General features: G+C 41.9%; 1 protein-coding gene and 3 long non-coding RNA genes across 4 annotated transcripts; all 4 read left to right on the forward strand.

Annotated features, from left to right (window-relative positions):
• Positions 1-38,930: 38,930 nt before the first annotated feature.
• Positions 38,931-103,793, forward strand: LOC146581840 (uncharacterized). The gene is made up of 3 exons (XR_014893938.1): positions 38,931-39,074; positions 103,336-103,469; positions 103,554-103,793. It is a non-coding gene; the product is annotated as an uncharacterized LOC146581840 (long non-coding RNA).
• Positions 77,765-81,669, forward strand: LOC146581841 (uncharacterized). The gene is made up of 4 exons (XR_014893940.1): positions 77,765-77,898; positions 79,944-79,998; positions 80,255-80,350; positions 80,899-81,669. It is a non-coding gene; the product is annotated as an uncharacterized LOC146581841 (long non-coding RNA).
• Positions 103,794-114,146: 10,353 nt separating the features above from the next.
• On the forward strand, positions 114,147-115,816 carry LOC146581842 (uncharacterized). Its single transcript, XM_085287454.1, has 2 exons — positions 114,147-115,185; positions 115,779-115,816. The coding sequence occupies exons 1-2, from the start codon at positions 114,147-114,149 to the stop codon at positions 115,814-115,816; spliced, it is 1,077 nt and encodes a 358-aa protein (XP_085143580.1).
• A 2,411-nt stretch (positions 115,817-118,227) lies between these two features.
• On the forward strand, positions 118,228-118,908 carry LOC146581843 (uncharacterized). Its single transcript, XR_014893936.1, has 2 exons — positions 118,228-118,709; positions 118,802-118,908. It is a non-coding gene; the product is annotated as an uncharacterized LOC146581843 (long non-coding RNA).
• Positions 118,909-144,179: the final 25,271 nt, after the last annotated feature.

Here is a 144,179-nt window from a genome sequence, read left to right on the forward strand (position 1 = left end):
GTAGGAGCCAAAAAGGGTGTAGTTTGTCTGAGTTTGTGGGTGTGATCACCCGTGTGTACACCTGTGAGCATGGACGCGCTTGTTTTTTGTTTTTTTAAAAGGTTCCTTCATGTAATGATCTGCTAGAGGGTGTGGGGGGGCACAGCCCCGTCATCCAGGGCATGAAGCAGGTATGGAGGAGATCAAAACTCCAGACATCCAGAGGCCCCCAGAACACAAGAGACCAAGGAAGACCAACAGAGGGGCAGCCGCGCCACTGTCCCAGAAAGAGCTGAGGAGAGTCCCAGATGAGGGCTCACTCAGCAGCCGCGGAGCAGAAGCTAGGGGGAGTTGCAGTGACGCGCCCGTGAGCTCCGCCGGCAGCCAGCCGTGCCTGAGTGACCGAGCCCCAGGGCGAGAGGCCGGGGGCACCCCACCTCTGAAGTGGCCTGAGCAAGCCCCAGGCTCCAGGTCCCGATAAGCGGCCGCCAAGGAGTGAGCCGGTGTGTACCTGGACGCCCATCCCCGGACACAAAGAACCACCAACGCACCGATGTCTGAGGGAGTCCGCCACTGGCAGGGGAAGTGGTGGGGGGAGATAGGCCTCCAAACCTTGGAGGGCCTGAGATGTCCCCAGAGAGGTGGCGCCTGACACCCAACCTGACATATAGACACAGACATACGGGCACACACAGATACAAACATCCATTCCCACCCTCATGCTCTCATATGCACTTACTCCACACTCAACCAACGTGGAGACAGACATAAAGAGATGCTGTACACACGATCACACTCCCCAAGCGTACTCTACGAACCGGGTCTAGGTACCCTTGCCCCTGGAGGGGGGAACTGCACCCAGACCCAGGTGGTGTTACCCTTTTCCCTGCGGTGGGGAGAGGCAGACCGCCCCGACTCCGCAGCAGCAGGGAGGCCCCACACTCCAGACCGCAGTCGGACGGCCAACTCCTCCTCCTAGCCCCCCCGCTCCAGCAGGCCGCAGAGAATGGGGGTGAGAGAAGACTCCAAACGCCAGTGTTAAATAAACAGCCTGATACAGGAACAGCATTGGTCTCCATGTTTGTGCTGCTTGAGAGTTTTGAAGCATTTTAATGACATCATGTGACCAATAACATTGCTGCGGTGAGGTCACTGTACTAACAGATTGTGCAGGAAGGCGGAGCTCCAGATTTAGTGCAGGGGAAATTTCTAGGATTTTGATTGGCTGTTACTGATTAGGTGGTGTAGCTGATACCTTAGCACACCCTCACGGTCACTTCAGTCTCCAGAAAACACGACTGGACTCTGAAGCTTGGATATGTTGAGTTCAAAACTAGCCGGTGCCTTGACCTCCACCTTTTTTAAATCTTTGTCAACACAGTGGTGAAGAGAGGGAGGAGTATCCTTTATTGTCCATCCTTCTGCATGCACGATGACAGTCATATGGAGTCACACAGAAGTAAGGAATAAGAGACTACAGGAAATGGAGAAACTGTGCAAATACCAGCAGGATGTTGGTATTTATTGACTTCATAACCAGTGATGGTTATGAAGTCTAACGGGGAGGAAGGACCTGTGACAGAACTGGACCTCTCCAGCTGTGTGTGTGTGTGTGTGTGTGTGTGGGGGGGGGGGGGGGGCTTCCTGATGAGCTTATCCAACTGATAGTCGATAACACTAACACACAGCATGGCTGACGCCACCCTCAGAAGCGCGTCCTCCGTCTCCTCAGCAGGTGGAGTCTGCTCTCAGTCTTCCTGTAAAGAGCATCAGTGAACACCCAGGTACTTCATTACTGTACCTGTGTAGAACTTTCAGGTATCTGTACTTTACTATTTATTTTTCCCTGAAACGTTTTACCCCAAACATTTGTACACAAACATCTGTTCTTGCTCCTCCTTACATTGTCAAAATAGGCTTGTTGCTTTAGGTTTAACGTCTAAACGTCTTGATCCTAAACCCTGTTGGTTTATTGATCACTGAGGGATGTCCCACAGAGGTGAAACCTTTAATTTATGTATCTTTAAAGCGCATTTCTCAGAGGTTAATGGTGTTCACGGTGCAGATGTTAATAAAGTTGCAGTACTTCAGCGCTACAGAAGAGGAGCGGGCATAAAGGGAGGAGCTCAGCAAACATCAGCAAACACACAAACTGCTGGTGTGTGTGTTTGTCTCAGTATGTGTGTGATCTGAAGGTCCAGCTGCTGGATCACAGCATGAGATGGAGAGAGGGGGAAGAAAGAGCACAGGGAGGAAGAAGACCGTTGGATTTAAACAAAAGGACTGTTCTGTAACTCTGTGTTGTTGAACAGGTCAGCTGATCACAGCCTCACAATGTGCTGCTACAGCCACGGAGAGCTCCTCCACCTTCTTACACCATGTTGTAACAGCTGATTTCTGTTTATGGTGGCGGTGTAACCCCACTCAGTCTCTATGTCCGGTGCTGTATGAGTAAAACTCTCTGGACTCAAGATGGGTAGAGCTCAGGCGTGGTTTATTCCCCTTTTGTGGGTCTCTGCAATAACATGGGACATGAATAACCATGGGTTTCTAACGGGATAAGCTTAGGGAAAACCAGCTTACCAGTAGCAGACTTCGATTGCAGATTTTCAAAATAAAAGTTTCAAAATCAAATCTTTCAAAATAAACCCATGGTTGCGATCCCAAGTTTAACAGGAATTTAACCACAACAAAACCATGTTCATTCTTTTACATTGTTACAAAGGCAAATTACAAACTTCCTGCCCTGACGCAGAGTGTGAGCTGATAGGGATCACACCAAAGAGTTCAAATGAACTGAATAAAAACGGCAGAGTGTTGTGTTGGGTTCTTGAATGAAGACTCCTGCTCATGCAATAACATGAAGCAGTATATTTTTAATAACCATCTTCGAGGCTGTTTCCATGCCAAACCATTTCCCATTTTGTGGGTAAGTGGCGCATGCATATACAATCTATATAGTACCGCCCTATACAATTAGGGCGGTACACTCTCTCACTCGTAGCTGCATAATATTTTTTTTCAATACAGACATACCCAAACATAAACTTTGCTATTTTCATAAACACCCTTTCATCACTCTCTTAACCCAAGTTAAAAATAGTACGGGCTCAAATTGTGGTCATAAATATTTTGTACTTGCAAATCAGGATTTGTAAAAAGAATTTGTGTGTGCGTAAAAAAGATTTGTGTGTAGCCAAAAAATACGTGTGAAACTCTGCACTCAAGTTACAAGTATAAATTTTGACCTTATTTTTCTTCCTTTCATCTGATTGGCCAATGTCATGTCAATCATAAATTTAACTATCCAATCAGATGAACAGATGGGTTTGGCTATTGGAGGAGGCAGGAGGATTAGAGCTCCTCTGCATGTTGTGTTTGCTTTAGTGATGGTAAATTTGATTCTTTTTATTGAATCGAGTTTTAATGAGTCACTCACCAAAGTGAATCGAGTTTTTTGAGTCATTTGATTCACTGAGTCAGTTGACCAGAGAGTGCAAAAAATTTACATTTTCACTCAAACTTAATTAGTTTCTCTTTTCATGTAAATCCCACTGCTAAGATGAATGATTCTAAAAAAACCCCAACTATTTTATAGAGCAAAAAACAGAGCAAAAACATTTCTAAAATTAAGCAATTTCCTATCAAAATTGCTTAATAAACATTTATTTTGTTTATTTGTATTTTATTAGTATTTTTCTTAAATGTGTCAAATATATATTTTCTCATCTAAATGTCCACTGAGCTGTGAGCCAGGGGGCGGTAATGCGCCTTAACATTGGTTGCTAACCAAGAAGAAGAAGAAGCTGTGAGCCAGGAGGGAGGGGGTGAGTGAGTGAGTGGCTGTATCCCAATTCAGGGTCTGCAGCCTTAAAGTACGCAGCCTCAACGGTCCACAAGGGCCGAGTACTCAAAGACCACTAAGGCCGGAAGTGCGAGGCTTGTGAAATGGGCTCCGTTGCGCTGCCCAGGTTGCCTAGCAACCATGATACTAACAGCTGGAAACGTTTCATACAGCTTTATTTGACAGAAATGAAAGAGAAAATCTTTTGTTAATTTGTTTGTTTGTTTCTACATGAGCTTTGATCATTCTCTGTAAGATTAAGGTCAGCTATTGAACAGCGTATATTTTAAAGTAAAGGCTTTAAGTTAGTACAAACGTCACTAATGTCACATAACTTTGCCGACATGTGGCCAACAGTAATGTTTTAATGTTCTTCGTTATTAAACATTTGCAAATAAATAAGTGACATAATATTCAGTACATACTTAAAGTTTACTCTTCGGGCGCCCCTCATCCGCCGTTTTTCTCGGCAAAATTATCCTCACCCATTGCCGCGCTATGCATTCTGGGATATGTTGGGCCACGAAGTCTACACCACCACATCCTTAAAATTCAGGGAAATGAAGGACGCATTTGAGGGCCGCATTTCAAGCAGCCTTTGAATTGGGACAGCCTTCGTCGCGTTGCTGTGACGTAATCGGCCTTAAAATGCGGCCTTTAAGGCTGCAGACCCTGAATTGGGAGACAGCCAATGATTCGTTCGCTCTATGATTCAGCACAGGAGGGAGGGGGTGAGCGAGTCCTGAGTTATTCGCTTACGATTCAGCACAGGAGGCAGGGGGGGTTAGTGAGTCCTGAGTGATTTGTTCGCTCTGTGATTCAGCACAGGAGGGAGGGGGTTAGTGAGTCCTGAGTGATTTGTTCGCTCTATGATTCAGCACAGGAGGGAGGGGGTTAGTGAGTCCTGAGTGATTCGTTCGCTCTATGATTCAGCACAGGAGGCAGGGGGTGAGCGAGTACTAATGGAATTAGTTTGCTAACAGCAACAGGGATGAGTCAGTGAGTCAGTTGGGCTTGTGAATCATGATTCACGAGTCAGTAAAGTGATTCTCGAGTATTGAACGATTCGTTCACGAATCGAACATCACTAGTTCACTTAGTTTTTGGGTCCAGGCAGGAGAGGACCCAGATGCAGACTCATACGCGGAGAAAAAAAGAGGGAACTCAAAACACTGCTTTATTGCAGGCGTGCAAGATATGCAAAGAATAAACTACACTGGGAAATGCTAAACTAAGACATGCGGAGACCCACAGGGAGACACAGCCATGATGGACGATGCGACACCGAACTAACGAGGAACGTAGGAGCACACAGGGATATAATGATAATAGTGAGACAGGGCAAGAGCAACACAACATGAGGGACAGAGACGGAGACTATCCTTCTGCTCTTGCTCTTGACGAAGGCGGTCGCACTTTTCTCCTTTCCTCCTCCTCTCTCTTAGCTTCCCTGCTTAGCCTCTTATGTCCTTGTCTAGTCTCTCTCACAGTCTGAAGAAAAAGAGGAATTATGGATTGGATCAACTGGTCCCTAAATGCAATTGACACCCCTTTCTCAACGAGTGCTGAAGATATCTACCTATTCCTGGGGTCGGCAACCGGCTCCGGGTGGTTTGGGAAATTAAATTAGAAGTATTTAGCTGAAGTATATTTTATTTGTGTTTAGTTCTTCTTTTAACTTGTAGTTCTAAATTGGAAGATTATTGTGATATTGAAATATAAAAATAAAATTATATCTTATTATTTTTTCCTCAAAATAAGCGTCACACTCGCGGAAGCTGGTATACCCGCCGAAACGCCTGCATTTATTGTGACTTTCAACCCCAGGTAGGCCAATTATGGATCTTTGGATCCATATTATGTTGGCAGCTGTTCTCCACCGTGAACTACTGTATGTTAAAAACAAACACAGCTCACGCCTCACAGATGACAGCTTACAGTCCTGCCCCGATTTGCAGGTGCTGTGTGCAGAGGTTCAGGACCAGAAGTCCCATTGTAAACATATCACGGCAGACCCGACGATGTTTGCATGAACACGCTTTTCAGCATGTCTTTATCGATCGCTTTTCACACATGGTTGTTGTACGCATACAGCCGGCTGTAGCTTTTCAGCTCACAACCCGACACAGACCAACACAACAGCAGAGAGAGCACAGACTTTAAGGCGGTGAGGCGTGATTGCGGGTGCCGCTCAGGTGCGTCCGACTCCATACAGCGGCACTGCAGACCACGCCCCGCCACACACATTAACCAAGTAAAATACATATTTAGATTTTAGAATTCAGAATTTTTGCAAATATCTATTTTTTTTAGCAGCATAGTGCTTTTTTTCCAATTATGTTTTAAAAGTCAGGTCAAGGCTCTGTTGTGATATTTTGATACCATGGTAGCATTTACAGGATATTGTTTTATAGTGATATTATACAGGAAAACTGTTACTCAATAAGGCCCATTTACTAGTTGTTTTTCTCTTTCTCTGTGACCCAAGAATTAATGTGTAAGAATCACAGGATGGTACCTCAAGGTTGAAAACACCACAGAGATCACTTCCTTACTCCCATCCTCCCTTCTTTATCTCTTAGAAAAAGGCTTGTTAAAGGCCAGGTGGTTTGTTTCAGAATTCACTAATGAAAGAACTCTGTATTCTATGTCTAGGAGTGTATTTCGCTGGGATAATCATAAATTGTAGCTGAACTGATAAACTATACAAAGGATACTTCTTTGCTCAGAGGGCAGGAAGACGCTTCCTTATTTGGTCTGTACCGGTTTGAACTTAGAATCTGCTGACACACGAACCTTTTTCCTCTATATAAACTGTTGTATTATGAATAAACCTTTGAGTTGATTTTGGGAAAGCAACCTGAAGCAGTCTGTGTTTCCTTGTTCTCCCAAGCTACTCCCGACGTCGTAACTAACGGCATACCTGAGTGTTACTTTGAATAATTTTGAATCTTATAGGGTACCAAGATGGCGGCGCGCACAGACGCAGCGGCCCGGAGCTCCTACACTTTTGCACTTTTGGTGGTACTGTGTATTATTTCACACAGTCTGGGGTTACTTCAATACAACAGAGATGATCTACTACAACTAAGCCGTGGAGATCTTCAACTAACATCCGAGTATCGTTAAGCAACCCCCGGGGCTACCCGCAACAGCAAGCCGCAGGAGGAGACGTTGCGAGCGGAGGCAGAAGAGAGGCAAGCGGGGAGGCCTGTGGGCACGGCTAAAGACTAGTCCGTTTAAACCACCACTCCCGATCATATTCCTCTCCAACGCCCGTTCAATCCGTTACAAACTGGATGAAATACGACTGCAGATTGCCACTCGACGGACTTTTAATAACTGTTCGTGCATGATTTTCACTGAAACCTGGCTGGACAGCGCCATTCCCGATGCGGCTATCGATCTAGCAGGCCGCACCGCCTATCGAGCCGACAGGTCTGCGGACTCGGGTAAGAAGACTGGCGGGGGGCTGTGCATCTATATTAACAACCTTTGGTGCACGAACGTCACGGTAACGGAAAAACTGTGCAGTACAGAGGTAGAACTGTTGGTGTTAAAGTGCCGTCCATTCTATCTCCCTCGGGAATTTTCTGCCGTTTACATCTGCGCTGTTTACATTCCACCAGATGCTAATGCTAAGCTAGCGTTAGCACAATTGAGCAGCAGCATCAATAACAGCCTGGTAGCACACCCGGACAGTGTCTTTATTGCGGCTGGGGATTTTAACCACGCGGACCTGAAATCTGTACTTCACAATTTCCACCGTAATGTGAAGTGTGCTACCAGAGGAGATAGAACGTTGGACCAGGTGTACACCAACATGGCGAATGCGTACAGAGCCCAGGCTTATCCCCACCTGGGTCTGTCAGACCATCTCTCCCTTCTGCTACACCCAATATACACACAAAAGATCAAGAGCACTGGGATTACAACCAAAACCGTGAGAACATGGCCGCAGGATGCTATTCCGATGCTTCAGGACTGTTTCCACTGCACAGACTGGGATGTATTCAAGGTGCAGGACACTGACAATCGTGTCGCATTGGACAGTTACACCTCCACTGTCTTGGACTACATCTGTTTCTGTGTGGACAATGTAACAACTTGGAAACGATTCCGTGTGTTCCCTAATAATCCACCCTGGATGACACACGGAGTTCAACAACTTATTCGAACAAGGAACAACGCTTTCAAATCCGGGGACCAGGAGGCATACAGTGCTGCCAGGGCCAACCTGAGAAGAGGCATCAAGACTGCCAAGCAGCAGCACAGGAGGCGTATCGAGGCCAGGTTTGAGAACAACACAAACCCAAGGCAGGTCTGGGAGGACATCAGGGCTATCACGGACTACAAAAGAAGAACACCATCACCCTCAGCCGACAGTTCTACTCTGGCTGAGGATCTAAATCTCTTTTATGCCCGTTTTGACAGGGAGAACACCGACCCTGTCCTGTCCCCTCTCCCCTCAACCGACCCTGCTCCGGTCCTGAGCACTCATGAGCTGAGGCGTGTGTTCCGGAGCATTAACACCAGGAAGGCGGCCGGGCCGGATGGAGTGCTGGGCCGGGTGCTAAAAGACTGTGCTGCGGACCTGGCGGACGTCTTCACCTCTATATATAACACCTCGTTGTCCTGTTCACTGGTACCATCCTGTTTCAAAGCAGCAACCATCGTTCCCATCCCAAAACAGTCAAATGTCACATGTCTGAACGATTTCAGACCTGTGGCACTCACCCCCATTCCCGCCAAATGCCTGGAGAGACTGGTCATTAATCACATCAGAGCTGCTTTTCCACCATCCCTGGACTCGCACCAGTTTGCATACAGGGAGAACCGGTCAACCGAGGATGCGATCGCCACAGTGCTGCACACATTACTGAAGCACTTGGAACACAGGAATACCTATGCACGGCTCCTCTTTGTAGACTACAGCTCGGCTTTTAATACCATCCGGCCATACAAACTACGTCCCAAACTCCACCAACTGGGACTTAACTCCTCTCTGTGCAACTGGATTGTGGACTTCCTCACTAACCGTAGACAGAGTGTCAGAGTGGGTAAGAACACCTCTTCCACCCTTGTGGTCAACACCGGTGCCCCTCAGGGGTGTGTTCTGAGCCCTCTGCTATACACTCTCTTCACCCATGACTGTATTTCCTCCTGCGCGTCCAATCTCATTGTTAAGTTTGCAGATGACACTACAGTGCTCGGACTTATATCCAACAATGATGAGACAAACTATAGGACAGAGGTGCAACAACTAGAGTCATGGTGCCACGACAATAACTTGGTCTTAAACACCAAAAAGACCAAGGAGATCATTGTAGATTTCCGGAAGAGGGGTCATAACAACCATCTGCCTCTCTTCATTGGCAGTGAGGCGGTGGAGAGGGTGAGCAGTTTTAAATTCTTGGGGGTAACTGTGACCGAGGACCTGTCCTGGGGCAACCATATCACCTCAGTTGTACGGAAGGCCCAACAGCGCCTCTACTACCTGAGGAGACTGCGGAGCGCACACATTCCCAGATCTCTGATGTTGAACTTCTACAACTGTGCCATCAGCAGCGTTCTGACGTATGGATTTCTAGTGTGGTTCCCCAGCTGCACCAAGGCCGATCAGCAAGCACTCCAGCGGGTGGTGAAGGAAGCTGGCAGAATTATTGGAACAAGTCTGCCAGAGATCAGTAATATCTTCCCCACTCGCTGTCTGAGGAGGGTGCACAGTATCCTGCGGGACCAACATCACCCTGCACGCCACCTTTTCCATCTGCTGCCCTCAGGGAGAAGGTACAGGTCTATACAGGCCAGAACATCCAGACTGGCCAACAGCCTGTATCCACAGGCTGTGAGGCTCCTGAACTCTCTGCCCCCCTCTCACGGACAATAACCATATCCAACTTCTTAATAGCAATGAACTGGTCTGCATTGGTGCATCATATCTTTATTCTCTTCCCCCTCCTGCCCCCCCCCCCTCTTTCTTAAATAGATAACTATCATATCTGATATCATATCTCACAGTACAATAATATTGAATGGGTTGCATTGTTGTATTTTGTCATGTTTCTCAGGTCTTTGTCTGAATTTCTACGAACATTATTGCTAAGGATTGTCTTATTGCATTGGAGTCACACTGGGTTAAATATGTACACTTGGGTTTTAAGGGGTATTTATTATTTTCTTCTTTTTTTTGGGTTGTATGGAAGCCCCAAACGCAATTTCATTGTTCTTGACAATGACAATAAATAAATAAATACTAAATAATACTATAGGGTAAAGACAAAACTCTGCTTATAGGTGCCCACGCCTCGGAGGAAACCCGATCCACGGATGACCCGGGACGGAGATTTCTTTCAGGCTCCAAAAGCCCAAAGGCGATATAAGGCTGGCGGCTCACAACAGTTTTTTTATGCTACATGGATCATTTTAGTTCAGCTGGGTGTCTTTCCTTTTGTTATATTTCTTTAAGAGTTCAAAATGTGTTCATTACATAAATAAGATGTAATTTTCTCTGTAGCACTTCATGGATTTCATAAGCAACACACCTTAGTTGCTCTGTGGATTCTTAAAAAGCAGTTAAAAACTTTTCTGTTCAAACAAGCCTTTTGTTGATCTACGTATTTTATATTCTTTACATTATGTCAGTGCGCCCCAGGGCAGCTGTGGCTACAATGTAGCTTGCCATCACCAGTGTGTGAATGTGTGTGTGAATGGGTGAATGACTGAATGTAGTGTAAAGTGCTTTGGGGTCCTATGGACTAGAAAAGCGCTATACAAATGCAGGCCATTTAAAGTTTCTCTCAAATCTGAAATAAAGCTGATCCCTCTCTGTCCTCACACACTTGGTATCTGAACTTCTACCCTTACATTTGTTCAGTTTTCTTTTCCCTTCTTTTCCTCCCCATCCCTGGCTGCCTCCTTCGCTCCAACACACCCACCCACACAAGTAGGGCCTGGGGTGCGGGTGTGTCACAGGGGTGCAGGGGAGGCATCCCCCCCCCCCCCCACCCCGTCCCCTTCTGGCCACCTGTGCCTCAATTTTATTCCACAACTTAGACATCCACATTACTCACACTCTCATAACACATACATATAGGGCCTTGAGGGTGGGCACGTTAACGGCGTCCAGTGGACGATCTGTGTATTCAACCCCACCTCTGGCTCCGGTGCCCACCTCTTAATTTTAAATCCATGTAGACATTGAGGGTTCTCGAGAGGGGCCGTGCTAACACCTGCTGCTCTCTGGCAGCAGCACCATGCTCTCCCGTGTTTTAAATGCACCTTAGAACAACATGCAGCAACACTACACATGAGCGAGAGGAAGGAGGTTTGGGGTCTTCACACACCCCTGTTCTCTGCTGGCCATCGGGACGGGGGGGCTGGGAGGAGGTGTTGGCATCTGGGATGCGGGGCCTCCCTGCTGCTGCGGAGCCTGGGGCGGTCTGCTTGCCTCCACCCCGGGGGAAAGGGTAACATTTTCTGGGTCTAGGTGCCGTTTCCCCCTCCACTGGACCTGGGGTATAGAGTTTGTTTGGGGAGTGTGATTGTGTGTACAGTGTCCATGTATGTCTATCCCTACTTTGGTTGAGTGCTGAGTATTTGTATATGTGTGCATGAGGGTGGGAATGCATGTTTGTGTCTGTGTTTATATGTCAGGTCGGGTCTTACACTCCACCTCTCTGGGAACTCCCAGGCCCTCCAAAAGCCTATCTCCCCTCACCACACTCCCTGTCGGTAACTGATGCCCTCAGGGGTCGGTGCGTTGGTGGTTCTTGGTGTCCAGGGCTGGGTACTCAGGTATGTACCAGCTCACTCCCGGTGACTACTTGGTGGGGCCTGGTGCCTGTTGTTTGGTCAGGCCTCTTCCGGGGCAAAGAGGCCTCTGGGCCTGCAGTTTGGTTCACTCTGGCACAGCTGGAACGCCACTGCAGCCCCCTCTGGCTTCTGCTCCGTGGCTACTGGGTGACCCCTCATCTGGGGCTCTCCTCAGCTCTTCCCAGGAGGGTGGCACGATGCCCCTCCGGTGGTCCTCCTTGGGCTCTCGCACTCTGGGGCCTCTGGAAGTCTGGAGCCTGGATCTCCTCCATGCTTGCTCTCTACGTCCTCTAGCAGACTATTACATGGGGAAACCTTTTGAATACAAGCACGCTGATCCACACAGGTGTGCACACGGGTGTTCACTGTTCATAGACATAAACTACACCTTTATTGGCTGCTATTTCCAAGCACATTGTGCACTGTCGGTCCTGCTTGCTACACAACAACATTCAATATTTAGTATTTACTGCTGTTTACACTTAGCTAGATTAACGTGATGGTGTTGTGTTTAGTATGTTGCTCTGTTTTTTTTGCTTGTTTTCTCTTCTTTTTCTCTCAACAGGTGATCTCCCTTTCCCATGCCTCAGTCATGTCTGTCCCATCTGTAACAACTGGAGAAAACAACAACAACAAAAAAAAGAACGACTTAAAGTTTAAAGATAAAGTTTCTCTCAAAACTGAAAATAAAGCTGATCCTTCTCTGTCCTCACACACTCGGCATCTGAACGTCTACCCTTACATTTGTTCAGTTTTGTTCATGTAGTGAAAGATATTTTGGGGAGGATTTTACGTGATGTCCTCGAACACAGCGCGAACATCCACACCTTTCCAGCTGATAATTAGAGGAATTATAAGAAACATTGGGGGAAATGAGAAGTACAGGAAGAAACAGGAGAGAGGAGATGGTTATATCTCTACTTAGATTCAGACACACTGGTTTGAATAGCACATTATTTTTAATAAAAAAAAACACTGTACAAAGGAGTGTGACTGCAGTAAGGAACAGGAAACAACACATTTTATTGCATTGTCAGAAGTATGATATTGAAAGAAGACAACTGATCAAAAAAGCTGGACGATATGAGAGTGAAGCTGGACTTGATTGATTTATTTCGTACAAACTATATAAGTGAAAAGTATCAGGCTGTATTTTGGTTTTTAAGGCAGACCCATTTGTGCGGGAGGATTTGAATTTTGTTTTTGTCATTTTGGTCCACACTCCACACCAGTTGGTGGCTGTAATGCACCATTTTGCTGTGAAGAAGAAGGAGGAGAAGAAGACGACGACGACATCATTTGGCATTCCTTTCTCATCCAAGGTGGCCCAGAGCGTGAAGTGGCTAAGCACTGCAGAGCGATTTGATGTCTTCAGGAAAGCTGCTCATTTTACTATTGCCCTTCAGAGAGTGGATCATGCCACGCTGCTTCTGTGTTGTAGTAGCCTTGTTGTCATTTTGCAAACGTTTATGGACTGACTCCTCGTTTTATGGTCTTTTACTCTGAATTGTTTGACATATTCTGATCATGCTTTTATAAATAACTTAACCGTAGGGTGTATTTGTTCCATTTGTCTTTTAGGGATTTGTTTAATGTTTGGTTGTTTTGTTGCTTTAATGGAGGTGCGGCCGCTTTTTGAGGGGCTAGGCTTAGCGGATGGCTGAACCTTTGGCCACATGTCGGCAAAGTTGTGACATTAGTGATGCTTGTGCTTTCAGAGAGAGAGAGAGAGAGAGAGAGAGAGAGAGAGAGAGAGAGAGACTAATTATAATAACAATCGAATATTACTTCAAATGTATTTTGTGGAAAATATTTATTTTTTTTGGCTAAAAAACAGTGGGCTCATGTAAAGAAACTGGGATTTGATAAGATAAGATACCTTTATTAGTCCTGCAAGGGGAACTTTCATGTTAAGGCTGCCGACCTAACTCCCCCCAGACTGAGCTCCAACAGGGAGATCAGTTTGAGAACAGAAAAAAACACCTCTGCACATAGCACATGAAAAAACTCTTAATACACCAAAGAAACACATGACAAGCAACAGGGGTGGGTAAAGGGTGAGAGACAGCCAGTGTAGACAGTACATCCAGCCCTGCAGCATAAGCGCTGGTCTCCTTGAGCCACCGTCTGCATCGGAGGGGGATAAGCGCCAAAGGCATTTGGAAAGGGAGGGGGGATGAGTGTGTGTGTGTGTGTCCAGAGTTCAGCTGAGACAGTGTCCTTCGCCCTGCCAGGCTAAGTAAACAGTCTTCCAGCCAACACAGGTGGCCTTGCATAGAATGGGAAGAACAGTCTAAACACAGTCGTTATCAGGGTGTTGTTGTTCAGCTCCAGCCTTGAGACCGCAGCTGGCGCCAAAGGGGTATCGCCATGAAGTGATGGTGGTTTTTACTTTAGTGCAAACAACTCATGAGAATTTCACAGCTGTTCTAGCAGTCTGACACTGGTCTCTCAATCTCCCATTGGAGAGCTGTGAGCTTCTCCATGATGTTATCAAACTTACGCTCTGTGATGTTGTTCAGGGTTAAAAACCCCGAAATATAATTAAAACTTTATATGAATATTTCAGGGGGAAGTAGTTTTAAAAGACTGACTCATTTAAAGTGGAAAAAAATATTAATATATAATATTTTTATAGCACTTTTTGGGGCGTGGCCGTTTTGTGGCCTTAGGAACACTTAAGGATTGCTTTTTAAGGATTTTAAGGGTTAAATATGACTTTTTCTGGGTCACAAAATAAACTTTTAAGATATTTTCAGGTGAGAATGTAGCTGTGTAAAGTTCAAATATCTGCTCGATTTATCAAGATATCACATATTTGCAAAAATGCTCAGATGTTTTCGGAGACGTCCATTTTTTTAATGCTCTGTGGCAGATTTTGAACATCTGTGGCATCTATTAATGTCAAATCTAGCCTTTCTTTAACAACATAAGCAAACTGCTTTTATATTTAACCACTCCTGTTTAATTACATTTTACATAATAATAATAATAATAATAATAATAATAATAATAACAATAGTATTTGTTTTGTTAAAAATGTGTTTAAAAACAAGTTTTGTTGTGAAAGCTACAGGGAGTGCAGAATTATTAGGCAAGTTGTATTTTTGAGGAATAATTTTATTATTGAACAACAACCATGTTCTCAATGAACCCCAAAAAACTCATTAATATCAAAGCTGAATGTTTTTGGAAGTAGTTTTTAGTTTGTCTTTAGTTTTAGCTATTTTAGGGGGATATCTGTGTGTGCAGGTGACTATTACTGTGCATAATTATTAGGCAACTTAACAAAAAACAAATATATACCCATTTCAATTATTTATTTTTACCAGTGAAACCAATATAACACCTCCACATTCACAAATATACATTTCTGACATTCAAAAACAAAACAAAAACAAATCAGCGACCAATATAGCCACCTTTCTTTGCAAGGACACTCAAAAGCCTGCCATCCATGGATTCTGTCAGTGTTTTGATCTGTTCACCATCAACATTGCGTGCAGCAGCAACCACAGCCTCCCAGACACTGTTCAGAGAGGTGTACTGTTTTCCCTCCTTGTAAATCTCACATTTGATGATGGACCACAGGCTTTCGAGCCTATACAGCTTGGAGTAAGACAACATGCATGAAGAGGATGATGTGGACAAAATACTCATTTGCCTAATAATTCTGCACTCCCTGTATAATCCAGATTAGTGGCCTGTTAAATGGTTAAAGTCTAGGTTGGCTTTATACTTGAGAAGTAAGTAATACAGCTTTTCCTTCTAAAGAATTAAGTTAAATTCCACAGTTGAATCATAAGAAACATTATGTTACATATAAACCCTGCCATATGTTAGATCTGGTCATTTTGCTTATTAGAAACTTTATATATTGGAAGTTAACTTTTAACAAGCTTGTAATGATTATATTTAAATTAGGTGGTCTTTTTTAAAATGCATATCTCTTTAGGCCTAAACTGACAGTGCCAATACCACACATTCAGACACAGTAGTAGATGGTGTTACTATGTTAGTCTAATTTGGTTGTATGGGGTCTACAGTGACCTTCTGTGTTGTAAGTTACAATGATTGCACAGCTATTAAGGATCAAATCGGTTTCTGAAAAATGTTTAGTTTTTTCTCCCTCTGCTTGCTTCTTACTGTCTTTGAGGCTCGGGACCAGCACTCCTGTTGTTGGACAGAAAGACATCAACTCAGTAGTAAGTATTTTGGTTTTCCAATATATTAGCAACTGTCAGTGACATTTATATTAATCAGGCTGAACTTTAATCATTCTTTAGATCAGCCTGTTTTACTTGTTGTTTTATTTGTGCTTTGGTTTGGGGAAGTTGTTTCTTTACTGATCTTTTCCTGTCGTCTGTTATTAGACTTGAGATATGACTGCACTATGCTGTTGCTGGTGACTCCAGTTAATTCTACAAGAGATGCTGGGTAAGTAAACAAACAACAACAGTTTGGTCTGCATTTATTCAAAGATCACATCCCTCAAACTTAGTTTAGAGGGTCTACACTGTAAAAAGTGAAGTCGCAAGTTTTCTAACAGCAAAATTTGTTTTGTCCCCAAATCATTTTGCACATCATTGATGAAAGTTATTGGCCATGTTTGCATAGCCCTTTTTAAAATGATGCTTTCATGACATTATTGTGTGTTGGGTGGTGGTCAGGGCTATCCAGACTGACAATTGGGACATTGAATGTCACCTCTCCGGTGGGAAGCGAGCCTGAGATTGCAGAAAAAATGTTTTAAGCAATTAAGTTCATGTTCCAAAAAATATGATTGTTTTCTTGCAGGACAACAGGAGAGATGAGTCCTCTGTCACAGATGATGTGGTCAGTGAAGATGGTCGCCTGCAGGTTCAAGCTCATTGCATCTCCAACCCACATCCACTGCCACTGTACTTAAGGGAAGTTAAAGACTTTCTTCTGCACCTACATTTGGATCACCTCGATCCATGAAAATAAGATTTAGAGGACAGATAAAGAAAAAACTGAATTATAAGATAAGAGAGGATGAGAGGAGAAAGAAAGAAATTAAAAATCCAGCCCAGGGAATATCGTGGGGAGTGAGAGTTTTTTAAAGAGAATGAAAGAAGAGAAGGAATGATAGAAGGAAGGGAACATAGATTAAGAAAGTTAAAAGAGTCGGAAGGTGAAAAAGAAAGCTCAGAGAGAGCACCTGTAAATCAATCTTTTTGAAGGTGTGATTCACTAACCTGGTTTCCAACTGCAGTGATTTCTTCTGATGCCTTTGACAGTATAACAAAATGTAAGTCAGGATTAAGAACTGGGGACATAGAAGAACATGTGAATCTTTGGGATTCTCTTCACTCATGTAGGAAAAGAACTAGAAATTAATTAGTTCAGCCGCCATTTGTCAGCTGTAACAGCTCTGACGTAGCAGAGAGAGTCACTCAGGGTGATGAAGACTTTTTAAAAAACCCTGTTTGATCCAGTTGTACTGACTGTTTTTTTTTTAACGTGTGGCTCATGTTTTCCATGTTAGCCTAAGCCTTCCTAGATGAGCCTAAAGATGAAAAACTGTCAAAAATATGTTTTAATTTTCCTTTACCCTGCTAAACTCTCACTATATAATATATTTTTACATACATGTTTATGGTAGTGTACAACAAATGCTAGCACTCCTCACCTTGATTAAAGCTTTTGAGAATGACCTCTGTCCAGTGAGCAATATAAATGCACTCAAGGATGCAGGGGATTAATGGAAGAAAAAGAAAAATGGAAAGCCAGAGGCAGGGTGATAGGTTTGTAGCTTGAACCTATCCGCTGGAACGTTGAGGACAATATAATTACACAGCGAAGCAAGACACGAGTAGGCAAAGTTCTTCATGTTACTCGTGCACGGGAGAGACCGGACAAACGCCGTTCCTTCGCTTGACCCCAGTTGCTCTCGTCCGTTCTCCCGTACCACTGTTCTTTTATTGAGGTTACATGAATATGCATAGGTTCATTAACATATGACGTCTACATACACACAAAGAGTACCTTGCCTGTGTATGTGTGTGTGTGTGTGCGTGCACGTGTGTGTGTGTGTGTGTGTGTGTGTGTGTGTGTGTGTGTGTGTGAGATCCAGATGTGACCCTGTGAAGACTCCCCAAAGCTGGTGCCAGGAGTCTAGCGGTCCATCTGAACAAAAGGCTCTTATACTTAAACAGATATACGTGTGCTTGCTATACCATAAATCAATAAGAAAAGATACGACCTCTCCTAGGAGGTGTGATCTATGCCAGAACACTCTGTAGAGGAGTGAACGCACTCCCCCTTCATGCTACACAGAGCTGTTACAGACCTCCTAGGATGAGACATTCTTTCAATCTACAAATAATTATACACCTCTAAGCATATATGGTTAAATATTTCTAAGCATAAATGACAATCAACAATACAAATCTAACATTTCCCCCTTTTTGACCTTTATGCTAGAAAAGTTCCCAGTTATGAATACTTCATGTCTGACAGTTTCAATGCAAACATTTTTATACTCAGCATATGTCAAATCACCATAAATTACTGAAAAAATACACAGTTTAACAAATGTATTAGCAGTTATCCCATTACTCATTGATCTCATCCAATGGCAAACTGCATCCTACAAGCAAACAAAGAAATTATTAATTTAATAGTGAAAATAAGAAAGTAACATTTTCAAAAACAGCTCAGCTTGGTGGTGCTTCCTCCGGGTGTGCAAATCACATGTCTCTCTGCAGAGTGGTTTGAGTTCTGCAGGGCGTCATGAATGTCTCTTCCAGTTGTTTCCATCATTGTCCATAGGACCAGAGTCCAAATGTATGTAGAATAGACATTCAAACACCAGTTGGTTTTGTTGTTTGTCAACATGGGTCTCAGCTATTTCCAAAGCTGCAGACCTCATAGGAAACTGCTGTTATCACCACCATAGCTTCTGGTTCCTGTGCTTTTCACAGAATCATGATGTCATCCTTAGACTCCCTCTGCGCTGTCGATGGAGCTTGGCACGCTCCCCTCATCCCTCGAGTTTTCATGTCCCAACGCTGCTGAAGATTTAAGGCAGAGCACGTCGTACACCTTAGTTGTCTTCCTCAGCATCAATATTGAATCTTTCATTTTATTTAAATCTTGCTGTGGGACGTCTCCTCTTGATCTCCTGGAAGCTCAGTAGCACAGCTCTCCGTGTGATGTCTGCTGTGCTGAAGATGATCTCTGATCCTCCTGAAGCCTCTCTCCTGGCCTCAGCTCCCATCTTGTGGACGATCCTCTCAGGCACTCCTTCTCGTCATGCATAGTCCTGATTTTGGGCCTGCTGGATCTGTCTCTCTTAGGTGAGAGTTGTCATGTGTCCATCTCCTCTGCCTTCCTCCTGGTTCAGCTGTTTCCGGCACCAGCTTGGGTCCTATAAGGATGAGCGTCGTAGTCAAGGTAACCAAGAGGGTCCTGGTCGCACACAGATCCGTCACGCCTCACACTTGGTTGCCCTAGAGTTGATCAGAGGCTGGAGACAAGTGTCATGTGCAGGTTTTCTCAAATGAGTAAACTACAATTATTTTCATAAGTCGCCTCAGACATGGATCATCCCATGTACTCAGTCAACATTAATGTAATCAGTGACTGCTCTTAAGCAAAGTCATATTACTATGAGCTCAATAGCCCATCGTCAACTATTCCATAAACAATCCCTTATATATTTTTCTCATGTCACTTGTCCGCTTCAGCTGAATCTTCTACACACAGTCATAGAAAAACAAACATTAGCAACACACATTGATTATCCTGGTGGGCAGGCGTCGCCCATCCACATTCCAGAGGTGCCATAAAAACACCATAAAGTTAGCCAACCCTAGCCGTGGAAAGAATGTCATTCACATATAAACCCAGAAATCCTGTAGTAGGAAAACATTAACTAATCCTCTTATAAATCACATGATCAAACACATGATTAACCATCTGCTGTAAAAAGAAATGTAAATGTTAGCGCTGCGCAGGTGTGTACACTTTCTCACAGTAATGTCTGTGAGCAACACAAGGTAGTGAATGACACACACATAGTAAATTCACAGACAGAGAATTTAAACTAAAAAGGTTAAATTTTCAGAGTTCACAAACATAAAAATGGCATTTAAAAGGTTAAATGATCACGCAACCTCGGATGTTGCTGTCATCTTTCTGCTCCTGTAAAAGGAAACACACATAGATTCATCTGCACCTTTGTCAGGTGGGGGTTAACTTCGCACAGTCGTGTTACGTCAGTAAAGTCTTGTCAGCTTTTGTCAGCATTTACCAGTCAGTCAGTTTTTTTTTCTTTCACTCATTCATTCATTCAGTCATTCTTTCTTTCTTTGCTGATAGTGGAACCTGTCGTCGCATTTAGTTTCCACTTCCAGCAAAATGACGTTATTTCAAAAAGAAAAAGAACTTTAGATCGGATTACATCGCTGCTGAATCCCTTTTAGGCCGGGACTTTCATTTAATATTGTCCCAAATAAGTAGCTTTCTCCTGAGCCCATTTCAATGTGGAGAAAACTCACTTGTAACAGCTTTCTCGACAGGTCGTAAAGCACTTTCAATTTCTGACGTGCAGATCTGCTTAAAGAAAAGAAATAGACAAACAAAATCAGTGCCTGTTCAAAAATGAAAAATGAAAAATAACAGAGATTATCAAACCAAACTCTCAGTGCACTGTGAAAGTATCAAAATAAAAAGGCCTTGTTAAGTCATGACACAAGCTCCTCATCAACTTCACAACAGGAGAAGAATCATCAGCTAGATTCACTCCAAACCAACCATCAGCTGCACAACTCACAACATAAGCCTAATGTCTTCTTTAACTTGTGAATTTAATCACCAGGTCTGTGCTCTTCACTCATTTAGGCCACAGATCTATTTTATTCAATTTTCCTTTTTTCCCTTCATCATAAAACATGTGACATGCTGTCATGCACTTCACAAAAGAAGTTTGTTCTGACGTATTCAGAGTTGTGTATCTAAATACAGGATTCACTCGCACATCAAAGCAGGAAACTCAGTGTTTTAGAGTCTCCACTCAACACACAACAACTCCAACACATCCCATTCACTCGTGCTAGAATTCAGTCACCTTTCATTAATCTAAGAACGATCAACTAATTTGAATCAGCTATTAACCCACTAAGTTGACAGGACGACAGAAATGCATGTTCAAAATGTTATCACTAAAAGAGAATTTCCCTCATACAGTAAATTTAGTAGTAAACTTGTGCTGCATCAATCAAGCAGGAAGCTTCTCCCAATTTACTATATTAACAACTAAATTTATTATCTGATCACTGGTTGGTCAAACCAGAATCTTTTTTCCCACAAAAGTTTAAATTGTTGTCCTGCAACCTAGAGAGTCAATTTTTGCGTTGGATAAATTCAGTATTTGATAACAAGTGTCTGCTAAATTGACACTATTTTAACACTGATGAAAGATAACAAGCTAATTTTCATTGCATGTGTGTTTGTGTTATTATGCAGGTTTAATGCATGTCTGTGGAGCTGCATATCCAGCAGAGCATGTTCTCTGCCTTTCCTACACATTTCTCTGCTATTATTTGATCACTTCTTAACTAATGTGCTATGAGTCCACTGGTCTTTGCATCACACGAGGTGACTTGGATAAGATGATAAACAGACTCACACGCTTAAGATGTTGTCTAATCTTCATAAGCTCTCTTGTGTTTGGAAGTGTTAGTAGGGTTAATGCATGTTGTGCTTGTGTGTGTGATTTTGTATATGTTTCTTTTTCGCAGTGTTTCAGACTCCTTCACAATTTTCCAACTTAAGCAGTCAGTTTTCTTTTCCCCAGGTTTGCTAACCCAAATTTTGATTTCCCACATTAAATAATTCCTATGTGTTCTCACCTAGTCTTCTCACTCTGTTGTCCTCTCACTCTTTTTTCCTCTCCCACTTCAACAGTCCCGGCAGTTCTCCTTCAGCTTTGTCCTGTGTTCCACTGTCTCTTCTTGCCATTTTACTCCACAGGTGGCAAATGTCAAACTCCAACTGTTCAGTTCTCCTCAAACGTTTTCTTCACATGCACAGTGAAGTTTCAGCTTGTTGTAGACACAGTGCCATTCATCCGATCAGTCAGGATGATGGGTTTGCTCTTCTTTTCTGATGCTGTTTGTCCACATTGCTGCTGCTTTGCTGGGACTCTTTGCTTAGGACTTTCTGCTGTCTTTATCTGCCATGTTATTGCTCTTTGGAGCTGCATTCTTCAGGGAGGAGTGAGCACTTGCTTGTGAGGTTGAGAGACACATACACATTAGTGATGGGTCGTTCGCGAACGAAATGGCTCTTAGAGCCGGCTCTTTGACGTGAACGACGCGAGCCGGCTCCTTATCGCGAGCCGTCACGTGGGGTTTTTTTTTTTTTCTTTCTCTCAGCCTCTCTCTCGCACTTTTTTTCCACTTCACTCTGCACGCGAGCCTTGTGCTTTACGCTGGGCAGAGGGGGGAGGGGCGGTAGTTACACTCAGTAGCACAGGAACAGAGCCAGAGAGAGAGAAAGAGAGGCAGGGACAACAACATTAGAAAGGTATAGTAATCATCCACAACTATTTTCGGTTGCAGATGATAAAGGATTGAGAAAGTTTATTTATGCAGGTCCATATGACAGAGAATATGCATGTTCTTTTAGTTTTCATATTATAATTTATATTTAATTGTGTTGTGGTTTGCAGTGTTTTGTGTTCTTTTCACTTTAAATTTGTGAAAGGAAAAAGCTGAAAATTTAAATAGTTAAAACTTGAAATGTGAATAGTTGATTTTTGTATTATATGATTTATTTATTACATTTTATGTGGAGTGAATAAATAAAAGTATATTTACGGTGGCCCCTAGAGACAAAGCACATACCAACTTCAAATCACATACGAACTCTGAAGCATGTACAAACTCCAAAACACGTAAAAACACGTACAAACTCCAAAACACGTAAAAACACGTACAAACTCCGAAGCACGTAAAAACTCAGAAGCATATAAAAACTCAGAAGCACATAAAAACTCAAAACACGTACAAAAGACAACAGAAGTGCTCCAGGATGCTGGGCGCAGTGTTGAGCCTTTGTTATCTTGTGGCTACACAAGCCAGCAAGTACCAACGACCGGATTTGGTGTGTGGTAATAACAGGTAAATGAACTTTTTTTTAAATTATTTGAATATATATATGAGTGCCTGTGTATAAATACACAAACAATACACACATGCTTTCAATTGTGTCATTTAAGTGATCTAGTAGCTCTGCTTTGGAAGTTCAGTTCATGCTAGAAATGTGTTTTGGAGTTTGTACGTGTTTTGTCTCTAGGGGCCACCGCATATATTTATATATAAACATATATAAATAAAACCACTTGTTTTTACGTTAGTAATTCCTTTTGTGCATAATTTTATATTATTGTTAATAATAAATTAATTAAAGCAACAAAACAACCTGAAGAGCCGGTTCGGAGCCGAAAGAGCCGACTCTTTTTAGTGATCTCTAAAAAGAGACGGAAATCCCATCACTAATACACATTGCGCTGTAAATAAGTCAGCCAGAAACTTGGCCTGCATGTTTCCAATGATGTTAAACTATAACTTTCTTCCGACTGCTGCATGTGGAAAATTGATTCAGGTCTGCTTTTCACCTGAAAGTGACAAACTAAGACATTTTCATTATTATCATCGCTGCTTAATCAACACACATCTCTCTCTCTCTCTCTCTCTCTCTCTCTGTGTTTTTGTGAACAATCCTTTCTTAAAAGCAGAAAATGAAATTGTGGTTGTTTTTGGCTGATCAACACAAAACCTTTTCCCTATGATTATTTTTCATCTACAATAGAAATTCTTTTTCATTTTCATCTGCATAAATAAATCACATGGCTGATGATACCATGGTGATCCATAAATATGATCACCAGTTTATTTAATTATTTTTAACCCAAAAAAACAAAAAACATGATGCTGATGCTACACACACACGAGTCAAGGTGCAGGAAAACTGCTCACGGAAACGCTGCACACTCCAGTTGTCACAGTTATCAGAGCTCTGTTTCCCTCTCTTTGAGTAGTTCTCAGACAGCTCTTGATCTGATAATGTGTAGCTTGCTCATCAGCTCAGAAGAAAAAAACCGCAACGCAACATCACACAGTAGTTGCATGCTCTGCCCACAGTGGCAAAGTCTTACACTTTCATATTCAATTCAGCTTCTCCATCATGTACTTTTAGATGTTTCATACAGGGTTCAGCATATTAGTTGTTTTCACAGGTGTGCTCTATATCTCAACAATAGCTCATAATAAGACGACAGTCTTTCACACAGGTCAAGTGCCTCTATGCACTTCATTAGTTTAAATATTTATCTATATCACTTCACCTCATATGTCATTTTACAAAATTTGAGCAACCACAAGCTTAATGTAGATTACTTTTAACAACTATCCACCTCAATTAAATCTATGGTCTGGCACACAGGCTGCTGTCGATCAGGGCAAGCTAAAGAATAAACATTTTGTGTCAGCAAGGGGGTGGGGGAAAGCCATTCACCAGAGCATATCTTAAGAGCTGCTGATGTGGGCTGGCCCTCTCCACACACTCTTCAAGACTGGTGTGTTTTCTGAAAACTTCTCTCTCATCTTTATTTAAATACTTTGTGCTGCCAGGAGCAAAGTCCAGCACAAACGTCTGTCACGTGTTCTGCTCCGCACACACTCACACAACAACAACAACAAAAACGACGATGACAACAATGACAACAACACAAAATAGGCCTATTGTCCAGCACAATCTGGACCCCGCGGAACTTCTCAACACCCCACTGAGCGGTGGAGAACTCAGTACAGTACCCCACACAGCGGTCTGTATTTCGCCCCACTAAGACGGCGAACAAAAAAAAGTTCGAACTGCGCAACTCTGCGACTTAATGCTTCTGTACAAAAAACCCCACTGAGCGGCTTTGTACATCGCCCCACTTAGACGGCGAATTTTAGCCCCACTGAGCGGCCACGGACAATGCCCCACTGAGCGGCGAAGACGTAATTTTAGCCCCACTGAGCGGCCACGGACAACGCCCCACTGAGCGGCGAAGACGTACAGTTATAGAGTTGGACTCTAAACTTACTTGGCGTTGCTTAGCGTGTAATACAGCCTCGAATCCCGCCGATCATCATTCATCGAGGAGAGAAGATAGACAGTTAATCCACAGGAACTTCCTGGCTGACGTCAGTCTTTCAGCGTGCCCCTTCTCCCCTCGGTGAATGCCGACTCCAGGGATCCGACATCGAAGGACCAATTAATGATAGGTTTGTAGCTTGAACCTATCCGCTGGAACGTTGAGGACAATATAATTACACAGCAAAGCAAGACACGAGTAGGCAAAGTTCTTCATGTTACTCGTGCACGGGAGAGACCGGACAAACGCCGTTCCTTCGCCTGACCCCAGTTGCTCTCGTCCGTTCTCCCGTACCACTGTTCTTTTATTGAGGTTACATGAATATGCATAGGTTCATTAACATATGACGTCTACATACACACAAAGAGTACCTTGCCTGTGTGTGTGTGTGTGTGTGTGTGAGATCCAGATGTGACCCTGTGAAGACTCCCCAAAGCTGGTGCCAGGAGTCTAGCGGTCCATCTGAACAAAAGGCTCTTATACTTAAACAGATATACGTGTGCTTGCTATACCATAAATCAATAAGAAAAGATACGACCTCTCCTAGGAGGTGTGATCTACGCCGGAACACTCTGTAGAGGGAGTGAACGCACTCCCCCTTCATGCTACACAGAGCTGTTACAGACCTCCTAGGATGAGACATTCTTTCAATCTACAAATAATTATACACCTCTAAGCATATATGGTTAAATATTTCTAAGCATAAATGACAATCAACAATACAAATCTAACACAGGGATAAATAGAGTCAGGCTGGGCTGGGGAGATGCACAGATACATTGAGGAGAGGCCAGCAGGAGGGACAAGTATAGATACCTAAATAGAAGGCTTGGAGATTGAACTACAGACAAGCTGAAAGAGATGAATGGGCAGATGGAGGGATAAATACACACAAAGAATTGAAGGCTGGATAGTGTCTGGCACAGCAGCATTCCAATTTGATATCTGTTGCTGTGATCTAATGTAATGTTTCCATGTTTCTATTATTCTGTCTGTTCTGTCGTGGAGTAGAGTACTTGCTATTTTCTTTACACACACACACACACAACAACAAAGACACTTAAACTACTTATTGTTGAGGTGCCTGGGTCGACCCAGTGTTTTGTGTTTTATTATATTTCTTTATTATTATTATTCATGTTTTTTTGAGGTTATATTTCGTTTTTCTGGTTTCAGTCAGTGTACCTTCCTCTGTTTAGTGGCAAGTCTGTACCTTTTGTGTGTTTCCTTTTTATTTTGATAGTCTGTGTTTGTTTGTCTGTGTCGTGATCTCCATCTTCCCATGCTGTGTGTTCTGCCTGTCAGCCTGTTTTTGCTTGGTTTATGTGTCACAGTTCTGGGTCATTTGACGCAGCATTTTCGGTTGTATTGTGGTATTTATCTGTATAATGGTCTATGTTCTGATTCTTTAGTTATCCTATTTTGAATATTATATTCTATGTTTCAGTTTATTCTGATTTAGGGTTTTGTTCTCAGGTTTTGCATTCTTGTGTTTAATGTAGGTTTAGTTCAGTGTCAAGTCTGCGTCCTTGTGAATTGTTTCCTGTTTTATTGTGAAGGTCTGTGTCTCATGTGAGTGTATTCAGTTTTGCTTCCCCTGTCTCGTCTTGTCAATTACTTCCAGCTGTGTTCCCCACCTGTGTATAATCTCCCTGTGTTCTTCGGTGTGTATTTAAGTCGTGTCTACTTGTGTAGTAGTTGCTGGTCTGTCTGGGAATCTTCTGTAACGCTCCCCTGAAGTCTCCATGTGTTTTTTCTGCCGTCCACCTTCTTATGCCTCTGCTCATCCTCCATATTCGTGTCCATGTTTGCTGTTTAGTTTTTCCCCAGTATAGATTAGTTTTAGATTAGTTTATTTGCCATTTTTCACCTTGTGCTTTATTCTACAATAAACCACCTTCACATCTCAGCGAGTGCTTGTGCTTGGATCCTCATTTATTTTCTCCACACGGCTCATCCCCTTAGCTGTGACAGTACAGACCAGCCAGATTATGGATCCAGCAGCAATCGCCCCACCCGAGAAGCTTCAGGATGTCCTAATCGACGCTGCTTCGAGGTTGGTTAGCCTGTGGCTGGAACATGAGTGAGAAGGATTTCTCTGCGCTGTGGAAGCCAGGCTGCAGCAACTTATTTCCGGTCACCCCTGGCTATTGGACTCACTGCACCTGCTCGTAAAGGATTTCATCCTCCATGAACTTCACCTTTAACCCCCGCCGCTACCGCTCGCCTGCTCGCTTCGGCGGAGGATGTGCTGACCGACCCGCCGGGCGTGGAGTTACCCGGCCCTTCGGAGTGATGTCCTAGGAGGAAGCGGCGTTTGCGCCGCCGGCGCATCACCCCACAGCTGGATGTTGAGACTTCAGAACTGCTGGATGTGGTGAGTGAAAAGAACTCTGACACTAAGACATTTCTTGTAGCAAGTGAGAGAAATTGTGTTTTTCCCGGCTCACCTACAACTGCTGTAAATAAGACTGGTTTTCCCGAGACTGCAGCTGCCCTCAGTTCAGTCTGCAGCCCTCCTCCAACGCCTGCAACTAGTCCAAAATGCCGCACCACGTCTTTCAAGCGGCACCGGATGACATGATCATTTTATACCTGTCTTAGCCAACCTTCACTGGCTCACCATGAAATACTGCTTCATTTTTTAAATCCTTTTGTACACTTTCAAAATTTTAAAAAACTTGGCACCCAGCTACTTAATCGACCTCCTTGACTTATATACCCCCAATAGAGCACTTAGATCCTCTAATCAATGGCTCTTGTGTTAAAAATCACAAAGTGCTTCACAATAAAACCAGAAATACAAATAAAACTGTGAAAAAATTATTAAAAGTTTGTTTGTATAAAAAGGTCTTCAGCTGCTTTTAAAGGAGTCCATGGAGTCTAGACAGTGTAAAGACTGCAGGGAGATCCACAGCCTTGGTGCCTGAAAAGTCCCCATGTGTTTTAAACCTAGTACGTGGGAGCAACCGTAACCTCTGACCTGAAGACCTAAGTGCTCAGGATTAAAATGAACCCTAAAATTTACGGGCAACCAATGAAGAGAAGCTAAAACTGGAGTAATGTGTAACCTCTTGTGCCAGTTAAGTCTTGATGCAGCATTCTGTACAGACTGAAGGCAATCCACAGCTGATTTGTTGAGACACGTAAAAAGACCGTTACAATAATCCAAACGAGAAGAGAGGAAAATCATGAAGAATCATCTCAAGTTCTGCCTCTGACACCAGTAGTCTCAGTTTAAAACGTTTCTTAGATGATAAAAACAGTTCCGGGCTAGTTGTTTAGTGTTTCTCAAGAGACATTGAACCGTCAAATATAACACCCAAGTTTCTGAGACTCTACTGAAATGAAGGGTCTAAAAACTGATATGCTGCTTTATTTCTGAGAGCATGTGATCGGGTGCAATAATCAAGGTTTCTGTTTGATCTGCATTTAACTGGAGGAAACTGTCATTTAACCATTGTTTGATTTCTGACAGACAGTCATTGAAACAAGACAATTTATAAAACTCTGAAGTTTTGAAAGAACAGTAACTGAATATCATCAGCATAAAGATAAGAAATATTATTGTAACGTTTGATAATTTGGCCTAGAGGGAGGATATACAGCAAAAAGAGAATAGGACCTAAAACAGATCCTTGAGGTGCCCCAGAGGGCAGAACTGTTTCAGACAACACATGATTCATACAGACGGTAAAGGATCTCTCAGAGATACGACATAAACCATTTAAAACAACATCAGTTATCCTAAACAAGTCCTTCAGCCTATTTATCATGATGCTGTAATCAACAGTATCAAAAGCAGAGCTGAGATCCAACAGAACCAGAACTGTGTACTCTCCAGAGTCTGCTGCCATCAGTGTCACCACACACTTTAAGGCTACGTTCACACTGCAGGTCTTAATGCTCAATTCCTTTTTTTTTTTTTGTCTGCTTGTTCACACGACAAATAAAACGCACTCAAGTGTGAACGCTCAAAGCGGCTGCATGCACAAAAGACGTCACACACAGTGCGCTCTGTTTAGACCCAGAGCAAACGGTATTGTTTGACTGATGGCCTTAATATAAAGACTTGTTTCAGACTTTACGTTTCCCAATTTCTGCTTTAAGTTATTTTGGTATTTACATAATAATGTAAATAACCTAATAATTATCCTTATTGCTGTTTTAGAGAGGAGCGGTGCTTCAAAGGATAGTTGCAGATTTCTGTCAGAATCTGCAGATTATACAGTACAAATAAAATGTTCACGTTTCTCCAACGTTGTCTTCCCAACAGTTTCACTGGATGTCCAGGAAGCGTTCACGATGTCTTCTCCGGCGCTGATACTTGGTGTCTGTCTCATGTCTGTGACGTAAAAGACGGATTTAATGCAACATGACCGTCAAACAGCAGTCGCTTTCTAACACATCAGATATGTATCTGATTCAGTACCACATACGAAAGTGACCCAGGTCCGATTTGAAAATATCGGATTTGTGCCGTTCACACTGTCATACCATGATCAGATATGGGTCACATTGGGTCAGAAAAGTCTGATTTGATGCACTTTCGCCTGCAGTGTGAACGTAGCCTAAGTCCAGACTGGAAAATGTCCAGAACATTGTTCTTCTCAAAGTTGTTCTGCAACAGTTTTTTCCAAGATCTTTGACACCAATGGTAATTTTGATATTGGCCTGTAACTGTGTATCACAAGTTAATCTGGCTCTGTAATAAACAGAAACAAATGATCCCTGTTGTCTTTGCTTAATGATTGGCTTGACAATCCACATTGCTGGCATTGCATCTTTCAATATGTTTGTGGGTCGATTTGAATGATCCAGGTTTAAGTGCTCAGCCTCTACTGCAGATGTGTCACAAGTTAATCTTGTGGCACTTGGCCACAGGTGGCAGCAGTGGACTGAACTCCATTTGAGACTGCTCCAGCTGCTATGTGATAGTCGTAGATCTGCTACAAATTGCAGATCATATGCAAGTTTTGGAAATAAATCAAGAATATTCCTTGCTTAGCATTAAAAGTAAACATGTCTAGCTCTCCCCCACACTCAAAAACAGATGACAAACCAACTGACACACCTGAGTTACTCACTTTCTTAAATCCACTCAATCACACCGGCTCTGATTACTAATCACTGTGTAACTGCTGTAAATCCAAAGTAACTGCCATCTCCTTACAAATGTTTATTAGATTAACCACACTTATACAGACTGCATATAACAATCAACTCTCTCCAGCTATGTTGATGTATTTCCTATATTGGCTGAAAATGTTCATTTCCAGAGAAAAGACACAGGCAGACTGTGTTTACAGGATGTGATGTTACAACACTAGCGAAATAGACCCTATGCACGAGAAAATGCTAACTTCCTGGTTTGAGACCGGATGTGGGGTTGCACATTTCCGGTAGCTTTGTGGTCAATCGCTACTGCGAAGAAATACTCCAAAATCATGTCCAAAACTCGAAAACGGAAAGATCGCGTTAAGTTACAAAAAGAACAGAAGGTGGGAACACTCACCACTGTTTTGTCATAAAAAATCTCATGATCAATTTTGACATTTAAAAGAGTTTAGATCGATCAGTTGTTTACATCACTCAACACAAGCAGAACTGCATTACTGCATGCAGAAGACACATCGTCCACATTCAGAAGCACATCTCTGTATAGTGACTGGTCTTATGATTTAAGACATTCAAACTACAGGTGAAGAATAGTCAAACCAGATGTTTCCCCCATTATGTCGAGATCAGCTAGTTAAGTACACACCTACACAGCATGTTAACAAACCGTGAAAAAAGCCACACAAAAATGAATGATTGCTGGTAAGGGTTTCTATACATTAGTATGTACGAAGGGTATGTTGTGACTTACCTTCAAAATTACAGTGGTCCCTCACTATAACGCGGTTCACCTTTCACCTCGCTGTTTCGCAGATTTTTTTTTTTTTTTTAGTGCAAGTTGGCAGGCTTTTTTTTTTCTTACACATCACATTGTGTCCTGATCGCTGCAGACGATCTCCTCTGACGTCTCTCCTGTACAGTACAGAATCGCTGCATCGATCGCTAGCAGTGTGACTCTGCAGTGCAGTACTGTATGGCCACGAAACGTTTTGCACCGTCAAAAAATAAAATTGGCTACTTGATCTCACCTATCGCTGGTTATTTTTAGAACATAACACCCGCGATAAACGAGGGACGGCTGAGAAATATAACATTTGAATCCCTTTTCTCTTTTGCTCTGAGGCGTGGGGGAAAAATATCGACAAGTTGATGAACATCATTTACAGATATATTGGGTAAATGCCCAAGACATCTATAGAAATGTAAATCGCCGCTTGATTCATTCATTTGCTTAACTTGTTTTGGACCGTAAACAAGGCGTGAATAGGACACCGGAAACAAAGCTCCCCACAGGAGTTTCCGCGCCGGAAGTAGCATATGCTAACGTGCACATATTTGTTCAAGACGTATTTCGTTGTTATGGGAAGAAATATTATAATCATCATGAACAGCAGGAGTGGTGATTTCTATAACTTTGTGTATATAATTTTGCATAGGCCAAAAATAAATGCATAATACCATTTAATTTATTTTAAAGGTTTATTTGCAAGACACAAAAACAGTCAAAATAGAAAGTTCCAAATGTATCGTGCATGAAACGAATTCTAACATGGCGATAGAGCCAGGTGCAGATGTGTCACAAATTAATCTGGCTGTAGGCTGTGGCACTTGGCCACAGGTTGAGCTAATTGACGCAACTCCATTTGAGTGCACAGCAAGTAAACTGCACGCTGTAGTTGTGAAGCGAAAACACTGAAATCGGAGTAATAACACGTACGAGGGAAACGATAACGACGACAAGATTCTCCCAATCGTTTACTCTTGCTGTCCTGTGAGCAGCATCGGCGTGGTGTTAATAGTTTGCTGTTTCCGCGATCGCCTCCTGCGTGAGAATATCACCAGGTAAACTCGCGGCATTTTTAAACATTTAGTTGTTCAACAGCAACAAGACTGACGGAGTGTGTTTGAGGGACCCTCACAAATATCACAGATGAAATATTTAGTGTTTATTTGCTGTTTTGTCGATAGCGGTTCCTGAAAAGCAAGTCTACCACACGTCTGTTCGACCAACGCCAGTTAATCTGGAACACCGGCCCTCGTTCCCCTTTTTCCTCTCTTGAGGGTGGAAGTCCTGCCGGTTGTGCACAGTAGCACGCACTCAGGTGAGGAACACACCAGAGGAGGAAAAGGTTTTCTGTAGCTGTCCCAGCTGTCACACTAGCTCTCCATTGAGTCCTTGATGTTTAACAGTGTATCCCGATCATAAATTAAAGCAGCAGAAGCAAAGTCAGAATACAAAAGAGCAAAAATTATATTGCAAATAGGGCTGGGTATCGTCACTGATTTCTAGAATCGATTCAATTCCGATTCACAAGGTCCCGAATCGATTCGATTCAATTCGATTTGATTCGATTCAATTTGATTTGAATCTGGGAAATTTTGACAGTCAGAAATATTATAATTCAGATCAGTACATTTACATATTTTTGTATCTATAAAAAGGAAGCTGACACTTTCCAGACTTTATCAAAGGTGTGAGCATCACAGCAGATGCCTTTGTGTCAAAGTAGCTGAAGACAAATCACAGAAAAACATGGTGGTTTTCCTGGCCTGGGATTTTATAAAAATATTCTGCAGTACATCAAAAACAAAAGAAAACCATTAATCAACATATAAACGTTACCTCTGACTTTACAGCGGTTTTATTAGAGACACAGCTAAGTGTTTTGCATTTTGCATAATTTTAGAAAGTTTACATTTGTTCAGTAGCCTGTTGAACGGCAGAAATTAGGTTTTATTTTCGGAAGTATGTAAAACGAAAAAAACAGCGACCGAGAGCGCTGTAAACAACGGTAGACTGGTGCGTAACAAGCAAGACGGGAAACTGTTCTTGAAGTACAGAGAGAGAGAGAGAGAGCTGTGCATGAAGTGTGGTTTTTTATTTTATTTTTTATTTTTATTGTGGTGGAAGCAAAACGGTAAAAGTCAGAGTGAATTCATGACGATGTTTATGTGAAGCGCAGTTTGGCTCTTCTTTTGCTGCTGGTTTGGTCAATATTGTTTGGAGAGAGATCAAACTAACAGCTTTAGAATCAGCGCAAAAAGGGCGTAAACACAAAGCGCGGACCCGCCGACAGATCAGAATCAGCGAGCTGTCGGCTTTCAGCCGACCGTGTCCGTGCAGTCAGGTGAGAAAGGCGACATCTCACTGATTCTGATCCGTGGGTCGCGCTGTGTGTTTACGTCTTTGTGCAGAATCCGTGTTCCTGCTCTCATTTACTGTTTTAAATGTTTGGTGGTTGTTGAAATTTTGAAGGTGGTGGTGGGGGAGAGGGAGGTCTGGGCTTCTCTGCTTAGGCTGCTGTCCCCATGACCCAGCCCCAGAAGAAGATGGACGGATGGATGACACTGTTTCTTCTTATTTATAACATTTGTAGTGGATTTCTGTTTGTTTTTGTACTGTAATACATTTGGGTGCTGTTAGAACCATGTTCTAAGACAAAATATGGCAGCTGCATATTTACCAAGTAAAATTCTGTTGACAGCTTCAGTATTTACAGATGAAAAATAGCTGCTGGACTCCTACAGCAGCCTTCTATGTCCCCACTGAACCCTTCCTGACTACAACAACAGTTATTACCGTAATTGTCGGGCTATAAGCCGCTACTTTTTGCACAAGCTTTGAACCCTGCGGCTTTTAGTCAGGTGCGGCTTTTCTATGGATTTTCCATGATTTTTGTGATATCGTAAGACGATTTGTTTTGTTTGTTCCGCTGTTGTACGGCACTACGTTGCCTGGCGGAAGGATCGGGGTTCAAGAGTGGTATGTTAGTCACATGTCCGTCCGCCAGGCAACGTAGTGCCGTACGAAGTAGCGCGAAAAACAAACTTCAAAGTAGCGCTACGCATTCAGCGGGAGGCGTGGATGACGAGCGGTAGGGATGGGTATTGATAAGATTTTCACGATTCCGATTCCATTTTCGATTCTGTTTAACGATTCGATTCTTTATCGATTCTCTTATCGATTCTTTTTAAAAAAGGAGAACACTAAGTTCGATTAGCTTAGAACTTTGTTTTATATCTTCTCTTTGAACAAGATAGAAATTTAGGAGTAACATGGCCTTACAAACCCAACAGTGAGATCTTAAGAGATCTAGCCTACGGCGCTTCAATGGGTGTCACAGGGTCCCCAGGAAAAAAAATTGTAAATGTAAAATAATAAAATAAATATTCTTCTGTAGCAATAACAAAGCATAACATAAATTATTCAGTAGCAATTACACAAGAATATCCAGTAATGTCCCTGCCTACAATTAAACACATTCACTTACCTAAAATTGGGGGCATCTGCTGTGGCAAATGGGTTCAAGCCAGTGTTTCCAACTTAGCGACTTTGTCGCTATATTTAGCGAGTTTTCAGATCCCTTAGCGACTTTTTTTTTAGAAAAAAGGTCGCTAAAAAAAGGACGTGAAAGCGCGTATCGATTTTACTCTCAACAAGCAGTGGGTGCTGTAACGCAGTCAGTTCTTCTTTTACTCGTATGCTGTTTTGTGGTTTAAAAGGTTTAAAACTACTTATAAACACACACACAAAGTAACTCCACCAGAGTGCCTATTTCAGGTCACTTTTGCCGGTCCAAGCCCGGGTAAAGGAGCAGGGTTGGAATTGTGACATTAAAAAAAACAATAATTGCTAAAATAAATTTAATTTGTAGTTCTAAATAAACTAAATGCATTTAGGAAGTTTTTTACTCACTTTATGTCTCTTCCACGATGTTATTTCTCTCTCCAACGACATAGGTTACAATTAGATTAGCATGACCAATTATGCAAATCAGGCGATGACATCATTTAGCGACTTCTAGCGACTTTTAGGACAGCCAATAGCGATTTTCCTTACTGAGGAGTTGGCAACACTAGTTCAAGCCTTTTACCACAAACTTAGTCACTGCTCGGTGACATTCGTCTATCCTGGCCTGAAAGGAGACGCTACCGGTAGACTGCAGCGAGAACTGCCAGCATCTGAGCCAGACTCTGTCCGTCTCTCTCATCATGGTCACCTAAATGCACAGTAATAGCAGGTTTTGTAATAAGGCAGATCGCGCTAACATAATATGCACTGTTAGTTGATTATTTACCTGCCGCATTAACGGGAGAGGACGTGCAAACGTTACCGCTGCTGCTGGGTTGAGATTCACGAGTCCGGAGCGGAATTAAAAACATGACATTCATTTAAGGTTATCACGTGTTTTGTGAGCAAATGCTTTTGCATATTCGTAGTGTTTCCTCCCTTAAATGAAGTATCTACTTTGCAAGTATTGCAAGTTGCCCTGTTGTCATCCGTTCTCGTAAACTTTTGAGCGTTTGAGCCGCTTACGCGCCGTGTTTCCTGCCAGGTAAATGACGCTCCGCAACGTGGTGACGTCATTCGGGGCGACTGGAATCGATAAGGGAATCGTTTGCAAAAATGGCAAACAATTCCAAGGAATTGAAACAGTGGGAACCGGTTCTCAACAAGAACCGGTTTTCGATACCCATCCCTAACGAGCGGCGATAAACTTGCGAAAAGCAAGTTATGCCCAACTCCACCGGTGGATTCTGACAGCGTGGAAAAGTGCGAAAACATTCACGATCACCAACGGATTTTGAAGGGCTGGACTGCTGCATGATGGAGAGGAGGACACCGCCACGGCCCTTCTGAGGGTGTTCGACTCTGACACTGACAACGAGGATTTCTTTGGTTTTGAAAGTGACAACGAAGGAGAGAAGCGGAGAGTGGATGCAGTGGCGTGTCTAGAAAATTTTTGTTGGGGGGGCCAGGTAGGGGCACAGATTTGGAGAAGGGTGGCAGATGTAATTGTCAGATAATGTTAAAAACAATTCTACCAACCGTTAACCATAATTCAATAAACCTAATAACCGAATGCGCTTTTAACTCTTATTAGAATGAGATTTTAACCATTACGGTGCAAAGTTTTTAGATACTGCGTTGATAAAGTACAAGAGATACAATCAGTCAGTGTTCATTCAGCAGTCAAGGACATCAATATTTGCATAGTATTTTTACTGACATGTAGTGCACATATGTTTTGGGCAAAAACATTTTTTAATATTAAAATACGAACATTTTAACATACAATTGGCAAATTAGCCAATGCCAATGCAAAACCAATGCCTATTAAAAAAAGAAGATAATCTTCTCACAAACTGGTGTTTGATTTTGAAACAGGAAAAAAGTGGAGAAACTACTGAAAAGACTAACATTTGAATAAAACCTGAAAGCAAGTAAATACTTTCTATGCTGCCTTATGGTAAACTTTGGCAATATTGATCAAGAACAACACTGGCTGATGATGAAATACAGTCAGCTGGCATGGTGACACTGCCAGTATTAACCTGCAGGTCTGGACTGGGACAAAAAATCGGGCATTTTCACTACAGACCAGCCCACCAGGTATTAAAGCCATAAAGCCTTTGAATGAAAACAAACCCTGTTGTGACAGTGATGTACACTGTCTTTTTGGTATATGTATGATTTCTATACATTTTACGTCAGATAAAAACTTTGTTCGAAAGATTCAAATAATTATTTAATAAAAGCTAAATATTTGAAATGAGAATAAGAAAGAAAAGTATTTCTTTGTGCCCCCCTCTCCCTGTTAATGCCCTACCTGGCCCCCTGGCAACACTTTGCTAGACCCGCCCCTGCACAGTTACCAGCTGTCAGCTACTTAGAAAAAGGATCCTGGTGTTATTTGTCTGCCAGAAACAGTTCATAACTTCCCTTCAACTCATTCATGTCACCTAAAAGGTAAACCTGTTTCTCCATGACCTGTTCAGCTCTGATGATTCAGTAAGGACATCTCCTGGTTTCATCTTCATGTTTCCCTCTCACCACATATCCAAACCGACATCATGACCAGCAGCTTTACAGCTGTGGCTCCAGCAAACATCAGCTGATACTAGAAATTAATATTAACTAAATTCTAACAACAGCTGACCAAGCTTAAATGTGCTGCTGTTGTTTAGCGCGACGTCGGCTGGTTTCCTGTTTCTGGCGCAAAGTGAGCAATAAATAAACAAGAGAGAAAAGCTGATCGGCTGATCATTGATCAGTTTCATGATTAAAGTAGCAACAGAAGAGGGGGGGGGGGATAAGAGAAGAAGCAGCTGTGCAGCGTAAAGACAGAATAACTCCAGCTTTTTGTCTTTTCCCATCCTAGCTAAAGTACGGGACAAACTGCGTCTCTTCTCAGCTCAATACGAAACCCATAATATTTTCTCTGAATGAGGGACCATTCCATTTTTTAAGGAGCCGTTGGCAACTCTACTAACTACCCTTATGAATAAAATGAAGTTCACTATCAGTAACATCGTGTCTGTGAAGGTTCTCAGTCATCCAGGTCATCGTAGTCAAAGGAGCTTGCAAAGAAAAGCGTCTGGACTTCTTTAAGTTGCTTGAAGACGTTTCACCTCTCATCCGGGAAGCTTCTTCAGTTCTAAGGTCAAATGGTGGAGAGTCCCAGATATAAACCCAGTGGGAGTAACCCCCCACAGAGGGACAAAAGGAAAGACAGACGCAACAACATTGTCATCCCCTATGTAGCCGGTGTATCAGAAAAACTCAGGAGAGTTTTCTCCAAGCATGACATCCCGGTGCATTTCAGACGCAGCAACACGCTCAGACAAAAACTGGTTCACCCGAAAGACAACACGCCAAAACACAGACTTAACAATGTGGTGTATGCTGTACAGTGCAGTGAGGAATGCCCAGACATTGGAGAGACCAAACAGCCACTTCACAAGAGCATGGGACAACACTGAAGAGCCACCTCCACATTACAAGACTCAGCAGTCCATCTGCATCTTAAGGATAAAGGACACTCTTTCGAGGATGCCAATGTTCACATTTTGGACAGAGAGGACAGATGGTTTGAAAGAGGAGTGAAAGAAGCCATCTATGTCCACTGTGAGCGACCATCTTTGAACAGAGGCGGGTGTTTACGACACCAACTCTCTGCCATCTATAATCCAGTTTTGAGATCCCTTCCCAGACGCCTTAACGCCCACTCACATCCTGGGCCATCTGATCTCAGGAATTCGCATGATAAGGTGGGGCCAGGTTTCACAATGAACTCACCCGAAACTCAGGCTGACACCCCAGTTTCACAACTTGGCTCAGGCGATTAGAGGATCATCAGGGGGTCCTTTTGTCCCTCTGTGGGGGGTTACTCCCACTGGGTTTATATCTGGGACTCTCCACCATTTGACCTTAGAACTGAAGAAGCTTCTCGGATGAGAGGTGAAATGTCTTCAAGCAACTTAAAGAAGTCCAGACGCTTTTCTTTCCAAGCTCCTTTGACTATCAGTAACATCATAGCAACCGAACAGCTGTATAGAAACTCCGTCATGCTAGCTCACGCAGTACGAGTTATTGTAACTGACTGTAAAAAGTCAACGTAACGAAAATAAACTCCACCTAAACTTGGTTTATATCTGACCCAGATTGACTGCAGGTCATAACTTCTTACCTGAAGTTCAGTTCACCTGATACTCGAACCGCTGGCTGCCTCGGGTCTCTGCTCCTCCTGCCTCCCCTTCCCTCATCCACCTGTTACCTCTGTGGAAGCTCCCCATAGCCACCACCAAACAACTGAGTTATTTTTACACATCGGCCAGCATCTGGCCAATCCACCACCTCTCATTGTTCATGCCGTTACAAAAAAAATAAATTAATAATTCATCAGCCCACTGTGCAAATGTCCGATGGCTAGTCCAGCTATGTTAACTTGTTAATCTTTCACTGAAAAAATGTTTTCTGTGGTGCCGTCTTTCGTGCTTGGCTCTTCTACCTTTGCTAATATGATGCTCATAGTGCAGAAGCCGCTGCTGCATTCACTTACCCTCGGACATCTGAGCTTCACTGTGAAACCATAATCGTACATTTGATATTTCATTAAATTTTATTGTTTTAGCTTCGGGGTGGCACCTGGGGTGGCCAGTCTGGTTGGGGGGGTGGCCTGTGCCCCCCCAGGCCACCCCGCTGGACACGCCACTGAGTGGATGACGAAGCCATCCTGAGCCTGTTCGTTTCCGACATTGGAGAAGAGGACTTTGGTGGTTTTAGAGCGCAGGAAGAAGAGAAAGATGGTGAATGACTGACTTTTCTTCTTGTTAAAGCCGTGTCACTGCACCTGAGCCTAAAAGGTAGTCCGAATCTATTTTTCTGGTGTGCTGTAGGTTACTGTTATCAGTGTTGGGCAGTGTTGGGAAGGTTACTTTTAAAATGTATTCCATTACAGAATACAGAATACATGCCCCAAAATGTATTCTGTAACGCATTCCGTTACGTTACTCAATGAGAGTAACGTATTCTGAATACTTTGGATTACTTAATATATTATCGTGCTTTTTACAACAACGTGAATGTACTATTGCTGTGTGATTTATTACTATTACTGAAGGTCCGCAACTCCGAACTGTAGTAAAGGGACCTCTGACTAATACGGCGGGGTCCCTGTCGGCTCATAGCCGAAAAATAGCTTTACTTTGTTGTGTGGGTCAATTTTTCTTGCGAGAGACAGAGAGAGGCGTTGAAAGACTGCTCCAACGGAACTTATTGTTTTCGGAGGAAAACACGAACACGGTGTACAGTCGAGTCTTAATAGCTTACTTACAACTGGGCTCGTCAGGCACTCTTCTTGGCTGCAGTTTGAAATATAATAAAATTCTATGAAGCATTTTGACATTTTGGTCGCTCTTAACTTGGTAACGGAGGTTTTGTACAAATGAGTTGCAGCTCTGTTTTATGTTTCCTCTTTCTTATATTCTAACACTCTTATTTTTGAAAAAACAAAAGAAAACAACCTAGATGAGTGTTCAAAGGTGGTTGGGATAAAAAAAAAAAGAGAAGCAGATTAATTCCTAATTAGCCTTTGTTCATTAGACTTTAGTGATAATGGGGCAAATGGTAAGATGATAATTAGATTAAAATGCTAATTAAAAGTAAACTAATATTCTCTCCCAGCAAGCAGCTTTGTGAGCCCTGGAGGGAAATGTACAGCACAGGGTAATTTGTGACTCCTAACCTTGAATATATTGTATATGAAAAGTAAAAAGGTGATATAGTGCTGGTTTGAAAACAAGCTTTTGAACTATTCTAAATACTAGACACTGGAATTACAAAGAAAATATAATTGTGAATAATCAGTTCCAATATTGGTCAGAGTGCTATGGACCGATGCAGACCTGTGAAAATACATGCTGTGATTCAATAGAACCACATTTATCATCATTACACTGAAATGTGTGTTTTCTGTCAATGCAGAGGAATCCTGGCTCGATACTAAGTGCAGCATTACCTCAGCATTCTGGACTTTAATCCCCAGCAAACTGTCGATACCAAAACTCAATGGTTTGTTTGGGGGTGGCATGATCCAATATAGGTCAGTTCTGCTCCTGGACTGAGGTGGAGGTGGAGAGCCATGATTTGGGCTGGATTGCAGTTGCTTACCTTATAGTGATGAGTAGAGGGAAAGACGTAAAAAAGACAAGAACAAGGAAGACAGTGAGCTATAAAAACAGAAAGGTTTGTATAATGGACATACAACTGTTCTGAAATCAAGATTGACTTTGCTGTTGCTAACTTTGTATGTCATTGTTGAAATTAATAAAACAAAGTTGGAATAAAACAAAGGTTTCATCGATCATACAGGGAGACTGAGGTTAGCAAGAAAGCAAGGCGATTGGTTATGAGTCAGGATAACGTCAGCAGCTCGGGAAACTTAGAAGAAATCAAGTGAGCTGTTGCAGAAAATTAGTTATGGGTGAAGATCAGAGGTAAAGACTCAGTTCTATTAACTTGACAAAGTAGAACAGCAAGCACTTTGCATTTTGGTAATTTGGGCAATTTGCCAGCTTATTTTACAGCGAGTGAATCGAAAGTCACAAGGTGATGACCGGGTCACAAATGAGTCTAATAAACACCATCCAGTATTAATTTCAGTGTTAGGTGGCAATGCAGCATTCAGTGTGTTATATTGTGTGCTTCAGTAGCTGGTGGCTTAGAACTGAGTTCAATTTGAGTAATAATATCACAATTAGAATGGAAAAATAAACCTGATACCAGACGGAACATGAAATTGAAAATGAAAAGAGGTGAAGTGTGTGAAGAAAGGGCAGCACAGGGGGTACATGGAGGCACAAAAAAAGGAGTCTAACAGAAGACAGAAAGGCTCTTAAGGAAAGAGGAGAGGAAGTAACAATATTAGAGAGGTCACAGGTCAAGTGTGTGATGCAGAAATGAAAAAGAGGAAGGGGTACAGACGCTTCAGAGGTCACAATCGACCACATTTGAGAAATCCTGTGATCAGTATCTTGCACTTAATCTGATCAATATGTAAAATCCATAAACAGACTCCTGATTGTCAGTAAGACCAATTAAACAGGTGTCCGTCTTAGCACCTGTGCACGTTTTCTTATTTTATGTAGCGCTCAGTTTTAAACGCACAGCACAAAGGGGTCTATGAGCCAATCCTCTAAAAGGAGGAAACCTAATTCCAATCTGTCACGTCAAAGTGTCAAAAACTGCAGTTCCTCAAGCAGGCGCTCAAAGATGGGTCCAAAGCTGTGAAACTTTGTGCTCACTGTCAGAATGTGACTGACGCGAGTGATAACTTCAGTTTGATTTATGCAGCTCCAAATCACAACAGTATCCTCGAGGTGCTTCGTACTTTGAGGTAGGAACCTCTGCAATAACACGGAGAAAATCTCACAAGTCCACAAACCGCTTTGACGAAGCACTCGGCAATAGTGAGAAGGAAGACCTCCCGTTTACCAGGAAGTAACCTCTTACAGAACCAGGATCAGTGTGGTGAATGTCGAGATAGGACAGAGAGAGAGACATCATGCCAGTTAGTGTAGGTGTATAAACACACAGTGAGTGAAAAGGTTGTTTAACAAGAAATGGCCAGTGGATCATGGGAAGCCTCCAACAGCCTACTGCAGTAAGTAACGGAGGATTCATCAAACTGGGACCAAATTTCACAGGTCAGCGTGTGACATGACGTTAAAAATCATTTCATATCTCAATAACAATATACATCACAATATAGTGCAGTTTCTGTAAATTCGGGGAATAGTTTATATAATCGCCTCATATGTTTTACACTTAAATAATCAAGTGTATTTAAGTGTATTGTGTATTACACAGTGCATCATTCACACAGGAAATAATCGAGTATAACACGAAACAATAGGAATTTAAATGTTATTCAATATGCTATTCAACATGCAGCCCTAAAAGTGGTGCCTGAACGCTGAAGGCTCTGCCTCTGTTTCTGCTTTGACATATTCTAGGATGTGTGCGTCTGTGCGTCTGTGTGCTGCACCCGTTTTATGGATGCATGTTGATAAAGTGCTAATTTAGCAATCTTGTCCAAAAATAGTCGCATCAATTCCCGTTCATTTCCTATGGCCGATTGCAACAAACTGCAGACCTCTTAAAAATAATGAGAACACGTGCTTTACATAGCTCTGTGTGTGTGTGTGTGTGTGTGTGTGTGTGTGTGTGTGTGTGTGTACTCACCTATTAGTATATAGATTAAAAAAAAAAAAAAAAAGTTGTATTTCACATGAGAGAACTTGTGTTCAAAGATTGAAGAAAACTTTTTAAATTGTCTTTGAATTTAAGCATTTGACATTCTTTGTGTTTATTCTGCATTTACTTCATTATATTGCAGAAATGTCTCTTACTAGAGTTGGATGTTTCAAGACCGGTATCAAGACCACTTTTACGTGGTCTTGGTCTTGTCTTGGTCTCGACGGACTTTTGTCTCGGTCTCGCTGTTTCGGTCTTGCGTTCTCAAATTGACATAGTGTTCGGGAGATTTGGAGTCAACAATCAGCGGAGCGGGGGTGGCTTACTGGGCTTAAGCCCGGGTCATTTTTTCAGAAGCACGGGGTCTTTTGGAGTGTAATTTGTTAGTTAGATGCCTGACTGACAACTGTATAAAACAAAAACAACACACAAAGCACAGAGCACACCGTCGTAAATTCCCCCTAATTTTGGTATGATCCGAGCTCAGGCACTAGGCGACTGAGCGCAGCACCCATGTGAGCGAGGGGGGAGAAGCTGCTGCCTGCGAGTTTGCTGCAGACAGAGGAGAGCTTAAGTTTGACCAGGTACCAAAGCAAATCATTCGTACTGAACTAATAATGTAAATATGACGGTGTATCACAAAAGATTGATATCAAACTGAGGTATATAAGGTAAAACACAGAGCCTGTTTCTTTGACATGGGAAAATCAAGAGATGTCAACCAAAACACCAGGAAAAGACGCGACAGTCAAGTGGAGCGTCCGTCTGTCCTCTCAGTAAGTGAGTGAGACAGACAGCGGTGAGGAGGGCTGTGCGAAAGCAAAAACACATAAATATGCCTGACACCCGTAAACGAGGCAGCATCTGGCTTCAGTTTAAAGACTTTTTTTGTCTTGGTCTTGGTCTCGTCTCAACTTGGTCTTGTCTTGGTCTCGATACCCTCTGTTCTTGGTCTTGTCTTGGTCTCGGATTAGGCGGTCTTGACTACAAGTCTCTCTTACAAGCTTAAATATAAAGTTGAAAAAATGTAATTGCAACCAGGCAACTGATCAAGTAATTGTGATGAATCACGATTAATTACAGAAGATTCTGCAATTAATCAGTTAACTGTTTTAAATCTATTGACAGCACTGCTAAAAAGACTTTGGGATTCAGAAATAAAAGAACTCATTAAAAAAAAGAATTTGCTTAACTGGCAACAGGTCAGTAACATGACTGAGCAAAAGATTTGCACTATTGATAGGTAGAAGTTTAAGACGTAAAGATGGTTCACCAGTCTGCAAAAAACAGCATCTACAACAATTTCAGCTTCACAATTTCAATTTCAGCAAACTTTACATAAACATAAAACTTTACATAAAAAGCAAAACCGGTTCTTTCATCCACTACTATTCCAACTTTACTGACGACAAGAAATATATTGAGTAACTGAATCACATCTTCCTTTTCAAACTTAGGTTATTTCTTCTTGGCCTTCAAAGCACTAATACAAGTCCAGCTATTGAAATCTATTGATCGTGTATCATCTATCGAGTCAGTTTCTCTTGTAGTGTAAATCAGTTTGGGAACAACACCAGGAAATATCTGAATCACGAAGTGGTTATAACAGGAAGCCTGGCCAAGTTAATAAGGAAGAGTTAATAGGGGAAGTGGGAAACACGGGGAACATGACAAACACTGGAAATCTTGACAACATTATCGGCGTGACAACAAATTAAGTGACAGTGGGGTGAGTGATCAGCAGACTGAGTTCAGGTGGAAGCAGCAGTGGAAGACAACTCAGGGCAGACGATAAACAGGACTGAAAATTACCAACAGGAGAGTATAAAAGTCTCAGGAATAGAAGAGTGAAAGTCTAATTTAAAAGAGAGAGATTTAAAAGAGATCACAGATTATGTTTCAACAGTGCCCTCTAGTGGAAGCAGCTGCTTTGAATGACGCAAAGGGAAAGGTGGGTGATGCAGGTCAGAGGCAGACTGCTGTATTTCTAAAACATGTTGGTGAGATTCGATCAGTCACATGACTCAGTGAGCTACTCCCCTTTCTGTGCTGCATGATCCATCTGACTGTTTCCTTGGCACGCACAAGATAAACATTACTGACAGAAGATATAAATAAATGTATATTCCAGTATTTTAGTAAGTACTGTCTTTGTTCCAGGCACTCTGTGTGAGGTATGCTGTGCCAGAGCTTACAGCCTTAGTGCCACCATGACTGTGATATATGGCCACCTCTCCTTCAGTAATTAGGACTAACCGTTATGATTCACTGAAGCTGGCAATTCAAATTAAAAGCAGTGCATTAGCAGTCCACGCTAACATAATTGGCTACACTTTGAAGGCAGTATAATCACAGAGCAGGAACCCCTGGGCCTCCTTGCCAACACACAGGGTTAGCAACCCTGAAGTGATTAAAAACCTGTCATGTATGAACGAGGAAGGAGAAATCCAGTGGATGTTAGACTGAGTGGCAAACAGCCTTCTTATTTGGCAGGTGATTCATACGAGTAGATTACGTACTGTAAAATCTCCACCAGTTTCTCCAAAGTCGTGCTGCTGAATATTCTTACTTACGAACGATGAAGAAGATGTAACACCTTTGGCATTAGCAATAGTGAATTACCACCTGACTCATTTCTATGAAGCTATGGAACTTAACATCCAGTACATTACTGGTAACCAGTTTACACCGAGCTATTCTACAAAATGTTGTCAGTCTTTACAGAATTTTGGCCCATTTGAAGTGTTTGGGTACAAAAATGGAGTGTGTTTAACTAAAACGTATAATGCCACAATGGATGAGACTTACTATGATTTGTAACATTTGACCTGTGGGTAAAACAAAACCCAACACAGTACAGGGTTGAGCCTCATTTGTTCCACTCGTGTTAGCTCTGATTCCAGTAATACCCGGCTTCTCCAAGAGCACCAGAGCCTTCTCGGCTTCTCTGACAAATTCAGAGGTAACGCCACACATCACCTGAGCATTAAAGAAAGAAAATCACTTTCAGGTTCTGTTGGAAAAGACTTTCTCAGCCATCTCTGCTGATGGCACAATGATCTAACTAAGCAAAGCTACAGTCCATTTTCTTTCAAACTGTGAGGTTACAGTTGTGATTCTATTAAATCACTTTTCTCATAAAGTTATCGTGTCATTAAATCAATATCAACATGACTCTCTCTGGCTTTATTCCCAGTGTGTCTTTCGTCCCCCCTCACCCCAAAGTGCTCACAGCAAATGGCTGCATGTCGCCCCCCCAGTCTGGCTCTGCCTGAGGTTTTGTCCTGTTTGTCCTGGTGTTTTCCTTCCCACTGTCGCCAAGTGCTTATACATATATGTGATGTGTTATGTGCAATGCTGTGTTAACATCTTGAATAGAACACCTGGCAAACGTGAACACTTGGAGGATGTTCATGCAGTTAGTTTACAAAAAAGGTTTGGGTTATATCTGTGATTTATTTATTTGCTCCTGTCTTTCCATAATTTTTGTTAGGAGCTGTATTACAGTGATGTCTCACATACTTTGACACCTTTCTACAGAATGAGTGACAGCTTAACAAGTGGTAAAGATGTGGTGTTGATACTGACAGCCCACTGAGAGCAAGTGCATATGGTTTGCATGTCTGTTAGGAGAGACATGCAGTCAGACGGACACGTGTGCTAATGAGTACAGTGTTTTCAGTGTTCGCTGACATCTGTATCAGTGGCAACCATCTGCAGCTCTCATCTGCAGGAGACTGAAGGACAACAGTTTAAAGACTAACGACTCCAGACCTGTCGGAGAATTCTGTGCCATATCTCTCATGCAGCATCTCTGTGTAGAGAAAAGATCGCCAAACCTCAAAGAGGACATAAGCATTATACATATAAAGGCTAATTTACACCACCGAGCCCTGCTCTCAAAAACTGACATAGATGTAACTCTGTGAGGCTAGATTTAAGACATAAGTACTTAAAAACATGTTTAGCCCTATTTTTTTTTTTTTTTTTTTTTTTTTTTTTTTTTTTTTTTTTTTTTTTTTGTCAATACGTGACGTCATGTGGGCAGTCGGTCGGTTGCAGCTAATAGCTTTTTTTATTTATTTATTTTTTTTTTATTTTGTCCCGTTTGGATATTTAGCCATCAGAATTGTTGTCTTAAGGCCAAGAAAGATGCCAAGTGGATTTATTTTACCAAGTGGATCATCATGGCCTTGCCATATTGGTCCATTTGATTGACCTTTATTATAATTATGTATTTATTTTATTTTCGGTTGCTACAAACAGGACAGACATGACTGGGGGATAGGACAGGGAGAAAGAATGAAAGAAAGAGAGGGAAAGAAAGAAAACCAGAGGGGAGAAGAGACGGTGACAAAGGGGGCAAGAAAGAAAGAAAAACAAACAAAACACCTGGATCACCTGGGCCCTATTTCAAGAAGCCGGTTTAGAAAACTCAGAGTGAAAAACGACACTCAGGGTTGAGTAACCCCGAACTGTCCAACTCGGAATATTCGGTTTCAGAAAGGCTGATAACAATTAGTTCAATCAACGCGGAGTTGCTTTAACCCCAAGTTAAGCGCGCGCACGAGGATACATAAAGCCCTGATTAGTGGAGCACAGATTAAGCGAGTCACCATGGAGACGGAGGGAAAGAAGGCGCGGTCAATGTATTTTACAGCGCTTGAGGCCGAAATTCTGATGGCAGCATATGCCGATAACATGCCAATTTTGCGGAAAAAAAGTTACACAGCCTCAGCTGCAAAAGAAAGGGAGCATGCATGGCAAAACATAGCCGACAGAGTCAATGCGTGAGTTTTAATTTAAACATTGATCTAGGGATTTCCACCCATTTAACACGTTATTTTATCATGTTATTTTATTTGTTATTTTATACATTTTATTTTGTGACGTGATGTGAGCGCAGGTGCAACCCAACAGGCCCCAAACGTGCCTGGCAGCAAGTAAAAATGAAATATAAAAATATAGTCCAAACAGGTAAGGTGTAATTGTAGTATGAGCCATAGTGCTTGGTCTGTTTGTCCTATGTAAATCAATTGCAGTTAGAGGCTACATTAATTTTCTTTCTGTAAGCACTTATTGAAATTATCTGAGCACATTACAAGTACATATTTGCTTACTCTGTATGCTCAAATGTGACCCCGTTATAGCCAACAGAAAAAAAGCGGAGGCCTGAAAAACACCACCACTCACAGAGGCTGAGCAGTTGGCCCTCAGCCAAAACAGTGGGCGCCCTGTGGCTGAAGGCATCTCTGCGGGGACATCCTCTGAGTCAATAACCCCGCAAGACACAAGTGCCTACATAGGGGGTAAATTCAAAATAATACATGATGTGCATACATCCTTTCTTCACAGTCACCTTTGCAGTGCGACTCATTCATTTGATAAACTCTTTACCATAATGGATTATTTTGTAGTGAAGTTATTTTCCTACTGATTTTGCCTTCCCTCAGTCTTGGTTGTCTTTGAGAGCATAATGACAATGAAGTGTAAGGTGATTGGTATGTTTGTTAATTGCCATTTGGTCCCTTGTAAGTTATAAGTGACCTGTATAAACCTCATATTCTATCAGTTGATGGTGGTGGTGTACTGCATCTGGTGCAGCCTCCTGTTGAGCCAGACCAACATGCAGTTGTGAGTAATACTCCACAGATTATATGAGTTTACAGTAGAACAGCAATGTTGTTTATTTCTTTACTACAGGAAAATAATGAAGAAACATTGACAGCTGTTACAGAGGAGGAAGCAACAGAGACACTTTATGAGGTTTACATCTTTTAATACTTTGTGTACAGGAAATACAGGCGACCAATAAAGCCAGTTGAACAAAAAATCTGTTTATTCTTCTTTCAACATGTTGAGGTGATGGGTCAAAGGAAATGATTGTGACATATGGTGTCTCTGACTGCGCTTCCATCTTGTATGTCCGTGGGAGGGTCAGGATGTTCATGGTTTGGATCACTGCTGATGTTTGGTTCAGAAGGACAGTGTTCTCCTCTAATTGTGGCAATGTTGTGAAGAATCACACATGCCACAATAATGTCACATGCCCTTTCTGGGGTGACCCTGAGTCTTTGCAGGCACTGGAACCGGGCCTTAAGCATTCCGATAGTCATTTCAATTCTGGCTCTTGTCCTGCAATTAGCCAGATTATATCGCTGCTGTGGGCCCGGTTCAGGGTCAGGGTAAGGGGTGAGCAAATAGTGTAAACATGGATACCCCCTATCACCAAGCAAGTAGCCAGTGAACTCTCCTAAGACAGAAGGATACACTTCAGTTCAAATGTCCCTGAAGCAATTGGTCTTTATATATTTTAAAGTATTCTCAACTCACCATGTCCAAATTTTGTGCTCAGTGTACATTCACGGAATATTTGTGAGTCATGGACAGAGCCTGGCCACTTGGCTTCCACATTTGTGATAATGTTGGCAGCATCACATATGATCTTCACAGTGCAGAGAACACGAATTAGCATCCATTACTATAATGAAATAATTTGTTAGTTTGAAATGCTACAGGGAACTATGTACCTGTACATTGATGCTGTGGAAAGACTTCCTGTTCACATAGTCTCCTTCATTTACTGAAGGAGCAATGATTGGAATGTGAGTGCCATCTATACACGCCTGGGAACCCTGAAAATAAATGTAAAATTTAAGTAGTAGTCCAAAACCACCACATCATACATTACGTTTTGGTCACCCTGATACCTGCAATTTTGTGGAATCCCTCTTTGATAAATCTTGTGGGTCTGTGACCGGGGAACACCACAAACGAGTACAGGAGACGTTTCAGCGCAACTGTAACATTCCTGACTGCCTGACAGACGGTAGCCTTGGAAGCGTGCTCAGCGTCATCAATATTATACAGAAAGCTCCCGTTTGCAAAAAACCGAAGTGCAATACAAATAATATGTAATGAACTGAGAGCATGTCCGCGATGTGTCACATGCGTAATATATGGCCTGAGGATGTTATTAAAATAAATTATAGATTGTGCTGAAAAACGGTAACGTTCGCACAGAAAATCATCAGGAAATGATAAGATGTCCAAACGCGCTCTGATCACTCTCTCCCGGTGGAGAGCTCTGCGGAGAATTTGGGCTTCACGATCTACTGGCTCTTCAAGGAAGGAGCACGCCATGTCCGACACTTCCTACTGTCAGGTTTCCGACAAAGGGGCGGAGACAGTCAGGGTTAGTTGTAGTAAACCTGCTAGGGGGCAGGTTAGCTTCACGGCGTGTGTCGTCATAGTGACTCACTCAGGCTTCAGCTGAACTCGCTTTGTGAAACCGAAAACCCAGAGTTTTCGTTAACTCAGGGTATACTTACTCAGTTTTTCCACTAAACCGGCTTCCTGAAACAGGGCCCTGTATGGAGAAAAAAAAAAAACAGAAGAGAAAGCAAACAACAAAGAGCAACATAATAAAAAAAACAATAAACTAGCTAGCAGTAGATAACAGTAGATACTAAATATTAACACTAGCATCCCCCAGGCTTCTACCTTTCTACCTATAAAACCCGAGAGCAGCCAAATGGCTGGTAGGCTTTTAGCTAGGCTTTAGCTTCAGCCAAGTGGAAGCTAAATTGGCTAGTCATTCATATGTAAATTGGGTCGTTATCTGGGAATTCTGGAGGGAGGGGAGTGGGGGTGTGTGATTGAGGGCGTGGGGGAGCTGCTAAAAGCTGTGCACTTCCTTTTGTGTTTCATCTTGATGCATTCTCAATCATCCAGGGAAATAAATCTCCAAAAGTCACCAACTTGGAGTGTTTCAGTTTGCCATCTTAGGGAGAAATCAACACACATGGGTGTATGTCCTTTGTTGCTGAGATTTATTGATAAAAACAGTACAAAAAACCAACCATTTGTACACATATTTACAAATGGCCTGCTGAGTGGTGCATGGAGCATGTTCATTGGTTCATGGACCTCCCTGCACTAATGGCATTTATTGCAATTGTCATCTTGCGGGGGATTAACAGGGTTCCATCTCTAAATGACTGCTGGTGGGCAAACCTGGGAAACCCACAGATAATTGGAACTATGGCACGAATCATGTTATAAAACACGGCGACTGGCCAGCGCCGTGTTCCTCTGCGGACAGTGTACTCCCGAACCATCTGGTCCATCACATCCACGCCACACTTTGTTTTGTTGTAAAGGGAGACAGTGTTTGGCTTCCTTTTGGTGGTGTTATCAGTCTGAACCACGCTGTGCATGCTGCTAAGAATATAGACTGTCTTCTTCCGTTTGGCCGCATATGCCGTCAGCGGAAAGAAAATGCAGAGAAGACTCACCACTCAGCAGGCCTTGGAAATGATCCTGACGGAAGTCGACCCTTGTGACTCGGATGGAGAAGACCTAGAAGTTCAGCCGGATTCGGACTCAGAGCTGTCTGATCAGTCTTGCGGTTAGTTTCATTTCATGTTATTTCCTTTTTCATTTCAAACAAGTAAGTGGATGTAGTTAGTAAGTAAGATATTTCAGACATTATTCTGATACAGAGGAGGAGATACTGGAATTATAATTAGTATCTATGCATGCATTTGTGATTTTGTTTGACCTTCCCATTTTGCTCACAATTTGAATTTGTTCACACTGCAGATGAGGAGACTGCTTCTCCACCGAAAAAGAGAGCTTGTTTGGGGACTGAGACAGCGAAAGATGGCACAGTGTGGCGTGAAGAACATGTGGGGACCTGTCTCCCTTTCACCCCAATAGAAGCGTACGCTGCAGATGGAGAGCCAACGGCTAAGGCCAGGAGAAGTATCTCGAGTCGCCTTCAGAGCTTCCTGTGTTTCATCACTCTTGACATGCTTCGTAGCATTCAAGAATGGACTATTCAACATGCACAGCAAACGGAGCATGTTCATTGGTTCATGGACCTCCCTGAACTAATAGCATTTATTGCAATTGTGATCTTGTGGGGGGTTTACAGTGTTCCATCTGTAAATGACTGCTGGTCAGCAAACCTGGGAAACCCACAGATAATTGGAACTATGGCACGAAACCGCTTCCAAAATATCATGCAACACCTACGCTTTGATGACAAGTCCATCCGCTGTGATCGAGCAAAGACTGACAAGTTTGCTGCAATTTCCAGTGTGTGGGGATCATTTGTCACCAACTGCATCACGTGCTACAACCCTGGTCTACATATCACCGTTGATGAACAGCTTTTCCCATCAAAGACTCGGTGCTGTTTCCTGCAGTATATTGCAAGTAAACCTGACAAGTTTGGGATCAAGTTTTGGGTGGCTTGCGACCTAAAATCCAAGTACATTTGCAATGTCTTCCCATATCTTGGCAAGGACCCCAATCGTCCCACTGGGGAGAGACTTTCTGAAAATGTAGTAATGAGGCTGATGGAACCATTCCTAGACAAGGGCAGAAATGTTACCAAGGACAATTTTTTCACATCGCTTTCACTTGCACAAAAACTTCTTAGACGGAAAACCACCATCCTCGGCACAGTCAACAGGATTCGCAGGGAAATTCCTCAATCCACTAGACAGACAGATCGCAATGAATTCACCACTCAGGTATGTTACAGGTCTTTTGTGGTTCTATGTTTATGTGTTTCATTGTGTGTAAAAGGGCTATGGAAATAACAATTTATCTTATTTCTTAGGTGTTTTCAACCTCTGCTGTCACACTGACGGCGTATGCGGCCAAACGGAAGAAGACAGTCTATATTCTTAGCAGCATGCACAGCGTGGTTCAGACTGATAACACCACCAAAAGGAAGCCAAACACTGTCTCCCTTTACAACAAAACAAAGTGTGGCGTGGATGTGATGGACCAGATGGTTCGGGAGTACACTGTCCGCAGAGGAACACGGCGCTGGCCAGTCGCCGTGTTTTATAACATGATTCGTGCCATAGTTCCAATTATCTGTGGGTTTCCCAGGTTTGCCCACCAGCAGTCATTTAGAGATGGAACCCTGTTAATCCCCCGCAAGATGACAATTGCAATAAATGCCATTAGTGCAGGGAGGTCCATGAACCAATGAACATGCTCCATGCACCACTCAGCAGGCCATTTGTAAATATGTGTACAAATGGTTGGTTTTTTGTACTGTTTTTATCAATAAATCTCAGCAACAAAGGACATACACCCATGTGTGTTGATTTCTCCCTAAGATGGCAAACTGAAACACTCCAAGTTGGTGACTTTTGGAGATTTATTTCCCTGGATGATTGAGAATGCATCAAGATGAAACACAAAAGGAAGTGCACAGCTTTTAGCAGCTCCCCCACGCCCTCAATCACACACCCCCACTCCCCTCCCTCCAGAATTCCCAGATAACGACCCAATTTACATATGAATGACTAGCCAATTTAGCTTCCACTTGGCTGAAGCTAAAGCCTAGCTAAAAGCCATTTGGCTGCTCTCCGGGTTTTAAAGGTAGAAAAAGCCAAATGGCGATCCGTGGGGGTTTAAACGATATTGTGCAGCACGCAAGATCGACAGTGCACAATATGCTTTGAGGCAGCAACCAAGAAAGGTGTAGTCCGCGTCTGTGAACACCCGTGTGTACACCTGTGTGGATCAGCATGCTTGTATTCAAAAGTTTTCTCCATGTAACGATCTGCTAGGGAGTGTGGGGAGCCACAGCCCCGTCCCCCAGGGCATGAAGCAGGTATGGAGGAGATCCAGGCCCCAGATATCCAGAGGCCCCAGAGTACGAGGACCCGAGGAGGACCACCAAAAGGGGGGGAACCGTGCCACCCTCCTGGGAAGAGCTGAGTAGAACCACAAACGAGAGGTCACCCAGCAGCTACGGAGCAGAGGCCAGAGGGGGTGCAGTGGCTCGCCCGCGGGCTCTGCCGGCAGCCAGCTGTGCCAGAGAGGACCGAGCTTCAGGCCCAGAGGCTAGAGGCCTGAGGGCACCCCAACCCCTGGAAGGGGCCCAGCCGGGCCACAGGCGCCAGGTCCCGCCAATCGGCCACCAGGAGTGAGCTGGTACATACATGAGCACCCAGCCCCAGTCGACAAGGACCATCAACACACCAACGTCTGAGGGCATCAGCCACCGGCAGGGAGTGTGGTAGATAGATATAGTTTTATTTCAAACATGCCAATATAATTGAAATAACAAAAGAAAAAAAGAGAACAAAAAAAACAAAACTTAAAAATCAAGTTTTCATGTATATATCTTTGTCTACAGAATGCGTGTGCTCAAAAAGGAGGTGAGGGGAGATAGGCCTCCGTACTTTGGAGGGCCTGAGATGTACCCAGAGAGGTTGAGTCTAAGACCCAACCTGACATATAGACACAGACGAACAGGCGCACGTGGACACAAACGTGGATCCCCACCCCATATACACAACCAAATACTCGGCACTCACCCAACGTGTAGACAGACACAAATAGACACTGCACAGACAGTCACACTCCCCAAACATACTCCATATCCCAGGTCTAGGTACCCCCGCCCCCAGAGGGGCAAGCCGCGCCTAGACCCAGGAGATGTAACCCTTCTTCTTGGGGTGGTTGCAGCTAATAGCTAACGAATGTCAGTCTAACTAGTGAAAGAAACAGATAACTCAGAGGAAAGTAAAAATGTGTTTAATGGGATCACTTTTGTGCTGCCCTTAACTGCAAAAATGAGTTTTATGTTAAGAAACTAAAGATATACTGTCCACTTTCACTGTCTGTCTCTTTAGCAGTAGTGGCTCTATGTTGTTTGCCTATCTGCACTTAAATGGGAAAATGTTTGGGTTTGTAAAGCACTTCATGAATGAGGACTGTGTGACCCTGTTTGAGTCAGGTGACAGGTTGATCTGGAGTCAGAAACTCTGATCCAGCTGCACGGAGTGGCACTGACGTGATCAGCACTATTTTATTCATTAAAATCCAAACAGTTTACTACTTACACAACTACACCACAAACATAGCTGAGGCTCTTCCTGAACCACGACTGGGAATCGCATCAGCAGAGTGTCTGCAGCAAATAGATCAAAATGTGCTTTGGACAAAAGAAAAGAAAAGTGGAGGCTCTGAGGAAGACATGGCACAGTTTTTGGAGACCTTCTTTTTCCCCCTCACATCATCTCACTGACTGGAATACTTCATATTAAACGTGAGGAAAAGCAAAGCCCAAATGTAATTGAGGTAACTGTAACATGGAGATTTTTTTTTCCTGCGGACACGTTGATGGATGTTAAGATTTCAAATAGTCTTTGGTAAAAAAACTGTTTTTGGTGTGATACACGTGTACTAACCTGTTATGTAGTAAACTGTTTGGTTGTGTTGGTAAAAAGAACACTTTATTCCATAGAAGAGTGCTGATTGCATCATGTGAACAGCTGCTTTGTTAGCTGATTGAACTGCTCGGCACATCGGCTTGGTGACGACAAGCTGGAGTCTAGCTTGTTGGTCCGGTGCATCAAACAGGCTGAAAAAAGGCACAAATATTGGAGAATACCAAGATAAAAACCTTTGCTAACCCCTAAGAACACAAAGGTTTGTTATTGTTATATAAAAAACATATTTAGTTTCCAGACTAAACCTGTTTTTAACAACAGGTTAACAGTAAGAAGTTAACTTGTCAACAAGCTTGGAAAAAGCAAGGTGGGATTAAATACTTTATTTTGATCCTCCTTTAGAGTTATTAGATCCACAACTATATGACCTGTTTTCACATCATAATGGCAGAATTGCTTTTCCCACAGATAAACAGACATCAGGCATAAATAATGTTCAATTAGACATCAGGGCCCTGTTTCAGGAAGCCGGTTTAGAAAACTCAGAGTGAAAAACGATACGCAGGGTTGAGTAACCCCGAACTGTCCAACTCGGAATATTCGGTTTCAGAAAGGCTGATAACAATTAGTTCAATCAACGCGGAGTTGCGTCAACCCCAAGTGAAGCGCGCGGACGAGGATACATAAAGCCCTGATAAGCGGAGCACAGATTAAGCGAGTCACCATGGAGACGGAGGGAAAGAAGGCGCGGTCAATGTATTTCACAGCGCTTGAGGCCGAAATTCTGATGGCAGCATATGCCGATAACATGCAAATTCCGCGGAAAAAAGTAACACAGCCACAGCTGCAAAAGAAAGGGAGCATGCATGGCAAAACATAGCCGACAGAGTCAATGCGTGAGTGTTAATTTAAACATTGATCTAGGGATTTCCACCCATTTAACACGTTATTTTATCATATGTTATTTTATTTGTTATTTTATACATTTTATTTTGTGATGTGATGTGAGCGCAGGTGCAACCCAACAGGCCCCAAACGTGCCTGGCAGCAAGTAAAAATGAAATATAAAAATATAGTCCAAACAGGTAAGGTGTAATTGTATTATGAGCCATAGTGCTTGGTCTGTTTGTCCGATGTAAATCAATTGCAGTTAGAGGCTACATTAATTTTCTTTCTGTAAGCACTTACTCTGTATGCTCAAATGTGACCCCGTTATAGCCAACAGAAAAAAAGCGGAGGCCCGAAAAACAGGTGGGGGTCCTCCACCACCACCACTCACAGAGGCTGAGCAGTTGGCCCTCAGCCAAAACAGTGGGCGCCCTGTGGCCGAAGGCATCTCTGTGGGGACATCCTCTGAGTCAATAACCCCGCAAGACACAAGTGCCTACATAGGGGGTAAATTCAAAATAATACATGATGTGCATACATCCTTTCTTCACAGTCACCTTTGCAGTGCTGCTCATTCATTTGATAAACTCTTCACCATAATGAATTTGTTTGTAGTGAAGTTATTTTCCTACTGATTTTGCCTTCCCTCAGTCTTGGTTGTCTTTGAGAGCATAATGACAATGAAGTGTAAGGTGATTGGTATGTTTGTTAATTGCCATTTGGTCCCTTGTAAGTTATAAGTGACCTGTATAAACCTCATATTCTATCAGTTGATGGTGGTGGTGTACTGCATCTGGTGCAGCCTCCTGTTGAGCCAGACCAACATGCAGTTGTGAGTAATACTCCACAGATTATATGAGTTTACAGTAGAACAGCAATGTTGTTTATTTCTTTACTACAGGAAAATAATGAAGAAACATTGGCAGCTGTTACAGAGGAGGAAGCAACAGAGACACTTTATGAGGTTTACATCTTTTAATACTTTGTGTACAGGAAATACAGGCGACCAATAAAGCCAGTTGAACAGAAAATCTGTTTATTCGTCTTTCAACATGTTGAGGTGATGGGTCAAAGGAAATGATTGTGACATATGGTGTCTCTGACTGCGCTTCCATCTTGTATGTCCGTGGGAGGGTCAGGATGTTCATGGTTTGGATCACTGCTGATGTTTGGTTCAGAAGGACAGTGTTCTCCTCTAATTGTGGCAATGTTGTGAAGAATCACACATGCCACAATAATGTCACATGCCCTTTCTGGGGTGACCCTGAGTCTTTGCAGGCACTGGAACCGGGCCTTAAGCATTCCGATAGTCATTTCAATTCTGGCTCTTGTCCTGCAATGAGCCAGATTATATCGCTGCTGTGGGCCCGGTTCAGGGTCAGGGTAAGGGGTAAGCAAATAGGGTAAACATGGATACCCCCTATCACCAAGCAAGTAGCCAGTGAACTCTCCTAAGACAGAAGGATACACTTCAGTTCAAATGTCCCTGTAGCAATTGGTCTTTATATATTTTAAAGTATTCTCAACTCACCATGTCCAAATTTTGTGCTCAGTGTACATTCACGGAATATTTGTGAGTCATGGACAGAGCCTGGCCACTTGGCTTCCACATTTGTGATAATGTTGGCAGCATCACATATGATCTTCACAGTGCAGAGAACACAAATTAGCATCCATTACTATAATGAAATAATTTGTTAGTTTGAAATGCTACAGGGAACTATGTACCTGTACATTAATGCTGTGGAAAGACTTCCTGTTCACATAGTCTCCTTCATTTACTGAAGGAGCAATGATTGGAATGTGAGTGCCATCTATACAGCCAATCACGCCTGGGAACCGTGAGAATAAATGTAAAATTTAAGTAGTAGTTCAAGTATCACCACATCATATATTAAGTTTTGGTCACCCTGATACCTGCAATTTTGTGGCATCCCTCTTTGATAAATCTTGTGGATCTATGACCGGGGAACACCACAAACGAGTGCAGGAGACGTTTCAGTGCAACTGTAACATTCCTGACTGCCCGACAGACGGTAGCCTTGGAAACGTGCTCAGCGTCACCAATATTATACAGAAAGCTCCCGTTTGCAAAAAACCGAAGTGCAATACAAATAATATGTACAGAACTGAGAGGATGTCCGCGATGTGTCACATGCGTAATATATGGCCTGAGGATGTTATCCAAATAACTTATAGATTGTGCTGAAGAACGGTAACGTTCACACAGAAAATCATCAGGAAATGATAAAATGTCCAAACGCGCTCTGATCACTCTCTCCCGGCGGAGAGCTCTGCGGAGAATTTGGGCTTCACGATCTACTGGCTCTTCAAGGACGGGGCACGCCATGTCCGACACTTCCTACTGTCAGGTTTCTGACAAAGGGGCGGAGACAGTCAGCGTTAGTTGTAGTAAACCTGCTAGGGGGCAGGTTAGCTTCACGGAGTGTGTCGTCATAGTGACTCACTGAGGCTTCATCTGAACTCGCTTTGTGAAACCGAAAACCCAGAGTTTTCGTTAACTCAGGGTATACTTACTCAGTTTTTCCACTAAACCGGCTTCCTGAAACAGGGCCCAGCTGGCAGTCTGTATGTAACAATACCTTTTCATGCACCACAAAAAATCAACAAAGTTTACTTCAAGGTCTTGGACACAAAACAAATCCCACTTATAAACTGTAATGAGCTTTAGTAACATTAATACTTGTTTATTCTGTCCCAGCAAAATCGAAAGCTGCCTCTGGCTTTGGACCGGGTCCTGAAGGAGACCTGCCCAGCATCCTTAGCAGCCCCCCTCTGTACTTCAAGATTACTTATCCTGAATGACCATACCAAACGCCTCCAAAGGTTTAACTTAATAACTTTATTGATCTTTAAATAAACAAATAGATGAAACAGGGTCACTAGGTTGACTTGCCTTGTAAGTGTAAACCTCTACACCAGGGGTCGGCAACCTTTCTGTTGGCGAGTGCCATCTAAAATTTCCTCAGAAGTCAGTGTGCCATATGATTGCATTAGCAATAAATTTAAAAACACTATATATTAACAGTTACACAATATATAGAACCACTTTATAGAATCATATTTGTTCGCAGATGTTGGCAGCTATCAGCGAATAGTTATCAGCTATTTTGAAACCAAAAAAATACTTTTTATCCAGAACAGCAAATGAACTGTACAACAGAAAATGCAAATGCTATTTATGGTCTCCTCAAAACAATAAGAAAAATAAACTGAGCCAATATGGCATGTTTGTTAATACACATGTTAATCTGATCTCTGGTCCAGAATTCAGACGGCTACCTGAGGACACTCTTCATGTGAGTAAAAACCTGCTCACACAGACATGTAGAGCCAAGTACTGTCAATAAGGCCTCTGCAATGTTCTGAAGACAGTTAAACTTGTCAGGTAGTGATGTCCAGCAGGTGAAAATGCAGCTCCATGAACACGCACAGCTGTGGATTCCAGCTGCTTCGATGTTGCATTAACTGGTATGAACTCAGCCAGTTAATGTGAGACAAATCCAGCTGCTCATTAAAGCTTTCTGGTTTGATCAGAAAATAAACATTGGTCCATACGCCTGAAAGTCCTGAAAACACATTGTGAATTCTGTCTCGAGTCTACGGATGTATCCGTGTATTTCCACGGTGCTGATTGCTGTGCTGAGCGGAAAGCTCCTGAAGCATTTGAAGAGTCGGAAAGCTAACAACGTCCCTCTCACCAGTAGGTTAAATTATTTTTAGCCAATTACAAGTTGAATCTGGTAGTTGGGGTTGTTAGCTAAGATACCGTCATTAAGAAACTGCACAACTAATGTGTCTATGCGAGCTGATTTGCAATGTGCACTGCTGGTGTGGCCATGTTTATTTATTTATTTTTTAATGCACCTTCTCAGATTAATTCACTGCGTGTCGTGCCCAGGGCTGGACTGGGACAAAAAAATCTGCATTTTGACTGGAGACCGGCCCACCAGGTATTAAAGCCATAAAGCCTTTGAATGAAAACAAATGCTGTTGTGACAGTGATGTACAGTCTTGTTGGTATATGTATGATTTCTATACATTTTACATCAGATAAAAACTTTGGTTGTAAGCTTCAGATAATTATTTAATAACAGCCAGACATTTTAAATGAGAATAAGGAAGAAAAGTATATCTTTGTGCCCCCCTTTCCCTGTTAATGCCCTACCTGGCCCCCTGGCAAAACTTTGCTAGACCCGCCCCTACACAGTTACTCGCTGTCAGCTACGTAGAAAAAGGATCCTGGTGTTATTTGTCTGCCAGAAACAGTTCATAACTTCCCCTCAACTCATTCATGTCACCTAAAAGGTAAACCTGTTTCTCCATCACCTGTTCAGCTCTGATGATTCAGTAAGGACATCTCCTGGTTTCATCTTCATGTTTCCCTCTCACCACATATCCAAACCGACATCATGACCAGCAGTTTTACAGCTGTGGCTCCAGCAAACATCAGCTGATACTAGAAATTAATATTAAATCAATTCTAACAACAGCTGATCAAGCTTAAACGTGCTGCTGTTGTTTAGCGCAACATCTGCTGGTTTCCGCTTTCTGGCGCAAAGTGGGCGATAAACAAACAAGAGAGAACAGCCGATCAGCTGATCATTGATCAGTTTCATGATTGAAGTAGGAACAGGAGAGAGAGGGGAGAGAATGAGAGAAGAAGAGGCAGCTGTGCAGCGTAACTGTGATTTGCACAGAAGTCCAATAACAAAACACCACTCGGGTTCAGATCGGAGGGCCGTGACTGGGAGGAACGGCCAGTCACGGAGGAACCTTGTTGTGGTGTTGAGTGGATTGTTTCAGTAAGATTAAAATAACTTTGGATTTCTCTCTTTTCAGCAGTCCAACCATCTGAGCTTCTCACCTTGTGATTGAACAGAGAAAACATGAATCAGGTGCTGACAGTGTTTTTGTGAACATTAATTCCATTTTCATCCTTAGTAAATATCCTCCTTAGTCTTCTTTATAGACAAGGGTAAGTTTAAATGTACACTTTACTTTTTCCTCAGAGAATTGGGTGTAAATTTACTTCTATTTTTTTAATTTAAGGTAATTAACACTGAAGTAATAGTCCTTTGCGTAGGTCTGTTGTCTGCTGGCTTTAAAATTTCACGAAGAAATTGCCTTCATAAACCTAAACATGAGAAAACCAAGACTAGAGACACATTACATCCATGGACCATGAGGTGAGAATAACAGATGACCGGACAGAGGTTAAACTAGCCTAAAACGCAACTAAATCCTGACTAATATGAGCAACACAAGAACTTAACATATTTCCAATATAAGAAATCAAACATTCAGAATAAACTCAAAGTGCTGGGTCACATAGCTGGGCCCTGACAATAGTCTGCTGTGTGCCTTTCTCCTTCTTTCCTCAGTTTCCCTGTCTCCTGTTTGCCTCGTCCTCTCTGTTTCAGCTGATGTTTATCTTATTATTGCTTCGGGCCTCTGGGCTTGTGTGATCAACAGGTTATTTCTACTGCACTGCACTATCTACACTGAGCTATACTGTGGGGAAAAAAACCCAAAAACCCAAACTGCCCTACATATCTGCTTCATTTCTTTAAAGGAATGGCCATGTATGCTTTGCTGTCACCATAGTCTGTATCATTTTCCATAAGGTGCATTTACTAATATCAGCTTTTAGGCCTGAAAGGCCTGCGTACATAATTCAAGGGCTACATTTCAGAGCAGTAATCCCTACAGTTGTAGGGAAACATTTGTCCAACAATGTGGACTGTGCACAAAAGACTCACATAGCAACATGATTCAGCCATTGGTGTTTGACTCCACATTTTGAAACCCCAGCATTAGCATTTTGGCTGTAGCCATGTTGGTGTTTAGACAGTGATATCAGTCAGTGCTGGCAAGCTTGATGATCAATACGGTGGCCCTGAGAGGCCAAACGGACTGCAACTTCAGAAAACACTTGCAAAAAGAAAAATGCTGCAAAAAGAAAAACGCTGCAAAAGCACACAAAGCACAACGGAAATAGGAAAAAAGACAACGGAAATGTTTCTGGGGAGACAATAACCGGATGGACCAGTTGCACGAACCAAAACATGCTAACAAGAGCACTGGGACTGGGAGACACTTCAAAGAAGTGGAGCGGCCAAAGAGTAAACTTTCAAAAGTAAGTTCTAACAGTGGCGTGTCCAGCGGGGTGGCCTGGGGGTACACAGACCACCCCCCCCAACCAGACTGGCCACCCCAGGTGCCACACCAAAGGCAAAACAATAAAATTCAATCAAATATCAAATGTCCGATTATGTTTTCACGGTGAAGCTCAGATATCCGAGTAAGTGAATGCAGCATCTGCTTCTGCGCTATGCAGTGTTGCCAACTTAGCGACTTTGTCGCTATATTTAGCGAGTTTTCAGGCCCCTTAGCGACTTTTTCTCTAAAAAAAAGTCGCTAAAAAAAGACGTGAAAGCGCATATCGCTTTTACTCTCAACCAGCAGCGGGTGCTGTAACGCAGTCAGTTCTTCTTTTACTCTTTTACTCTTATGCTGTTTTGTGGATCACAAGGTTTAAAATGGTAAATGGCCTGCATTTGTATAGCGCTTTACTAGTCCCTAAGGACCCCAAAGCGCTTTACACTACATTCAGTCATTCACCCATTCACACACACATTCACACACTGGCAATGGCAAGCTACATTGTAGCCACAGCTGCCCTGGGGCGCACTGACAGAGGCGAGGCTGCCGGACACTGGCGCCACCGGGCCCTCTGACCACCACCAGTAGGCAAACATGGGGTTAGTATCTTGCCCAAAAACTACTTATAAACACACACGCACACAAAGTAACTCCACCAGAGTGCCTATTTCGGGTCACTTTTGCCGGTCCAAGCCCGGGTAAAGGAGCAGGGTTGGAATTGTGACATTAAAAAAAACAATAATTGCTAAAAGAAATTTAATTTGTAGTTCTAAATAAACTCTAAATGCATTTAGGACGTTTTTTACTCACTTTATGTCTCTTTCACGATGTTATTTCTCTCTCCAACAACAGAGGTTATAGTTACATTAGCATGACCAATTATGCAAATTAGGTGATGATGTCATTTAGCGACTTCTAGCGACTTTTAGGACAACCAATAGCGATTTTCCTTACTGAGGAGTTTGCAAGACTGGCTATGTGCATCACGTTAGCAAAGGTAGGCGAGCCAAGCACGAAAGACGGCACTCAGGAAACAATTTTTCGGTGAAAGAAAATGAGGACAGAATAAATGTCCCGGTAAGTAATATTAAGTTTGTTGAGTTTAGTAAACTTCGGTGAAATTAGAATACCAAAGAAAAAATAACACTTAAAGAATTATTGCATCCGTTGAATATTTCAGACAGTATGCTACTGAGGGCAGCTAACATAAGAATTATGAGTTATAAGATATAATCTAAGTCGTAACATTGCTGTATGGAGATATAAACCAAGTTTAGGTGGAGTTTATTTTAGTTGTGCTGACTTTTTACCCTCAGTTGCAATAACTCGTACTGCGTTCTAGCCAGCTTGACGGAGTTTTTATACAGCTGGGTGGGTGCTATGATGTTACTGATAGTGAACTTTATTTTATTCATAAGGTTAGTTATTGAGCTGAGAAAGAACAAGTTTGTCCCGTACTTTCGCTATAATGAAAAAAAGACACAAAGCTGGAGTTATTCTGTCGTTACGCTGCACAGCTGCCTCTTCTTCTCTCATTCTCTCCCCTGCCTCTCCTGTTGCTACTTCAGTCATGAAACTGATCAATGATCAGCTGATCGGCTCTCTTGTTTGTTTATCGCCCACTTTGCGCCAGAAAGCGGAAACCAGCAGATGTTGTGCTAAACAACAGCAGCACGTTTAAGCTAGATCAGCTGTTGTTAGAATTGATTTACTATTACTTTCTAGTATCAGCTGATGTTTGCTGGAGCCACAGCTGTAAAACTGCTGGTCATGATATCGGTTTGGATATGTGGTGAGAGGGAAACATGAAGATGAAACCAGGAGATGTCCTTACTGAATCATCAGAGCTGAACAGGTGATGGAGAAACAGGTTTACCTTTTAGGTGACATGAATGAGTTGAAGGGAAGTTATGAACTGTTTCTGGCAGACAAATAACACCAGGATCCTTTTTCTACGTAGCTGACAGCTGGTAACTGTGCAGGGGCGGATCTAGCAAAGTTTTGCCAGGGGGCCAGGTAGGGCATTAACAGGGAAAGGGGGGCACAAAGATATACTTTTCTTCCTTATTCTCATTTAAAATGTCTGGCTGTTATTAAATAATTATCTGAAGCTTACAACCAAAGTTTTTATCTGATGTAAAATGTATAGAAATCATACATATACCAACAAGACTGTACATCAATGTCACAACAGCATTTGTTTTCATTCAAAGGCTTTATGGCTTTAATACCTGGTGGGCCGGTCTCCAGTCAAAATGCCCGATTTTCTGTCCCAGTCCAGCCCTGCAGATTAATACTGGCAGTGTCACCATGCCAGCTGACTGTATTTCATCATCAGCCAGTGTTGTTCTTAAACAATATTACCAAAGTTTACCATAAGGCAGCATATACAGTGGGGCAAAAAAGTATTTAGTCAGCCACCGATTGTGCAAGTTCCCCCACTTAAAATGATGACAGAGGTCAGTAATTTGCACCAGAGGTACACTTCAACTGTGAGAGACAGAATGCGCTTTACTAACATCCTCCCCTCACCAACCACCTCCACAGACTCCAGAGGACATCCCAGCACGGAGCTAGACCTCCGCACCAGTTTGTCAATCCTGCTCCTGTCCCTGTCTGTGCATCCATGGTGTTCTTGGGATGCAACTCAGTATTCTTCTTCCTCCAAACACGACGAGTTGAGTTTATACCAAAAAGTTCTACTTTGGTTTCATCTGACCACATGACATTCTCCCAATCCTCTGCTGTATCATCCATGTGCTCTCTGGCAAACTTCAGACGGGCCTGGACATGCACTGGCTTCAGCAGCGGAACACGTCTGGCACTGCGGGATTTGATTCCCTGCCGTTGTAGTGTGTTACTGATGGTGACCTTTGTTACTTTGGTCCCAGCTCTCTGCAGGTCATTCACCAGGTCCCCCCGTGTGGTTCTGGGATCTTTGCTCACCGTTCTCATGATCATTTTGACCCCACGGGATGAGATCTTGCGTGGAGCCCCAGATCGAGGGAGATTATCAGTGGTCTTGTATGTCTTCCATTTTCTGATGATTGCTCCCACAGTTGATTTTTTCACACCAAGCTGCTTGCCTATTGTAGATTCACTCTTCCCAGTCTGGTGCAGGTCTACAATACTTTTCCTGGTGTCCTTCGAAAGCTCTTTGGTCTTGGCCATGGCGGAGTTTGGAGTCTGACTGTTTGAGGCTGTGGACAGGTGTCTTTTATACAGATGATGAGTTCAAACAGGTGCCATTCATACAGGTAACGAGTGGGGGACAGAAAAGCTTCTTACAGAAGACGTTACAGGTCTGTGAGAGCCAGAGATTTTCCTTGTTTGAGGTGACCAAATACTTATTTTCCACCCTGATTTACGAATAAATTCTTTACAAATCCTACCATGTGGATTCATGGATTTTTTTTTCACATTCTGTCTCTCACAGTTGAAGTGTACCTCTGGTGCAAATTACTGACCTCTGTCATCATTTTAAGTGGGGGAACTTGCACAATCGGTGGCTGACTAAATACTTTTTTGCCCCATTGTAAAGTATTTACTTGCTTTCAGGTTTTATTCAAATGTTAGTCTTTTCAGTTGTTTCCCCACTTTTTTCCTGTTTCAAAATCAAACACCAGTTTGTGAGAAGATTATCTTCTTTTTTTTAATAGGCAGATAAATTTTTACATTGGAATTGGCTAATTTGTCTCTCTCAAATTATGAATTAAAATACATTAAACATCCCCACAAGCTCATAGTCTGTCATTTGTGCTCTTCAGGAGGTCATTCCATCTTGGGTGTTTGTTGAACTTTATTACTAAGACTAATCATCACAATATAAGAAACATGGTTATACATTGGTCATAAATTACTGGAAAAATTATACTCCATTTATACGTTTTAAACAAAAATGTTTGAAAACTGTAAACTTTGTGACAACTTAAATGTTTGGCTGATGTTGCTGCTGTAAACAAAAGACACTCATTACTTACACTAAAACTTCTTTTGTTGATCTGTTCCAGTTTTACAGCTGTGGCTGCACTTGTAGGAAACACCCTCCTTCAAAACTGATAAAGATGGTTTGGTCCAAAATGAAGATGCGTCTGGTCATCATTATACAAACAGCTGTCAAACGGTAAAGCTCTGCAAGTCAAAGAAGCTACATTTATGAGGCCCAATATTATGCAAAATAAGCCTCAAATGTTTCAGAACTTTCTATTTAACAGACTTCAAAGAAGTGAACACAATATCCAGAATGTATGCAACAAAACATAAAGCAAAAAAAACAAATGAAACTCATTTTAGCTCAACTTAGCAGTGACCAAGAATTTTATTTGGCTTAAATTCTCCTACAGTGAATACTTCTGACAATTTTTATCTCCTCCTGCTGTTTATTCCAGGATCCTTTTTCTTTTTCTGTGAATATGACAACAGATGTTTGTAAAATTATGAGAGTGAATGGCACTATAGTTTTTTATACATGTACAAAGAGAAATAACACAAGGAGGGTAATGGCTGTTGGGGAGATCGTGGCTCAAGAGTTGGCAGTTCGTCTTGTAATCGGAAGGTTGCTGGTTCGAGCCCCGGCTCTGACAGTCTTGGTTGTTGTGTCCTTGGGCAAGACGCTTCACCCGTTGCCTACTGGTGGTGGTCAGAGGGCCCGGTGGCGCCAGTGTCCGGCAGCCTCGCCTCTGTCAGTGCGCCCCAGGGTGGCTGTGGCTACCATGTAGCTGCCATCGTGAATGTGTGGATGACTGAATGTAGAGTAAAGCGCTATACAAATACAGGCCATTTACCATTTAATAACTGAATACATAAAATAGTGAAGTACACAGCCTCCACAGCAAATAAAGTATAAGGCATAGTTGGTATGCAGCGCTCAACTTTTATAGGCATTTGTCAGGTCCATTCATAAAGAGCACATCACATCATCGCAGTAAGTAAAGTGTTTCTTCGCTGGAGCTAGACTGAAATGATAAATTATGACCTGGTCATGGTCCCCTGTCCTCCTGCTATCTCTATTCTCCTCTTCCCAGTCTAAGTCCGTGTATGTGTATGAGTGTATGGCTCAGTACGTACTCTGCTTATTTCCTCTCAGAGTGGGCGTGGCTTCCTGAGACTGGTGCACCTGTTTCACATTAACACTTTAACTCTAATGTGCACTCTTAGAAATAAATGCCAGCATATTTAACTGGAATGAAAATGTTTACCATTCTGTGCAATAAATCATGTTAATGACTAACAATCGTCTTTTGACCTTTTTACAACAGTCATGTGTTCTGTGTTCATGATAGATTTTAAATGACTGTTTTCTAATGTTTCTGCTGTAGTTCTCATAGGGATCGTTTTCCTGGGAAGACTATGGATAATGGAATGCCCAGTTTCGAGTTGATGACCACTCGTGTCATGTGGACACACAGGGTGAACCCTGCGTTAACTTAACAAGTCGATGCGACCAGTTATCCTGACTGCCACGTTAGGGTAAGCAAATCCAGATACCAGATACCCTTATACTACAAAGTAAGTCTGTGTTTGCAGCTGAGAAGATCTGGAGAAGTTTGCTTACCGTTTGACCTGTAGACAACTCAAGGCAAGTAACCCTAAGACAGTGAAGATAAAGAGAATAACTGAGCTAAACATTAAAGGTCAACATTTACATGTGTCTAAAAGGGTATTTCAGAATTTTTAGCCGAGACAGCACATTACATTTCTCTTTATCAGTCATGTGAACGTTGAACTCCAGCTGAGTTAAACTGGACTGAACTACATCAAAGCCAAAACGGAGAAGTGTAACAGAGGAAGTATAATAGATAACTGTCATCTGCATAAAAACAACAAAGCATTTAATAAATTATAACAAAGATTATTTATAAATATGATGATGAGCAAGAGTCCTAAAAAAGCAACACAGTAATTTAGCAGTCCATTACCTTATGTAATTTAAATCTAATTTACTACTTGAACCAAGGCAGTTATTGAGTTGTGTTGTTTTTAAACCCTGAGTGGTGTTGGGGGAAAAATCTGTATTTTTGTCATCAATAAAAAATTTACAATACTTTCACTTTCTTACTGAATTCAGAAACAAAACAGAAGAGAACAGAAATACTGCGAACCAGAAGAAACCGAAAAAGAAAGAATAAGAAAGGAAGGAACAGGAAACATGGTAGAATACAATTACTAATAATAAACATAAACAAATAAAAAATAACAATAAACAAACAAACATATAAGCCACAAAATGTAAGCAATTACATTTAAATACAAATAAAATATTTATTGTGTACAGTAAGTATCTGAGGGGAGAAAGTATCCAGAACTTCATTGTTGTTTCTTCAAATGTAACAAATACATAATGCCACACTGTTAAACGTCTGTCATAAGAACAAAACATAAATATTTTAGAAATCTGTCAAAAACATCTTTGAAAGAACAAATTACTAAATTTACTGAACTGAAATTATATTTTTATTCACAAATTGAAGGCAACACACTGGCCTTTACTGAGAAGTCAGAAATTAATCATTCAACATTCAACAAGTAAAGCAATATTTTCTGGTCAGAAATGAAAGTAATCGAATGTAATTTAATATCTCAATCAAAAAATGATAATGTGCTAAAAATGTTTTTTGCCGATTATTACATTTGAAAATTCATAGATTGGTAAATGATAATAATAATAATAATTTTAAATTGTTCCAGGAAAAAAACTGAAAACTGAGGTGCGTTTCCGTTCTTTGTTTAAAGCATCTCCTGTCTACTCTGTTGCACTAAATCTGCAAACCTTAACAAAAGACGCTCACGTCTACCAATTAAAAGCACATTAGCCTAATCACCCAGTACAAAAAGAAAGAACCATCCATTATTGCTCACTTTGTAAATTTTATCGGTGCATTTCACCAGAGAGATGGCTCCGCTCCACTGCAAGGGCACCCGAAAGTCATTAACATTAATGGAGATGGTTGGAAATGTGTTGACAAATCAAATGAGGTGTGCAATTACCAGCAACCAATCCTTTTTTTTGATATGTGGTTTATAAAAAGTGTCTGCATGTATCAGGACATGAAATTACTGGATGCGAATTGCACTGTTTCTTCATCATTTAATCAGTGTGCTTGACACCTGTGATGCCTTAATATGCAGAGTGCCCACTGTATGTGTTGGTCATTCTGGCCACACACAGCTACACAATCGGGAGATCCTTTTAATATTTGTAATAAAACTTGATTGTCATCTCCCTCTTGGCAAGAAGTGTAGCATAATTTACTTTTTAATATGTCACGGTTTATGTCCAACTTGGCTCATCTTGGATTCCATTCAGGTCTTTTAATCTAATGTTATCTGATGTACGGTCGCAGTTTTTTAAACTGAAATTTTGTCGTGTATTAAATATACATGGATATAATCTAAATAAACAATTCTTTCTTCAGGAGAATGTTGTGACTTTGCTCTTTTATCAAAACAGAAAGGTTAACAGTATAACCACTGATTGCCACCCGATCAACACCTGTTAAGAGCAATGCAAATTTGTGAAACAAAAATGAGCAAACCCACTGTGAAAGTGGGAGGAGGTGAGTGTTTTGGACTTGTGAGGGAACTCCTCTTAAACTGTCGCAGACTACGTGTGATCCTCGACCTCTAGTGCCTAATATACTGAACATTATTTACCATCAAATTCTGAGCCTTCCATGGGTGAAGATATTCTTACTGTGCCACATGTGTAAATGTGCACATGTGAATTTATACTTTGCTTTGATGCAGGCTGTGAAAGTCTGACACACTAACAAAGTCACTGTAATAGTCATCAAACATGGTGTGCATGTCTCTGATATAGAGGTGAAATAAAGGAATGACATGGAAATCACACTGCTGAGAAAAGACCTGTAGAGATGTTTTACTTACATACTGATCTATGTTTTGAATTGTGATCACCATTTTTAGAAGTATCCAAATTCATGGGCTGCATCCTCAGTCAGGTTGACCGGAAGTAAACGGCTGTGAAATTGGACGGTCTAGCCTTCAGATTTGCGTCATCGCTTTCTCGGTGGAGTTAAATAAACTTGGCCGTCTGCTCCTTGCTATCTAAAATATAACAGGACACTGGAGTTATATCTCGACCACCTCACATTTCTGTTTAATCAGTTTTCTGTTTGACGTTTACTCAGCTGTGTAAAAACTAATCTCTTGCTAATCTTACTAAACTAATCTAATAACTTTGATCTCAGCCAAACTGATTTACTCAGGAACAAATAAAACACTGAAAAAGGACAAACAATAACATTTTTAGGTTGTCTAAGTGACTTATATATTACGTTTAACCTGAGTAGTAAAAGTTGGCGGAGATCTGAAAAGGATGTGCCAGGAGTTTGCCATTCTCAGCGGCTCTAGTCACCCTCGAGCTCCCGGCTAGCTATCGAGCTGGTGGGTAACAGACGTCTCCAATAACATTGGACGTCTTGATAAACCGAGCAGATATTTGAAGTTTACACACCTACTTTCTTGCCTGAAAATATGTTAAAAGTTTATTTTGTGACCCAGAAAGATTAATAAGAGTAATATTAAAACTTAGTAGCGGCCGCCATTGTTGAAAACTGGAATTGGCTGGGCTGTGCTATGAATTCTGGGATATGGTGGGCCACGAAGGACACACCTGACCCATACTTCAAATTCGGGGAAAAGGAGGACACATTTGTCGGCTGCATTCAGCAGAGAGTCTTCAAATTTGGCCAGCCTTCGGCGCATCGCTATGACTTAATAGGCCTACAAATGCGTCCTCAGGAGGATGCAGCCCATGAATTTGGACACGACCATTATTCATGGTGTCTGACATCCAGTCTTGGGTGTAACGCGTTACTTAGTAATGCTGTAATTAAATTACTTTTCCACTGAAAAAGTAGAGTTACTGATTACTGTTCAGTTTTAGGTATTTTAATTACAGTTACTTACAATGTACTTGCGTTACATTGTAAAATAATTAAACTCGCTGAATATCATTATTTAATTTCAATAATTTATTTTCTAAAGGTAAAAGTAAACTCTGCCGCTTTAACATCGCTGTAGTGCAGCTGCACGTCATTTCGCGCCAGTTTGCTGCACAGTCATATTCTAAAGCGGAAGCTGTCGGACTCTGTTGAAGCGAGTGGCTGTTTTATGAAATGGACATATTCCCGTCTCTTCACTTTTCTGAAACAAGCAGACAAGAACATTACAGCAATATGTAAAAACTATCGGCTGCTGTTAATAGCACAAGTAATCTACTGAAGCGCCTGACACGAGAGCATAGACGAACACTTCTAAGTGATCCTTGTTCATCATCCATGGATAACACCACAGCAACTCCTGCTAAGTAGCAAAAACTGATTTTACTTCAGCAGCACAGAAAGTGTCTGAAGGTGAGCTTAAAAAATGATTGCAGACTACATTGTGGAAGAGATGCCACTACTGCGTACTGTAGAGTCTTCGTCTTTAAAAAAATATTTATTATTTAAAGAGTTTAATTTCTATTGTTTGTCCACTCAAGGTTTATAGGGATTTTAAGAAGTTATTGAGTAATTAAGTTACTTTTCAGACACAGTAATTAGATAAGTATTTTAAATACAATATTGATTAAGTAATTAGTAATTAATTACTTTTTTAAAGTAACTTACCCACCATTGCTGACATCTAATGGCTGTATGATTGATGCTTACACAAATAGCATTAAAGCTCTGATCTTATGTAAATACCTGTTGTATCTTATTTGCCTGTTGTTCCCATTAACTGTTTTTACACACACATATAACAGCTTACAAAAGCAAAGAACGACTGAGTCAGATGGAAGATGTATATGCACACAGTGTGTATCTGTGTCACTACAAAGTTAGACAATAACAATATCATCGGCAGACAGAGAAACACTTAGCCAAGCTGAAACCTGCACAAGAACGCTTACAGGAACTCGACCCTGTGAAGAAACTGAATACTCTCACCTCCCTGACAAGAACAACAAAGACTTACCTGAAATGTGACCTGAGGCTCAGTCAGTGCACACTCACCTGTCTAACTGGGCTTTGTCTTATGGAAGAATAAGTCTTGAAATCCTTTGCTTGATCAAGAGCAGAACACATTTCTTGAATAGTTACTGTAGCTGCAGGTGTAACTGCCCTGAAACTGGTCACCAAAGATCATTGGACTTTGGCTAAAGACAGGAGTCGCAGGGAAAACTGTGACACAAACATACAGATGATCCCAGCCACTAACCAGAACAGCACTGCTGTTGTAACACTGTTACAGTCTGATTAATATTCAACTCTACACTGGTCGAAGTAAGAACACAAATGTTTAGCTCAGCTGAGTCTTTTTCACTTTTCTTTGTTCCTTTGCTTTTATTAACTTGGGCCTTTATTCATCATTGGAAAGTCTTGTTCCTATAACCATGGTGACAATCTGGGTAAACACGATAACAATACTTTTTAAATCACCTGGGATGTGTGTCTGCTTTACTTAAAAGTATTTGGTAATAAACAAGGCAGAGCGCTAACAAACCACTGGAAGAAATGCACAGAATATAGATGATATGAGCACTGTAAGGTAAATGTAAGGGCTCTGATCCAGGGTTCAAAGTGAAAAGAACATCTCTGAGCTTCTTTACTGAGCCAAGCACAGATTCTGACAGACTGACCCCCGCGGTCTTTCACTACTCAGGTTAAACATACTACTCGCTACTCAGATAACTTAAAAATGTAATTGTTTGACTTTTTTCAGTGTTTTATTTGTTTTTGAGTAAATCGGTTTGGCTGAGATCAAAGTTATTAGATTAGATTAAATAAAACTTTATTAATCCCTCGGGAGGGTTCCTCCGGGGTTTTCACAAAGCTGCATAAACGTCAAACAGAAAGTGATTAAACAGAAGTGTGAGACGGTTGAGAATTTACACCAGTGTCCTGTTATATTTTAGATAGCGAGGAGCAGAGTTTATTAGCTGAGTTTATTAAACTCCACCGAGACAGCAGTGACGCAAATCTGAAGACTAGACCGTCCCATTTTACAGCCTCACACTTCCGGCCTTCTCGGTCTTCCAAGGACCCGGCCCACGTAGACCGCGAAGGCCGGTTCAATTCAATTCAATTCAATTCAATTTTATTTATATAGCGCCAAATCACAACATAAGTCGCCTCAAGGCGCTTCATAGATACAGAGAAAAACCCAACAATCATATGACCCCCTATGAGCAAGCACTTTGGCAACAGTGGGAAGGAAAAACTCCCTTTTAACAGGAAGAAACCTCCAGCAGAACCAGGCTCAGGGAGGGGCGGCCATCTGCTGCGACCGGTTGGGGTGAGAGAAGGAAGACAGGATAAAAGACATGCTGTGGAAGAGAGACAGAGGTTAATAACAGATATGATTCAATGCAGAGAGGTCTGTTAATACATAGTGAGTGAGAAAGGTGACTGGAAAGGAAACACTCAATGCATCATGGGAATCCCCCGGCAGCCTATGTCTATTGCAGCATGACTAAGGGAAGATTCAGGGTCACCTGGTCCAGCCCTAACTATATGCTTTAGCAAAAAGGAAAGTTTTAAGCCTAATCTTAAAAGTAGAGATAGTGTCTGTCTCCCGAATCCAAACTGGAAGCTGGTTCCACAGAAGAGGGGCCTGAAAACTGAAGGCTCTCCCTCCCATTCTACTTTTAAATACTCTAGGAACAACAAGTAGGCCTGCAGAGCGAGAGCGAAGTGCTCTAATAGGGTGATATGGTACTACAAGGTCATTAAGATAAGATGGGGCCTGATTATTTAAGACCTTGTATGTGAGGAGCAGGATTTTGAATTCAATTCTGGATTTAACAGGAAGCCAATGAAGGGAAGCCAAAACAGGAGAAATATGCTCTCTCTTTCTAGTCCCTGTCAGTACTCTTGCTGCAGCATTTTGGATTAGCTGAAGGCTTTTCAGGGAGTTTTTTGGACATCCTGATAATAATGAATTACAGTAGTCCAGCCTGGAAGTAATAAATGCATGAACTAGTTTTTCAGCGTCACTCCTCCGAAGGATGCGGCCTAGACTTTGGGACAGAGCTTATGTGTTTTCCTCTGTCTGTTGTTGTGTTGTACATGCTCTCTGCTGTGTGTTTCTCTTGTGGTCCTGTCTAATTCCTAGCTCTCAGTTCCAGGTCTGTCTTCTTGTTGTCTAGGTTGAGTTTGCAGTTTCCCAGTGTTTCAGTTGTGAGTTTCCATGTTCATGGTTTTGGTTTGTTTTTTGTGAGTTGATTTTATGGAGGACTTTGCAGCAATGAAACTGCTGTTTTCAGTTATAGTCATGTGTTGTGAGTCCTGCGTTTGGGTCCTACATCCTGCCTGCCACAGCGCAAACAGAGACACAGTGGTAGAAGTATCACTCTGAGAGGAAACACACAAAGATTGGAAACTGCATTTGTAGAGAAAATTGCCAAACATTTAAGAGAATTTTATAATTTCACTGAATATTTTGTACATGCAGTTTTTCTGTCCTGTTAAACATTAAAATGAAATTGAATTGTTAAGTACTTCCAAGTAAGTGCCCTGGTGTGTTATGTAACAGGACCGGTTTCTAGAAGAACTATGGAAGGGGACATCTGTTTGAATTTAAGTTGATGATGTTCTTTAGTAACCGTGGTCAAATTCCATTTTATAGGTATACTGACCACGAGTTGGAAAGCCGCCATGATGGCTCATGTAATGTACTCTACATACTACAGACTGTTGATGGTTGAATCCACAGAGCTGGTGTCCCATAAACCCCAGAACAGCGGCCGGTCCACAAAGAAAGCAAATCTCCTGGAGCTCACAACAGAAATGATGATTTGTAAAGTGAGTCATTTCTTCATGCTGCACTGCTACACCAGATCTTGGAGATCATCCACCTGCCCACTTTAACCCCTAAATGGGACAAAGGTTAACCTTGCACCTCTCCTTACATTTTCTGCAGTTCATATGTGAAAACTGCGTTTAGAATGAAAACAACACCTTTAAAGATTTAAAGTTTCTGAAAACAGTTCTATTAAAAAGTTTTATTGAAAAAAGTCATACTTCAAAAACCATGTTCTATAAAAATCTTATGCATTGTAACTTTTGATTCAGTTATATTCAAGTAATAGAAAATTTTTCATCTTTGTGTCTCTGTATTCTTCTTTTAGAGAAATCTGAAAATTTGTGATTGTAGCTTAGCAGGCAAGATATGAATGAGTATTCATGATGACAAATGTTTGGTCAACAGTAAGAAACATTTGCACTGTCCATTGTAAAAATGTATATATTCATAAACACCTGCTTCACACAGAGTGCCCTCTGCTGCTGAGAAGCTGAAGTGATACTGTGTGGTAAATTGTGACTGCTTGGGGAGTGAACTATTTGGGACAAGGGCCCTCCAGAAGTCCTGGCATGCTTTAACCTACCTCGGCGCTTTGCAACATGCTGATGATGCACTGCCCATCAGCAAATAAGCCCTAAAGAAGGCCACTCTAAAAAGTAATTCAGAGGCTTAGTAAATATCACTATAAATATAAGTTAGATGAGCCTGATAAAATCTATGAATATCCTTTTAGTAATTATTTGAGTTTGATAAATTGAAATAAATGTCTAAAATGTTAACGTATGTGTTTGTGTTAAATTAAGGTATTTATTTACATTTATCTCAGACAAGAAATTCAGTATGTGGTTCACAGAATACCTTCTTTGCATGTACTTAATATTTTTGTTTAAATTTGAATCAAAATATGTGAGAAATAGGTATCTATACTGATCAGTATCTCGTACTAAAATCATTAATTATTCAAATCAATATTATTTACTACAACTGAAAAGTGTAAGTAAAACACGATAACGTAAAGTAATTGAGTACCATGAGCCTTTTGCATTGTTTTGTTCATTTTGTTTTTCAAATACTCTGAGCGTTTGTGTTTGCTCTCCTGGTTTGACATTTATCCTTCAAGTATGTGAGGCTTTGAGCTAAAAGGGAAAAGGCTCTTGTCTTTTTAGTGCTTCTTTATTGCGAGTTATTGCCATGTTTATGAAAATTAAATTTTCATTTGGAAAAATGTTAACATGTGGTCATTTTTCATACATGTTGTTAGGTTTTGTATTGTTGATTGTCATTTATGCTTAGAAATATTTAACCATATATGCTTAGAGGTGTATAATCAATTGTGTAGTGATAGGACTGTGATCTTTAGCAGGCTGCAAAGGCTTGGTGTGTATTCCACACTGGAATGCACACCTACATCCTAGGAGCATGGAGAGGTCGTACCATGTTTTATTGTTTTATGGTAGGATTAACGTAGCTACGTCTGTTCTAGTCTAAGTGCTTTTTGTTTAGATGAACTGTTGGATTTTCCAGACCAGCAGGTTAAGGAAGTCACACACACACACACACACACACACAGGCAAGGTACTCTTTGTTTGTATGTAGACGTCATATGTTAATGAACCTATGCATATTCATGTAACCTCAATAAAAGAACAGTGTTACGGGAGAACGAACGAGAGCAACTGGGGTCAAGCGAAGGAACGGCACCTGTCCGGTCTCTCCCGTGCACGAGAAACATGAAGAACTTTGCCTACTTGTGTCTTCTTTTGCAGTGTAATTATATTGTCTTCAACGTTCCAGCGGATGGGTTCAAGCTACAAACCTATCACATGTATTATGAAACACACAACTACATATTAGTTTGTTTGGTTTTGTAGACTTAAACTACCAGTGAAATACAATAACATTCATGTTTGAATGTTAGGGGGCGATCGTGGCTCAAGAGTTGGCAGTTTGTCTTGTAATCGGAAGGTTGCTGGTTCAAGCCCCGGCACCAACAGTCTTGGTTGCTACTGGTTGCCTACTGGTGGTGGTCAGAGGGCCAGTCAGTGCGCCCCAGGGTGGCTGTGACTGCAATGTAGCTGCCATCACCAGTGTGTGGATGACTGAATGTAGTGTAAAGTGCTTTGGGGTCCATAGGGACTAAGTAAAGCACTATACAAATACAGGCCATTTACCATATTTAATATTAAGTACAATTTTGATTATATTGCATTCAGTTTACAATATTAAGAAAATGGAACAAAATTTTGGATTAACTGACCATCTACAGGGTGGGCCATTTATATGGATACACCGTAATAAAATGGGAATGGTTGGTAATATTAAAGTCCTGTTTGTGGCACATTAGTATATGTGAGGGGGCAAACTCCTCAAGATGGGTGGTGACCATGGTGGCCATTTAGAAGTCGGCCATCCTGATTACAACTTTTGTTTTTTCAATAGGAAGAGGGCCATGTGACACATTAAACTTATTGGTAATGTCACAAGAAAAACAATGGTGTGCTTGGTTTCAAAGGTAACTTTATTCTTTCATGAGTTATTTACACATTTCTGACCACTTATAAAATGTGTTCAATGTGCTGCCCATTGTGTTGGATTGTCAATGCAACCCTCTTCTCCCACTCTTCACACACTGATAGCAACACCGCAGGAGAAATGCCAGCACAGGCATCCAGTATCTGTAGTTTCAGGTGCTGCACGTCTCATATCTTCACACCATAGACAATTGCCTTCTAAGGGGGTCAGATCGGGAGAACTTGGGGGCCATTCAACTGGCCCACGATGACCAATCCACTTTCCAGGAGACTGCTACCAATAAGTTTGATGTGTCACATGGCCCTCTTCCTATTGAAAAAACAAAGGTTGTATCCAAGATGGCCGACTTCTAAATGGCCACCATGGTCACCACCCATCTTGAGGAGTTTGCCCCCTCACATATACTAATGTGCCACAAACAGGACTTTAATATCACCAACCATTCCCACACTGTAATCCCTAACAGTTGTTCTAGCTCATAACTAATAAGCTCATAACACTCAAATGTCGTTTTGTAGTTGAGCAAACTATAAAGTATTGAGCTCTGTTGGCTTTTATGCAGCTTTAATTGAATAGGGCTCAATATTTTTTAGCTAAATTTTTTGGAACGCTCAAAAAGTTTAAGAAGCATATATTAGTGACGTTCTGGTGGGTGGAGTCTTGTCGCTCCCTCAGGAAAGCTTAGTCAGCCATCTTGAATTTACCTTGATACGGGGAAGTTTTGGCCAGCCCGTGTGGATTAAGAGTCCCCAACTTCAACCCACCACGACCACCACCTTATTTTTTTTCATCAACTGCCCTAAATTTGGTAAGTCTAACGTGTTTTTGTTTTGTTTAAATTTAATTTCGATAAACATTCTTTTTTATTTTTTACTGGAAATATATTCGTACTTTGTGCACAGTGAATGTTTGTTATAAATGAATTCGAATCCAAGTAATTGTAATTTTAGAAGTTTCCTAATGTGACAAATACGTAATGTTATTTCAAATTAGAATGATGTAACGTTTTGGCGGTTTTCCGTGGGGGACAACATTTCCCATAATGCATTGTATTCTTGCCCGGGAAGTTGACGGTGGCAGTTCTAGCTCCATGCATTTGAACTTTCTACTAAAACTTTCCACTGGTTGTCGTATTCGCCGGTGTTGTGCCAAAAAGTGATTGTCTGCCAAAAACTGATTTCCGGTATTTGCCAAAAAGCGATTGCTCATATTTAAAGTGCTATAAGTAACTTGTTGGGCTATAATATGTTAAACATATGTCAAATGCATCCCTTATGGATGACATAAAGTCATCTTGAGCCACAAACAACATTCGTGTAACAAGATACAAGCCGCAATCAGTTTTTGGCAGCGACTTTTATATAACCTTTATTTATGCAGTAAAAAAAAATCTCATTAACATTAAAAATGTATTTTGTAAGAGTAAGTTGCCCAACAGGACAGCAGAAACGGCAGCAAATATTACAATAGTTCTGTAAAAATATTTTAAGTGGGGATAAAGGACCGGATTGGTTATAATGTAAGTACAAGTTGTAAAGATACTTAAAAAACAGATACTTTTTTAATTCTTTATGTAACCCCTTTGTATCCCCTGTTCACTGAAGTCTATTTACGAACATACGTAAAGATATTACACATAAAAAATACACAGAAACACTGGAAATCAGTTTTTGGCAGACAATCACTTTTTGGCACAACACCGGTAATGTACGTGCGTATTGTGAGTATACTTATTTCAATAAGTGTCCGTGTTACACAGTCAGTAGTTTACGCTGTTGAGCTGTGTGTGTGTGCTAGCATGAAGCGAACAATAATAAACAACATGAGTGTGTTATCATGATGGTAATTAGACACGTTTGTATTTTTTCGTAGTCTCAAATGTGTGGTTGTGAGATAATCTCGAATTCCACTAAGCGAGCTCTACAAGTCAAGGCTTGCGGAAAAATGCATCGCCTGATTCAGCCTAACATTATACACTGGTCGAACTCGGTGCTACGAACGAAGTTCAGCTAAATTGTTCGCGCTAATTCGACAAGGCTCAACCAGCCAGACTGAGGCGCCTCCTTGACACCTTTAAGCCAGACCCTATCGATCTTTGCTAGATAAATTGAAATGAAATGAAAATAAAGAGCCGCGTTCTGCTCCCAGGCTAAGAAAGAATCATTGATGCAGACTGTGCGGATCACAAATACTCCCTAACCTGTAAGGCTGGGGTGTCCAAACTTTTTTCACTGAGGGCTACTTACTAGAAATTAGGTAAATAACCTTAACTTTAGTGTATTAAAGTGTATTAAAGATCACAAAATCACTTAAAAGTGGTCGAATATGTTATATTGTTGAATATAATTAAAGACAAAACTGCTTTCATCACAGCTTTCCATAAATGGATCTTTATTGATTCATTCAGAAAAAGCTTTGGTAGCTTATTTTCAGAACAGCAGCCTCAGATTTCTTCTTAGACAGAAGATTTACAGCACAGAGAAAAAACAATAAAAGGGAAAATAGGACGGGTAAATTTCAAGTTTGTTATTTAAGTTATTAAGCTTAGCAACACACCTATCAACATTAGTTTGAAACGGTTAACATTAACAGACTGAACTGGACTTAATAACAGGAGTGCATATAATCTTAGTAAATTATTGTGGTGAGTATCAGCTGCGCTGGGTATGTAAATCGGGCCATCCAGCTGCGGTGCTGATTCGACGTCACTCGTGCCAAAAATCCGGGCAAATGTCACTTGATCAAGGAGCAGATCTGCATCAGATGAGATCAGCTGACTACTTGTGTGTGTGTGCTGTGCAAGAAATGTTTTTGAACATTAATAAGTCGTCTTTGTGCACATATTGTTTACAGATATCAGACTGCAAAGAGCGCTACAGAGAGTCAACATTTCACCAGTTGTCAGTGGGTGAGTTTTATAATTTGTGTCCCAATTTAAATAAAAAATAAATACAAAGAAACTAGAGAATTTTGCCTTGAATTATTCAAAATTTTTAGATTTTTTTTGGGTTACCCTTCTAGATTGACAGGTTTAGCCCGTTACACAAAAAGTTTGGACACCCCTGATCTATAACAATGACAATCAGAACATGGCTATCCAACACTTTGTTTTTACTCTGCATTTGTGTAAATACTATTCTAATAGATATTGTGTGTTCATCTAGGAACAGCATGATGTAAATACAAGACGGGCCCTCATCCTTCGTGCACTTCCTGTGTACCTGCGTGAAGATGCCTCCACGTTATTCAGGACTTGTGATGTAAGTGTACTGGCCTCAGCATCAACCATATGACATTGCTCAGAACTCAAGGAGAACCAGGGTGTACTGTATATCAGGAAGGATGTTCAACACAGTCCTCATCTGACTTGTTTTCTCCCATATATCAACTATTGTTGAATAAGATTGCAAGAAGATTGTTACGCATAAACCAGAAAACATGAAAATAGTTGAAAGATTATTATACAAAAAAAATCTGCAGATAAAAACTATCTCCCTTTTTAAAATTCAAGTGTTCTATTTTTTTGGAGGTGCCATGTTGTGGTCAGAGAAATGTTTGGTAAATAACAAAAACAAATATCTTGGCATATATTTATTATTGAAAACATTTATTTACACATATGTTTTGAAACCAAACCCAAATTAAGATTATTGTAATGCATCATGATGTATCGCAATATCAAATTAAATCGTTGACATTATAATCCTAAAAGAAACGTGCGACTTATGAAGATTCACACCTCTAATCAATAGCATGATTTGTGTCCTTGTGGGGCTGAACTCATTCTTGTATTATTTTTGTTTTGCAGTCAGCAGATGGTCCAGACCTCACTGACACTCCTGTGGCTCTGCTGACAGTTGTCACGGATGACACTACTGATTCGGCCCTCTTCAGTCCCGAAAGCATCTGCATTGTCGTTGAGGATGAAATACTTGTGAATGGTCCCACAAATCTGGCTGAGTCATTTCTCCTGCTCTTTGGGTACATCTATGCATTAGACCTACAATACCCAAAGAAACTTGAGCTTACATTCACATTTATCCAAAAGGTTGTGATGTGCCTTGAGGACAACAAACCACTGAAAGGGCGTCTACTGATGCTGAAGAATGATTTGTTCAATGAGTGAATCACTCAGAATGGACTACTTGTTAAGCTGAGTATTGAGGAAGCTTTTTTGTTTGTTTTTTTCCTAATCATTTGCCTCTTCTACCTCACATTTAAGATGAATGACTGTTCAGTTCACTATTCATGTTTAATGTTCTGTTGCCTAATACGTAAATGCACTGCCTTGATGTTTGTTCCCTATAAGTACAGCAGTGGAAACCAGTACTGTTTTTTTTATGTATTTTTAAAAAAGAAAGTGAGCTGCAGCTGTCAAGGTACAGCAAGTGTTAAATGCATCAATGTTCTAATAGCTGCAATTGCTGTTAATACTGAAAATGTTATTGAATTTTAGAATTGAGATGGAGACCCTTGGAGTCTTTTTCTCTTGTTTTATTTATGAAGCACTTTTTTATGAGTGAGCTCTGTTGTTTGTGCCTTTTTAAAAGCACATTGTGTTTAATAAAAAGTTGTTAAATTGTTAGTGTTGTTACTTTCATGTTTTCTAACACTTTTAGCTGATTATAATTTACTGGGTAAACAGTTTAGAATTATTTGTAAGTGTATTTCCCACAGTATTTTAAAAAATATTGAAGATTTTAAGTGTTATTTCCCATATTATAAGTTAGAAAATATGAAAAAGTTTGAGTTTATTTCCCACATCGTATGAGTTGCAATATGTAAAATATTTTGAGTGTATTTCCCACCTTAATTAAGTTGAAAAAATTGAACATTTTGAGTTTATTACTCCCTAATTATAAGTTGAGGAATATCAACATTTATGAGTTAACATTGAGGTAATTTAAGGCAACTGCAACTATAATTTTTATTGTAGTTAAACTTAAAACTTTTAAAAACATCACTAAAAAATTGTTGTGTAATCTGTTACACAACAATTTTTGAGTTCTGTGAACTTATTAGGTTTTACAGTGCATGTTATTATGGTGTATCCATATAAATGGCCCACCCTGTATATTTCAGTTACACTGACCAAGCATGTCAGTGTTATTTACTCAATTTTTTCACGTTTGTGTAACAACTACAATTATTAATTTCAACTTAATATGTTTAAGCTTTAGTTATTCAATTGATCAAGTATATTGAACAGATTTGACTGGTTTCCAATCTACTAAATATTTTTAAGTGTAAAAGTGTTGCCTCAAAATTTTTAAGTAAACGTCAGTTTTAGTTTTTAGAACAGCTACTGGTTTTTATTCCACCACCTTATACGCCATGCACATCTTAACCCCAAGCAATTTTAACAATCCACAATAAAATAAAAAAAATGCTGTCATCAAATTCTGCCCCTGATTGGAAGAGTCACTCATGAAAGAGTTTTTATTTTATACTTTACTAAAAAAAAACTAAATATATCTCATGAGCAGAGGTAATTGGTTCCCAACCCAGAGGACATAATCTTCAGGGTTGTGAGATGATCAACAAGGAAGCAGAGAATCAATATCTTTGCTGCACAAAATCCTTTTTATGTTTCATTCCTCGAGGATTTGCTTTTTTTCACTTCTCCTTCAGTGCATTCTTTCCACCGAGGAGTGTCGAACATCTCCACATAATAAGCAGGTTGTCAATTTTTGCAACTTTAGCATCAAAATCGGAAAGCTCTTTTATTTGTTAGGTGTTATGTACCCCTGCATGAATATCAAAATGATATGATCAATAGTAGCTCAGTGTCCTGACATGTGCTGCAGGTCAATCATGCTGATTGAAGAAACGTTGTCATCTAAACAAAAGGCAAAGCCAAGAAAACCTGTTTGAGTCCCAGAGTTCAAACCTAAATACTGTATTTGCTGTCTTTCTACAAGACTCTTAGCTCAGTGTAATGCCCTGTCAGGAAGTAAAAGTCGATTTTATAGGTGTCATTGTGCTGGATTAGGCCCCAGTCACCCCCACCCTGCCTTTCCTTCTGCATTGCAGTAGCAGCTGTAGCAGCATGTCAGGCTGGTCCTCATAATGAATCCATTTAGGGCCGGAGTGATTAGGTCTGCCTTCTGCTCTGTTCTGCACTACTGTCAAACCAGCGTCAAAGTCATTTTCTCAATTAATAACTCCAATATTAGACCCTGTGTGTGTGTGTGTGTGTGTGTGTGTGTGTGTGTGTGTGTGTGTGTGTGTGTGCGCATCAGAAATGGTGTGCGCTCTGCCTGAAGCCTGCACAGCATAAGAGGAATGTAAGCTGCATTACTTTTTGGTTTCTTTCACTTTCACTACTGTTTGTAGCTTTGGGTGTTTCTCTGGATTTAAATTGAAGGTTTTTTGTTGGTGATATTTTTTCTGATTCGCTTCATTTTCACAATTTGTTCACAGTTACTGTGGACTGCAACAGTACTCTGCATTTATAAACGAAGAAGGTCGAAGGTTCCCAGGTTTGAAAAATATTTTATGTTTAATGGGATTTATTTCTGAAGGCTCAGTTCTTCAGTAAAGGCGAGTGTAATTAAATTTATGACCCTGTTCATTTAATCTCACATATTATTATTATTATTAGAGTAAGTAGTCAAATTAGTACATCCATCTAATTTTATTTGAGCAGACTTAATGCTTGGAGCGGCCTGAATCACAGTAGAAGGATAACAAATACAACTCTGACAGCTCATTGATGCTCATGTTGCATATTTTAGGGTTTAAGACTTTTTAGCAAGACTCGGGCGCCCAGGGAGGAAAAGCACTTCAATTACAATGCCTAAGAAATACAGCAAGCTGTCCATACCTGAGGCCTTGGAAACTGCCAAGCAAAGACTCACAGCCTTGGCCAGCCGCTTGAGGAGGTACACCAGAGAGATAGAAGGCAGGAGAATAAACCAGCTGTTCTCCACAGAACCAGCAAAGGTGTACTCTCAGTGGCAAGGGAACAATAAGAGAACAGCACCACCAAGGCTGGAGACGGAGCAATACTGGAAGAGCATATGGGAGAAGGACGCAACCCATAACGGCAATGCTCAGTGGCTAGAGGATCGGAGGGCAGACCACAGCGACCTCCCTGAACAGGGTCCAGTAACCATCACAGTGGCAGATATCCAAGAAAGGGTCTCCAGTATGAAGAGTTGGACAGCACCAGGGCCCGACATGGTTCACGCCTACTGGCTGAAGAAGCTGACTGCACTCCACAAGCGTCTGGCAGCACAAATGAACCAGCTGCTAGTTAACGAGAGACACCCGGAATGGCTAACCGAAGGTCGAACGGTCCTGATCCCCAAGGACCCCAAGAAGTGACCGGTCCCCTCCAACTACCGACCAATAACCTGCCTCAGTACTACATGGAAGCTCCTGTCAGGCATCATATCGGCTAAGATGAACAGGCACATGGGTCAATACATGAGCGGGACACAGAAAGGAATTGGCAAGAATACCAGAGGCGCAAAACACCAGCTACTGGTAGACAGAACAGTCAGTCGAGACTGCAAGACCAGACTGACCAACCTGTGCACTGCCTGGATTGATTACAAGAAGGCCTATGACCCAAAGGCCCAATGCCCCACAGCTGGATACTGGAATGCCTAGAATTGTACAAGATCAATGGGACCCTAAGAGCCTTCATCAGGAACTCAATGGGGATGTGGCGTACAACACTAGAGGCCAACTCCAAGCCCATAGCACAAGTCACCATCAAGTGCGGGATCTACCAAGGAGATGCTCTGTCCCCACTGCTGTTCTGCATAGGCCTGAACCCCCTCAGTGAGATCATTGACAAGACTGGCTACGGATACTGGCTATGGAACGGAGCAGTTGTCAGCCACCTCCTGTACATGGATGACATCAAGCTGTATGCCAAGAGTGAACGAGACATCGATTCACTGATCCACACTACCAGGCTATACAGCAATGACATTGGAATGTCGTTCGGACTGGAGAAGTGTAGTCGGATGGTAACAAAGAGAGGGAAGGCAGTCAGAACTGAGGGGATTGAACTACCAGAAGGCAACATTGCAGACATAGAGGACAGTTACAAGTACCTGGGGATCCCGCAGGCGAATGGGAGGAACCATGAAGAGGCTGCTAGGAAAGCTGTAACCACCAAGTATCTGCAGAGGGTCAGGCAAGTCCTGAGGAGTCAGCTGAATGGTAAGAACAAGATCCGGGCCATCAACACCTACGCCCTGCCCGTGATCAGGTACCCTGCTGGGGTAATAGGCTGGCCAAAGGAGGAGATAGAAGCCACTGACATAAAGACAAGAAAACTCCTTACCATGCATGGAGGGTTTCACCCCAAGTCCAGCACCCTGAGGCTGTACGCTAAGCGGAAGGAAGGGGGCCGGGGACTGGTGAGTGTCAGCACCACAGTCCAGGATGAGACAACGAACATCCAAGAATACATTGGGAAGATGGCCCCAACTGACCGAGTGCTCAGTGAATACCTCAGGTAGCAGAAACCCAAGAAAGAGGAGGGAGACGAGGAACCATCATGGAAGGACAGGCCCCTGCACGGTATGTACCACTGGCAGATAGAGGAGGTGGCTGATATCCAGAAATCCTACCAGTGGCTGGACAAAGCTGGACTGAAAGACAGCACAGAGGCACTAATCATGGCAGCACAGGAACAAGCTCTGAGTACAAGATCCATAGAGGCTGGGGTCTATCACACCAGGCAAGACCCCAGGTGCAGGCTGTGTAAAGATGCCCCAGAGACAATCCAGCACATAACAGCAGGGTGCAAGATGCTAGCAGGCAAGGCATACATGGAACGCCATAACCAAGTGGCCGGCATAGTGTACAGGAACATCTGTGCCGAGTATAACCTGGAAGTCCCGAGGTCAAAATGGGAGATGCCCCCAAGGGTGGTGGAGAATGACCGAGCTAAGATCCTGTGGGACTTCCAGATACAGACGGACAAAATGATGGTGGCTAACCAACCGGACATAGTGGTGGTAGACAAACAGAAGAAGACGGCCGTAGTGAACGATGTAGCGGTTCCGAATGACAGCAATATCAGGAAGAAGGAACACGAGAAGCTGGAGAAATACCAAGGGCTCAGAGAAGAGCTCGAGAGGATGTGGAGGGTGAAGGTAACGGTGGTCCCCGTGGTAATCGGAGCACTAGGTGCGGTGACTCCCAAGCTAGGCGAGTGGCTCCAGCAGATCCCGGGAACAACATCGGAGATCTCTTTCCAGAAGAGCGCAGTCCTGGGAACAGCTAAGATACTGCGCAGGACCCTCAAGCTCCCAGGCCTCTAGTAGAGGACCCGAGCTTGAAGGATAAACCGCCCGCAGGGGCGTGCTGGGTGTTGTTGTTGTTGTTGTTGTGTATATATATATGTGTATATGTGTTAATGTGTATGTGTATATGTGTATATGTATATGTGTATGTGTAGAGAGAGAGAGAGATTCAGCTACTCTTAAAAAAAAAGATACATTAAAGTACCTGAGTTATTAAGTTCTTTATTTTAATATGTTCTCCTCTATAAATAACTTATTTAAATTTAATGATTATTTATTAATAATAATGATAATAACTGAGCAGGATCCTCTTTCATTATTATTATTATTCTGTTTAAAGATTTGTATTTCAGTGTTCATTTGTCTTCCTTATTACCAGATTGTGCATTTGAATGAGGTCCAATGAGAATTGTTCTCCGCAGAGAGAAGCCTTTGTATTTAGAGCATGACATGCATATGTATCCATCAGTGTACTGACTGTAATGCTAGCATCTCCCAAGGTCATTATGCTCTGTTGTTTGACTGTTCTTTGCTTCTCAGGTTTCCCTAAAATATGTCATATGTGGAATGATATGTGGGAAACATGCTATTAAAGAACACAAGTTATCTGGACAGCATAACAAAACAGGGCAAGGATGTTGTATCCAACAAATCTGAAGCTTCACAAAAAGTTTCAAAATATCTTCTCAGTCCAGTCCTAAGAATACTTCTTATAGATAAGATAAGATAAGATAAGATAAGATAAGATAACTCTTTATTGTCATTGCACAGTCATACATAGTACAGTAGTACAATGAAATTGGAAAAACTGTCCTACGTCGGCACTACATATAACACAACACGACACGATATGACACATCACAACGTAACAAACAACACAACACAGTATATTAACTTAGTATAAAAAAGAAGAATAAGTGTATGTGTATTGCACACTGTTATTATTGCACATTAATTATTATTGCACCTTGTTATAAATATAAATATTATTGTTATCGTTTTAAACATTGTTACCTCCCCCTAAAAAGTCCAGGGAGGTATCCAGTCAGGTCAGCTATTTACATTGATCAGGGCTATTGCCCTGTTGTAAAAGCTGTCCTTGAGTCTATTTGTTCGGGACCTCAGCAGCCTGAACCTCCTGCCAGACGGCAGCAGCTTAAACACCCGGTGTCCTGGGTGTGTGCAGTCCCGTAGGATGCTGCGTGCCCTCTTGAGACAGCGAGTGCTGTACAGGTCCTTCAGGGAGGGAAGAGGATGTCCAATGATTTTTTGGGCCATGTTGATGACCCTCTGGAGTGCCTTTCTGTGTGCTGTGGTGCAGCTGGAGAACCACACACCGATGCAATATGTCAGCACACTTTCAATGGAGCAGCGGTAGAAGACGGTCAGCAGCTCCTTCTTCAGGTCCATTTTTCTGAGGATTCTCAGAAAGTGGAGACGCTGTTGGGCCTTCTTTAAGACCGCAGAGGTGTTAGAGCTCCATTGGAGGTCTGTGTCTATGTGCACACCCAGAAACTTGAAACTGGAGACCCTTTCCACGCACTCCCCGTTGATGCTGACAGGCTGCAGCTCGGACTTCCTCCTTCTGAAGTCAACTACCAGTTCTTTTGTTTTGGTGGTATTGAGATCCAGGTTGTTGTCTGCACACCAATCTGACAGCCTCTGAACTTCAGCTCTGTATGCAGTCTCATCTCCCCCTGAGATGAGCCCCACCACAGTGGTATCATCTGCAAACTTGATGACTGTGTTGTCTGGGTGGGAACTAACACAGTCATGTGTGTACAGAGTGTACAGTAGGGGACTCAGTACACAGCCTTGTGGAGAGCCGGTGTTGAGGCTGAGGGCTGAGGAAAGATGAGGCCCCACTCTAACTCTCTGTACACGGTCTGAGAGGAAGTCTCTGATCCAGCGGCAGGTGGTGGAAGGAAGTCCAATTTCCAGCAGTTTATCTATTAGTCTGTCCGGGAGTATCGTATTGAAAGCAGAGCTAAAGTCAACAAAGAGCAGCCTGGCGTAACGGCCCTGCACTTCCAGGTGAGAGATGGTGGTGTGGAGCGTTGTAGCAATGGCATCTTCAGTTGATCTGTTAGCTCTGTATGCAAACTGGAGCGGGTCGAGTGTGGGTGGCAGGCAGGACATGATGTGACGTCGGACCAGTTTCTCAAAGCACTTCATTATAACAGGTGTTAGAGCAACTGGTCGGTAGTCGTTGAGGCTGCTAATGTTAGTACGCTTTGGCAGTGGGACAATTGTGGCTGACTTTAGGCACGGCGGGATGCAGGACTGGGACAGTGAAGTGTTGAAGATCTTAGTGAAGACCCCAGCCAGCTGGTCTGCACACTCTTTTAGGACCTTTGCGGTTACCCCATCTGGTCCGGTGGCCTTCCTGGGGTTCACTGCCCTCAGTGTGCGCCTCACCTCATATTCCTGCACTATGAGGCTTGGGCTGCTGCTGTCCGATGTTTTTGCTGCTGCTGCCTCTGGTCCCTTCACCTCAAAGCGTGCAAAGAAGTGGTTCAGCTCCTCTGCAAGCTCCGCGTTACCCTCAGTCAACGTGGTATTGCCAGGTTTGTAGTTGGTTAAGTGCTGAACTCCCTGCCATACCTGTCGTGAGTTGTTGGTGGTGAAGTGGTCTTCGATCCTTCTCTTGTACGCTGCCTTGGCCTCTCTGATGCCTCTTTTCAACTGAGATCTGGCTGCACTGTACTGCATACCATCACCGGATCTAAAAGCGGCGTCACGTTGCTTCAGCAGGACCTGGACCTCTTTAGTCATCCAGGGTTTCTGGTTGGAATACACCCGGAGACGTTTGTCCACAGTGACACTGTTGACACAGAAGTTAATATATGAGAGCACTGATGTTGTGTGCTCTTCAAGGTCCTGATGTTCGAACACGCTCCAGTCCGTGTTTTCAAAACAGTCCTGCAGCTGATGTGATGCACCTTCTGGCCAGGTTTTCACAGTTTTTGTGACTGGGGGGGCTCTTCTCCTAATGGGAGTGTATGCAGGGATCAACAGCATGGACATGTGGTCTGACAAACCTAGATGTGGTAGAGGGGTTGCTCTGTAGCCTTTTTGGATGTTGCTGTAGGCTTTATCCAATGTGTTTTTCCCCCTCGTTGCACATTTAATATGCTGTTCAAATCTGGGGAATACTGACCTTAAATCAGCATGGTTGAAGTCCCCAGCTATAATGTGCACTGCGTTTGGATGGGAGTTCTGCTGGTTGCTTATTGTCTTGTGCAGCTCCTCCATGGCAGAGTTAGCATTAGCATCGGGTGGTACATACACGGCCGTTACCATGACAACAGTAAACTCGCGAGGTATGTAGACGGGTCTGCACTTCACAGTCAAGTATTCCAAATCCGGGGAACAGTGGCTGTCTACAGTCTTTGTGTTTTTGCACCAGCTGTCATTGGTGTAGATGCATAAACCCCCTCCTTTGATCTTACCGGAGTGGCCGTTCCTGTCGTGACGGTGAACCGTGCGGCCTGCTAGCTCAATAGCCGAGTCCGGAATTGATGGCTGCAGCCAAGTCTCTGTGAGTAATATTATGCTGCTGTCCCGTACACACTTATTGACTGCAATTTGTAATCTCAGTTCGTCGATTTTGTTGGTTATGGACCTGACGTTGGAGAGGAAAATACTCGGAAGCGGTGGCTTAAATGGCTGTTTCTTTAGCCGAGCTAGTGGACCCGCCCTGCAGCCACGCTTTCGCCTCCTTTGTTTACGTTTCCTCTTTGTCTTGCCGCTGGGAAGAACCAACCACGGAGACCCTGGAGCTCTTATTATGTCCTCCGGAATGCTGTGAAAGTGGTGGTAGTCCGATGTAATGCTCCTTGCACAGCGTAATCCCAAACTCAAAAGGTCCTGACGACTGTAGGTGGACTCTACTCGATGTATAATGATAAAAAGCACACACATCCACACAGATACACGTAGAGAAAGTAAAAAACAAAACACCGAACGTGAGGAGCAGTGAGCCGCTGCGTCTGTGCGCGCCGCCATCTTGGAAATCCAGACAGAATAAACTTTCTGTGCATTCCACTGGTTATATTATTGAGCGAGACAAGGAGACCAGTGTAAAATAAAAACTGACTCATTCCCCGTGCTTCCTATGTGCTGATTTCGAGGTGACCTCTCGGTTTTTATGCTGAAATCACAATAAAACTTTAAACGGATTCCCAGCATTTCTCAGGTCTGTAACTGTGAATTTTAAATCATCAGTCCTTTTTTATTTTCTCAGGTTCACAGAGCTCGGGTTCAGGTTGGGACTAGGTCATCACTGACGATGAATTTGATCTACCGGAGTTAACCAGAACCCTTCAAGACATGAGGTTAGTTCCAGATTCTTTGCTTTCTAATGTATTCATGAGTAAAAACTGCTACTCGGGGCTCTTGGTCACTTGTCATTTGATCTTCGATGCCTCAGACAGTCATGTGTTTGATCCTTTGCTGAGCAGATAACGTTCTTTCCCTCACATTATCCAGCTTAATGAATGTGGGACTGTGGCCGGGCGTGAGTTAATAAAGGATGCTGAAAAGCACGAACGTGTGGTCGGGTGTGCCGTGGGTTCTTTACAAGGACATTTGAGAGAAGCACATGCTAGGACATCACAACGTAATTTATAGTGATCAGCAACTCTACAGGAAGGTAGCCGCTATAATGCTGTACCTTTCAAACATCCTCAGTAAATTCATTCATTTGCTTGCTGATGTGAGGGTCACACAGTGCAAGCCAGTTACAAACACTTTGGGATTTTGGATATCCTCACCCTGCTGAGAACAAGCCAACACCTGTGCTGCAGAAGACCAGCAGTGTTAACGCTATGCAAAAGAATGTCAGATATCTGAGACCAAAACTTAATGTGAGGGGTGTAATCAGCATTTGGCATCTTTAAGGCTTTTCTGTGTCCTTGGATGATCTGTGATTATGACACTGCATCTGAACTTCAAGAATAAAGGACTCATGTCAAAGTCATCACAAAGCTTTTCAGCATCCAAAGCACCATAAAAATGTCCACGATTCATTTGAATGGACCAACCGAGTTCATCCTCGTGGGACTTCAGGTGGGCACTTATTTTGGATTCGTGCCCACTGGGTTCCTTGACATCTCCAGTGGTACCCACCATGTGGGGAAATGAGTCTGTAATTAACCAACATAATTCTTTGTATTATATAATATTCCACAGCTTCTATTGTGTATTTGCCTTATTTACAAAAGCCCTACTCCAATGGCACACACATGCAATAGACTTAATGGATTTATTCCCATTTATGTGTCAACAGCAAAACTTAATACTTTGCATAAACACATGTAAACTGTTACTGGGGCAACGAGCTGTGGAGCAAAAAATAAGGTTAAAAACTAAATGGAGAAGCAGCCTTTAGCAGAGTGTCATGGGACGTATGTTCCAATTAAGGATATCTCTAAGGTGTGTGGAAACGGATCCTGTCATGACTGGCAGAGCCTCCTCATGTCTGCTTCAATCCTCAGGAGAAATAACAGTTATGCAAAACCATGTGACTTCATCCTACGGAAAAAAAAACGTGTGCAGAGTGAAGCATGTTACTGAGCAGCATGTGAGATTTGTACCTCGTGGCTTCAGCGTAAGACGGCACTCAGGATTTAAAACCGCTCTTGCATGTGTTCCTCAACAGGCCCCATGTTAACAGCATTTCAGTTGTAAATCCCTCCTCTCCGTGTGCTTTTCCATGCATGTGTATCTGTTTTCCAGCCATGTTTAGAACAGCTGTGTTATAAATCTCCGTTCTCCAGGGTGTGTGTGCAACAGGGCGAAGCTTTGTCGCCTGACAGGCAACATACGGACTGAGGATGCTACTCCAAGATGCCTGTCATGTCCTCCCAGCCAGTGCGCTCTCCTGGGACTTTACTGCTTCCACTTTCTTTCTTTCCCTCTTTTTACTGTACCTTATAATGCTCTCTGCAGACTTCGGTGCTGGCGCAGTCTGTTCACATACAGAAATGAAAAGAAATATTACCACAGCAAAATAGTTAGAGAGAGGGCACACACACATAACCAAGAAATTATCAGGAATAGGAACAATGAACCTCATTTTCGTCATATTGTTTCTTCAGGGGGCTGTGTTTGATTTACAATGGAAACAAAGTGGCTGATCACAGCACACACTCATCCTGACAGGCTGAGACGTAGAGATCCTTCATGATCAGCATTGATCTGCTCTCATGACAGACCAACCTGAGCACCACCTGGATTGACTACACTAAAGACTGTGAGTCCTCACACATTGATTGTTGGACGCGTGGTGTGTTTGGCACTGTACAAGGCTAAGAGCAACCGACTCTAAGCACCAGATCCACAGAGGCAGGCATGTACCACATCCAATAGGAGCCAAGCTGCAGACTGTTCAAAGGTGACCTGGATGTACAGTAGAATCAGAATCAGAAAGACTTTATTTATCCCCAAGGGGCAATTAACATACAACAGAGCAGCATGGCGTTGAAGATGAGGACAGGTCATAAACAGGCAATAGGAGTGAGATAATAAATACACAGAATATACAGTATATACACAGAATTAAAATTACACAGATTTAAAATTAAAGTGACTGAAAGGTGAATAAATAGCTGTAGTGTGAAAGTGTTTGCCCTCCTCCTGATTTCCAATTTTTTTTTAAATATTTGTGACACTTTAAATTTTTCAGATCATCAAACAAATATAAATATTAGACAAAGATAACATAAGTAAGCACAAAATGCAGTATCTAAATTAAGGTGCTTATTTATTTATTATTTATCATTTCATTAAGAGAAAAAAAACCCTACATGGCTCTCTGTAAAAGTAAAAACAGATTGCCTCCTAAACCCAGACACTTTCTGATTATTCATGAACTCTGACCTTAGCGGAGACACGTGAAGCCTTGGTTCTTCAACGTTGTTCTGGGTTCCTCCGAGATGAGTCATCGCTGCGCTCTTGGAGTAATTTTGGTAGGCCGGTCACTCCTGGGAAGGTTCACCATTGTTTTTTCCATTATTGTATAATGGCTCTCAACTTGGTTCACTGGAGTCCCAAAGGCTTAGAAATGGCTTTGTAAGCTTGTCCAGACTGAGAGATGTCAGTGACTCTCAGGTGATTCTTTAAATCGTGGCGTGATGTGTTGAGATCTTTTAGCCTGCTTCACTTTGTTAGACAGGTTGCATTTAACTGATTTCTTGGTTCAACAGATTTGCCAGTAATCAAGCCTGAGAATGTTCAGTTAAACTGAATCTAAGGAGCTTGAAAAGAAAAGTGTCTTGAAGACGTATCACCTCTCATCCGAGAAGCTTCTTCAGTTCCAGGGTCACATGGTGGAGAGTCCCAGAGAGTCAGTGAAACTGAACTTACCTTTCCAAAAAATGTGGTTAATTCATGATTTAACAGGAGGGGCAATTATTTTTTCACACAGGAACAGATAGGTTTGGATAACTTTTCTCCCCACTCTCTTTAATCAATGAAATCATCATTTGAAGTTTTATTAGACAAAGATAATCAAAGTAAATACAAAATACAAATTTGTTTCATCATCTGAAACATGTAAATGTGACAAATATGCAAAACAACAGGGAATCAGCTGGTGCAAACACTTTTTCACTGTAAGATGCAAGCTGGACCTTCATACACAACCGAGCGGACGGATCGAAACATCTGTGTGTGTTATCCCACAGATTATGTGAAACCATATGTGATTAAGAATGGATTATAACACACACACACACACACACACACACACACACACACACACACACACACACACACACAGAGAACTGATTCCTGCCTTTTTTGCCACTTTGGGAATTATCTTCAGTTTCAGTATTTGCTATCATAAAACAATGAATAAAGAAATCTTGCAGCGCTTTGAACAGTTCACGACTTTACGATGATGACACAAATGACCTCAGCCAAAGATTTTTTTAACGTTTCCTTCTAAATGCTGCACAGTGGAAATAACAAACAACATAACAAGGCATGCTGGAGTGCTATGGGGCACATTCATGCATATGCCTGGGAATCCACTTGCATGTTTAGAAAATCCAGAGTAATTGTGAAATTCGCCTTTGATCATATTTTCTCTTTCTGCAATTTCATGCTTTCTGACCTCTTTCCCGCTGCTGTTGCATGATCTTACAAGACTACATGTGAATTTTTCTGAGGCAATGATAATTAGCTGTGCCTGGGAATATGGTGTCTTGTGTAAGCGAGCCAAGTCATTTGATGTTAAAAAAAGGTTGAAAATCCATCCCCATGGGGCTGGCAGTCACATGCTCCAGAGTCATCTACTGACTCTGTTTCCCTGGTGTCATCAGCGATGCAGGTTTGTACTCTTTCCCCCTTAAAGTTTGTCAGGTTTGGAAGCATTTCAACTCCAGCTGAACTCCTCATTAGACCTGATGTAAATATTTCATATGTTAGTCTTATTTTGCTCCTCACACACTGCTAAAAAAATCAACTTGCCTCCTTTATCCTGAGGTAACATAAATCAGCAGTGTTATGTATGAACCTGTAAAGTTTACATACTAAGTACCAGAAACATCAACAAGAATTTCTTCACTCATGTCAAAGCTCTTCTGTAAGTAGCTGTGGTTCCAACCAACTCACTCTGCTGACATGGCAGTTTGAATTAAAAATGGATGAAGATGTGATGGATGGAACAAAAACTTTAGCTCATCAATGGGACTTAAACAAGTCACACACAGGTCAAACGTGTTAAACTGACTGAGACAAATGGTCTCTGTGTGACGACACAGCATGACAGAGCGGGTCAGACACTTTAATTAGTTGAATTTTTAAATCTTTAATAGTTTAAATGCCAGTAGTAGTGCACATGATTGAAATAAATCCGGCAGCTTGGGTTGAACATGTCTCTCATGGAGTCCTTTGGTTGTACAGACAGTGGAGGGCTATGATAACATTTCTACAATGGTGTTAGATTGGGGTGGTTACAGTGGAGTCTATTGTTCCACCATGCCCACGCCTACACCTTCTCCTCCACCTCTGGATTTTTATTAATGTGTCAGGTCTCTAGTCACAAATGTAAAAGCTGAGCACAAATTGAACAATTGTCCCTCCATTATGCACAAAATGTTTTCTGAGAGGACACTGCAGTTTTAGCAACCTACATTTACTTTTATTCCAAAAGTTTTGTTTTAGCATACTTTTGACTTTTGTTTCACTTGTAGTTTACCCAGGTACTCTGGATAAACCCAACATTCTTGTGTCCTGTACATTTTGCAACCAGCTGCCACCAGATGGAGCTGCAACCCAGAGATGGTTGTAGAGAAATGTTAGAATTCAGTTTTTCTTAGGCCTATTATTTGTTTTTGTTTTTTCAAGGCTGCAAAAACTCTTTTTCACAAGCGATGAAAATGAGATTTCCTCAAAGGGTAGCTGGTTTGTCGCCTCTGTCAGTGCGCCCCAGGGTGGCTGTGGCTACAATGTAGCTGCCATCACCAGTGTGTGAATGTGTGTGTGAATGGGTGAATGACTGGTTGTGTAAAGCGCTTTGGAGTCCTTAGGGACTAGAAAAGTGCTATACAAATACAGGTCATTTACCATTTGTCAGCACCAAACTTTTCAGTCACAATTTATTATTGAACAGTGTGATCAATGGTTCCAGATGCCTTTGTTTAGACAGTTTTTGACATTTGCAATTAACGGTCCTCAAACTTAACTTGATATCTGAGTTTTTCTTAGTTTTAGTCGGTTACTCTAAATGTTTTTCTTCATTTATTTGACTAAGAAATATTGAACATCCCTATTCAGTAACACAGCAACGGGTGCATGAAAGCCAGTTTGGTGTTCGTTATCTTGCCCTCCTTGCCATCTTTGTCCTCCTCGTTGGTCAGCTGCTCTGTGGCTGTATGATTCACGAGGCTGTTATCACACAGCTCATAAGCAAAGAATAACATAATAAAGGAACATAATCACTGTTACACTGTCTTAAATGTTACAGTTAATTAAGAATTATGAGGTGGTTGGATATCACTGTTTCATCCATTTTTTAACTGATTATCCAACTCAGAGTCTCAGAGCGCTCTACCCTATCCCTGCTGACAGTGGCCAGAGATGGGGTACACTTTGGATAAACCACCATCCCATCACATGGCCAACAAAGGTCGAATCACCAGTTAATCTAACAAGAATGCGTTAGACCTGTGAAAGGAAATCCATGTAGTCAAAGAGGAAACAAGCAATTTTCTGACTGACAGGTAGAGCAGATGTTTAATCCAAGAATGTTTTTGTGATGAGAGGACAATGATTGCATGGCCAGGTCACTCATACGGACATGGCTGCTATAGTTCTTATGATAACTTAGACTTATTTAAATTACAAGCAACATGTTGACCTTCGTAGCACTGTAGGTCTCCTTTGAAAGTGTCCTGATGTAATAACTTCAGTAGTGATCTTTGATTAGATCCTTCAACATCAGTTCTGAAACAATGAGCTCAATTTCTTGTTGTTCTCTTTCTCTGTGTCCTTCTTCATTTCTGTCTCTCTAGCTTTAAACCATCATGACCCCAAAGCAATTCTCACAGGCTGGTTGTCATGTAAGATGGATAAAGGCATCAGCAGAGAGCCTGTGGTGGGGAGGAGGTTGTAGATATGATGGAGATACAGGACCTAGAGCTTTAATCCAAAAATAGGATGTGAAGTTTCTTTTCCATTTCATTCATCCTGTGTTGACTTTTCATCTGCATCTGAGTTTCCTCATTTCTGTGTCCCACCTCCCTCTTTCAGCACAAATGTGCAGGGGTCAGCTGCCAAATTAGACGGATGGAGCTATCACAAAGCCTGCTGCAACTCCTCACTGGAGATGAGATGAACGAGAGGTATTAGGACACGTCGTCAACTTAATGAAATGTAAACACAAAGCGGAAACAGAAAAAGCTGTCCTCATGAAACAGCACAAACTTAGGGGAATAACGTCAGAAAGAAACAAAAATAAATCAACGCTCTGTTCTGCATTCTTGCATTGAACGTCTGTTCTTGTTGTAAATCCCAGTCTCATCCACAGTGACCCTGAACCCACTCTCGCAGGTCAGCTGCCATTTTAGATGGATGAAGCCATCAGCTGTGCTGACCTTTTTAGCCCACATTACCCACTACTGGCTGTCTGGTTGACTGTACACTCTTTGTCTGTCTCTGTTTAGCAACAAAACACTGAAACACTGGCTTTCTGATATATATATATATATATATATATATATATATATATATATATATATATATATATATATATATATATATATATATGTATATGTGTATGTGTATACATATATATATATATATATATATATATATATATATATATATATATATATATGTATATATATATATGCTAAAGCAGCAACCGACCGCTGCCCTTTGTTATAGGGAAGAGTGATACCACAAAGAGATGCAGTATATAGGAAATCATTTGCACAAAGCAGAGAGAGAAGAGACAAAAGAGCAGAGTTAAATACAACGTGTGAAAACGAGCAAGAAGCAGGATGGTTGCAGTCTGTTTCCCACATCATTTTCTCAGCGAATGTAACTTTGCCCATCCATCTAGGGTCACAGATCAGGGTCACATCAAAGTGTGCAATAGACACTCCGGTGCACAACTTTGCAAGATGTTGAAAAATGCATCTACTGCCTGATTTATGTCAAAACGAAATCAACAAAGTATTCCTTGAAGAAACTTTGCTGATTTGCACTATTTCATAGAAACCATCACATGTCAGATTAGACGCATAATCTCATCAGTATCAGAGCATGGCTCTGATGTCAGAGTCATCAGACACTTCATTCCAAGTGTCAAAGTCAGTTATAACATATGCTAGCTTCCAAAGAAGTTAAAAGAAGTGAGATAGCTGTCATTTTGTCAGACTGCTATCCAGAAGGTGCAGTACTGGAAAGGATCTGTTGACGCTGCCCTTCTAATAAAGAAATTGCAGCTTACAGCGTGTGTTTAGTTAAAGATCAAAACAGAAATGTAAAGAATTGAAACTTGAAAAAAAGTAGGTGAATTCTGAATGAACACCACGTGAGAACCAGTGCAGCTGCACTTTAAGCTGCACTACATGGAGCTTAAGATTTCAGCTGTATTATAAAGTGTTCTTGATCTGGTTAGGTGCTATAAAGCAGTAATTTGCAATCCTCCACTTGGACAATCTTCCAGACTTTTTGCTGTTGCAGCACTGGCCCTCTGTTAGTTAGTTTTATTTATTCGAGTGAAGAGCTCCTATAATTGTAACCACATCTCTTTGGAACTCATATTGAACGTTCGGATCAGCAGCTTCCAAATACAAGTTCAACACTTCAACTGCAAATATTCTACATGAGTAATTTGCATTGCAACAGGACTTGCTATGAAAACAGAAGAGTGTATCCAAATCTGTCTTCTGGGATTTTGATTCTTCCACTATTGCTCTGCTCTTTGAAGGGTTTTGACAATTTCTTGCGAAGAGTTCAATAACTAGTGCTCAGCTGTTCCTTTAATGAGTAACTGTTGTGACAGCCTGTTAAACATGCCTGGAAACGCCCACATACCCTCCCAAAACTCACCGATTGTTCCTGGTTGGTGCAAGCATTAGACACACACCCATGAGAACAGCAGGAGATGCCAGCTGAGGTGGGGACAGCAGTGGCTCGAGGTCAGAATATGCACAGATCGTATATTACGAGCAAAGCTGGCAAAGAAGTTGATTAATCCCTTTAACAGGAAGGTGCTGGAGGCATGTGTCCGCTGGAAGACTCCATCTATATTTCCTGTAACCTTCTGAAATGTGCAGACTTTCACCTGGATGCTACAGAAGCACTGAAATCCTGGACTGGATTGCACGTTTGAGATTAGACTGAAGATCTAGTGAAGAAAAGAAATAAGAACTAGAAGGAGTGTTTTGTTTAGACTGCAAAAAAAGGAGCTGTTTTGTTTCTTAGTGTAAATAAGACTGTTGGTACTTGAATATATTTTTTATGGTCCGAGTGCTACGTATCTTCATCTGTTTGCACCCCTTATGTGAGGTAATAATGTGAAGAGTTGTTTATAAAGGAATAAATCCAAACGGTCACTGAATAAATATTAAGGTAATAAGGACTCTCTACACATGGCCTTCCTTTGAGACAAGCTTCCAGTTATAAATTTTTTGTGTTACTTTCTGGTACTGACAGCAAAAGTAACATTAAAATTCTAAGTGCATCAAATATTTTTATGGCTTACATAGATAAATTCCTTTGGTTGAAACGTTAATCTGAACACTGGCCACCAGGGGGAGTGCCAATCATGTTCTGGAGGCTCCCTGAACTTTGTGTGTTCTCACTTTTTGACAAGCAGTGGTCATTTTGTTTCCTGAAACATTTCAACAGAATCTGTCATTTAACAAACAAACAAACAAACAAACAAACAAACAAACAAACAAACAAACAAACAAACAAACAAACAAACAAACAATCTTTCTCACAGAGAATACAGTTTAATGTTTGCCAATCATTTTGTTATAGTTTTTTTTTCAAGGTACAGTTTTATGCTTGTAGCCTCACAGGTATTAGTCTCTCTCGCTCCTTGGCAACATTTCAGTGAACAGATCCTAATTAGGTTTTTCATTGCAGTGGGAATATGGTTTATTGTAAATGGTGAAAGGCCTATTAGCACACGCAACACGAGGCACTGTGTGGCTAACAGTTACAAAACTCAACATTTAATCTGAAATATTTTTTCCTGTTAAACTTTTTTTGCTGTACTCTAAAGTTTTTCAGATTTTTCCAGGAGGCACTTTCACACATTTATGGGCATATTTCTTTTGGTGGCAGTCAGGACTGGACTGGGACAAAAAATTGGCCCGGGCATTTTGACTAGAGACCGGCCCACCAAAAATGTGATGTCATTCAGGGGTAAAACTGCAAAGGATTCTGGGAACTTGTGGCAAGAGGTACTAGCGCATGCAGGCGTTCAATTGAACTCAGTTACACAGTGATAAAAAGAAACACAAAAAATGGCAAGAAGCTGTTGTATTATTAACTGCAATAGCCGGTGTTGTGCCAAAAAGTGATTGTCTGCCAAAAACTGATTTCCGGTATTTGCCAAAAACTGATTGCTCGTATTTAAATTGCTATAAGTAACTTGTTGGGCTATAATATGTGAAACATATGTCAAATGCATCCCTCATGGATGACATAAAGTCATCTCTCCATCTTCATCTCTCTCTCCAGCTCTTTTATTTCTCTCTCTTGCTCCATCTCTCTCTGCTGCTCTTCTGTCTCCTCTGTCACAGACTTCTCCACTTTTGATGATAAATCAGCCTGGTGCAACATGTAAGGATTGGCACAATTTGTTAAGATTTTGAGGAGTTTGAGAAACTACCTTAAGCATAAAATAAAATTTACTATCAGTAACTTCATAGCACCCGCCCAGCAGTATATAAACTCCGTCATGCTAGCTAGTACGCAGTACCAGTTATTCTAAGCGACTGTAAAAAGTCAGCACAACGAAAACAAACTACAACTAAACTTGGTTTATATCTGACACAGATAGACAGCAGGTCATAACTTCTTACCTGAAGTTCAGTTCCTCTGCCACTATGACCGGCGGCCACCTCGGGTCTCTCCTCCTCTTGCCTCCCCTTTCCCTCATCCACCCTTCTGGCCTCCACCACTTGCTGATCTTGCTAAATCTGTGGAAGCTATGCCATAGCTACCGCCAAACAATTCAGTTATTTTTACACATTTGGCAGCGTCTGCCTGAAGGGCTTGTTTCTTTTTGGCCCTAATTTTTTCTGCACCTCCTTTCCTTTTTTTGTTCTCCATTTTCTTTAGTTTGTCTATAAGATTACTAAACAAGGGGGAGGGTGCATCCGACCTCCTCGGCTGTAATTGGTCCAGCCCAGAGTCGATCATGACCAATTGGCCAATCCAACACCTTTCATTATTTATACCCTTCCAAAAAAAAAATAAAAAAATTGATCGGCCCATAAAAACAAAAAATCGCCAGCGGCCCACCGGGCAAATGCCCGGTATGCCCGATGGCCAGTCCAGCTGTGGTGGCTGTAGAAAAAAACTGACCATGCTTTAATCAGCTACACTCAAAAAAGTGAAATTTGGTGGTTATTGCATTTACAAGACTCTAACATGTAATTTGAACACAATGAATTTATGTTTCTAAGGTGAACGTAATAAAATCATATAAGATCTACATGAAATTTACCAACTTAGCGCCTTTTAAATTTATTCTTGTTGATATGACATGATTCTAAACAACAAGAGGCAGGAAAGCACATGGTTTGCTTCGCGGTCATCTTGGAAAGGTAAGAGTGAATCTATCTTCATCCATCTTGATGAAAATACTTTTTGCACAAAGGTATCATTAGTTTGTCGATTCTTTTCAGTTCTATTTATTCACATTTGTTTTTTTGTTTTGTTTTTTAAAAAATATCTGTTTGTTTATGCCATTCTAGCTAGCTAACATGTTAGTGCAAGAATATAGCACAATGTCATGCTAGCATGATAGCCTAATATGAAAGACTTAGCTACTCCAAATATAGATATTGTTTATAACTTAACCTCTGCACATAAGCTAGTTTGGCTCTACCACAGAGACTGTTGTGATAAATTTACATTTTACGTGTGGGTTGTTGAAATTTGTAAGTTTGTAAGTTGCAACTGATGGACAGTGGTTTATTTAACAATTTATGTGTTTTTAGTACACTGAGGAGGAAAGACAAAACATGAACAGATAAGTTTTCCTGTTTTTTAATTTTTTTGAAATTAAATATTTTTCTACTTAACAAACTTGGAGACATGCAGTTCCCTCCTGTAAAGATAATACATGTTTAATCTTATCAGGTGGTGAAAGGTCTGGAGAGCTGGTAGGCCAGTTCATCAAATTCATGGTGAGCTAATATTTTTCTTAAAAATGATCACATTCCCATGTTAAAAATGTAATATATTCATTTGTAAGTGACATATAGTTTTGAGACCAAGAAAACATTGCATTCTGATTTTATGTACACATCATCTAAACTTTCTTGAATTGGGGGTATGGCATGATTAAATTAATACACAAATTACAAAACAATATTAAAATGACAGACTTGTCTAAAATGCATAAATACTATTTGAAAAGATTAAGACTGTAAAACAATAGCCTCTGTATTTCTCACAAATTCCTGGTAATTCAACTAAAAGTTCTTTAATCCCACTGCTAGGTCGTTGAGATGGATTTCCGTATATATTTGTTTTTTTCCCCCTCTGTGTATAAAGACTGATGCTGTTGAAATCAGAAGAGAATACATCGCCAAAGGTCTTTGCGTGTACCTGAATGAAGATCCTGAGAAGCTGGTGAAGGATTACCTGGTATGTTAACTTGCCTGTATCCTTAACTAAGGAGATGATCAAAGATAAGCTTGAACTACATACAAAAAGTTTCAGGGGATGGGGTTTTCCTATAAATTACCGGTGGCTGTAAAAAATACCTTTTAAAATAGGAAAAGTAAGAGCTTTAAGTTTCTCACTGGATACTACACACACCATTCTTGAGTGTTTTATACTATCATTATTATAATATCATTATAATAACCTCATTCATACAAGATTTTTATGTAACATTTACACTTCAATGGATGTATCAGGAGCAACTTGGGGTTCAGTATGTTACCCATTGATAGTTTTAGTATCAGATTAGAGAAGCCAGGGATTAAACCAGTAGACAACTTGCTCTACCTCCTGTGCCACAGTCACCCCTATCACAACTCAAGATTTTGAAAGACAGGACATTGTTGAGGTATTGAATGAACTTCTCTTGAGTCAGGAAAAATATCGGGCAGTCATTTTTGATTACATTTACATTATTATAAGGCTTGAATGAATAAAGCTTTTAGGTATTTTACATTAATGTAAAACAGATATTTACTTTTAAAACTGTTTGCAATGGACATTAGTGAGAAATCATTATCTTTTTTTTGTTTGTTTTATTGTCACAGGAAGTTGATAACAAGCATCGCCACTGCCATAGCAGAGACAGTCTTTGGAATCTGTGTCATTCGGTCAGAGGGTGTGGAGCCTGGCGATGACCCTCAGGATGTTGTGATTGTTCTAGAGGGGGTGGAAGTGATGGGTGAGTTGGGCAATGTAGTTTTGCAGTGACAATGTTGCTTGGTCTGGTCTATTCACTGAACCTGAGCTACCCTCTGGAACTCAGGTACACCTTTGAGGTCCTGCAGAAGATTCTTATGGAATTAGATGCACACGAACAATTCAACAGCACACAAAGTACAGGTTCTCAAAACACTATTTTCTCGTTGAGAAATGTTTCCATTACAACAGCTACACCATGTATCTGGATCATGAACCTAAAATAATTGCAGATATTTTCTTTTTTGAAAGTGCATCTGTTGACCTTCAAAGTAGTTGTATTGGTCATCGGAAAATCACCTGATTCAGCCATTCATTGTTGTTAAAAATTGTTTTAACAGGTTAACTTTCCACTTTGTCCACTACTTTTTTTTCTGTTATGTAACTTGTACTTGCATTTCATGTATTCTTTATACATTATGTGAAATTTGCTATAAATTCAATAAATTGGAGAAAACAAAAAGATGTGTATGACAAATTTTTATTTACCTTTTAGATGTAATAGTGAAATGTATGTTAACCAGACTCTAGACTTTGTTAAATGCTCCAAAAAATTACTCTTTAAATTAACTTAAAATAATCATGGAAAGAATTTCCACGTGATTAAATTGCTTTCTATTAGCATTAAAGACTTGTGTTGGAATAACTTAATTTGTATGAGTTGGTTCAACTCAATTAACTTAAGCTGGGACCAAATTTAGTAAATTAGTTGGAGAAAACCTACTGAATTGAGTTGGAACAAAACTCTTTAAGTTGGATCAACACTATTAAAATATATTGGATCAAAATGCAGTAAATACGTTGATTCATCAATCTTTAATTAAGTTGGTCCAACTTGAGTGCATTAAGTTGGAGTAACAGAATTTCATAATGCTAAAATAAAGCAATTTAATCGCGTGGAAATTCTTTCCATGATTTTTTTATGTTCATTTAAAGAGTTATTTTTTTGAGTGTACAGTTACATTCAGTAAGTTCTTTTTGTAGTACAGTTTATTACACCTGTCTTCATCTGACCATCATCTAGCAATGTTTCAAAGTGTTTTGGGTGATAAGTCTGACATTAGTGTGACACTAATGTCACATACCTTATATCTTGTATCAGGTAACCAATTAAGGGTAAAAAACAAAAATCTGCACTCGCCCCTGCAGGCGGTCTTTATCCTTCAAGCTCGGGTCCTCTCATTAAGTGAATAAGTGATCTGCTGTCGTATACTATAAAACTAGAGGATTTTGGAATGTAAACCAGAGCAAAAAAACCGAGAAAAGTTGATAGTCGGAGCGGAGCGGTCAGGAAGGTGTCTGGACGTGGCCGCGCCATCTTCGGCATTCTTGTTGTTTCTAGTATATATAGTTCTTGTTGTGATAGTATAAGAACTCTAGATCTTATATACAACAAAAACATGCAACCTTTTTGCAAACTCTGTAAAAGAATGAACAGGATATTTGGAATAAATATTGTTAATGTTATCATTTTTCATGGCATGTTGTTTCTATACTTTCTTCCACCCTTTCCCCCTTGTTTGTGTTCATGTCTTAGCCAATAAGTTAACACTTTGTTTTCTCTGTTCCTCTAATTGACACTGAACATTTCATGAAAAGCAACTGAACGAGTTCAGTCGAGCAGCACCTTTTATTACAGGGCCAGTGATGGAATAACATTGACTCAGTGCTTTTGTTCTCTCATCTTTCCTGTTTTTTTTTTTTATCTTAAAGAAACAGTGAGTTGTTGAGTAATCACACAGAGAGAGAATGCTTTGAGCTACAAAATGATACTCGTGAGTATTATTCTACAACAAATGTGGATACAAAAACAACAAATGTGTTTGATACACAAAGAAACCTGCAAACAGTCACCTAAACACAAAGTACAGTACAAATAGTCTTTGTATTGTTCATTTTTCCTAAAAAAAAAAAAGATTTAAAAATGTTATTTAATGTTATTCCTCTGATGGACTGGAAACATATCAACACTGTAAAAAACATGTAACAGAAGTTATCTTATAAATTTCTCCTGTTATTCTTGTTTATAATAATGCAGTTTATTTTCACCTGAAAACGCAGTAAAAATACACGCCTCAGTTTAGCATCATTTCACTGACATGAAATGTTTATTTAATAAATAAAAGATATAAAACCAGTTAAAGTTTAGATCTCAAATTTTATATGATTAGTAAAAAGGATGTTAAAATTACATTTCAGTTAATTCGTTAGCAGATTGTCCATTGATTTGTTTGTTACACATGTTAATTATTTATAGATATTATATTTACTAACTACATGTATTTGTTCAGGCGTTCCCTACACTTCTTCATGCATTATATGACTTCTACAGTACAGATGTCAGAGGGTGTATTTCCACTGTAAACATAAAACATGTTAAATAATTATGCTCGTCGTAGCTGCGGCTTTTCTGTGAAAACCCTATAAGATCATCAAGGACTGCACAAAAATGAGGCACATTACCAGTGTGCATGTTGTATTGGGGGTTGCAAGTCTTCTTTTGGGTTCAAACGTTTTATTTATTAACCATCACATTAACTTTCATCTTCTGTTTCACTCCAGGAGGCTTTGCATGGACCCTTTATGGAGCCCTTTATGGTGCTCACTCCCATGGACTCCATTTCTGAGTCTGTTTGGTCAGGAATGTGCATGAGATCGTTTTCTGGGACTGACAGTGTCTGTTCTGTTCCACCTTACACAAAGAAACAGACACTGGTCCTGTTTGATGCTTTTCTGCAGCCCTATCCTCCTCATGTAACACCAAACCTTTGTGCAGCTATACCTATGCATGTGCCATCGTGGTGGAAAACTACCTGTGCAACCTGAAAGCACTGCTTGTACTGTCTCATACTTACAGTAGTGATTGGAACAATAGTAAAAACTGTTTGTGTTTTTACAGTAAAGCTGAACTATACTGACTGAGACAAACTTAGCTACATGTGTCCAAACATCTCCAGGTGTCTGTATCACCAGAACAAATTTCCATAGTCACTGGGGCTCTGAGTTCAGGTCATTATGGGGGATTTTCCCAGTGCCCTAGGTGCTGGAATATTACTATTTAATATGGATATTTTATAGTTATTTTTTTGTACCCTGCACTTTTATCCACTGCCAGCTTACATAGGCTTGGCCCACCTGTGCGACCCAGTATCACAGCACAATGTGTAATAGACACGCCGGTCCACTGTGTCCGTCTGGCGCTTCTCCAAACTGAAATGGACTCACAACCTCTGCATGCATTTTCCAGCAGAGGGAGATAATATATTTAAAGCCAAGTTGGTAATTAGCAAAAACACATATACAGTAGATTCTGGCGTCATCCTTCATCACCTGAGATGATTTTGCTAGACAGCTAAAATTTATATACATATAAATATGTTAAAAATGTCTGTTTAAACACTTTCCCATGGTTATTTTCATGTTTGAAATCAAATAAATCCCTCTTCTGCTACTGCAAATTACTGCAAATTACTGCAACTTACTGTAACGTCTGCATGGTTGTCTATTTCATGTTTTGGAGAGGCAGAGGGTGACATGGAAGCGGTGCACCGGAGTGTCTATTGCACACTTTGATGTGATCCTGACCTGTGACCCTAGATGGATGGGTCATTTAAACATTTTACACTATTTTGCATTTGTCTAATTTCATGCTAAACGTCATATAAGCTGAGCTTAAAAATCTGAGTGAAAGGCTGCAAAACTGATAGCCAATGATATATCAGCATGATCTGGCGCTGGCTTCTTGTGATATCAGGTATGCCGTCAAGTGCCCCATAAATGTCCACTGGAGGTGAGGTCCAGTGACTGGAGAAAAGCCAGTTAAGGTTAGAAGTCCACGGACTTGTTTCAAGCATGTTCTGCTGAAGTGTGAGTCCTTCTTCACAAAGCTGTGCTGCATGTTGTCAAATGTAATGATATTTTCTGTGAGAGTTTCTATTACAGAGAAACTTTCATTATTTGATGTAGAAAAGGTATTTCCATCTGTAGACTACCAATGTTCTCCTCAACCCATGACAGATGTAACTCAGTGTGGAGTCACACCTCCAACTGCTGAATGAGTCTTTTTTAATTAAGCTGTCAGATAGAAATACATTGGCAAGCTTTGGGCATGTTTGTGAAACAGGAACTTATTTATTAATAGTGATTCATACTGATATTATCTGATATTTTGCTCTTGTCCATCACCTGCTGGAAAATCTATTTGATCCAAGAATTCATAACAAGATTTCTAAAATACTTCCTCTTATCTTTTTAGTTCTGTGTGTTCATTTTGTTTTAACATTTTTAACAACAAAAATCAAGATAATTAATTATAAAAGACTTGTAAAGTCATGTAAAAATCCATAATAGACTCAAAGAAAGTGCTCTGCTTTAATGTACTGATTCACTGCATCATTGGAGTAACAGTTTGCAACAGCAGCCACACAAATGTGCAAACAATGTGAGAGTGTCAGGAGTCAGATTTGGACCCAAGCCTCAGTCTATGGTCTGATCTTTCTAAGTACTGACCAGTGTTCTGCAGAGCACTTAAACAGATGAGTGATTTCTGCTCTCTGATATTTGCTCATATCCACAAGAACTTCTGATCTCAGCTTTACATGAAGGATGCAGGTCGAGAAATGAGGAGTTAACATGGTGAACTTTTCCCACAACAGTTATTTAATGGCAGCCTTTGTATATTGGGACAACTTTTAAAGCTGAATATATTAAATATGTGAGAATTATACTTGTGATGTGTAACTGTATGGAGCTTATACATAAAATATTTCCCCTTCTATTGTTTATCATCTTTAAATGTGACTATAACCACACTTGCATATATGCATGTTTACTGATGCCTGTCAAACACCTCATGCTTGGCTGTATTGCATCAGTTTTCTTTGGGTGTTTTTTTTTGAGGCTGTGTGTTTTTCTGAAGACTGTGTGTGTGTGTGTTTGTGTGTGTGTGTGTGTGTGTGTGTGTCCACTGTGAACAGGTCCATGTGTGATATATCAGCATGAGCCACCTGTTCTTGAAGCATTGCAGGGAGCGCAAGGTCTGGATCTGCATGAATCCTGGAGAGCTGACACCTGTCAGCCTGTCAGCTCGTCTGCTTAGCCGTCCTGTCCTGCACTGGAAAGCAGCTTCCAGCACTGATAACCCACAGACCATGTCTAACACTGACAGCTCCAGTGCCTTACATGGGGACATCGGGGAAAGACACTGACAACAGAAGAGCTCAAAAGATGCTTCAATTCAGATATCTTGTTGTGTTTGGGTCAAATACACTGTGAGAGAAAACTTGGTGAAAAGCTATTGTCCTCTGTCTGTGGGGAGGGTTATCTCCCAGGAGATATAAACCAGTCACAAGTATAGAGTCAAAGCTGAATGTGGGATTGAAATTAGATTTCACTCTAATAAAGACATCTGCCGTATAATGTGACGGTAATAGCATCCCAGCCTACACGTGAGGTCCATGGCCCCCTGGTGGCTGGTTGGAGTATAACGTAGGTCAACCATGCCTTGTAACCCAAACTCAAAAAGTACCTGGTGCAACATACATATATGTTTGCAAAATATTTGTATATAAATCAAACTCTGTTATTTTGAGGCTTTTGACACAAAATCGTTTACACATTGCTCAACCACTGGTTGCCAGGGAAACATGTATTCGGTGACTGGTGGCCTTGGGGTTGCTGGATTGTACTAACAGGAACCTCCTACTGGTTGATGTTGTTGCTTTATTTTTTCATGTTTGATAGTCTAACTTGATCACAGGCACTCACCCTCAAAGTAAAAATGTGTCGCAGTGCTGCAGGAGGCGTGTTTCATGCATGTCTCCTTTTCTGCTTTGTGTCGTACTTTCACAGTTTCACTTCAGCTTGGAGAGTAGCTGCCCTGTGTTTGTAGACAAGGCCAACGCTTCCACTCAAACTATGACCGCTGCAATATGTCAGTGACCAAAGCAGTCACAAAGAGGTTTTGATAACAGAGTGGCGATTGCACATTTTTCCATAGCAACAGGTGGTTGCCACTGACGGGTCTGTAGGCCTGTGTGACTTTAGCATATTATTCTCCAGGCAACTACCATTAACCTCCAACAACCTGTCAGGAGAGATTTTTCACTCATTACCAGTTGTTGCTAAACTGGCCTTTGTGACTGGGGCCATAGTCATGTGATCCGATGTTACCAACATGATTGTCACACATCCAAACTGGTTATCTATCTATCTATCTATCTATCTATCTATCTATCTATCTATCTATCTATCTATCTATCTATCTATCTATCTATCTATCTATCTATCTATCTATCTATCTATCTATCTATCTATCTATCTATCTATCTATCTATCTATCTATCTATCTATCTATCTATCTATCGACCTGAGAACAGCTGAATGCATTTTCCCCTCTCAGGCTGGCTTTTTGGGTATGCTTTAGGTATTATACGCTTTACTTTTATTACTCTGTGTAAGTTATAATTTTATTGTATTTCATTACTTTGGCGGATTCAATCTTTTAGGTTTTATCTAGTATTCAATGTTTTGTTTTCTGACTCAAACTTATTGTTCATAAGGTCTTGTGCATTGGTTTTGCTTTGTTTTTCAATGTGTTTGAATTCAAATGTACAGCAGCTATAGCCCAGCCGAGGAAGTTTAACCATCTTAAAGTCTGAGCCATCATCAGTGTCTACATAAGTCTAATTGCAATCTAAGGCAATCTAAATATGTAATTTTTCCAAGTCTTGGAAAACAGGAAATAATAACAATTATTGTTTGACACACAAGAAAAACTATTTACAAGCTTTCCAACAGATACAATTTTGTTTTTCACCAAATACAGGATGAGGAATGTACCTCAGTTTGAAAACAATGCGTCTTATAACGCAATAAGAAAAAACAAGACAAGGCTTGAATACACTGTTCATTTTTGCAAAGCCTTCATTTTTCAGAGTTTATATGAATGCTACATAAAAGTCTGTCTGCTTTTAAACTTGTTCGGCTTTCCACGTTAGTTAAATCAAAACCAAACATTTGACAAATCTTTCCTGCGACTTCAGAGAGGGTGAGCCAGTTTGGCTCAAACGCATGTCATGACAGTGTGAGTGATGTGCCTCTGGTGATGTCGTGCATCATCCACAGACAGCAAGATTTCACTGATTTACTGTGTGTATGTGTTCAAAGTCCACACCTGCTCACAGATTAGCTGTCATGACCGCACACACTTGTCTGCACTGCATAGCCCTGCTTTTTCAGTGTATACACACACACACACACACACACACACACACACACACACACACACACACACACACACACACACACACTCAAAGGGGCTACTGAGCCATGGCCCTGTGTCAAAAGTTTGTTAGCAGTGGGCAAAGATTCATATCACAAACACCAACACAAACATGCAAACACGGACCATCCGAGGCCATCACATCACATATTTAATTTGCATCTAAAAAGAGAATAACACTGAACACACTGAGTAGTTATATTAGCATGAACAAAATATTGTTTAAGAAGATTTATATGATTACGCCCTGAGATGTTAACACTCTGACGTTTGATTTCAAAAGCAAAGCCCGTACATGTCTGTCATGTCCTCTCTGTGCCACGGCTTTCCTGTCCTTTCTTCACTCTGTCTGTCAAATAAAGCTGAAAAGGGCTAACACAGGGCTATTTAGGTTCTACTATTATTGTAATATTTCAAATGAAATAGTCACTAAAATGTTTGTTTGTGAAAATGAGCGCAAAGTGCTCTGCACTCCTCAGGCTGCTTTTCACAGAACAGAGAGAAGCTTGAAGAGTTTCCTTCTCAGTTACATTACAGAGTAGAAATAGGAGAAAAAGCTAACCTTGCTTTCTCCACAGCTAGGATGAAAAAGGACACATCATTACTAACGTGTAAGTGTCTGTAAAACCACAAGTTTGCTTGCTTTTTCCTGTCTCTGTGCTATGTTAAGCTAGTCTGAAGTTTGCTTCCCAATCAAATAAAACTGTCCTCCTTCCCTGACTGTATTACACAGGATCACAGGCTTATACTTACACATCTGTCTGTTTTCTGTCAAAGCAAAAGGGCACATTATAATGATTAATTGAACTTTAGTGCAATGTTAGTACCCTCTTAGTGGCTTAAAATAATGTGCCCTGGCTTAATGTTAAAGCAAATAGCTGGCCTCACAGTTCATCATTCTGTGCTGGCTGCTTTTGGCTCTGCAACCCGTCTCAGCTGCAGCCTGGCAACACACTGAACAAACATGATTGGTGTGTGAAGCTCTGATTTGTGCCAGCCATCTCTAACGTGGTAGTCAGGAATTGTCTTGCAGGAGATGAAATGCCCCCCCTGGACCAGTTCCAGGAATATGAGCCTAATTTACAGCGATGAGCGAGCCAAGGCAAAAAGAAATTTGCTTTTTGGCACTTTTTCACCTGTATGTTCGTCTCAACTTTGCCCTTCAGTCTGGGTGTTTTCAAGGACAAGGAGGAAAGACAAAGATTCATCTGTGTCAAAATGATCATTATCATTATATATGCACACTGAAAAATATTCTATTTTATCTCTATATTTGTAATAACAGTCTCTTTTTCCACTTGCTGTTTTTTATTTTACAGGGATTTACAGAGTAAGCAGCACAGAGCTACTTTTCAACTCATCCCAAAATCCTCCCCCTGCTCGGTCAAACAGCTCTTACAAAGTCTGAGGTAAGTTTTCACCAGAGGATGGTGTGTCTGTTACGGAGTATAGCATGGTGGGAAAGGACGGAGAGAAACCCCCCCCCCCCCTAAGTTTTGTTGGTTTTGTTTTTGAGTTTGTTTTGGATTAATTGCATGTTTTTGTGTTTATTTACGGTTGTTGCACCTGTGTGGGAGGGGAGATTTTACTCTAGCCCAGCTGCCAGTGAGGCGGAGTTGAATACAGGGAGCGGCTGATTGGAGTTCCTCTTTATAAAGGGGAGAGGAAGCAGGAAGTGTGGTTGTTGTTTTTAGTAGGACCTCGGTGAAGCAGGAGAGCCCCGGAGATCCAGGACAAAGTGTGTGCATTTTTAATAGAAAGGATTTTTTTTTAGCCTGGCCTGGTTTTTGCTTTTAACGAAACGGAGGACGTGGAAAGGAGGACGTATTCCTATGGAGCTGTGAGAGGACGTGCTGGAAAAGAGAGGACGTGCTGGAAAAAAAGGGACGTGTTGGAAAAGAGGAAAACGAGCACTAGACTGGAGACCTCCTGCGCCCCGATAAGAAGAACTGGACCAGCTCGGGGAAGTTTAACTGCCGGGAGGTAATGTGGAGACCCAGCCTCGAACAAAGTTAAAGCCTGAAACGGTGGGTGGCAAACCTGTTTTAGGGAGCTGCAGGATTGATACGTGTTGGTTGCGTGTTCGTGCAGTGACCCTCTCTCCCCTGTTTGTAACTAGGCGAAGAACTCGGACCGCGGTGGTCTTTGGGCTTTGGATCCCTGGCCGGGGTTGTCTTCAGCCGGTAGTTTGCCTAGAGGAAGAACAAATAAATTTTGTGTAACCCATTGCAGTGTGTGCGTGGTGGTTTGTTGCTGGTCCCTACTAGAATTCCTATTCTTTTTGCACGGAGGCTCTCTTAACAGACCTCCCGTAACATTTGGCGTTTGTCGACAGGATTTGTGACCAGTATACAAACCTACCTGCCTTAGACTGATTAATATGGCGGATGAGTTATCTGAAACCAGGAATATGGCGTCACCATTTTTTATCGGTGCGCCCTGGGTACCAAAATTTTGTGGGCTTAATACGAATTATGAAGATTGGGAGAGTCAAATTAGCGCAATGCTCCGTGCTCAAAAGTGGTCGATAGAACAGCAATGTGATTTTGTATTGAGTGCATTAGGAGGAGAATCACGACGTGAAATTCTTATTCTGGAACAAGCGGAGCGGGATACGCCAGATAAAATCTTTCTTCAGCTTAAAGAACTGTATGGGGACAAAACAGCCGTGGGTACCCTGCGTGCCATGTTTTATGAATGTAGACAAAGGACAGAAGAGCCTATTAGAAAGTTCACGTTACGCTTAAGGGAGTTGGGCCATCGCCTGCAGACAAAAGAGCCACAAGGGTTTCGGCGGGCTGACCTGCACCTGCGTGATCAGTTTGTCTTGGGTCTTAGGGAGGGTGAGATACAGCGTGATCTGCGGCGTTTATTAAGGCACGATCCTGACCTCTCATTTGAACAGGTGCGTAAAGAGGCTCTGCAATTGGAAGCGGATGCGCTGTATGGCGTACATGAGGACTCCGCTTGTGCTGTAGTAAGAGGGGATTTAAAGTGGCAGGATACTCTGAATTGGAGAGATAAGTTTAAAGTGGAGATCCTTGCAGAAATGAAGGAGCAAATTATGGATCTCAAAAATACTCTTCAGGAGGAGCTGAGGGAATTTGTCCGACCAGCACCAATGCCACGGACGTTTTCAGCTCCTAGAGGTGAGCGAGAAAGGTGGAACCTTAGTTCCCCTCAATATAGGGGAGGTGTTGAAGTGTCCGAGCCACCCCCGGTGACAAAGCAAACCCCACGGTTAGTGGAGCGACCATGGCACAAGTGGGATGAGCATGGGCAGCCTATTTGTAGTAGGTGTGGAGTTAGTGGACACATGGCAAGAGAGTGTCGGGGCACTTCATCTCAGATGGCTTTAAACGAGTAAATCCAGTCGCTATGGGCCAGGTGATTGGAAAGGATGATAGTGGTCCAACTCAGTTAAACCACCCTCAATTTTTAGGGGCATGCCGTCAAGTAGAAGTATTCATTGATGGTAAAGAAGTGACATTTTTGCTGGATACTGGGTCTAATGTAACATTAATGCCACAAGCCTGTTTTAGGAGATTGTTTGGTGAACAGGAGCCGGGGAAAGAGAGTGATCTTAATTGGCTAAAGCTGAAGGCCGCGAATGGATTGGCTATTCCTTACGTGGGCTATGTGTTAGCTGAAGTACAGGTGGGAGACATTACCCTGAAAGATATGGGAATTGTGATTTCAAAGGACGACCCCAATAATTCTAATGCATTACCTATATTAGGTATGAACATCATCGTTCCATGTTGGGATGTGTTTTTTTTGAAACCTCAGACGCAGACCCAGACCTGGCCTGTTGGCTCGACTGTAGACGCTCAACAAGCGTGGGCATCTGCTTTTCAGGACTGTCAAAGAATTCAGGCAGCTGTCCCCGTACCACAAGTAGGGACCCTGCGACCCGCTTACCGCCACCCGGTGAAGATCCCTGAGCACAGTGAGCAGGTGATTTGGGCTAGGGCCCCACAGACACTGAGGAAAGGACAATGTATCTTGGTGGAGCCATTGGAAGGGCCTAGTACAGTTGCCGTTGCTCGATCGCAAGGAACTGTCTATAGAGGCCGGGTCCCCATCAAAGTAAGGAATCTCAATCCTTTTCCTATTACGTTACGACGTTATGAGGCCCTGGCTACATTCTCCACGGAAAATGTCGACATTCAGGAACCTTTTGAAGTCACGTTTGAGCAAACCAGGCCAGGCATCGTTGAAGTGGGCGTATCCCAGGTGAGCTCGGAACCATCTGGTAAAGCTCCTCACATTGAAGTTATGACACAAGGGCGGTCGAATCTATCTATGGAGGAGCAGGAAAAGTTAAATGGTCTCTTGAGGAAGTGGGGCGATGTGTTTGCTGCCGACGAAGAGGATTATGGCCACACAGATGTAATTACGCACTCTATTCCGACAGGTATGGCACCTCCTATTAGAGAGCGGTATAGGCCAATCCCCCCTAAAATGTATCAGGAAGTGCGAGAATTGCTGAATAATATGATTCGATCAGGGGTGGTGCGAGAGAGTACAAGTCCCTGGGCAGCACCCATTGTCCTGGTAAGGAAAAAGAATGGGGAATTGAGATTTTGTGTGGATTACCGCAAGTTGAATGCAGTGACACATAAAGACGCCCATCCATTACCTAGAATTGAAGAGACCTTGACGATGCTGACTAAATCAAAATACTACTCCACCCTTGATCTAGCAAGTGGGTATTGGCAAGTGAAAGTTTCTGAAGCTGACAGGGAAAAAACTGCATTTTGTACTCCTTTTGGCTTGTATGAGTTTGAAAGAATGCCTTTTGGATTGTGTAATGCTCCAGCAACATTTCAAATGTTGATGCAGAGTTGTTTGGGAAGTCAAATCACAGAGTCCGCTTTTGTCTATCTGGATGATGTGATAGTATATTCACCGGATTTTGACAGCCACCTAGAACATCTGCAGGCAGTGTTTGCAAGATTGAAGAGCTATGGGCTGAAGTTGCGACCTGATAAATGTGTTCTTTTCCAGCAACAGGTGAAGTTCCTGGGTCACCTGGTGAACAGTGAGGGTGTGGCTCCGGACCCTGATAAGATTGCCGCTGTACAGAAGTGGCCGGCCCTGCAGACTATTCATCAGGTGCGTTCCTTCTTGGGCTTTGCCGGTTATTATCGGCGGTTCATTGCAGGGTTTGCGGGTGTTGCTAGGCCTCTTAACTCGCTGCTAGTGGGAGTACCGAAGAATAAAAAACAGAATATCCCCATAAATTGGGATGAGGATTGTCAGCAGTCCTTTGATCTTCTGAAGCAGAAATTGCTCGAGGCTCCTATTTTAGCTTTTGCTGATTTCAGATTACCCTTCCGGCTTTATACGGATGCCAGTAAAGTGGGCCTTGGTGCAGTACTGTCTCAAGTACAAGATGGGAAGGAATGTGTGATAGCCTATGCTAGCAGAAGCTTAGCACCCGCCGAAAGGGATGATGCAAACTATAGCTCCTTTAAACTGGAGCTGCTCGCTTTGAAGTGGGCGGTGACTGAGAAATTTAAAGATTATCTATGGGGGTCTCTGTTCACAGTTTATACTGATAATAATCCATTGGTCCATTTATCGACTGCAAAAGTGGGCGCAGTGGAACAACGGTGGGTAGCCCAGCTCGCAAATTATCAATTTGATATTAAGTATCGGCCTGGCCAGGAAAATGTGAATGCTGATGTTCTGTCTAGAATGCCATTGCAGGTGCAACCCCAGGATTTGGTGCCTCCACAGAGGGTGGACGAAAAAGCATGGGTTCAGGCTGTGAACATCGATTGGGATCCAGGATGCTGGCAAGGCTTACAAGAGCAGGACCCCACGCTGCATAGAGTGAGATACTACATGGCCCGAGGAAAGATGCCATCTGGGGAGGAAAGACGCCAGGAGCCTACTGCAGTCTTAAACTACATGAAACAATGGTCACGGCTGGAGTTGTTGGAGGGTGTTCTGGTCCGCAGGGGGGTGGATTCCAACACCTGTGAGGCGTACTACCAAATCCTTGTTCCTTTGGAGGAACAGCAACCAACATGGAAGGCTTTCCATGAAAGGAATGGTCATTTGGGGGTGGCAAAGACACTTTCGATGCTGCGCCGTAGTTTTTATTGGCTTCAAATGGAGAAGAGAGTGCGGGACTGGACAACATCCTGTGAACGGTGTGTACGTCATAAAGGTCGTGGTGACGGTCAGGCCCCACTTAGTCCTGTTCTTACACACGCACCTCTCCAAACCGTGGCAGTTGATTTCCTGACATTAGGTAGACCGGCAGACTCATACCAGTACATTTTGGTCGCCACTGATTTGTTTACAAAGTATGCTTGGGCAATACCTACCAGGGACCAGACCGCTGCAACTACAGCGAAGATGTTGTTGAAACATATTATTCAGCCAATTGGATGCCCAGAACAACTGCACTCGGATCAAGGTGCTAATTTCGAGTCCGCCCTCATAAAGGAGCTCTGTCAGTATTATAATTGTCGGAAAAGTCGAACTACTGCCTATCATCCTCAGGGAAATGGGGCCTGTGAACGTTTCAATCAGACATTAATAAATATGCTGTCCACCCTAGAGGAAGAGAGGCGGACTCGGTGGGTACAATGTTTGCCCGAACTGCTCCAGGCTTATAATAACTCTGTCCATGCGTCTACAGGTTACACCCCCCATTACCTGATGTTTGGATGGAATGCTCGTCTGCCAGGCGAGCTGTTTATGGGGACGAAGAGACCCATGGAGTCAACCACGACGCAGGAGTGGGTGAGGAGACATCATGAGCGCTTGAGGCTGGCATACCAGATGGTGGAAAAGAGCAGCCAGAAGGCTGCAGGCCGGATGAAGGACAGGTATGATGTTGGGGCTAGGGCAGCACCATTGCTCCCGGGGGAAAGGGTTCTAGTCCATACGACAAGAAGGGACGGACAGGGTAAACTGGCAGCACACTGGGAGGAAGAGATCCAAATTGTAGTTGGCCAGCCAAACCCTATGAACCCAGTCTACAGGGTTCGGCCAGAAGGTAAAGATGGGCCTGTTAGAGTGGTCCATCGTAATCGCCTGCGCATATGTACTTTCTTGCCTTCCGTCAATGATAAAACAGGAGGTGGCGCCTTAGAACCAGGAACGGCAGCTGCGCATGATATAGCGACAGCCTCAGACCAGTGGTTACTTCTATGGAGTATGGCACAGCAGATGCCAGGGCCAGGTCACTATCCGTCCTCCAACAAGTCCGCCCCTGCAACTCAGGAGGGTTTAAGGAGATCTGCCCGTGAAAATCTCGGGAAGCCCCCACCTCGATATACTTAGTAGAGTGCCCGAGGACAGGCTAGGAAAAAGTTGGGGTGGGTGTTACGGAGTATAGCATGGTGGGAAAGGACGGAGAGAAACCCCCCCCCCCCCCCCCCCTAAGTTTTGTTGGTTTTGTTTTTGAGTTTGTTTTGGATTAATTGCTTGTTTTTGTGTTTATTTACGGTTGTTGCACCTGTGTGGGAGGGGAGATTTTACTCTAGCCCAGCTGCCAGTGAGGCGGAGTTGAATACAGGGAGCGGCTGATTGGAGTTCCTCTTTATAAAGGGGAGAGGAAGCAGGAAGTGTGGTTGTTGTTTTTAGTAGGACCTCGGTGAAGCAGGAGAGCCCCGGAGATCCAGGACAAAGTGTGCGCATTTTTAATAGAAAGGATTTTTTTTTAGCCTGGCCTGGTTTTTGCTTTTAACGAAACGGAGGACGTGGAAAGGAGGACGTATTCCTATGGAGCTGTGAGAGGACGTGCTGGAAAAGAGAGGACGTGCTGGAAAAAAAGGGACGTGTTGGAAAAGAGGAAAACGAGCACTAGACTGGAGACCTCCTGCGCCCCGATAAGAAGAACTGGACCAGCTCGGGGAAGTTTAACTGCCGGGAGGTAATGTGGAGACCCAGCCTCGAACAAAGTTAAAGCCTGAAAAGGTGGGTGGCAAACCTGTTTTAGGGAGCTGCAGGATTGATACGTGTTGGTTGCGTGTTCGTGCAGTGACCCTCTCTCCCCTGTTTGTAACTAGGCGAAGAACTCGGACCGCGGTGGTCTTTGGGCTTTGGATCCCTGGCCGGGGTTGTCTTCAGCCGGTAGTTTGCCTAGAGGAAGAACAAATAAATTTTGTGTAACCCATTGCAGTGTGTGCGTGGTGGTTTGTTGCTGGTCCCTACTAGAATTCCTATTCTTTTTGCACGGAAGCTCTCTTAACAGACCTCCCGTAACATGTCAGGTGGTTAACATCAGTTTACTCCAAAGTCCTTCTCCTTCACAACTATCTTAACCTCATGGAAAACTAACAAAATCATTCAAACTATTCTGTGAACCACATTTTGACTGGTGTGATGTTACTGGTTTGTAATTCCTGTCTTCTCTTATATGTGTCTGCTGCAGATCATTGCAGCTGTTCCACCATGGATGTCTGACTCACAGTCTCCTCTCAGAAGGTGATGTTGACATGTGTGTGATATGAAGCCAGGTGAGCATGGCGGGCTCTAACCTGAGGTCCTACTAATTGCTGATTGTTGCAGCACAGGTAACTTTGATTTATGCACCTGGAGCAGAGCTGATTGCAGATAACAAATTAGACACATAACAAAAGACCCGATACATACAAACAATTTAATTTCTACAGAAGCAGAATATTATGGAGAAGCTAACATTTATTTTTGGCTAATGTTTCTTATTTACACAAAAATAAAGAAATCTATGAAAAAGATTGATGAAACCCGCCTATCAGTAATATCTCGCCCGCTCCAGCTCATAATGTAGCATTCATATCAAAATGTGTTCAAAGAAGCAGCTCAGCACCATTGTTGTTTAACGTTAACGTCAAAGTGATATCCAAAGTGTTTCTGGTGGTGTATGAATGTATCGGTGGTCCCAAACGGCACATTCACTAAATTATCATCATTTTACAGAGATGAGATGGTTTATTTTGACAGTTACACGTCTTAATAAATCGTTGCACCCATAGAGCCCCCATAGAGGTAATGCTTCCTCACCCATTTGCTCAAGAATGAGCAAATATACATTATTTTAAAGGTCGGACAGTTTGAACAAATTTTTCTGCCATTCAGGTCTCAAAGTGTTCATTATGGGCATGAAACAGGGACTTTGTGCACTTTCAGTAGAACCCAATTAACAGTCCCCCCAGCACATCAAGGCAGGTTAAAGCGAGCGCCCTGGAGAATCAGAAAGTGTTTAACTAACAATGTGACCCTGGTCTGTTGGCCATAAGGTTTTCAAAGCAGTTAGAGTTGTCACCTGTCAGGGGACGGAGCACCCGCTACGCCAGCATCTGTCCCTCTGACACACACCACCACACACAAAGAGAATGACTGTTCCTGGACAGAAATACAGATGCTCGCGCCCTCAGTCTCTACCACGGAGCATCTGTCCTTTCTTGTCCGTGGTGTTAGAGTCCACGGCCTCTAAAGTGCTGCAGCAGATGGGAGCTGATTCCCCAGCTCACCTTCTGACACTCCTCCTGTGTACTCGTTTACCCTCCAGGCACCTTTGCCTACATTAGCATGCAATTACTGCAAATTATTTCAACCTTTGAGGCAGACGCATTAAAAAGGGAAAACAGCTCTTCCTGTTGTATCAAGGTTAGCTGGCAGGTTCTGTTTTTCTGTCATTGTAAAAAAACACTAACTTTACCATTTCCTTGCTAATCTGAAGGATCTGTTTGCTGAACTGTCACCAAGTTTTGGAATGAATAATGCAAGGACTAACTTTGACCTGTTCGGCTGTCAGTTTACTGGTTTGATATCCATGTTAGTTTAAAACCAGTAAAACCAGCCATTGTTACGTTAACAAAAGAGACAAAAATATAAATCTTTCAATAGAATAACACATTCAAGAAATATATCAGTAACAGCTAAACTAATTCAAAAATCACTTTTAAATCACCCTTAAATAACTTTTAAAATAATGCAATTTTATGCAACATTAGTTGAGATATTTGCATCCTGGCTGAAACTGCGGCATGATGACCACTGCTGCTGTCTTTCAAATGAAACGGCAAATTTAGTAAGACATCAACTAACGAACTCAATAACAACCTCTGACGGGAGGCTGACTCTAAAAGTAAGTTTTTACAGCTGAAATAAACCAAAATGCAAGGCTGCTGTCGAGAAACATGCACGTAAAGTACAGAACTGCTCCTGACATTACCATCTATGGACAAAACAATGAAACTATTGTGGTAGACAACTGGAGGGCATCACCACTTTTAAAATGGTATTAAAATCCCGTCGTCTTCGACCTTTTCTAAAATAAAGATATTGATCAAATCCTGAATTTTGGGGTGTGTGGAATCGATAGAAAGAAATTATGATCACTTTTACCCAGAATGTCATTTTGACCCCAGACAAATGAATGTAAAGCCACCCCGGGTTGCCTAGCAACACAGTTGTTTAAACACGTGTTTACATGACGGCTGCTTTAACATGAAGCGCACCGTGCTACAGTGATCGATACCTAGGGGAATGTAAGGTCATTAGTTATGTTCTTATTTTTATATCCTTTATGAGTTTATTCTGATGTGTAGTTTAACTAAGCAATCTCTAACAAAATCATCTAAAGAATTTATAAAAATTCATAAAACCCTTTAAAATGAATCTTGGATACTTGTTTTAATAATACACATACAAATACATGAAAGTTTACAGCTGAACTACTTGAAGAACTTTACTGCGCTTTGTAATTCTTGGTTACATCCTACAAACAAAACTGCTTTCAAACATTAAATAGATTCAGTGCATGTTTTTCAGTGTTAACCATCAAAAAATGTGACTCTTTTTTTACAACTTTACACTAGAGAAGGACGCAGCGATGCTCTGATAAATACTCTTTTCCTCTTGTCCCTCTCGAAGTTCCTGTGAAAAATATGGTTTCATCAAAGTTTTCTCCTAAAACACAAAACTTCCACTGCATGAAGGAGGGGCAGGAGGCAGGGCAGGGTTATCCTGCTCTGACTCAGGAGTCACTTTCAAAGTTTTCTGCCAGCCTTAAAAAACTCCTGCTTTGCTTTTTTCCTTTATACAATCTACATGGGAGGCGTGGCTAATTATCTGTCATAATAGCATTTAAATCACTTGCTTAAAGTTAGTTGCTGAGTCACACTATTAATATGCAGACATTAATTCTGGGATTTTATTAACATAATGTTTATCTTCTGCTGTCTAGTGGTGGCTTATTTTCTTTGTTTTTTATTTTTATGAGCATTTGACATTTACTATCACTTTGGTATTTAAAGCACTTTGCAGACTTTTCATAGGTGGTGACATGCAGGTGGCGGCCAAAGAGCAAATCTACTCACGCACAAAAAGTACAGAGTATTGTGTTTAAAAAAGCCACTTCACAGTAAGACACTGTTAGACACTAATAAGAACTGATATTATTTCTGCTTTGCATCAAACCAAGCAGGACACAGCTGCTGACAAATCATAACAACTCTCTGATTCAGCAGCTAAGGATTTACGACCCTATCTCCCCAAACTGGTGGAAAAAAACATGTTTGATTAGAGCTTAGGCTGTGGCGAGTATAACTACAAACACTCTTTACAAAATATCTACTAAGTGCTGTTTGTTTGTTACTGTTTCATTGTTTTCAACTTCGTTAGTTTGAGAAAATAAGAAGTTTTTGTAGTTTTTGGATTTTACACAATCGAAAGACTTAAAAAAAGACTTACTTGTACCACTGAGTCACACGAGCCTGTGACGTACTGCTGAAGATCCAAAGACAGATTGCATACCTGTGTCCAGTTTTCAGTCACCTTGTTTGTGCTGTACGTGCTATAGGAGCTGCCCTATAATAGCGTTAGCTAGGTGTAGCATATGTGTTAAATGCTTATGAATTTCACCAAAACAACCTTTTTTAATTAAATATTTCATTTTGCATTTTTGCATTTATGTGTTCTGAGTCTGTGTGTGTTCGTGTGGTTGTGACGCAGGTGTGTGCATGTGCTCCCTGGTCAGTAAGTCACTGTTACGTTGCTCTTAGCTAATGACAGTTTCTAAAGGCCACAAGCTGTAATTTACATATGACTGAACTGCCACGTTTTTGGCCTGTTTGATATCGGACTCGTTCGGTGTAAGTCTTCTACAGGGCTGAGTACACTAATCAAAGTTTTTAATGAGTTTTAGCCCGAGGATCCAGGTGTTATACTATCATGCTAACTTAGCCTGGCCTTTAAGGCCTTTAAGGTGTGGCAGATAAATACAACAAAGTAAAATAATACGACTAAGACACAAACTGTGGTATTTTGTACATATAATAATAAACATGAATTCACTGTGTAATTGTGTAACTTTATTAGCAGCAACCTCCTGAAATGCACCAACAACATTGAGAGTAACATCCTCCTCTCTGCCCCTTAATGCTCTCTGGTCGCTATGGTAACATGTAAATATTTCTTTCACAATAAGACACACAACTACAACACAGGGAAAGACCCAGGGAAACCGAGTTAACAATAAAAACCCCGAAAACCATAAATTTCACACCCGAGCCTCAACTCTCACGGCCCGGTACCAAACGACTCACGGACTGGTCTGTGGGCCAGGGGTTGGGGACTGCTGTATTAGCAAGCACACAACACACACAGATCACAGCTCTGTACTTCTGTATGTTGCAGTTATGGAGATATTTCATGAATTGCTTTTGTGGTACAGTCCTGTATTACCTGTTAAATGGCATTTATTAAGATAATTGGATTTGAGTTTAAGGTTTAAGGTATGACGTTTTAAAGCATCATCTAAATGTTGTTATTGAGTTGTATTCTTTGTCTGATTGTTTAACTGTTTTTGTATTATTTTGTGTATTATTCTTATAAGTTGTTTTTGATTATTTTCCAGTGATACATTACTTTATATTATTTATTTTTTTGAGGGCTTAAGTTGATATTTTAAAAACAATTGATTGTATTTGATGTATTATATTATTGTGGAGTTAACACAGCTGCAAGGCACAGCTCCTTTCAGCATGGCAGGAGCAGAGGTGTCCTAGCAGGTGCGACACGCACGGATCACACTTCTGTATTTCTTCATGTTGCAGCTCGCAGATGTTGCTGCGACTTAGTAAACAGCCCAGAGATCCAGTGTTGTCTCCTGCCTTTTATTTATACACCAGAACACACCGCATCGACAGGTGTAGCACACAGACGGGTTACATAGGTACAGGTGTGGTGATGTTTCAGCTCGTGCTTCAGCTTTGGAGAGTTAAACGAGATTATTTTGTTCATCTGTTACGTAGCTGTGTCAGTGAAATTCATCCACACAGTTTATGGATACAGTGTCGCTGCCAGGCTTGCTAGCATGAGCGGATATTTACTACCGTGTGGTCACTCTTCAAAGAAACCCTCAACAAGCAGCAGCCAAAATATTAATACTGACACTCAAAACATCATAAATGAATGAGAGTGATGTCACAGCGACTGTCTCGATCTTAATATGCAGTCCAATGATGATCAAGCCTTTGATTAATAAATGCGGCGCACCTCAGAGGTCGGCCCTGCCAAGGCTTGGTCAGTAACATGATGCAGATTATTTCCCACTCATGACAAAAGCCACAAATTACAGGAAATCACATCATTTTCACTGAGCTTCTATGATTGCTGGGTTAAATTTAGCTGTTTTTTCTGAGCAGGCGTAAAAATATCACTAATTTGAAGTATTAGTGAAAATTCAATTCAATTCAATTCAATTCAATTTTATTTATATAGCGCCAAATCACAACAAAAGTCGCCTCAAGGCGCTTCATAGATACAGAGAAAAACCCAACAATCATATGACCCCCTATGAGCAAGCACTTTGGCGACAGTGGGAAGGAAAAACTCCCTTTTAACAGGAAGAAACCTCCGGCAGAACCAGGCTCAGGGAGGGGCGGCCATCTGCTGCGACCGGTTGGGGTGAGAGAAGGAAGACAGGATAAAAGACATGCTGTGGAAGAGAGACAGAGGTTAATAACAGATATGATTCAATGCAGAGAGGTCTATTAATACATAGTGAGTGAGAAAGGTGACTGGAAAGGAAAAACTCAATGCATCATGGGAATCCCCCGGCAGCCTAAGTCTATTGCAGCATAACTAAGGGAGGATTCAGGATCACCTGGTCCAGACCTAACTATATGCTTTAGCAAAAAGGAAAGTTTTAAGCCTAATCTTGAAAGTAGAGATAGTGTCTGTCTCCTGAATCCAAACTGGAAGCTGGTTCCACAGAAGAGGGGCCTGAAAACTGAAGGCTCTCCCTCCCATTCTACTTTTAAATACTCTAGGAACAACAAGTAGGCCTGCAGAGCGAGAGCGAAGTGCTCTAATAGGGTGATATGGTACTACAAGGTCATTAAGATAAGATGGGGCCTGATTATTTAAGACCTTGTATGTGAGGAGCAGGATTTTGAATTCAATTCTGGATTTAACAGGAAGCCAATGAAGGGAAGCCAAAACAGGAGAAATATGCTCTCTCTTTCTAGTCCCTGTCAGGACTCTTGCTGCAGCATTTTGGATTAGTTGAAGGCTTTTCAGCGAGTTTTTTGGACATCCTGATAATAATGAGTTACAGTCGTCCAGCCTGGAAGTAATAAATGCATGAACTAGTTTTTCAGCGTCACTCTGAGACAGGATATTTCTAATTTTAGAGATGTTGCGCAAATGGAAGAAAGCAGTCTTACATATTTGTTTAATATGTGCGTTGAAGGACATGTCCTGGTCAAAAATGACTCCAAGGTTCCTCACAGTGTTACTGGAGGCCAAGGTAATGCCATCCAGAGTAAGAATCTGGTTAGATACCATATTTCTAAGATTTTCAGGGCCGAGTACAATAACCTCAGTTTTATCTGAATTAAGAAGCAGAAAGTTAGCGGCCATCCAGGTCTTTATGTCTTTAAGACATTCCTGCAGTCTAACTAATTGGTGTGTGCTATCTGGCTTCATGGACAGATAGAGCTGGGTGTCATCGGCATAGCAGTGAAAATGTATGCTATGTCTTCTAATGATGCTGCCTAAGGGAAGCATGTATAATGTAAACAGAATTGGTCCTAGCACTGAACCCTGTGGAACTCCATAATTAACCTCAGTGTGTGAAGAGGACTCTCCATTTACATGCACAAATTGGAGTCTATTAGATAGATATGATACAAACCACTGCAGTGCAGTACCTGTAATACCTACAGCATGTTCTAATCGCTCTAATAGGATATTATGGTCAACAGTATCGAATGCTGCACTAAGGTCTAGCAGGACAAGCACAGAGATGAGTCCACTGTCAGAGGCCATAAGAAGATCATTTGTAACCTTCACTAAAGCTGTTTCTGTGCTGTGATGAGCTCTGAAACCTGACTGAAACTCTTCAAATAAACCATTCCTCTGCAGATGATCTGTTAGCTGTTTGACAACTACTCTTTCAAGGATTTTTGATATGAAAGGAAGGTTGGAGATTGGCCTATAATTAGCTAAGACTGCTGGGTCTAGAGATGGCTTTTTGAGTAAAGGTTTAACTACAGCCAGCTTGAAGGCCTGTGGTACATAGCCGATTATTAGAGATAGGTTGATCATATTTAAGATCGAAGAATTAATTAATGGCAGGACTTCTTTGAGCAGTTTTGTAGGAATGGGGTCTAAAAGACACATTGAAGGTTTGGAGGAAGTAATTATTGAAGTTAACTCAGAAAGATCAATTGGAGAAAAAGAGTCTAACTTAACATCAATGGTACTAAGAGTAGCTGTAGATAATATTACATCTGTGGGATGATTACTGGTAATTTTTTCTCTAATGATAAAAATTTTATTTGTGAAGAAGTTCATGAAGTCATTACTAGTTAACGTTAAAGGGATGGTTGGCTCAAAAGAGCTCTGACTTTTTGTCAGCCTGGCTACAGTGCTGAAGAGAAACCTGGGGTTGTTCTTATTTTCTTCAATCAGTGATGAATAGTAAGATGTTCTGGCTTTGCGGAGGGCTTTCTTATAAAGCAGCAAACTTTTTCTCCAGGCTAAATGATGATCCTCTAAATTTGTGACACGCCATTTCCTCTCCAGATTACGAGTCATCTGCTTTAGGGTACATGTTTGAGAATTATACCATGGAGTCAAATACTTCTGATTAGAGACCTTAGTTTTCACAGGAGCTACAGTATCCAGAGTCGTACGTAGTGAGGAGGTGAAATTATTAACAAGATAATCGACCTCTGTTGGGGTAGCGTTCAGATAGCTGCTCTGCTCTGTGTTGGTACAGGGCATTGAAGATGATAACGGTGGGTGGATTATATTCTTAAACTTAGTTACAGCGCTTTCAGAAAGACATCTACTTTGATAAAGTCTACTCTCCACTGCTGTGTAATCAATTATTGTAAATGTAAATGTTATCAGGAAATGATCAGACAGGAGAGGGTTTTCAGGAAACACTGTTAAATGTTCAGTCTCTATGCCATATGTTAAAACAAGATCTAGAGTGTGATTAAAGTGGTGGGTGGGTTCTTTTACATTTTGAGAGAAGCCAATTGAGTCTAATAACAGATTAAATGCCATGTTGAGGCTGTCATTTTTAGCATCTACATGGATGTTAAAATCACCCACAATAATTATTTTATCTGAGCTCAGAACTAAATTAGATATAAAGTCTGAGAAATCAGACAGAAACTCTGTGTAAGGCCCAGGTGGACGATAGATGATAACAAGTAAGACTGGTTTCTGAGTTTCACAGCTGGGGTGGACAATGTTAAGCATCAGGCTTTCAAATGAATTAAAAGTCTGTCTTGGTCTTTCATTAATTAACAGGCTGGTGTGAAAAATTGCTGCAACACCGCCCCCTCGGCCTGTGCTTCAAGGTTTCTGGTAGTTAGAATGACTCGGGGGTGTTGATTCATTTAAACTAACATAATCATCCTGCTGCAACCAGGTTTCTGTAAGGCAGAGTAAATCAATTTGTTGATCAATTATTAAGTCATGTACTAACAGAGACTTGGAGGAGAGAGACCTAATATTTAATAATCCACATTTCACTGTTTTACTCTTTGGTTCAGATGTGGATACTTTATTGTTCTTTCTTTGTAATTGTTTATGTTTAAGTTGTTTGTTGCTGGTTTTTAGTTTGTTTTTTGTCTGTTTGGGAGCTGACACAGTCTCTATGGAGATGGGTTTTTGGGGGGGTAGCAGGAGGAGAGAAGCTGCAGAGAGGCGTGTAAGACTGCAACTCTGCTTCCTGGTCCCAACTCTGGATAGTCATATTTTGGGGGGTTTAATAAATTTGTCCATATTTCTAGAAATGAGAGCTGCTCCATCCAAAGTGGGATGGATGCCATCTCTCCTAACAAGACCAGGTTTCCTCCAGAAGGTTTGCCAATTATCTATGAAGCCCACATCGTTTCTGGGACACCACTCAGACAGCCAGCAATTTAAGGAGAACATGCGGCTAAACATGTCACTCCTGGTCTGATTGGGGAGGGGACCAGAGAAAACTACAGAGTCCGACATTGTTTTAGCAAAGTTGCACACCGATTCAATATTGATTTTAGTGACCTCCGATTGGCGTAACCGGGTGTCATTACTGCCGACGTGAATTATGATTTTACTGAATTTACGTTTACCCTTAGCCAGCAGTTTTAAATTTCCTTCAATGTCGCCTGCTCTGGCCCCTGGAAGACAATTGACTATGGTTGCCGGTGTCTCTAGCTTCACATGTCTGAGAACAGAATCACCAATTACCAGAGTTTGACCCCCGGCGGGTGTGTCGCCGAGTGGGGAAAAACGGTTAGACACATGAACGGGTTGGTGGTGTACCTGGGGCTTCTGTTTAGGACTATGCTTCCTCCTCACCGTGACCCAGCCGCCCTCTTTCCCCAGCTGCTTGGGGTCTGCCGGGGAACAGCTAGCGGGGCCTATGCTATCTTCGGCTGCACCAGCTACAGGGGCCTGGCTAGCTATGGGTGAATGAACGGTGCGAAGCCGAGTCTCCAATTCAGTAATCCTGGCCTCCAGAGCTGCAAATATGCTACATTTGTTACAGATATCATTACTGCTAAAGGAGGCCGAGGAGTAACTAAACATCTGACACAATGAGCAAGAAAGTGCAGGAGGGACAGGTGAAGTAGCCATGGTGCTAATGAGTCGGCTACGAGCTAAGCTAAGCTAGCGAAACAGTACAGAGACTGTGAGTGAATACTTTGGCTATAAATTAGGTAGTGAGTACACAGAAAGTGTGCTTCGGATGAAGTACGTGAAAATTATACTATGAAAGAAGAATGTATTTAAAAGTTGTTAATTAAATTGCTAAGCAAATAAGCTACTCAGAAACACCACTGTGTTTGAGCAGGAACAGGAAGTGATACTCTACCGCAGAGCGAGCGAACACCAAGTGACAGCGCCACCAAGAGTGCAAATGATGACTCACAACTGGAGACGTGTTTGTGATGCAAGAGAGTTTCACGACACTACGCCTACAACATGATTTATAGATCGAGTACACAGCTGAGTGTGAGCAGAAGTAGAAATCTTACTTACTAAATGTTTATATTAGTGAAGCTCCCAGAAGTGATGGAACTGCTGTGGAAGGCTTGAAGCTGTTCCCAATCCGAGTCTGTCCTTTTGGATTTTCTGAGGATACAGAAAAAAATCTGTCAAATTCTCAGATTACAGACCAAAGCACTACAGATCTGTTTAGCAGTGAGCAAATGCAACTCATGCATTTATGCTGAGTTGCATTTGCGATAGTTTTAAACACAACATAGAATACGCAAAAATACACAAGTGTAGCATCGCTTAGCAAGAGGATAACTCCCCGTGTGTGTCTCTGTGCGTACAAACGTCCTTCCGCTTCTTTCACTAACATGCCATCTGTGTTTCATCTGCTGAGCTGTGAGAGTGCAGGAGGGGTGTGTGTGTCCAGCATATCTGCAATGTACCACTTCTACAAGAGGGGTAATCTCATCAATGAGCACACACACACACACACACACACACAGTGATGTATTAGGCTGCTCTCCCACTATCAGTGGGGGGATCATTAGACCAGACCTGCGACTGTGAATACACAACATCACCGTGCACAGGCCTGATTAACCTGTGTGTTTTTGAGGGGCCGTTGCCTGAGAGCCAAATTCTGATTGCTCTGACTGCTTGTTACTCCACATCAAAGGGTAATAATGTCTTTTCCTTTCTCAAAGCTTTTGTGTTCTTAGTTTCTGTGCTGCCCTCTCCTTCCCCTCTTCTCTTGCTCATCTCTCACATCTTTATTGCTTCCTCAATTTCTGCCTTCCCACTTCTGAACTTTCATCCAATTTGTTCTGTCTCATCTCTCTTCTTTTTCTCCCATATTTGCTGTGTATTTCCTCTCTTTTCCAATTTTTCTCCCTGGCTAATCTCTTTGCCCTCTGATTCCGCCTCGCATGCTGTGTCTCTTTCAACAGCCTCTTCCTTCCCATTTCATTTCCTCTGCAGTGCTCGATTCAGTTTAAATGATGCTAGTGAAGAGCAGAGAGTGACTCTCCACCTGTACAGCATGTCATCACATTGTCCCATCTCTCTCTGAGTATCCACTGGGATTTTTCTTCCAGTATCTCTCTGAAAAGTAGCGATACAAAGATTGTATGTTAAGGAAGCTGCTGAGCCTGTGAAACCACTTATTTATTAAATGATTGAAGGATTGTGAGCAATGGGATGGCACAGAGTATATGCATGACATGCTTTATGGAGTCTGCAGGCCTCCACAAATGTGCACACACTGCTGCATAGAAATCACGTGATCAGGTTACCGACGCTCCTGCAACATCAGGATACGATCCACACTCTAATTACTTATAAATGGGTAATGTGACCATTAACAAAGAAAAGCGCTAACGAGGAACAAATGATCTACACCCTCAAATTAAGATAATGTCACTGACCTCATGTGGTAGTAAATTAATAACCAATCAGCTATAAATTCGGAAGGGAGCACAAAAGACACAATTTAGAGCTAATGTGATCTGTAAGAGCTTATTAATGAGAATCACCAAACATGAATGTAAGTCAGGTTTAACAAAACAGGACCTGAGGAGGATGTCGGTCGCTTCCAGTGGGCAACTGTGCATACAGCTGGCCGTCATTCTTCAACAATACAGTTGTTTAACAGCTGGAATTAAAGTTGAAAATCTTCAGCTCAGCCCTGACTGTAAAAGATTGGCGTATGCTTAAAGAACAAAATCACAACTCTATTTGAATCACACGTTTTCGCTCTTATTGAAGCACTCAGCCATGCAGTCTGCCTTCATGTGACAGAGTCAGTCACTCAGAGGTGCACAACAGGGTACAAACGATTTAGCAACTCAATCACAAAGTGGGAGACCAAATGAAATGAGGTTGCTGAGGTGTGTGGTGCATAAAAGTGCCCAATGCTCTGCTGAGTCAATAACTGCGGAGTGTTAACATCAGCACAACAACTGTGTGCTGGGAGCTTCATCGCATACATGGACAGGCTGCTCCTGTGCATGTAATGTATCAGGGAATGTGTAGGTGGCCCAGTTTTCCCACATAGTATAGTGTCCCACAGAGATGATAAGACCAAGTGATGAGTCCAGATGATGATTAGATGATAAGACCACATGGGAATGAAATTGTTCAGCAAAAAAAACCTATCTAATAATACTAATCTACTCTGAACTAAACATCAAACGTCATGCCAAGGACTGAGAAAACAATAAACAAAAGGAACAAAATAAAGAGAAATATTTTAAAAAGATGTGCAGAAACTGCAGCATCTGGTGTTACAAACATACAAAGCCACAGAGGAGACAGGCCAGCTCTGCTGAGCTGTGGGTTAAATGTGTGTGAGAGTTCCTGGCTTAACATCGTCCCCAGTAAATTATTTTACCATCTGCAAGACTGGCTGAAGTTATGGATGAGCCTTTCATTCCTACTGGTGATTCTGTTGCTGTCCACAGAGAATTAGACTAAATAAGTCACAGCCGACAAATCAGGACACATGTGGATTTGTTTGACTGTCAGTAAACAAATACAGAGTCTGTTTGTAGCTACAGTGGGGCAAAAAAGTATTTAGTCAGCCACCGATTGTGCAAGTTCCCCCACTTAAAATGATGACAGAGGTCAGTAATTTGCACCAGAGGTACACTTCAACTGTGAGAGACAGAATGTGAAAAAATAATCCATGAATCCACATGGTAGGATTTATAAAGAATTTATTCGTAATCAGGGTGGAAAATAAGTATTTGGTCAATAACAAAAATACAACTCAATACTTTGTAACATAACCTTTGTTGGCAATAACAGAGGTCAAACGTTTACTATAGGTCTTTACCAGGTTTGCACACACAGTAGCTGGTATTTTGGCCCATTCCTCCATGCAGATCTTCTCGAGAGCAGTGATGTTTTGGGGCTGTCGCCGAGCAACACGGACTTTCAACTCCCGCCACAGATTTTCTATGGGGTTGAGGTCTGGAGACTGGCTAGGCCACTCCAGGACTTTCAAATGCTTCTTACGGAGCCACTCCTTTGTTGCCCGGGCGGTGTGTTTTGGATCATTGTCATGTTGGAAGACCCAGCCTCGTTTCATCTTCAAAGTTCTCACTGATGGAAGGAGGTTTTGGCTCAAAATCTCACGATACGTGGCCCCATTCATTCTGTCCTTAACACGGATCAGTCGTCCTGTCCCCTTAGCAGAAAAACAGCCCCATAGCATGATGTTTCCACCCCCATGCTTCACAGTAGGTATGGTGTTCTTGGGATGCAACTCAGTATTCTTCTTCCTCCAAACACGACGAGTTGAGTTTATACCAAAAAGTTCTACTTTGGTTTCATCTGACCACATGACATTCTCCCAATCCTCTGCTGTATCATCCATGTGCTCTCTGGCAAACTTCAGACGGGCCTGGACATGCACTGGCTTCAGCAGCGGAACACGTCTGGCACTGCGGGATTTGATTCCCTGCCGTTGTAGTGTGTTACTGATGGTGACCTTTGTTACTTTGGTCCCAGCTCTCTGCAGGTCATTCACCAGGTCCCCCCGTGTGGTTCTGGGATCTTTGCTCACCGTTCTCATGATCATTTTGACCCCACGGGATGAGATCTTGCGTGGAGCCCCAGATCGAGGGAGATTATCAGTGGTCTTGTATGTCTTCCATTTTCTGATGATTGCTCCCACAGTTGATTTTTTCACACCAAGCTGCTTGCCTATTGTAGATTCACTCTTCCCAGTCTGGTGCAGGTCTACAATACTTTTCCTGGTGTCCTTCGAAAGCTCTTTGGTCTTGGCCATGGCGGAGTTTGGAGTCTGACTGTTTGAGGCTGTGGACAGGTGTCTTTTATACAGATGATGAGTTCAAACAGGTGCCATTCATACAGGTAACGAGTGGGGGACAGAAAAGCTTCTTACAGAAGATGTTACAGGTCTGTGAGAGCCAGAGATTTTCCTTGTTTGAGGTGACCAAATACTTATTTTCCACCCTAATTTACGAATAAATTCTTTACAAATCCTACCATGTGAATTCATGGATTTTTTTTTCACATTCTGTCTCTCACAGTTGAAGTGTACCTCTGGTGCAAATTACTGACCTCTGTCATCATTTTAAGTGGGGGAACTTGCACAATCGGTGGCTGACTAAATACTTTTTTGCCCCACTGTACATATCTGTGGACAGCAGTTGAAGTGTACTCTGTTAGCCAAACTCAATGTTAGTGGTCTTGGGTCTTGAACCAAGAGTTTTTGAGATTTTACACGTTTACATCCTTCGGATGTTGAGTTTTTAGTTCTTACTCCCATGATCTGTTTGTATGTGAGGTTGTTTTCACCATTCTCTTCTACCTGTGCCTTATTTTTCAGCTTCACCTGGATCATCCTGTGGGTGTATACATAAGCACTGAGTCCCCATATGGTTCCTCCTGCCTGCTGTGTTTGGAGGGGATTTTGTGCTTCATGGTACAAACTTTGTGTTGGACCTTAAACTGTGGCCTAGGTAAATGTCTCATAGTTTCTTAATTCAGTTTGAAGTTTCCTGTGTTTTGCATTTAGATCCTAATCCTGCACTGGCAGTTAATCGGAGCCAAACAATGGACCCCGCAGACTTGAAAGCATGGTGGCACGTGGCTCTGACACACCCCAGAACAGGAGTCTTTGAGGAGCACAACAATGAGTTTGTGATTTGGCACCCAAATTCTCAGTCCAATCAAGCATCTGTGGAATGTCCTGGACAAACACGTCAGGACACGTCAATTATAAAGCATTCAATGACACTGACCAGAATGGACAGGGTTAGACAGGAGCAGTCTTGGGTAAGTTACTTTAAAATAGTAACTTAGTTACATTACTAGTTACTTCTCTCAAAAGTAACTCAGTTACTTCAAGTTAATCGTTACTTTTAAAGTAACTAGTTACTAGGGAAAGTAACTTTGATTTTACTCAGAATTCTCTTGTTAATGTGTTTCTTCCATAACTTTGCCAGTCTTCTAGCTTGCTTACTTGCCACAAGTGCACTGTGCCACCTACCAATAGAAAGGAAAAGATAATGTGCACATTTCCACGAGAGAAATCCCACGCCTGGACCGTCATTGACTGCTGCCATGATTCTAGCCTACGTCACAGCATCATGTGCGCCTTTTACATCCAACACAAAAACTGCAGTCGTGGTGCTTTCGATTGTACTCAGAACTTCTGCCTTCTGAATAGGAAGATGTAGGCAACACCAGACTGCATATGAGCTGCATACAGGGCTGGACTGGGACAGGAAAAACAGTTCACACAAAGTTCAGGGGGCCGGCCCGGAGGCTGACGGCCCAAGAGCCCAGAAAACAGTCCAGGGGGACGGGCAGGCGGCAGGCACCGGCGGCGATGGAGCAGACCAGGAGGCCGGCCGGGCGGGAGGCACCGGCGGCGACGTAGTTCAGGGGGCCGTCCATGACGGCGGTGTAGTTCAGGGGGCCGTCCATGATGGCAACGACGTCCGGTCATCGGCCTGGAAAGCGGCCGAACAGGACGTGCAGGACAAGCAGGCCGGACAGGATGAGCAGGACCAGACGGCATGGGGACCTCAGGCGCAGACGAAGCTGAACACTCGGAGGCTGGACCAGGCGGAGCTGCAGAGGCTGAGGCTGGACCAGGCGGAGCTGCAGAGGCTGGACCAGACGAGGCGGAAGCAGATGCTGCGGGCGGCTTGGATGTTGAGGTTGCAGGCGGTGGAGCTGGTGGTGGCTGAATGGCCTCGCCAGAACCGTCAGCAGACACTGGGATGTGCTGGCTGGGTCCTCCCGGACCCCCAGCTGACGAGGCAAGAGGCTGAACGGGCCCCTCGGACCCTCCAGCGGAGACAGGAGGCCGAACGGGCCCCTCGGACCCTCCAGCGGAGACAGGAGGCTGAAGCGGTTCCTCGGACCCTCCAGCAGGAAGAGACGGCTGAAGCGGTTCTCCAGAACCCCCAGCGGGAACAGACGGCTGAAGCGGTGCAGGTGTTACAGCAGTGATACATGTTGCACACGTCTGCTGTTGCTCACAGTGGTCCAAGGGGCCTCTCAGGGAGTTTGTGTGTTTGCTCAGACACATGAAATATTAGAGGGAACATTGTTTGTAATTATGTGAAAGTGCATTTGTTTGTCTCACTAGTCTTGGTACAAACACTTCTCCCAGTGACATTTTGTGTCTTGGTCAAGTGCATCAGCACCTTTCTGTCAATGCATGCACGTAGTTTGAAACACGAGTAGGTGCATCCCAATATGTGGTGGTGGTGTTGAAAACCAGTCCTCAGGGACATGTTATAGAACACAAACTGGGTACATCTACTTATTTTTGAGAAAAACTTTATCAGTAAAACAAAATATCCCTGGATTTCCTAAAAGCTTCTGTGCTGTTTGTATGCCATTAAATATTTTAGTTAACAGAGGTGTGTTGGAGCACACGTTATAATTGTGATAATTTTTCACCAACATACTTATTTAAAATATAAAAATGGAAAATCTGCAATTATAACAGACAAAGCAAAAATCAAGCATGAGTGAATTCTACTCTTTATGTTACTGCAATGTCTCCTGCTGTTACATCCAATCTCTCAGAGAAAATTACAGGGTGCCTGATTTCTTTCCCAGATGGTGCACACATATTTGAGCCCACTTATGGCACTTGTGTGGGCCAAATGTGGCCTGAATGCTACACCACACCTGACATGTGACCTATGTAATGTGGAACTCATCAGCCAAGAACATGAAAAATGGTCAATTCTGACCACATTTAAGCCACAAACTCAGTCATAGTTATTAAGATACTAATAAGAAAGGTTAATATAACTGCAGGACATATTCCCTGTTTCACTCAACAGACCTAATGTGACTAAGCAGAGCACATCTGCTCTCTAACTCTGTTACGACAAGCTAAATGCTGCATTACCCAATGCAAATGCTAACCACAATCAAAACTATGTTTCCGTTGTTAACTGGTTAAGGACGTTAGGCATGATTTGACCAATGACAGATTAGCATAACAACAACAAGAAGTACTGTAAAAGTACACAGGAAGTAAGACTCCTCTGTAAGCAGGTCACCAAGTCACATGGTTTCCTACCTAGGGATGGGTATCGGTATCCGGTGCCATTATTACGGAAGAGGATTAGGGCCACTGGAAAAAAAATCTGAGAAAAAAGTCAGAATTCTGAGAGGTTTTTGGAAAAAGTTTGATAATTTTTCCATTGTTTAAGCACTGCTTCCAGCCAAGAGTGATACCATACAGTATATCCCCTATAGCTGCAGAAAAGGCTAACATTGTTATCTTTTTACCAAAAAAAACCAGCTGAAAATGAGAGGTTTTCGGACAAAGTGTGTGTTCTCCATTCTTTAAGCACTGGTTCGAGCACCGGCACCGTTTCAAAAGTATCGGTTTGGTTCTGGTATCGGATAAAACCTAAACAATACCCATCGCTATTCCTACCTGCAAATTCCACAGTGCCCTTTCCCAGTTATCCCACTAATAGGTTTTCTTAAGGACTTTAATCTGATTATTTTTAAATAATCCACATTGAGAGGTTGGGATGGTTTATTTAATCTAATTATCATTTTATATTTTGATCTCTTGAAAAGGGGCAGCACGGTGGCACGGTGGTTAGCACTGTTGCCGCACAGCAAGAAGGTCCTGAGTTCAATTCTAACATCAGGCCGGGGTCTTTCTGTGTGGAGTTTGCATGTTGTCTGCGTGGGTTCCCTCCGGGTACTCTGGCTTCCTCCCACCGTCCAAAGACATGCAGTTTGTGGGGATAGGTTAATTGGATAACCCAAATTGTCACTAGGTGTGAATTTGCAAATGAATGTGAGTGCGAATGGTTGTTTGTCCCTGTGTGTTAGCCTTGCGACAGACTGGCGACCTGTCCAGGGTGTACCCCGCCTCTCGCCCTATGACAGCTGGGATAGGCTCCAGCGCCCCCCGCGACCCTGAAAAGGATAAGCGGAAGTGAATGGATGGATGGATCTCTTGAAAACAGAGCAGGTGTAAACTCATCTGCTTATGTACAACTGCTAGTCACAGTGAATGCAGTATTTGTGCTTGTGAGACACAACAGCAAGGTTAATGACTGAGCAACTGAGAGCTGGCTTCAGTGCAGCTAGAAGGCGTTAGAGCTGCTAATAGATATAAGAAGGCTGCTTGTGTAGTGGATTCCTTCTTGCTTTAACCTAGCCAGGCTAATGGAGAGAAGGAGACGCCAAAGAGTTACTTGTGCATTAAAAAAAACCCCCAAAAAACAACTTCCTTTGTATATTTTTAGTCATCCGTGTGTGTGTGGCATTAGTTCCAGTTCAGGTGGTACTACTGCATTATGATTTTTTTTCATATCTTATCGCTTTTATATCTGTTTCTTACTTTGTGAAAGAACTTCCAATTATGAACGTTTAATCGTAGCAAAACCTGTATTGTTTGAACAGGCCTTAAACTTAAACTTAAACTTAAACGGGCGACCGTGGCTCAGGGGGTTGGGAAGCGTATCTGTAACCGGAAGGTCGCCGGTTCGATCCCTGGGCTCTCTGTCCTGGTCGTTGTGTCCTTGGGCAAGACACTTTACCCTACTTGCCTACTGGTGCTGGCCAGAGGGGCCGATGGCGCGAAATGGCAGCCTCGCTTCTGTCAGTCTGTCCCAGGGCAGCTGTGGCTACAACCGTAGCTTGCCTCCACCAGTGTATGAATGCGAGAGTGAATGAATAGTGGCATTGTAAAGCGCTTTGGGTGCCTTGAAAAGCGCTATATAAATCCAATCCATTATTAAACTTGCCCTGTGTTAGCTACCTGTGTCTGTTTTATTGTATGTCATTATAGGAATAGCCTGTGTGACAGCAAACACATGCTTTTGTTACGTTTGATTATATCGTCAGAATGTAAATCATATTATATTACCACATAGCAGTTTTACCCTTTTGGACCCCAAAGAGTGCTGTCGGGCTCATGTACGCTAGCCAACAGCGGTTTTGTTTTGTTTGTTTGTTCTGGCTTGCTCCTGTTAGTGTAACACTAACATTATGCTAATGTTGTGTGCTTGTTTCATGGCAGATAAAGAGTAAGAAAGTTGGTTCAAACAGGCGATAAGTGCACTGTTCTCATATGTGTAACATGCAGGTATCTTATATTTGTTACTGTAACAGCTCCATGTTTGATTGCCACTGGAAACTCCAGCTAATCCTGTACAGCTAAACCTTTAATGTATTTACATCCTGTCAGAGGTCAGTCATCTGTATGCCTTACCTACACTGGTAGTTTCTACAAGTGCTTCCTTTAAAGATGAGAAAAGTTCCATTCAGGACCTGCACACTTTTCTTTGCTAGATGCTAAGTCACTGAATTTTACTGACAAACCACAATCTCTGATTTAATGCTGCTAGTCTTTTTCTGTGTGGATGTCCCTTCACAGTCTCAGCTTCAATCAACTAATGGATGCACATGTAAAGTAGTTTTTGTGTAAAAATAAATAATATGAAAATATAACGGAGTAGGGTGTGTACAGCCATCAGGACAAAGCTGTTAAAGGTGATTGATATGCACTAGAGTAGCCTGACATTTACCCAGTACCTTCACTACCACAGTTCCTGTTTGGCCTTTTACACCTGCAGTTATGTAAAGTGATACCAAGTAGAAAACATGCTTGGTCATGCCCAGCTTGATAACCTCACACTGTGCTAATGCCAGTACATCTCTGCTTAATCGGTATTATTGACAGTGATTATTTCATTCCCTTTCAGCGTTCGTGGACTGTAACACTGGGAGACGTGTGATGGGGCGCATCTGACTGCAATGGGGGAATGGTGGGAAGTCGTTTTTTTGTCAAGTAGTTTTAAACTTCTTTTATAAATGTTTTTGATAGTTTTAAGTGTTGATGGACAAGCAAGTGACCAGGACGTCAAACAATAGTCCATATGAGAGATGATCATTGAGTAAAAATACATTTTTGCAACATTCATATTTAAATTATTACATATATGATTAAAATTTTGATTATTAAATTTAAGTACCTGGGACACTTTATTTATGTTGGGTCTAGAATGACCCCAAGATATTTAAATTCTGGAGCTAATTCAAGCTCTACTCCATCCAGGAATATGTTTGACTGCCTCAAGTTTCAGGGGCGTTTTGAAAAATACATACAGACAGTTTCTGAGGTGTTCAACATTAGGTATGAGTCCTCCAGCCAGCTATGCATTAATGCTAAAGCAGCTGTAAGATCTTTTGCCACCTGCTGGACACTATTTGCTTGCGTATATATAACTGCATCATCCGCATGCCTTTGAGCAAATATATTTGGACAGACTTCAGGTAAGTTATTGATAAAAAGAGAGAACAATAAGGGCCCAAGAACGGATCCTTGAGGAACCCCTGTATCGCAGTCTAAATATGGAGATTTAACCCCGTCGAACACCACACACTGTTTCCTGTGTGAGAGATATGAGGCAAACCACTGAAGAGCCTGACTGGAGATATTAAACTGAGTCAATCTGGACAACAATATCTGATGGTTTACAGAGTCGAAAGCCTTCTTCAGATCTAAAAATACAGCTCCAACACAAGGACTCTTGTCCAGCAGGCTCTTCGAGTTCTCCACTAACAGACACAGGGCAGTATCTGTGGAGTGATGTGCCTGAAAGCCAAACTGCAATGGATGTAATGAGGGCTGGGCGTTTTCTAGGTGAGCAGTGAGGAGGTTAACCTCCCACTTCTCAGCTATTTTAGATACGACCAGGAGTATGCTTATGGGGCGATAATTAGCCATGTCAGTCTTCACACCTGCTTTGAAAATTAGGGTAACTGCAGCATTTTCCAATCTGTTGGAACAATGGAGTGTTCGAAAGACATATTCAAAATATGAGTTGTTTGAAACCTTGTTTTAAACCTGTAATTAGTTTAGCAACTTCAGTGTCTGAAATATGAGTGATGGTGAACAAATTTTGACCAACATCATTCACATTATCAGAGCATACGACTGGGTCAAAACTCTGACTGATCTCCTTAACAGATGAGATAAAGAAAGTGTTTAAATTACTGGCAATAGATAGAGGCTAACAATAGAGTTATTTACATAAAGTTCAATTGTATTTTTACTTTTGTTTGAATGACGGCCTACTAATTTATTTAAGTGTTGCCAGATAATTTTACCATTACCTTTGGCTCTTTCAATTATATTTATAAAAAAATTGCTTTGGCCTGTCTCAAACTTCTTGTTGCTTTGTTCCGCATTGAAGTAAATCTCTGTCTATCCAGAGTTAGACTTGTTTTCAGGAACCGTTTTAGTAATTGAGCTCTTATTTTCATTAAATTCTTGCACTCTTTGTTTAACCAGGGCAGATTAGATGTTGTCTTTATTTTTTGTCGACCTCTAATGAAGTATGTTGATATAACATCCTTGACAATGTCAGTGAAGTGACTGCTGCAGAATTGTGGATCATCACTACACAATAAAGGCTCCCAGTTAACTGATGCTAATTCTTCTGCTACATTTTGTCGCGGACTTCTTGGTATGAATTCATAAAAGGATCTCCTATTAGATGAACTATGAAAGTGATTCTTTACCCATGATTTTAAGTTTTCTAGAAAATAATATAAAATTGTGGTCTGAAATACCAGTGATAAAATTATAAGATCTATTTTAGTTTTAGAGTGTCTAGTTATTCTTGTGGGTTGTTCAATGTGTTGAGTAAAGTTTTTCTCCATTATGTCCTTGAGTGTTTTTCTGTCCTTTTCACAGTCCCATTTACATTAAAATCTCCCATTACAATTATTTAATTAAACTTATTATTTGTATGATATTTAAGTAATATCTGTAGTTGTTCATAAAAAATATTCTTTGCAGAAGGAGGGCAGCCAAGATTGAAACCCAGGCAGCTGAGGTGGAGGCCCAGGCAGCCGAGATGGCGACCTGGGCAGCCGAGGTGGAGGCCCGGGCAGCCGAGGTGGAGGCCCAGGCAGCTGAGGTGTAGGCCCAGGCAGCCGAGATGGAGGACCAGGCAGTCGAAATGGGGGCCCAGGCAGCTGAGGTGTAGGCCCAGGCAGCAGAGATGGCGGCCCAGGCAGCCGAGATGGAGGCCCAGGCAGCCGAGATGGAGTTCCAGGCAGCTGAGGTGTAGGCCCAGGCAGCCAAGGCAAAAACCCAGGCAACTGAGGTGGAGGCCCAGGCAGCTGAGGTGGGAACCCAAACAGCAGAAGCGGAGGCCCGGACAACAGGGGCGTAAACACTATTAGTTGCAGATGTAGCCTTACTAACTGGGACGGTGGTTGGAGCACAGTTAGTTGAGGTGGAAAGCAATGCAGCGATAGCTGTGCCCATAGGCTAACTAGTCTAATTAGTTAGCCAGTCCAAATCACTGATGTTTGAATTAGGTCCAGGATTTAGTTCTATATCACTAGCCAAAAGTAGCATCAGAAAAAGTTTCAGAATCTCCAGGGACAATTGTGGTGCATTTAATTGTTCATGTTTACCTGGGGGTGGTCTGGCATGACCAAAATCCAAGAATCTTGTGAACAAAAGATGTTGACTCCATTTGGCTGGGAAAGTGGTATAGTTATCCAGCTTTCTTGGACATGTCGAATTCCACAGAAAATAAAAATGTATAAAAACAAAAAGACAAGTTGATGTCAAGGTCCAAGGGTTTTTAGATGTTTTTTTAGGTAGTTTTTTTTGGCAAAAGCACAGGACCTACCAAGCTGTGTGTCTGCACCCTAGCAGCCATCTTGATTTTGCTGCACCAGAGTTGCATTTGGTTTTCCATTGTTTGTTCTGAAAGAAAGAGTTTTGGTCATTTTGGAGGTTTAAAGAAATAGACTGATACTATATGGACAATTGGAACACCTGGGTATCATATCCACACAAATTCAATTTAAATTAATTGAATTCAATAAATCTTTATTCATGGAGCACCAAATCACAACAGCAGCTGCCTGAAGGTGCTTCATATGTGTAAGTACAGACCCTACAACACACACAGAGAGAGCAAAACGAAGAAAATCCCAACAATCAAACAATCCCCTTTGAACAAGCACTTTGGCGACAGAGGGAAGGAAAAACTCCCTTTTAACAGAAAGAAACCTGCAGCAGAACCAGGCTCAGGGAGGGGCGGGGCCATCGGGAACAACTAGTTAGAGATCATATTAGCATTTATCTAGCAAAAAGTGTATTGTCAGTGGTTTCAACAAATGAATACATCTTGACTTCATCCTTAGCCATAAATCTAAACGCTTCATTGTGCAGCCTATCCCAGCTCTTATACTGTTACCATCTGTTCTAATGGACATCAGAGTGTAACGCTCCTCTTTCCTAATGCCTGTGTTAACTAAAATCCTTGGGAAAATTATCATTTATGTTTTTTTCATTTTGTGACCCAAGTAACCACTTTTCAGATTCAATTCCCATCATTGTCAAAAAGGCAGATGAAGTAAACCATTGTTTTGGGTAGCTTCCGCTGTGATTGGCAGTTTGCTAGCATATGGCCATCAGTGTCACAACCATCCCACTCTTGTCACTTTCTGTGCTCTCTTCATCTTGTGTTGAATGCAGTTTGAATAATTTGAGATTTACAGATTTACAGAGTGGGGATTCATAATCGGGAATGAATAGCGATACCCTTATTTGTGATATATTTTCCACGTGACACTATACTGTCAGATTTGTGAGATCTGTGGTCAGAGTCCAATAATCTTTGCAGCACCATAGTTTAAATAGGAGCCATTCTGATTTTCCTGCATCTCAGTCATATCTGTATTACTCAGTGCTGGATTGCTAATATCAAACATGCCAACGTTTCAAATAATGAGTTGGTTTGTGCATACGGAATTCATGTGATCCGGACTACAGGGAGTGCAGAATTATTAGGCAAATGAGTATTTTGTCCACATCAACCTCTTCATGCATGTTGTCTTACTCCAAGCTGTATAGGCTCGAAAGCCTACTACCAATTAAGCATATTAGGTGATGTGCATCTCTGTAATGAGAAGGGGTGTGGTCTAATGACATCAACACCCTATATCAGGTGTGCATAATTATTAGGCAACGTCCTTTCCTTTGGCAAAATGGGTCAAAAGAAGGACTTGACAGGCTCAGAAAAGTCAAAAATAGTGAGATATCTTGCAGAGGGATGCAGCAGTCTCAAAATTGCAAAGCTTCTGAAGCGTGATCATCGAACAATCAAGCGTTTCATTCAAAATAGTCAACAGGGTCGCAAGAAGCATGCGGAAAAACCAAGGCGCCAAATAACTGCCCATGAACTGAGAAAAGTCAAGCGTGCAGCTGCCAAGATGCCACTTGCCACCAGTTTGGCCATATTTCAGAGCTGCAACATCACTGGAGTGCCCAAAAGCACAAGGTGTGCAATACTCAGAGACATGGCCAAGGTAAGAAAGGCTGAAAGACGACCACCACTGAACAAGACACACAAGCTGAAACGTCAAGACTGGGCCAAGAAATATCTCAAGACTGGTTTTTCTAAGGTTTTATGGACTGATGAAATGAGAGTGAGTCTTGATGGGCCAGATGGATGGGCCCGTGGCTGGATTGGTAAAGGGCAGAGAGCTCCAGTCCGACTCAGACGTCATCAAGGTGGAGGTGGAGTACTGGTTTGGGCTGGTATCATCAAAGATGAGCTTGTGGGGCCTTTTCGGGTTGAGGATGGAGTCAAGCTCAACTCCCAGTCCTACTGCCAGTTTCTGGAAGACACCTTCTTCAAGCAGTGGTACAGGAAGAAGTCTGCATCCTTCAAGAAAAACATGATTTTCATGCAGGACAATGCTCCATCACACGCGTCCAAGTACTCCACAGCGTGGCTGGCAAGAAAGGGTATAAAAGAAGAAAAACTAATGACATGGCCACCTTGTTCACCTGATCTGAACCCCATTGAGAACCTGTGGTCCATCATCAAATGTGAGATTTACAAGGAGGGAAAACAGTACACCTCTCTGAACAGTGTCTGGGAGGCT

The sequence above is a fragment of the Mchenga conophoros genome, linkage group LG2, assembly GCF_057382185.1.
Source record: "Mchenga conophoros isolate Kocher_MC1m ecotype Shallow Benthic linkage group LG2, M_conophoros_male_GT1.1, whole genome shotgun sequence".
Taxonomy (NCBI): Eukaryota; Metazoa; Chordata; class Actinopteri; order Cichliformes; family Cichlidae; genus Mchenga; species Mchenga conophoros.

Excerpts from the sequence above, each read along its gene's own strand:
- LOC146581842 (XM_085287454.1), top strand. The coding sequence starts at position 114,147 with ATGGGCCAGGTGATTGGAAAGGATGATAGTGGTCCAACTCAGTTAAAC. Across the intron at positions 115,186-115,778 it reads TACGCACTCTATTCCGACAG|CAACAGGTGAAGTTCCTGGG; the intron begins GTATGGCACCTC and ends GTTCTTTTCCAG.